Genomic DNA, 144,179 nt, shown 5'->3' with positions numbered 1-144,179 from the left:
CAAATTATTCATAGAACAAATCAATACAGAATTCTTACTCTAGGCACAAATGACCATACTCAAATTATTATTTTCTGGACATAGTGTACAAAAACTCAGATCCCTTGAGAAATCTATTATGTTGGGAAAAATGGAAGAAAAGCAATCATGGGAAGACATTATGGATCAGGATCAGGACAGATCATCCTAAAGAAGGCCCATCTATCCATTCACTAAAGTTTGACACTCACTTGATGGCTATCTACGGTATGTCTCTCTGTCTCTCTCTCATCTATCAAAATATGGTTTAACTGGGATTTTTCTTTGGTGCTTAACATTACGTCGATGTTGTTTTGTCAATGAATCATCACCCCCAAAAATGGGCATTTCAGATATTCCTCAGTAACGGTCCCATGTAAAATACAGACCATGTTAATGTATTTAGGTTTACTGATATTTACTCAAGATAAAGGGGATTCTGGATTTAAAGTAGTACTTCCAAAGGAGGACAAACTCATCTGTCTCCATTATCATATTCTTGCCAAACCTGTTAAAAATAAACTGTTCAATAAAAAATCTAGTCTACCTTTCAGCAGAAACATAAGGTGGCATAGAAAATAAAATATTTCATGACTCTTCATTCTGATGTTATGCTGAGTATCTCACTGCATTATTCCCAGAATAAAGCACTCCTAAGGTTGTACAGAATTTGATGGGAAAGGTGATTTGATTTGAGCACCTATCAGTGTTTCCTTAAATCAAATGCACCTTTTCCTGGGATTATAGCTCTACCAATTTGTGAATCCAAGAAGTCACTTTTTAAAGGAGTTGATACATATGCGGGCATACACACACACACACACACACACACACACACACACACACACACACACGCAGACACACAAATTTAATCACTTTCTCCTTTTGACTCCAGAATTATGTAGGCATAATGAATACCTAGTGAAAATACTGTATATTGAGGTACTCTGGAAAACATGTGTTCTAAGGATACCTGCTGACATGTGCATCTGTAGATGTGCTGTTTACATTATGAGCAAAGGGTTATCTACATCAAGTTTAAGACTTGTGGAGTTCAACTCCCAGAATTCCTGAGCTAACATAACTGGAGGAGGAATTCTGGGAGTTGAAGTCCACAAGTCTTACAGCTGTCAAGTTTGAAGACCCCTGAACTACATGAATTAACACTGAATTCAGAATGCACTCAAGACGACAGACCGGTTTCTTATTGGGGGCCTCTTATCATGTTTTTGCAAGAACAATCAGATTTCTCTAAACTGTTCTCTCACTAGTCCATGGATTGAATCTCCACTACTTTGTACTCCCCCTGAGTAAAGATTTAAACAGAATTTCTAAAATTAATACTGAAATAGAATCATGCACCTTTGACCACAACATAGCTGCTTCATTGCATCTTCCCTCCCCCAGCATTAATGTACACTTGCACCAGTGGTGGGATTCAAAATCTTTTACTACCAGTTCTGTGGGCTTGGCTTAGGGTCACGTGACTGAGGTGGTCATGTGATTGGGGTGGTCATGTGACTGGATGGGCATGGCTTGGTAGTCACATGATTGGCTGCGTGGCTTGGTGGTCATGTGCGGCCAACTCAATGTCACTCACGTCAAGGGGTGCCTCATCTGGTTCTTCCCCTTCCAGCCATTCCTTGTCACACACAGCCTCAACATATCTATAGTTCTGTAAAAATGTTGTTCACTTTTTTTACTTTATTATCTACATACTATAAATGTACTTTCATGGACCACTGAAAGGAGGAAATGGCTCACATGCTTTACCCAAGAGGGTGATAGGCAACAGGCTTTTAGGGGGCTGCCAGAAAGAGGGGGGGGGGCAATGTATTTTCCAAAGCACCAGAAGGATGGAAACTGAACAGAGAAGCCCGCCTAAAAGTAAAGAGAAACTTCCTGGCAGTGAGAACAATTAACCAGTGGAACTGCTTGCCACCAGAAGTTCTGGGTGCTCCAAAAACTGGAAGTTTTTAAGAAAAGACTGGACAGGCATTTCTCTGAAATGGTATAGGGTTCACCCCAAGGTCCCTTCTAAGTATTATACTGACACCTTTCCCAGGATTTCTACTCAGAGTTTGGCATCCTCAGAGTTTTCCTGCCTGAGCAGGGGTTGGACTAGAAGACCTCCATAGTCCCTTTCAACTTTGTTAAACGCACCTGTATTTATGCTCTGGACTATTGACATGAAAACCCTGAAAAATACCTGGGCAAAAGAAAGGCAGTAAAATCACTTTAGGTGTAGGGACAGTACAAAATATTAATATATGATAAATAACGGAACAATTAAAAAATAATAGCACAGAGTTTTCTCTCCCCCATCCTTCTTTTTTTCTTTCTCTCTCTCTTTCTTTCTCCCCTTCCTCTTTCTTTCTTTTTCTCTTTCTCTCCTTTCCTTTTTCTTTCTTTCTTTCTTTCTCTTTCTTCCTTTCTTGCTCTTTCCTTATTGCCCTTCTTCCCTCCCTTCCTTTGCTTCCTTGTCTCTATCTCACACACACACACACACACACACCTTTTCTCGGAAGAACTTATTGGGCGAACTCCAGAGCAACAAGCGGCAGGACAATGAAGAAAGCAGCAGCCCGGAACATCCCTTTCAAAGCACATGGGTGGTGGCGGTGGCGGGCAGGTGCGGCACAGCTATGGGAAGCAGCCCCAGGACATCCCAGCCTCCCTTTGGGGGCACAACAGCAGCAGTGGTGGTGTGGGGTGGGGACAGCGGCAGTGGCGTGGGGGGCAGCGGCGTGGGGGGCAATGACAGCGGCAGCATGGCTATGGGAGAGGGGGGCGCACGTGCCCCGAAAGGAAGAGAAAAAGCAAACGGCTTTCCCTTCGTTTTCTCTGCTCTGCTGGGGTGGAGAGGGGCATGGACGCGCCCCGAAAGGAAGGGAGAAAGCAAATGGCTTTCCCTTCATTTTCTCTGCTGTGGTGGGGAGGAGAGGGGTGCAGAGGCACCCCAAAAGGGAGGCTGTGAACTCCTAGGGCTGTTTCCCATAGCCGCATTGCTGCCACCGCTGCCCCACCCCCACCTTGGCCTCCTCCCAACCGGAAAGGTCCCAGGCGGTGGGGCGGAGGCATGGAAAGGCCCCGGGCAGTGGGTGAGGGCCTAGCGTGACTCGCAGGCTTATCTGTGAACAGGCAGATCAGGGCTGCTCAGTTGGGGCGCAGGCAGCACGTGGGGAAGTCATATTAGTCAAGCCGTGAGGGCCCAGTGTGCCACATAGGAAGGGAAGAGTGACTGAGTGGGCGGTGACCAGCGGGCGGGCGAGCTGCACGAGCGAACTGAACTGAGTGACCAGGAAACTTCAGCCAGAAGTCGCTACCAGTTCTGTGACCCACACCAAATTCTTGCCCGGTGCAAACTGGCTGAATACCACCTCTGACTTGCACAGTAAAAAGTGTATGGCAAAAAAGTAATATTAATGCAGCTAAATGTGTGGCATTTAGGTACTACAGTGCAATGTTGTGCTAGGAGGAATGATAGTTATTAGCTACTTTTTTAGGTCTATGTACAAAGTAGTCAGTTCTCCGATCCATGAGACTGTAATTGTTATTGAACAAAACTTTACAGTTGGGAGCCCTAGTGGCACAATGGTTAAGTGCAGCATTGGAGGCAAAACTCTACCCAAAGCCTGTAGTTCAATTCTGATAGGGCTCAAGGTTAACTCAGCCTTCCATCTTTCAAGGTCCATAAAATAAGGGCCCAGATAGTTGTTTTAATAATCTCCTTTCACACAACTTTCCCCCCCCCAAACTACATCTTAATTTTACTGTAAATCAAAGAACAAATGTTCACAGATACAGCACATGCTCAGAAGCACATGGAATATATGAGAAGAGAAACATTAACAATTTATTTTCATTTCTGTTTGACAAACAGGGGAGATTGGGTTTTTTTTAGGCAGTGAAATCTGAAGAAGCAGGGTTAAGCATCAGTTTGGGACAGCTAGGAAAGACAGCAAGTGAATATTTTGTTCAGCTATTTGTTGGGGAAAAAAAGAGGCTGTGGCAGCTGAAAACTCTCTGAAATCTCCAAAATGCAGACAAATAAAGCTACACATGACGAGATCTGGAAATAGTCAAACAACTCCAGATTGATCTCACAAGCCTATTAAACTGAATGGATAGGTTTGGGAGCTTGAACAGTTGGTCACCTGGTTTTCCAGACCACCCGCCATTCCAACTCTCTCGTCCAGTTTGAAATTCTTGTGAAATGTATTTTGAGGTATATTTAGCTGGGAAATTGCTAAAAAGGATCTTTTCACTTTGCTAGGAAAACTTCTTTTAAATAAGTGAGTCAATGGCAGAAGCTGTTCAGATTTAGCTTGGGATTTGAGGTTATATGTTGGTTGGGATGTTGTCTTCCCTTTAATCTCTATTGTGAATGGGAATGAAATGTGGTAAAGGAGCAATTCTGTCCAGTGAGAAAAGAAAAGAAATAACTGGGCCTTCCATTAGGCAAAGGAAGATGGCTTCTGATAAAAGGAATTCAGAAGGATGCAGAATGGACAGAGAAGAGACACACATAGCTCCAGTCCATGAAGTTGTCCTGCTTGGGTACTAATGGACAACACCAAAGGCGACTGGGACAACTTGCCAGAGCCAACTTGCTGTGGCCAACTCACCATGTCCAACTCACCACGGCCAACATGTTGCAGCCAACTCATCACAGCCAACTTGCTGCAGGACAATTGAACAATTCTATTTAATTACTTAAAATAAATTTAAAAAAAATCAATTTTTGCCATTCACAATTTATTCTGTTCCTCCTTTTTCCTCCTTTCTTTCATTGATTCTATTCCACCATTTCTCTGATATTAGCATAACTCTTGTCCCCTATCAAGTTGTCCTGTGGCAAGATGGCCATGGTGAGTTGTTCTGCAGCAAGTTGGCTGTGGTGAATTGTCATAGACCCACACCAAAGCTGGTCCAAGACGCTTGGCTGTCTATAACGTAGTGACAAAACAGCTCCCCCCTTTTTTCCCGAGGGAGGACCCAACGCGCTTAGTCAATAAAACCATCAGCATTGGAGTAAGATTCATCTGCTAGTCAGATCAACCTTCATCCATGGAACAAGGCAAAAGAGGAAGGTCGGTAGCGACAATTCTGCTTCAGGCAAACAAGTGTTTTGAACCTGCCAGTTCCTGGGAAAGAGTTACAACTAGAAATCAGGAGACACAACTGCAACTCAGCCCTTAGACATAGATCGCTCATTGCTAACATAAAACAATAGAGTTGTTTTCCATTAAAATGCCCATTAAAACTGGCTAGGGCCTGAGGTAAAAAAAGCAGCCCAATCAGGAGCGATATTCATGAGAAGCATACAAGCTCCCAGAGCCCTTTTTCTTGACAAAAGAAACCAAGCTTTTCCCTAATAGAACACAGCTCCCAAAGGAGTACCTTTCCTCACTGAGCATGCCATTTGGAACACTGACCCCCATGATCCTTTCTGAAGCCAACCAAATCTGAGCAGGATAAGAACTAATTTGCTCCATCGTCTCGTACTAATACTTCCTTCCAGAGAGCAAACACAGAAGTGTTTTCTGAATGCCTTGACGCAAATGTGGCGTGTCATCTATACCCTTTTGTTGAACAACACTTCCCAGTTTTGATTGTGGCGACATTGGTTGTTTTGCTTTTTGGGGGGTTTTGTTTAGAGATTTTCATTTAAAGTATTTTATTCCTATTGATCACAAACACATATTATATTCTTGCAACAAGAGAGAGAAATGAGAAAGAAGATTATTCCTTAATGTCTAATAGCAGTGGAAACGGCAATCTTTTCTTGAGTTGCCCGAATTTAAATCAGTTTACCTGAAATGCATAACTTTCTACTGGTATATTTTATTTATAGATTTATATTTTGCTCATAGATTTGTGAATTGTTACCTTAGTTTAATCTTTCCTTTATACTGCTCTATTTAGTAAACTGACTATACTGTATAAGGTAATATACAATTATAACTGCAGGTGGATATGTTTCGGATGCCTCAGAAGTATTTAAACTAAAATATGAAAATCACACAGTAGAATTCTCCTCTTTTATAATGTAGTCAGTGGATCTACTGTAGAAAAGGTGATGTGACAAATACAATATTTAGTCTACACCAGGGGTGTCAAACTCATAGCCCAAGGGCCAGATGCGTCATGCGCTGGCCACACCCACCCCCAGTTTAGCAAGGGGAGGGGAAATTACGATACGTCACATGATAACATGATGCCATGAGTTTGGCATCCCTGGTCTACACTATTTTCTGCTTTTCAAGAGGCATAAATACAAAAGAAACATATGTGCACATACATACACACACACACATTTTAACAGTGCATAAGTATAGTTTATTCACTAGTTCCTTCATTGCATGTGAGTGTGGATAGAGTGATCACCTTATCTATCTAATATAAATACCTGCATCTAGTTCAAATTATTCTGAAATCCTGGCCTGGGTTAAAGAATGGATTTGCGGTATGCAGTACAGTTTCATTTTGCACCATAAGAGATCCATTTCATTGGGTAACTTTCCAGGACTTTCAGAGAAGCCCTATTGTTTACTCTCCTTGGATAAACCTCTGGATATCCATCCGTAACAAATAGTGTCTATCACGATCTTTACTTCAACAAATTTACATTTGGGAGGAGCAGAACTGAAAATCATACTGCTATCTGTGTAATACTGCACTGCAGAGCCTAATCTTGACTAATCTTTCTATTGCCCAAATAGTGGGCAATGAATGCTGTCAACTGATAAAGAAAAGAAAAAATGCACACATAGTGTGCTTCAATTCATGTTAACTCAGAAGAAGCCTGTTTGGTTATTTATTTATACTGTGTGGGAATTCACACACACACACACAAATATTTTATGTTAAGGCTTCATTATAAAGTTGCAGTGTTACTCATTAGAGTAATGGGACATCACAAATGTATTCATCCCTAAATATGCTTTTAAAATTAGGTGTCTTCTCCCCTCAGTTATATACCGAGATTTTTTTCTGAGGAAGAGAAGAAGAGAGCAAAAGCCCCATCTTGTGGTCAACAAATGTCACATTTCCCTATGCAGCAAGGTTTTTCCCCGCCAAAGTTACAGGAGTGGGGTTTTGTCCCATTTTGTCTGTTGACGGAGAGATACCTAATTTGTATATAGTCTTATGTGGAAAGTTTGGTGAACCCAAAGCACTTCCCCTAAGTAGCAGGGATTGAAGAATTGCAGTGATTCACTTAACAAATGTGATGAGAAAAGTCGTAAAATGGGGGCATATTTCTCATTTAACAACATAAATTTTGGGCACAAGTGTGGTCGTAAACTGACGACTACCTGCATTTTATTCATTTATTGATTAATTTTGTGTGCCATCCATCTCATCCAGGCGCACTTCTGGGGGCGCTTCTTAAATCTAAATCTTAAAAGGTGTAAAAGGATTGCTAATTTCTAAAGATGGAGTGTTATAACATTGTATTTAAATCTCCCTACGTTGAAAAAGAAAGCGTATCTGATAATGCTAAAATATATGGGCCTTAGTGTTTTAAACTTTATCCAAACTCAGAGAAATCATCAAACATCAAATCATCTGTGCAATTGTGCTGAGACTGTAGCTGCATGATATTTTATTTTCCGCCCGGTTCCATTGTCTTTAAAAAAATCAGAGTTCACATAGTGGGAAAGCTCCAAATAAAAACTGGATTTATGAACAGCTTTTGTACCCCAAAGTATATCCCAGCATCATTGTAGAGATGCCACAAGACAGTAATTTGTACTCTCTTTTCATCTCTTCTTGCATACACACAGATAGTTTCCATTGGCTTCTGTGATGGTGTGGTGGGAAGAAATTGGTTTTTAAAAGCATCACAGAACCCTAGAGCTTATTTTATCGAGACATTAGACACACACACACTTCATTAAGAAAACTTCATTGATTCGATAGGAGTTTTAGTTAGTTTTATGTTTGGGATATATTCAGTAGATCCGTAGAAATATAACTAGGCTGTCTCAAGAGAGAGATATGCCAAATTGAACCTGACCCTATTGCCAAGAGATTAGTTCAAACAACCACAATTTTACCTAGAATGCCTGAAGGAATGTGAACTTGCTTTGCAGTTAAACTCACCCCAGTATTCTTTAACTTGCAGTCTTAACTGACAATGAGGTAAATGTTGGTTGTGTGCGTAAGTGTAATGAAGGACTCTCTTGCCTTTCTCATACACAGTATAAAAATTTGAGGGATCAAGAAGAAAGTAATCACAAAATACTGTTATACTTGCTGGTGTATTAACATATGTTATAAGCATGTAGAGCGAGGTGGTTCTTCACAGACGACTCTATGAAGCTCCCCCAAATGCTATTCCTTTAGAATACTTGAATCACTACTTCCATGATTCCTCTGACTTAAGTGGTCCCAAGGGAGTAAATGTTTTTATTTCCCATAACTTAGCATACTTTGAGGCTTTATGGGAAATTCAGTCTCAAGGCAGGGTTTCATCATGAGTATCCAGAGGTGGTATTCAGCAGGTTCTGACCAGTTCTGGACAGACAGGAGCAGAAAATTTGAGTAGTTTGGAGAACTGGCAAATACCACCTCTGACTGGAGATTTTACAGTATCCTTCCGCTGCCATGGCCACCAAGCTATGCCCACAGAACCGGTAGTAAAAATATTTGAATCCCACCACTGTCACTATCAGTCCAATAGCGGTGAGCTTCCAAACTGATTGCGGTCCTGACACTTCAACCAGCAACTGTGACTTGCATCTTCAGAGATAAAGTGATCAGGTCTGTGTCACACTCCAAACAACCGAGCAGGAACTAACTGAGTGGTGGTGTTTGTAACTTATTGGACTAAGCCAGTTTCTGACAGATTCTTCATCCAAGTGAATTTATCATAGGTCTGATTACAAGAAGTTGCAAAGCAGCTACTTTTCATTGGTCTATGTTTCAAACACGATACCACTATATTATTATCATCATCATTTTATCTCATTGTCAACCAAATGTTTAGACTGGATTTGACATTTTATCCACCTATTGAATTTTCCCCAAGGGCTTGGGATATTATTTCAAATGAGACTGTGGTAGGTGATATATGGCGTTGGTTAATTAAGGATCGTTTTATCTTGGTGTGATCTAAAGGCGGAAACTTTGCCAATCTTCAAACTCTCCTCCTTCTTGTTAAAGTTATTGAGATATTTATACCTCAGTAGTTCTCCAGGTGGTCATGCCTTGGTAGGGTTGCTAATACTTGTGGGTTTTTATCTGATGCTCATTGTATATGTGTTCGGCTACCACTGATTTATTGAAATTGTCCTAATCAGTAATATATTTCATGGTCTTTTAGTCAAGTGTTAATATATGTTTTTTAGTTCGTGTGTGTGTGTGTGTGTGTGTGTGTGTGTGTGTGTGTGTGTCGGCAACTGCAAAGTAACTCCCTCTGATAAAAGCGGACATCCTTAGATGATAAAAGCATTTCTTGGATTTTTCTCACTGATTTGTAAATAACTTTTAAGCTTTGTTTCTCCAGTAATTTTCCAATGTTGTCTGTAACATTCTCAGTATAAGAAGCATGTTACCTATAGGGAATGCTTTATCTTTGACCTGGGCATTTTACAATCTCTAAGCCACATCTGGCCCTTCAGCTGTCCCAGTCCAGCCTGTGGTGGTGGCTGCAGCAGCAGAGGGAACAGGATGGTGGCAGGCAATGATGTCCCAGTTTCTCATGCAGCCCCTTGGGAAAATTAATTGAAAGAACATGGTGGCTGGGCACCATCAAAACTGACATGAGTCAGAGCATGGTAACATCATCATGATGATGTTATTTTTATGCCTGGATTGTATCACTTCCCTGATCTCACTGTCAGAGCAACTTACTGCAGAGTATTAATCTATAAAGTAAGGGGATGTGGTGGGTGCAGTGGCTTAACAATGCTGGAACTGCCAGCTGGAAATAGTCTGTACTCCAGCAGTTTGAGCCCAGTTCTGTGAAATGGAGCGAGCTCCCATCACTCAATCCCTAGCTTCTACCCACCCAATTCAAAAATATGCAATATTGCAAGTAGATAAATGGGTACCACTTTGGTGGGAAAAACCTAGCTGTGTTCATGTGCGGAGAGAGTGGAAGGTGACACTGGGCCAGACGAAGAGAGGCAACACCAATGGAGGAGCCCAGAAGAGCCAGCAACCCAAACACCACTAGTCAGCCTGATGTAAATTAGTTCGCCCCCTTGCAGTGCACTAAGGATAGGCATGCAGGCACCAAACAGAATGAACTATGTATGCCATACTCTAAATAAATAAATATATATAGTCTATAAAGTGTATCTCAGCCTATCAGATCATCTTTCAGGCTCACAAATGTATCAAGCACAATTGGTGAGAGTTTTAATGATAATGATTCTTTTCTGGCAGCGATGATGGTTAGACCTCTAACCATCTAAATAAACTTCTTCTCTTCTCTTCTCTTCTCTTTCCTCTAAATAAACAATTCATATCTGTTGGTGTTTATCCTAGTTATTTATTTTGCTGATGTTGCTGACGAAATAGGACACCAAATAATTAGACCACACCTGGCATGCCGAAAAGTTCATTTCCATTGGTTCAAATGATATCCCTCAGGCAATGGTAACTTCCACTCAAAAAATATGCACACATGCATGCCATTCAATTTCAAGACAATCATTTCGGCAGTTGTGGTCTCCATATGCTGTGAAGTATGTGTTGTCAAATTACAGTATTATCAAATTCACTTGTGGGATGTTGTTACATGCACATTACTATAAGCAGGGGAAATCATGCAAGGCAGTTTTCTGTTAGCACTATGAACCTGACTGTAGCAATTAAAATCAGCCTGGCTGTTAAAATGAGCTTACAAAAATGGCTACTGTACAGGAGGGAGGCATGCTACAATCTCTCTTCTTCCTCCAAAATTTTAGTACAGGAGCCATCAGGAAATCATCTGTGTCCTTAAATAAAACAAGTGGTACCAACTGGATAAGTTTACCATGTTTGTTGGGTACTGAAGGCCACAGCTGTGGAAGAATTTGTTTATTTGTTTGTTTATCTATTTATTTATTTCCATTTAATGTCCATCTCTGAGGTATACTTCCTGCCATGCAATTGAAGAAGCCATTGCACATTCATAGAATACAGATCGTTCATTCAGCAGATCCCAGATTTAATCATAAACATGAATCATAAATCTAACTAAAACGGGGCTGTCAAACTTGCAGCCCACAGGCTGGATGCATCACTCACTGGCCATGCCCACGCCCAGTTTAACAAAGGGGGGGGGGAGTCCTGATACAACATATGATGTTGCCATGACAATGTGAGTTTGACACCCCTGAACTAAAACTTCAGGATTGTATGTCACTCCATCTGTATTTTCTAATGCAACCAAGGCATTTACAAATTAAATTTAACCACCTACTTAATTCACTAATGAGGACATATATAAAGAAAAAAATAAATTTACGAATTACATTTAACCATCTACTTAATTCATTTTATTTGAATTTAATTACAAATCATCAATTTAATTTCTTACTTTCCCAATCACTTCTTCGGGACTGCAAACCATATGTGGCCCTTTCCTGGAAAAAAAAACTGCCTAGGCCTGATGAAGATTATTCCGAGTTATATGGATTAATTGATTTTGTATAGGACAGATTCCCACATTCAAGTTTCATCTTCCTTTGAATGCTGTCCAATCAGAGCTGACTCTGAAACACACAAGGACCTTCTGCCCAAGCCCTCCGGTTCTGTGTCTCCTCTTTTTGTGTAAACAACACAGTGCAACCAACGGGAGACATAGAAAAGTCCATCTATGTTCTTCCATATTTTCTTATGGAGCTCTAAAGGTTAATCAGTATTTTCTTTACTGAAATTTGTTTGATATTATTTATAAAGTTCAAACTAAGCAATGTCAATGCATTTGTCAAAGCAAAGAAAAGGAAGGAAAATAGATGTGCAAAGTTTCCCATGTTTCTGCAATTCATGTAACTGTTAAGTCTGTAACATGAATATTCATTTCTGTTTTGTAACTGATTCTTAGTTCCGCTTGCAACACTTGAGCCTCACCTTCTGCCAAATAAGTTTCTCAGCAAGAACATTGGGGGAGTGAAAACTACAAATGTTTCATGCATATATTTAAGCGTATAGAAAATTGGTTTTTTTAAAGCCGTATAGTTTGCATGAAATCGAAGGCATTTGAAAATTCAGTCACACTTAAGTGAATCATGATTCCCATTTACTTCAAGAGGATTAAGGTATGATTATCTAGCCTGGATCCAAGCCAAGGTGTTTTTGCAACACCCATTTTTCACTACAGTACAATATTGTATAGTGTTCATGTATCACAAGGATTTTCACTGGCCTTTGGGTGTGTGTAATACATGTGATTTATTTCAGAAATTGTTCAAACAGCTTTAAAAGAATATCTCAAACCAACATAAGCTTGGTTTATATCTCATAAGCCCCCACTCCTTGGAATATCTTACTTTCTGAGGTAAGATCTATCCATTGTCTTCTGGCCTTCCAGAAGGGCATTAAAATCTGGCTCTGCTAGTTAGCCTGAGGGCCCATGGAGATGCACAATGTTGGCAGTGGCTGGTGGATTAACAGAATATGCTGCTACCACATTGATCATACCTTTTGCTGCTTGTTTCTGTATTTAATGTTTTAATATTTTTACATTTATTTTAATTGTACATCACACAGAGTCACTTTGCAGAAGAAGACGGGAGTCATATAAATTGAATACATAAACATGTAAGGGGAAATATTAAACATTACAAATTTTAAAACCTCTGAAACTAAATCCACAATTATCTTTTAAGACTACCTTCATGAAAGCATAAGAATATAGCTGACTCTTCACATGGCAACTATATCTATATGTACAGATGAGAAATAATAAGTAAACATGAACGGTTAACTGATAAAGATATACAAAAATTTTCTCATGTGGATTGTAAAGTGAAATCAAGAGAAAATTTAAAAACAGCAGGATATTCTTACCAATGTTTATTCATATTTAACAGAAAGGTTTAAAGTGGACAAAAGATGTTATAGTTTTGAACGAATAAGACTAAATTTGAAATAAAATTATGTACTGATGATAAACATATAATTGCTAAGATGTATAAACTTTTGTTGAAATATGAGACAGACAACAAAGAAGTAAAAAAATGTATGATAAAATGGGCTAAAAAATCTGGCTATATTACACAGATGTGATTGAAAGGATTGAAATTTATATTATGTTCCAAATGATGTAGCATTGGTATAAGTCACCAGAAAAATTGTCTAGAATGTATAAAGCTTTTTTGAATCTTTTCTGGAAATGTGAACAACATGGAAAGACATTTTATCGTGTTTGATGGACAAGTAAAAAAGCCAAAACATTTTGGATACAAATACATGTATTAATTCAGAAGATCTTAAAGGTTAAAGCACAACTGAAATGAGAGATTTTTCTTTTGGGACTAGTAATGAGCAACTAAAAAAATATTTCACAAAACTTTGTTTTTACAGGTTTTTATATCACAATTGGGGTTAAGACCATCAAGTGTTCCTTAAATAACTTCAGTAAAAGAAATTCTATAGCTTTCCAATAATTTTTTTATTGTAAAAATAACCATTTGGAAGTTTCCAACAGTTAGCCCACCTGAAAGAGCTTTCAGTCAACATGAAGAATGTATGCTTCTAAACAGGCAAGAGAGTATAACACAATTTCCTTAAGTTCACAGGTTAGGGAGTCTGACATGGAAGTGACAGAGACAGAAAATGACAGAGACAGAAAATAATTTTAAAGGATATGATAGAATTATAATAGCCTGTGCTTTTTATTCTCTGTTAACTCCATCAAATACATTTGGCATATTGACTCAAAACTTTCAATATCTGTTGGATCAAGGAGTCAGAAAATTGAATATATTAATTACAAGCAAGAATGACTGTATCATGCAATTGTTGTTTTTTAAACACTTGGCTCCAATCTAATACTTGTGGTCTTCCTTTATTATCAGCTTTGGCTAATTGTCTTTCTCACTATTTGGTCCTCCCAATCAGAGGTGGCATTCAGCAGGTTCTGACTAGTTCTGGAGAACTGGTAACGGAAATTTTGAGTAGTTCAGAGAACCAGCAAATACCACCTCTGACTGGAGATTTCACAGCATTCTTCCCCTGCCACGCCCACCAAGCAGGGGTGGGATTCTACCAGTTCGCACCTATTCGCTAGAACCATTTGTTAACATGCTAAGCAGTTCAGAGAACCTGTTGTTAGATTACAGTTAGAGGAAACACACTTCATAAATTTTAGTCCAAACCTACCAGGTCTGCTTTTTAAACCATTAATCCAATCAATGGGTAGAGGTATGAAACAAAACATTTAAATCACTCAACGGTGTTGTTGCATTATATTGTAGATTTTACAAATCCCCAGCTCACTACTGACAACTTCACAAATTTGGTTTAACTGTTTTGATGTAACAATATAATTAGGTAACAAGTTCGGCAGTGGATCATGTTTCGTTAATTTCAACCATCTGCTTCAGCATTTGTTTGTATGTGTACCAGATTTTCAGGGCTTCTCCACTCTAATAGTAATTAATGGCAATGTTAATATGATACATGAATTATATGCAGCAGTAATTCAACAAAGAATCATTTTATGAGACAGATTATATTTAGCAAGCATAGAAAATACCTCACGTTCCTGAATGTTGCTTTTTTCTAACTTCTGTAGATGTTTTACTTTCTTTATAATGAAACCCCTAATTAATTTCACAAACAGTTTATGCATAATTTGTAATTTAAAAAGCATTATCCTATCAGGTCGGTTTTTACCATGGTTTATTTAAAACACACTGTCTGCCTTTAGAGGACACATATTAGCCAAGCCAGGCTTTCTGCAAATCCACAGAAAGCCTGATGTTCTCATTTTGAGTATTTGTGGAAAATATTAAGCAAATGTATTGTGATCTACTTTCCCTCCCCAAATAATTAGTTTGCTTTAACTAAATTTTATTTATTAAATTTATATGCTGTCCACCTCACTGTCAATGAGCTTGCAAACATAAAAAAACTCATCAAAATCAGTGGTGGGATTCAATTTTTTTTTACTACTGGTTCTGTAGGCATGGCTTGGTGGGTATGGCAGGGGAAGGATACTGTAAAATCTCCATTCCCACCACATTCCAGGGGAAAGATACTGCAAAATCCCATTCCCTCCCCACCCCACTAACCTGGTTTCCAGCTCCGTTCTCCTGTGCAGGCAACAAAAGAAGATCCAGCCGATTAGCTGGGACTCAGGAGGTAGAAAATAGATGGGGGCGGGGCCAGTCAGAGGTGGTATTTGCCGGTTCTCTGAACTACTCAAAATTTCCGCTACTAGTTCTCAAGAACTGGTCAGAACCTGCTGAATACCACCTCTGCTCAAAATTCAAAATATTAAAACATTAACTATTAAATAAAGAGAGATTAAATAAATTTAAAAATCCAGACTACTATGGGGCAGAGGTGGAATCTTCTTCTTAGTCCAGTAATCACCTTCAACATGGAATGCCTGCACCAGGGCCTAGGCCAGTCAGCAAAACCAGGAAAATTATATTCTTCCTGAAAGCATTGTATCCTGATGCCTCCCTCGCAAAGAAACCTTCCTTGGGATCCCAAAAGAATTCTCTGTAACAAAACAGTGTAAGCAGAGCAGCACCAAGAACAACAGAGAGCAACAATTCTACAGCTAGTCCTTGACTTACGTCCATAACTGAGCCTTGAATTACAGTCATTAAGTCATGGCGGTCATTAAGTGGGTCACCATAAGACTGTGTCTGATTTTACAAGCTCTTTTTGCAGGGGTTGTTAATTGGATACATGATCATTAAGCAGACACGGTATTTGTTAAGCGAAACTGTTTTATTCAATGGGCACTTTTTTTTGCTGGAAACTAGAAATAAATGCCAGAAACTGGCAAAAAAGTCAAAAATTGCTATCATGTGACCATGGGATAAAGCAAATGGCCGTAAATGTGAGCTGGTTGCCAAGCACTAAAATGTGATCATGTGACCACTGGGTAGGCAGCTACCAGAACTCCAAAACCAGGTTTTAAGTAGCTCTAGGAAAATCCACTGTAACTTTGACCAGTTGCTAAGCAACCGGTTGTTAAGCTAGGGTTACCTGTATTGCAAGGAATCTCTGGATTTCTGTTAGTGCTAGTGGCAAATCTGAAAACTGTTGGCATTTATATTTTCAAAGGAAGGACACCTACTTTATATTATTTGTCCTCAATAACCTCTGGTATTTCATTTGAATAGTAAGTTTTTGCGTCTCACACACACACACACACACAGACATGATCAGAAAGAATTTCCTTTCTCTCTCCTGTCCTCCTTTTTCGCTTAAAACCCAGCTTTAAGAGAAAGCTTGAATAGTTCTTTATAGTTCTTTTCCATCCCTTATAATGAAGACATTATAAAGAGGACAATTACTTTTGCACTCTATATTTTTTGGTCCTACTCCTTAATAGAAAAATGATTTTTAAAAAATGTAAGCATTGATCAATGCACCCACTGTTTCAGTTCTCTCGTGGGATTTTGCAAGACCGGTCCTGTCATTAGACAGACACCATGCAAAATGCCAAAATTATGGGCCTGCAATACAGTGGTGGGATTCAATTTTTTTTTACTACCGGTTTTGTGGGCGTGGCTCGATGGGCGTGGCAGGAGAAGGATACTGCAAAATCTCGTCAGAGGTGGTATCTGCCGGTTCTCTGAACTACTCAAAATTTCCGCTACTGATTCTCCAGAACTGGTTAGAACCTGCTGAATACCCACCTCTGTCGTAATATGCCTTATGATAACTTCAACAGTTCTTCTGGTCTTGGAGAGATGCAACAGACGCTACTGTCTTGTCACCAAAGCTGAAATAAAATTTCATGGCTAATTGAGTAGTCTGTTATCAAAAAGAACTTCCAGGCAGTTCTTTGATATGGTATTTAATATTTTCTCCCTGAAGGTGAATACCGCGTAGTAAACGTACCTTTTTGTTGCCAATAGAGGAGGAGCTACCAGGAGAAGCAATCCTAAAATATTCTTATACATGTGGAGCAAATCCTTATTAGAGTTTGTTGGTGCTTATTTGTTAATGAACTGTTTTAGGATGGCTGTGAAGATCCGGGGCGTGGCACAAAGGCAACACAGTCACGTAAGTAAGAAGAGTCCCTTTAATATCTCCAACTTTGCCCTCAGTGTCCAGTTATCTTCGGCTGGAGAAAAAACTCTCCCAAGAACAATCTTTAAGTGGAGGAAATTCAGTTGGAAAACAAAGTACATACAAACTCTAAATAAAAATCCACACAAACCACGCTGCAGTAATTAACTTGACAGGGTGAGAGAAGGAATGGCAGACTTGAAAGACCAGCAGAACACACACAGTTGGGAAGATGCCAGGAACACAGATAAGCCTCGACAATACCAGATAATTCACGATTTGCTCTCAACAGTTGGCCGTGTGCAACTCCCGTTTAAACACTGTGTTCCCAGCTGCAGCTAATGAAGGGAATCAGAGCCCTTTCCTCCCACATAAGCCACATAACTCACATTGCTCCCTTCTCTGTTCCTCCCTACACGCCCTAGGATGAAGAGGGGGCGGGCCTGGGTTGTTGTAATGACGAGGCAGTCGAGTTGATCATCATAATTCAGTTCATGATCAAACTTTATTGGAATATAGTCTTGCATTTATATACATTTTTAGTTATCCTCCATCATTGGTTAACTTTAGTTACTGCTTAACTTTCGTTACTGTTTAGTACAGTAATCCATACTAATAATTATCTCTAGTTAAAGTCTAACATGTCTACTTCCCCTCTCTAATCCTCCTTTATCCATAGATTAGTGACTTTATTTGCCTGAGTTGTATATGCTTGGAAACAATTTTTATCTGAGGTTTGCCATCCGAGATTGGAACATTCCTGCAATTACAACTCTACATATCCTCGTTTTTTATTTTAAATGGGGGATTCAAAGATTCATAATTGTATCGCAATTGAAGAAGGTTAAGAGAGGGGGAAGCGGGACGAAACAATGCAAATAAATTTGGAATACATTGAAAAAAACAACAGGTTGCAATTAGCACAATAATTATAGCATAAAAGAAAAACTGTCTGAGCCAAGACCAATCAGGGAGCCAATTGGTTAGCCACTCAAAAGGTGAGTAATGAGCATGGATATTATTTTGAATGTATGATTGTAAATTGGCAAGCTCATCCTCAATAGTTTTATTCAAAGAATGAAAATGCACAGCACATCCACGGCGTCCAACTAACGTACAGAACCCTCCCTGACGGGCTAAAAGATGGTCTATGGCAAAACGCTGCTGTAAGACATCTTAAGTCTTCTATTTCATGCTGCAAATCATGAATAATAGCAGTGGTAACATTGATGGATTTTTCAAGTCTGCAGGTGAGACCAAGAATAGATCATCTGTTTTCTTGAGCAATTATGCCAGGATAAGAGCCTAGAGTAAGGACTCCTGTAACAGCCCCTGCCAATGTATGGCCAAATGTAGAACCAGAAGACAATTGTGTGTCAATAATGACTTCATCATTACATGTAGGCCCCAGAAAGGAACGCCGCTGTCGAGTTGATGGGAGCGTACCTATCTGAATAGGCAGAGTAAATTAACCTGTAGTTGCACATTGATAATTCTGAGGATGAATGTTAGTAGCATATTCATCAAAAAAGAACCACATATTAGGATCCTTAAGCTGCCAACCAGCGCATATCGATCCTGTATTAGATTGATCAGAGGCATTAAAAATAGGAAAATTGTCAGGATACATATCAGGAGCTATATTAATTTCATGCAAAGAAGAATTAAAGGTACCTGACAACCATTAGTAGTCAGAACAAAAACTATAATTCCCTAGCTTTTTTAATATGTGCTGAGCAGCATCATAATCAGACCAATTATGAAGCCAAGTGTGTTTAATGTGGCAACAGAAACACAGACCCCTTGTAAATTGACTAACTTTCAAGTAACGCCAACGGACAGAATTCAATTGCATAGGGGGTTTAGAAAATAGACAGGAGTGTGAAATAGATTGTAGTTGTGAGACAATAAATGTAGAAGACATGATCAAGTTAGGGGTAAAAAAGTTTGACCAAATGCCATTGGGGGCTCATAGTATAAAGTAATATTTGTGCCATGGGTCATAAACAAGTATTGGGCATGACGAACCCACAAATTAGGGTTAAGACGAACCACAGAAGTGTCATTTTGAGAAGAAACACCATTAACCATAAATAAGAAAATACGAAGTAAAATGGTAACAGAGTTAGCAGTAATAATAGCAAAAACAGCAGCAAAAAGATTTTCAGGAGTCTGAGGTAATGAGGCCTGTTGCAGTTGTTGTTGAGCTTGATATGTAGTAGATTTAACCTGGCCCCAAGTGATGGGTTGCGGGCACCTCAACCTTGGAAGATGGACTTCCGTGTTCAGGATGAAGATTGAAATATGGAATCAGGTTGTGAAAGCCCTGATGCCATGCCATGATATGGATGAACACAGCGCGCTAAAACCCACACTGCTCGTTGAGTAGAAGGATATTCCACGGCGGCGTAACCGAGACCCCAGGTGATCAGCAGTGTAGGGCCTTTCCAGGTTGGATCTGGAGCTTGGCAATACTTTACCAAAGGCCTTGCTAAAGATTCAGTAGTTTGAAAATGCAAATTAACAGGTGAGTCTGCAAGAGAATCTAAAAAGGTTAAATAAATCCAAGTATATAATGCTACAGCAATGAGATTTTGAATCTTTCGCATATGGTAAGGGCCAGACTTCGTTTGTAATTGTTTCTGAAGCAATGCCTTAAAAGTACGATGAGCTCGCTCAACTCTAGCTTGACCCTGAGAGTTGTAAGGAATTCCGTGCACTAAAGTAATATTCCATTTCTGACAAAAGGTTTGAAGTTCCTTACTAATATAAGTGGGGCAATTGTCAGTTTTAAACTGAGAAGGCCGACCCATTACAGCAAAAGAAATAACATCTGAAGTATGTTTATGTTTTGAAGCAGTAATCCAAAGGAAGTGTGAATGAGTGTCAATAGACGTATGAAGCCATACATAACAGTATAGCTTAAAGGTTGAAAATTGAGTTACATCCATTTGACAAACTTGATTAGCTTGGGTTCCTCATGGGTTGACACCCACTGGAAAGGGAACTGCCAGCTGCTGACAAGCTGGACAAGCACGGACAATATCCCGGGCTTGAGATAATGAAATTTTAAATTGCTTTGCAAGCGATTTGGCATTTTGATGAAAATAAGAATGACCAGCAACAGGATCAGCAAACAAAGACACAACATCCTTTAAGGATTCATCTGCCTTCCAATTTCCTTCAGTCAAGGCATTAGTAAAGGGAGTATGACTTCGAATGTGTTCTACATACAAAGAATACAAGCGAGTTTCCAAACTATTCTTTAAAGATAAAAACAAGGATAACAAATTCTTATCCAAAGAGAGGGCACAATAAGAAAAGGGAAGAGATTGCATAGCCAAATACACATATTGAGTATCAATGATCAAGTTAATAGGTTGGTCAATGAACAATCGTAAAGCCAAAATCACAGCAGCCAGCTCAGCACGTTGAGCTGAAGTCTGCGTGGCAGTAAATTTAGAATACCATTGTTGTTGAATCTGCCAGACAACCACACCCCTTGTAGGCGATCCATCAGTAAAGACTGTAAGAGCTTTAGAAATAGGATTTCGCACAAAAATGGAAGAAAAGGCTGGATTTAAAGTAGTAGTAACCACTATTCTAAGATCCTTGGGTAAAGAATACAACAAGTTTCCCACATATTGGGAAAAGGCTATCTGATATGATTCTGAAATCATCATCAAATGCTCATGTTCAACTTTTGTACGAGTGAAAGCTATGCTAATGAGATCCTGTCCTGTAAGATATAAGGCTCATTTATGACCTTTAATAATCAAATCCTCTAATGCTGATTGATAAGGATAAATGTTTCTAGGCGAAGTAGCTGACAAATTAATCCATTCATGAATGTTGACCGCTTGCGGGGATGCATTAGAATAAAGACATCCCGTGGGTAAGGGTGTAGTGGGAAGAATAGCTAAGCAAAGTCCTATTGTTAAGGATGTTATCCTGTCCACATATCGATGCTTAAACTTATTCAATGTTTCTTGAAGGCATGTTCTTTGAAGATCAGTTAATACAACTAGATCTCCTGGTGATTGTGCTCCCTTCAAAGACTGAAATAAGGGCAACATTTCACCAGTTGTAATGTAGAAGAATGGGCATGCCCAATTAATAATGCCAAGTAATTTTTGCCATTGTACTAATGTATATGATTTCTGTACTTGTAATTCAGGAAGAATTGGAATGTCCTAAGTAGGTATAAGGTTCTACCTTTTGAATTTTGGCTGAGGCTATATACAATCCCTGTTGTGCCACAATATCTGTTAACTCTTTTAACCACTTAGATTCATCAAAATCCAGGGCTGCCATCAATATATCATCCATATAATGATAGACTAAATAGGAAGGAAATTTATTCCGAAAGGTTTGAAGGGCATTAGCCACGAAATATTGACAAAGTGTAGGGGAATTAAGCATTCCCTGGGGCAACACTCGCCAATGATATTGTTTTGTGAGCATGCTCTTATTAAAAACTGGGACAATAAATGCAAATTTTTCTTTGTCTTGAGGCTGCAAAGGTATAGTAAAAAAGCAGTCTTTAAGATCAACTACCAATAATTTATAAAAATTAGGAATTAAGTTAGGATTTGGTAGACCACATTGTAAAGGACCCATGGGATGGATACATTTATTAACTTCTCTCAAATCATGAAGGAAACGCCATTTCCCATTTTTCTTTTTTATAACAAAAACAGTATTCCAAGGACTAGTAGAAGGTTCTATATGACCAGCAGCCAATTGTTCTTGAACCAATTGTTGTAAAGCAGCAAGTTTTTCCCTCAATAATGGCCATTGTTCCACCCAAACCAGAGTAGAACAGAGCCATTTAAGAGGAAGAGCCATCATCAAGAATCAAATGGGCATTAAGAAAAGAAAGGATATCACGGCCCCAAATATTAGTATGAATATCTAGAATGTATGGTTGTAGGAAAAAGGACTTACCAGCAGATGTTGTAACATTAATTTCTTGAACACTATGCCAAGCAGCTGTAGAACCTCCTATTCCCCACAATGAGGAAACTGTCGTTTTTGGCCACTGTACAGAGATGACAGTAACATCGGGTCCAGTATCCAATAACCCTTGAAATGGTTGTTTATTAACAAAGAACGAGAGGAGTTCAACTGATGAAGTAAGCCTACAGATAAAGAAGTTGATCCAAATCCTGCATCCCCATGATTACCTATACCAGGAGATGGAATTTCATATGGAAGAAGCAGCAATTGAGCAACAGAAGAATTACAAGGAAGAAGTTGAGGAAGATTCACCCAAATCTGAATCATGAGGATACCAGTGTAATCTGAATCTATTACCCCAGGCTCGACAAAATAGCCCTTTTTGTGTGCAGAAGAACGAGGCAAAATTAAGCCAACTAATCCCGAAGGAAGAGGACCTTTAAATTAAGATGGAACTATTTTAACTTCCATGGGAAATTTAAACTCAATTTCCTCTTGAGTGATTAAATTGATCCCAGCGCTACCGGCTGTGGCTGGGGAGGAGTGAGAGAGACTGCTGGAGGAGTCAGAGTGATGGGAAAGGCATGCTTTGGATTCTGGGTGGGTGCCACACCAATTGGCAAGTTTCCCGACCAAAACCGACATTGATTGGCCCAATGAAATCCCTTTTTACAAATAGGGCACTTCTTAGAAGGACGATTCTGAGGCATAGAAGGTGTAGAATGACAGTCCTTCTGAAAGTGGCCAGGCTTCTTACACTTAAAACAGTTACCAATTGGTCGCTGTCCTTTCTGAATAGCAGCTGCTAACATATGCATTTTATAAGTTTGTGATCCAATAGCCTGGCAGACTCGCAGCATATCTGCCAGAGTGTAATGAGCAGTAACCTTTAACGGCTGTAAAGCTCTTTTACAATCTGCATTAGCATTTTCAATAGCTAACTGGCGAAGAAGTTCACCAGCAGCTTCCTGATGATCAAACTGCTGTCTAATTGTTTTGGACAAATACTCAGCAAAGTCAGCATAAGGCTTATTGGCATTCTGTCGAATGTTTGAAAAATTTGCTCTAGGTTCTCCAGCTTGGGGTACTTTAAGAAAAGCATGAAAGGCGAGAAAACCCCGGTTTGCAAGGCTTCGGCAGCGGCAGGGATTCGCGATACTGCGCGATCCCTGCTGCACTCGCTGCCAAGGTGCCCCCAGTCCGTTTGGATTTGGGGGATATAGCTGCCCCGTAGAGGCAGCTGAAGACAGGGGGGATCCGGATAGGGGTTTGGGGGTGTCGCAGACCCCCTCCCCAGGTGGAAAAACCCCTTTTTCCCAAGGAGGAGGAGCAGCGGTCAGTAATGGCCACCACAAAGAAACCTGCAGCTGGACAAGATTGTGCAGGAGGAAGAAAGTCGGAAGAGTCGTGAAAGTGGTTTTTGACCGGGATAAAGTAAGAGAAAGTACCCTGGAATTTGAAAGTTGCCAAAGATAAATTGTTTCCAGAGAGAGTGACAAGCGGCAAATGGAATTCTAAAAGGGAAAGTTTTTTTTTCTTTCTTTTCACTCTCCTTCCTAACGTGACAGCAGATGGAACTATAAGAGAAATCGGAAAACCTGCATTGGAGGTAATTAAATGCTGAAGGGATAAGGATTTCTGAACATTTAAAAAAAAACTTTTTTGCTGTGAGTGGGAAGGGAGAGGGAAAAAAAATTGGAGCAGAATTTGAAAATAAGGAGAAGATTGCCTAGAATTTCAAAGAGTTATTAAACATTAATAAGACTTCTAAAAGATACATTTTAAATGGAACTTTGTGACTAAATACTAACCCCAGAAAGAGAAAGTGAAGAAGGAGAAAGTACTTAAAAGAAACAGCTTATTTGGATTGCTTGGTGATTTTGGAACTTCTGAGAACTATCTTTGATTAAAAGCACTTGGGTGGCTGTTTGGAAAAACTTTTTCTCTCTATAATGGCATCACTTGTGGATGGATTGAAACTTGAATACCAAAAATATAAAAAAGAAGAAGGGAAGGATTCTCTTGGCACTCTTTTTCAATTTTTAGAAATGGCCGTTTTTTACTTATGAAAAGCTGACTGTGCAACAGGATGACTGGGATAAAGAAGAAGCCATTTTTGATGAACAAGTGACTTTAGTTGGGGAAGGAAAGGAGAAAGAGGAAAAGGAAAAGGGGACTTTAAGATCTGGAAAAACAACCAAAAAAGAGAAAAATAAGGTGAAAAGTGGATACTATGTTAGAAAACAACAGAAAGGAGGAAGGCAGAAGACAAAAGGGAGGTGGAGAGACAAGGGGGTAAAGAGGGCAAGGAGAAGAATAAACAAGGGAGAAAGGAAGGGATGAGACGCCTCAATGGTGGGGAGCAAGATGCAAAGAAACAAAAGTCTTTTAGAGATAATGGGTAAACTTTATTGAAAAAGGGATTCTGGAAAGGTACATAAGATTGTATTTTTATGTTTGTACTTAGAAATAATCTTAGAAAATTGGAAACAATATGTAATTTAAAATGTGATAAAATATTTAGTGTAACTTAGTGAAATTTTTGTCAAGAAAAAGAAAGCAATGGAATAAATGGGAGAATTGGAGTAGGAGAAGGGGGAACATTTCAACGAAACAATGATTTAAAATATGTGATGGGGGGAAAATAACTATGGAAAGCATAGTGTTCCCATAAAGGCATGATATTTAATTGAAATGGGTAAAGTATTTAAGATATAAATGAATATTAATATTAATGATTAGATTGTGTTATCCCAGTGAAATTTTTTGTGAAGAAAAAGAAGGCAATGAACTAAATGAGAGATTTGAAGTAGGAGAAGGGGGAACATTCTAATGAAATGATGATTTAAAATATGTGATGTGGGGGGAAATAACTATGGAAAATAGGTGTTCCCATAAAAGTATGATATTTAACTGAACAGTAATGTGTTAAGTGTTTAAGATATAAATGAATATTAATATTAACGAATATTAGTGTAACTTAGTGAAATTTTTGTCAAGAAAAAGAAAGCAATGAAATAAATGGGAGAATTGGAGTAGGAGAAGGGGGAACATTTCAATGAAACAATGATTTAAAATATGTGATGGGGGGGAAATAACTATGGAAAGGGAACACTATGTTATTGGCATTGATAATAAAGGGAACACTTTGTTATTGGCATTGATAATATTGTATAATTTTAGAATGTACCAAACAGAATCCCAATGTAAGCTATGTATTTTATATTAAGTATTATAAATGTAGGGGAAAGAGATAAAGGCGTCATACTCCAATTAGTGTACAGGAGAAGTTTTGTTTAAAGAAGAAAGATAAATGGATAGCTGGAAACAGAACAGACAAAGAATAATAAATATTATGATTTGAATTGAGATGAGATAAATAAAATAAAACTAAGAAAATTTAAAAGAGATGAGAAGCTATATAGAAAATTGAAAATGGTAATAAGATATGGAATGGTATACAAAATGAATATGAATTTGAATTTGTGTCTGTACGAAGAGTTGTAACCCGGGACTAAGCAACTTTCAGAAAAGATGTTTTTTATGTTTCTATGTTTTGTGTTTTTGTGTGTTTATGTTTGATTGAGTTAATAAAACCTTGGAGGAATGTTAGAAGAGGATAATTGAGAATAAAAGATAGAAGAGAATAAAGCAAGTCAGAAGAAAAAATAAGTATAGTGAATAAAAACATATAAAATAGATAAATATAGAAAAGAAATACAATTGAATAAAAGTAAAGGGAGAAATAATGAGAAACTTGAAAGGATATGTATGTGTTTATAAGGAGATGTGTCAATGGTATATAAAATGTTTTATTCGTTTTGTTAAAATTTACAATTAACTTTCAGAAAAGAGGTTTTATGTTCTTATGTTTTGTATGTCTTTAAAAATTAATAAAATTTATTTTTAAAAAAAGCATGAAAGGCACATTCAGAAACAATAGTTAACGTAGCTGGAGGAAGAACAACTTGAGTAGGAATTGTACCAAATGGTCCAGAACCAAATAGCTGCTCAAATGTATATGCTCCTCCTCCTCCTAAAGCAGCAGCTTGAGCATGTCTCATATATTCACTCTCTCAAACCACATATTGCATGGATGTTAAAATCATGCAAAATATTTGCTTCCAATCTTCAGGGATCATTGTATAACCATTTTTTATTCCTTCTACAAGTCCTCTTGTAAAATTACCACTAATCCCATAGTCTGTAACTGCTTTTTTTAACTCTCTTAAGAGCTGATAAGGCAGACCCTTCCATTCTGCTACTTGCAGTCCAAGCTGTGGCCCCTGACCAGGATGATATTGTACTGGACAAACAGACAGTAATTCTGCAAGTTCTGTTCCTGAGACAGAGGCATCTCTTTTACAAGTCTCTACCATTTTCTGAAAAGAAGACTGAACAATAGTCAGGAGGCTTTTGCCCCGTATCTGCAGGAGCTGAGGGAATTGAAGACATATATTCAGGTGAAGAAGGGGGACAAATTACAGCATTAGTATAACGTGAAGGTAGAGATGTTAAAAGAGAAAGTTCATTGTGACCAAATGTTTCAATTGCATGCCTACATAAATGCCACACGTGCAAAAGTTCTATTTTTGCTCAAGGTTCAGTATGTAATGTTTTCCCAATACGTTCCCAATCAGTTAATTTTAAAGATCCCTTTTCTGGGTACCATAGGCACTGAGCTGCAATCTCCTGGACCAGCCTTAAGAGATTTCTCTGTGGTACCTCGGTATTATTTTTCTTCAACAAATAGCCTAATTCATCTACATGCTTCCTTTGTTCCTCAGAAAGCGAAGACCCCATACTTACAGAAACCAAAAGGTTGAAGAAACCACAAAGGGTTGAAGGTGCACCAAATCCTTGCTGGACGAAGTAAGAGGGTCCCTGTTCAGGCGCCACTTGTTGTAATGAAGAGGCAGTCGAGTTGTTTGATCATGAACAACTGAATTATGATGATCTTTATTGGAGTATAGTCTTGCATTTATATACATTTTTAGTTATCCTCCATCATTGGTTAGCTTTGGTTACTGCTTAACTTTCGTTACTGTTACAATTAATTTACTTTATAATTATTACTGTACAATTAATTATCTCTAGTTAAAGTCTAACATATGTCTACTTCCCCTCTCTAATCCTCCTTTATCCATAGATTAGTGACTTTGTTTGCCTGAGTTGTATTTGCTTGGAAACATTCTTTATCTGAGGTTTGCCATCCGAGATTGGAACATTCCTGCAATTACAACTCTACACTGGGTCTTCCTCCGAATTCCCTCTGCCTTGCTCTACCTGTCCCCTGCTCTGCTCAGCCAGACGTTGCCCTTCCCCAGTTTCTTCCACAGCCGACAGAGCCACACTCCCACTCCCTGTCAGCTGCTCGGCCTCCCCCTCTGAATCAGATTCCGACAGGGGCATGACAATGGCTGCCTGAATGGAACTTTTTAAAAACTCAAAATGCAGCAGAAGTAAAGAATGACAGAAAACAGTCAAAATGATAGAAGTAATAGTTTCCTAACTTATTTAGTGAAAAAATATGGATATTTGTCCACGGGGCTAATATCGCCCTCCATCTAAAAGCCTCTGGAGATCTTTCCAAATATCTTTCCATCAATGTGTTTTTGGATAAGATAGTCCAAATTGGTTTCAAGACTGGAATTTTAAAAGCTGCATAAATATTCATGCTGAGGTCTATGCTCTCTACCCCCAAAAATGAATCCTTCTTATTTGCCTTTCAAGGATTCCTCAGGAAGCAGGAAAGATGGAGCTTTTCTTATAATTAGCCTGCTCTGTGTCATGGAACAAGTCTTTAGACATGCAAGAATGTTAACATCTAATTACCGCTTATGTGATTGCTAACAAAACATTAGTAAAGTGGCAAATGTTGGCAAAGTGGTAAAGTGTGAAGTTGCAAAGTGACAAATTTTCCACGTGAATGGTACACATCTAAGCTTTGGATTCAAAGTTCAATTATGAAATTATGAGCATGAAATACTTAACAAAATTTGCATGAATATTCAAAACAAACCTAATATTCATTGATGCATCAGTATATCCTTTGTCCAGACTTGTTTCTGTAGCTTATTATCAAAGCAGTTATTTAATGACTCCAACAAGTGTAGCGTGAGAGGGAGTCTACATTAGGAAAGAAAAACAATCTATGGACTTGCTATGGTAGCAGCTGAATTAATTTTTGAGTAGACTTAAGGCTCAGCTGCTTTTGTTATCCTGGGGCATTTTTACCTGTAGATAAAGAAGGCTTAGCTCCTTTATATTGTATAAATCTGTACAGTAGTGATCTGTACAGTGAAAAAATAAATCAATGTTTGGGAGTTACCTTGCAAGGAATTATCCTCAAAAGTGGTATGTGCATAAATGTAAATCTGTAAGTAAAATAACCAGCACATTCACTTACTTTAATTCATTTTATTACATTTCTATTCTAAATCTCAGACCAAGTGGCTGAATTCCATAATCGTATGCAGTTTTATTATTTCATTTTACATTGGATATCTGTGTAATTTTAAACAGGGGCAAAAGAAGATTGAGATTCAGAATATGTAGCTGGATGACTTAATGGAGATGCCTAGGATTTCTGACCTCTACTACCTAAATGAAGTTGCTTTTAGAAGAATAGCTTCTAGCATTGCCAGTTGTACACTCAGTAGTATTTTTCTTCTTGCTGGCTGAAAGAAGAAAATGTGAACAAGTGGCGATAGGCAGACAATAGAAGATGACAATTTTTGGATTCACCATAAAATTCTGTGAGGCAAAATAACCATGAGAAAACCTTTTTCTGGCCTCTGGATTGACATATACAGTATATTTAAATTGCCTTATGCTCATTTATTAGTTCTTAGCTAGAATGATTTTTATTTGAAAAAACATATGAGAATACAAATCAGTTGCACTGATTAAGTTTCTTTGCCTGCTAGTACTAAAGTTGTATCTGAATCCACTTTTCTCTTCAACAAACCACTTTCAAATTATATTCTCCTCCTTGGCTTGAACATTAATCAGCATTTGGTATGGACTGTTTTATTTAAAAAAAAGAGTTTTTAAAGATTGCTTGAAGGTGGACGTGCAGGGGCCATAGAGATATCAGGTGGGATGCTGTTCCAATGGATGTAGGAGGCCTGCTTTTTTGGTCCCACAAGATGGCTTTGCTTAGTCAAAGAGACCTTAAGCCAATTCTGTTAAGAGTAACCAGATGGGCATATATAGTGGGAAATAGGTGGGCTTCAAAGGTAATAACTGGCATCTTGAATTAAAGACTTGAAGCCAACTGGGTACCTCATATAATCACTTTGGTGCAGTGGTTAAGACACCAGGCCAGGAATCAAGAGACTGTGAATTCTAGTCCCGCCTTAGGCACAAAGCCAGCTGGGCAAGTCGTTCTCTCTCAGCTGAGGAAGAAGGCAAAGGCAAGTTTCTAAAAATGTTGCTACGAAAACTGCCAAACCTTTCCCTTTTCACTTTCCTTCCAACTCTTCCTTGGGAGCGATGTTATTTTTTTGTAAATTTAAATTCCAGGGTACCTTAGTTGTTGCTTTTCCAATTTAACCCGGTCAGCCAAAACTTTCACTTCCTATCTTCCTCCTGCACATTCTTTTCTGGTCGAGTTCTTCTTTGAGGTGGCCATTTCTGACCCCCGCTGCAACCGCCTTTGGGAAAGGGAGTAATGGCCAGCTGAGGAGGAGAGATGCGGCTCTCCTCAACCCTGCTGGCAGTCTCCCCCCTCTTCACCACCGCTACGGGGTGGCTTAGCCCCGAAACCAGCCAGCTCGGGGCGCTCCAGCGGCAAGCCCAGACTGAAACCGTGCATGATCACGGATTTCTGTCTGTTGCCGAAGGAACTCAAACCAGAAGGCACAAAGTTATTTTTTCATTACTATCACAACTGTGAATAGTTGCAGTATGAGATCATTGTTAAACGAGGACTAGCTGTACATAGTCACATGTAACCTGTGCAAGCAAAGTATAAGAAGTGACATATTTCTCTGGAGATCAGATGCTGAAGGAGGCTGTTGCTGTCACATCCTGTCATAGGCCTTGTCAAGACAACTGTTTTTGCTGCTCTTAAAAACACAATAATAGATGGTGATGGATCAACCTTTGGACCAATCCACCAAGGATTTTTCTCTTTTGCCTATTGCAATCAAAATGGTTCTAAATTATATTCCAAATGGTGATTACAGATTAGATTCTGATGTTTAGATGTTTTTACAGCCAAGTTTGTTAGTTCCCTTAGTTACATCTAATCATTGTCCAAACATGCCCTAGCAGTATCTTTTTCCTCTTCTCATGCCTTCTCATCTCCAACCCATGAATGAGATAGGCTTTAGTAACCCTCCCTTTGACATTAAACAAGGGGAACCTCTTGGTCAGGGGTGTCAAACGCAAGGCCCAGGGGGCTGATCCAGTCCACAGGATGCTTAGATCTGGCCCACAGGCCCACCCTAGAAACAGCAGAGGACCAGCCCACAGTGCCTCTGCCAGTGAAGACAAAGCTAAGAAGGGCTGCCTGTAGCCCTCTTGAGCTCCATTTTCACTGGCAGAAAATTGCAGGTGGCCATCACAGCCAAAACGGAGCTCGGGAGCCCGTTTTCACTGGCAGAGCACCTGGACCACCACAGGCACTGACACGAGTGACGTCGAGCTGGCCATGCCTACCCGGCCCCACAAGGTCAAACACAACCCTGATGAAATGAAATGGAGTTTGGCACCCTTTTATAACCTTCTGAGTCAATGACAGTCTCCTGGACCACTCTGGTGGCCCCGTTTTGGGCCTTGAAAGTATTCTGGACCACTCCAGAGGCTCCATTTTGGGCCTGGACAGCCTCCCAAAGGACTCTGGAGGCCAAAAGCGGTTGTAAGGGGACGCAATTTTGCTAGCAGAGGCACCATGGACCCTTTGGTATTTCCAGACTGGCCCCACAGGTCAGATCTAAGCACCTCATGGGCCGGATCCGGCCTTCAGGCCTTGAGTTTGACAACCCTGCTCTAGGAAGTAGAAGCAAACCCATGTTATTTTCCTGGCCTTATACAATTTAATTCCCAAATTAAAATATCTCTGCTTTTATAATTCTACATCAGATAAGGATCCAATACAGGAAAAAATGACATTCAATAGATATATTTTCATTTACTTTGAAAAACATTACTTTTACAAATGAAGGCAAATACGTGTGTCTCAGGATAATGTTGCAGGTTCCAATCTGGATTGGTCACTGGGACCAGAGGTTTTGTCTTCAGAGCTTTCTTATGCTGGAGCCCATCCTCAGGTAACTTCTCTCTCACCAATTAGAGAGACACATCCTGGTGAGAGAAAAATTCCCTGAGGATGTCTAACTCCCAGAGAGCAGTATCTTACATATTTATGGAAATTTGTGATCAAGAAAAGTCAATAGATATCCATAGCACAGATGGATAGTTGCTTTCACAAAGGAGTTCCGTCACTTGGAATGAGATATATTTACAATTTTAAGATTAATCAGACTCTGTAGATGTATTACAGAAACCTGATGCTACTTCCTTTAATATGCTTGCCCAATTAGATAGGCTTTCAAAACTTTTAGGCATAGCATATAGCGCATAGCATAGCAAATAGCATAGCATAGGGCCAAAATAGTTTCAAAATAACAATGAAAAGATGAAACTTTTAAAATTCCAGATGTACAATAAAGTATTCATAAGTACTATGAAATATTGATAAGAATTCCAGGAGACTGTTCATAATTAACCCTATTAATGACATAATTGTTTCCCAGGAAATAACATATGTATATTTTCTGATGGCCATTTATATATATATATATATATATATATATATATATCACTTTTAAAAGATTCTACAAAGAAACTAGAAATAGAAAAGCAACAACAGAAAATCAAATATATAAGAACAATAAAATATATCAATATAAAGTAAACACTGTCAATATTAGATGGATAACTTGACTGCTCTCTTATATCTGAAAAAGTTTTTCTGCTAACTCAAGGAAAGAAAGATCCTCCAGCACAGAGATTAAGCTACAATTTTCTGCCTCATATATGTAATTTTGTATATGAAATAAGGTAGGTTTAGGTTTTGTTTGGAGCCTATATGATTACAAACTAATAGAGCTGAAAGCAAACTGGCAAATATAGATTTTCAGCTCTCACTACTATTAGCTCATTGATCAGAGGAATCAAATCCCAGCTTTATTAGCAGTTCGCTTTCAGATTTAAAATGGGTTAATAATTCCTTTAAAGTACAGTTAAGTCTGTGTTACTACTTCAATCTTCATTGTCAAATTTGCACAGTATCTCATGCAAAGCAGGTGTTCTATTCCAATATCCTGTAACACTATATCTTAAATATTTATTGTAGATAGGTGAGGTCTGGCTTGATTTCTTCTTGTTACTAAGCATCAAACCATGATCTCCATTTTGAGTTTTGTGTAATTTTTTTTCAAAAGTAGAATGAAAAGAAGGGAAAATCTTTATTACATGTTAAATTTTCATGTCCATGTGAGGTTGATCCTCAGTATTATTTTAATGTTAGTCTTCTGGAGTAAATTAAAAGCTGTTGTCTTATGGTGAACAAGTCTGTCCAAACAGAAATCACACATTTGTTTTTGCTGAGTGGTAAAGCCACATGGCAAAGTTTATGATAGCACTATATGACCATGCCATTTCCAGCTCTGAAATGTTTCATGATTCATAATGTGCAAGCATAGTTTAAAAGTGAGGGCATACTCCTTCATTTATTTTCAATAATTCATTCACCGGGTGAAAGGGAAAAGGCTAAAAACACCCTATTTTATGCTGTTCAATTATTCTTAGCAATTTGTGGCTAGCTGATGGTGTGAGAAGCTAGTGTTCAAATAGGGCATCACAAGATGTTTGAAACCACAGCGTGGCAGCTTTCAATTTCTTTCCTTGTACCGCACCAAAGGAATAGCAACATTCTTCCATGTGCTTAGTTCTATGCTGGCTATATTCGTATATAGCCAAGCATTTATATTTTGTAAGCCGCCTTGAATCGCCATGGGCGAATAGGTGGCAATATAAATTTAATAAATAAATAAATATACTGCCAGTCCAAAATATGTTGGGTTTAGCGGTATGTGTGATCACAGTCACTGTCATACCATAGAGGCTGTCATTTTCAGCAAGAATAGGCAATCTGTATACCATGATCCATTCTACTGCAGCTGTCTTGGATAGGTTCACTGAACTTCCTTGTGTTTTTATTTAGTGTGCTGGATGGAAGGCTTTTCCACATCCAGGATAACTACTACATATGCATTTTCTACTTTTCTTTATCACTTTTACACCACCTGAAACTTCTATTCTACACAAAAAATTACTAAATTTTAAGACCAACAACATATTCCTATACTCAGATATAAATCACATGGATTCCAATGGAAACTACTCAGGGGTGGGATACCACAGGGTTAACTACTGGTTTGGTCATTTATGAGGTTCGGTGATTTATGAAGTGCTTCCCTGCCTGCTGCTAGCACACCTGTAAATCGTCATCAGCACGCTGCATGTCCAGAAGCAGCCTTTGAAACAGCCCTCTTTTCCTGCTTTTTAAACTGCAGCTGTGTCTCATTTGGCAGCTGAAGTTGAAAAATCAGGAAATAAAGATCAGGTAAGAGCCCAGGTGGGCAAAAACATCAGCAGACATAGAACCGGTTCTATGTCTGCTGCTCTTCAGAGCTACCGGTTCTACAGAGGTGGTCAGAACCGGTAGAAGCCCACCCCTGAAACTACTTCCAATCCAGATAAAACAGATTTAGGATTGCAGCTTCAGATTCTCTAAACCCCTGGTGTTAGATTCAAATGAGATCTTTCCTGAACTACCAAGTATCTGCTTTCACGCACTTGAAACCAATGTTGCATTCTTGTTTATGCACCATTCAGAGCATCCAGGTCAAAGGAGTAATTAAAAAGCAAAGGCTGTATTCAGTAACTAGGCAGCTTTAAATTCAGTTCTACCAAGTAATGTTAGTGTTGGCTAACTTTTGGCTCGTTTGTAAGGGCTTTTTATGATTTGCATTCAAATGCCATAGCTCCACGATATTGCCTTCATCTCAATATCAATCCATGACTGAGATATCTCTTCCCCCCCCCCCTTTTTTTTTGAGTCTCTCCAAGAGCAGCTGTGAGTTACGTTAAAATGACTTAACAGAAGCAGGACTGAGGCTAGCAACAGACTGCAAATTACATGCTGATATACTGTAATTTTTTTGCAGCATAGACATAAGGAAGAGCGTGGCTCCCCAGCAGAGAGTAAGGCCCATATAATCCCCCCCAACTGCTGTTGATGAAGTACGATAACCTGACCTTGCTGGAAAATGAGCTTTTTCAGGGGGGTATCACCTCTGTAGGCTTCTACCAGGGGAGAATCATTTGCACTTCCCATTAAAAATGTTCCATCATGAGGGGATTGTATTGTTAATTTGTAATTTCTGGCCTATTTTATTATTGCTCTGCCAATAATTTTTATATTGTTTATTGAGTCCTCCCTGAAAGCCTACTTAAAAATAAACACAATTTGAAAACATTCTCATTGGTTGCTCCTACTCCAAATATCAGAAAGTAATAAGAATAAACTGCTTTCGGGCAACTTTCTCCCCTTTTCTTCAAAACCCACCACCACCACCTCTTTGATCCATCGCCGCCAATCACCGGAGTAATATGCTGAGCTGAACCACAGTCAGCTTACTCCTGGCTTAGCATGTCAGCTCAATCCACCTAATTGTGATTGGCTTGTGATTAGCTTGTGCAACCTCTGAACTCAGCAAACCTGTTCAATAAACCCCGATGACACAAACCATACCTTGCGAAAGAAGAGGGAAAAGGTGGGCGGTTAATGACTTTACATAAGAATCAGTCAAGACAGTACAACGTATCTTCTGAAGAGAATTTTCCCGTGATTTCCACCGTGAGCCACATACACACAGGCAGACCAGGCTTGCTTCTGGCGTTTGGGCACGATTTTCCAAAAGTCTCTGGGATCTCGGAAGGTGGTAGCAGAGGCTACGCCAAAGCGGTAAGAAGTTTGCACTTTGTTTTCTTTCCGAGACGGTGTCGAATTACAGAGAAAGAAAACCAGCTTGGGCAGAGGCGAGGGGGGCCGGGTGGCTGGGATCAGCCTCCTTGTTAATATTTTTTTGTTTTTGTTTTTTTCCCCAGCAATCCCCCCAGGCTGACCGAGAGAAAAAGGAAAGGAACTCCTAAGAAGAGGCTGCAATCTGCCCCTGCCGGCCGCCCGGGCCCTGGTTGCAGGCTGACTGGCTGGCTGAGGACATGCAGCTGCAAGGCCCGCCACGCGAAGGCGAGGAGACGTGGATGCCGCGCTATAAATATGCCACGCAGGCAAAGCGCAACAGGCGACTTCTCCTAGCTCGAGATGCGGGCGAACTCCAGGGCGAGGGGGCTCCGCGTGGCGCTCCTCTTGTCGCCTCTGTAGGTTAAGGAGGCCCGGAGGCGGCGGGAAAAAAAAAAGGCTTTTTGCAGAGGCGAGACAAACTTTCTGCGAAATGAATAAATTCCGGAAGGTTTGCCGAGGCAGCGGGAGAGCCCTGGCTTTGATCTTCGCAGCTTCGGTGGTTTGGCTGCTCTTTGACATGGCAGCCCTCAAGTTGTCCTTCGGCGAGAGCGGCACCAAAGTGCTGCAAGGGGAGACGGGCGGGAAGCAAAAGGGGCCCGGGCGAGTTTGGCGCAACTCCGAGGACGGCGCGGGGAGGTGGTCCCGAGAGGAACCCGAAGCTTCCCCGCCGTTCGCGGGACAAGACGAGAAGAAGCTTTCTAGGAACAGCGAAGATGCTGGCCGGGACGCCGAAGGGAGAGGGGGGCAGCGCTTATCCCCCGGCGCGACCCCGGCCAAAGCAGCGCCCGGGAAGATACCCGGCCTGCGTGACATATTCCCGCTGAAATGGCAGCGGCTGCCAGCTCAACCTTTCTCCCGCGCCCCCGAGAAGAAAGTCAACGGGGCGGCAGCCACCGGCGGCGACCCCCGGCAGACAAAGCTGGCTCTGGCCCGGCGGGAACAGGAGCCCCACTCAGTAGTGGCTGGAGGGCGAGCGCCTGTCAACCCAACTCTTCTAAATGGAGTCCCTCAGAGGACCGCGGGAGAAGCAGAGGTGTTAGTGCACACAGAGTTCACAGAGACAGGGGCTTTGGCTGGGTTCAAACGTGGTGGCCCCCCTGGAAACATGCCTGAGGAATGGCAGGGCAGGCCTGGGCTTCCTAAAGCCAATGGGCCTGAGGGGCTAGTAAGAACGGTAGAGGTGCCCGAGGTCATGGAAAGGTGGGATTTACCTGCGGGCAAGCTGAATACCTCGACATCGGAGAAGAAGGAAGTCTCCCTGAATAAAATTGCTCTGGGAGACCTGCCAAGCAGGAAGAAGGCAAAAATACCTCCTGCAAAGGATGCTCTAGCAGAAAACCAAAAGGTCTTTGTAACCAAGGAGCTGGTCCCTATGTTTTTTCCAACAACTCAGCACCTCCAACCCAGCACCAAAGGACTTAAATTGATGGGAAAGTATGTACAGCTGCCAGGTGAGAAAAACAGCAATAAGGGGGAAACCATCAATGCAACCAGAAGAGATGGCCTTATTAAAACCAGGACTACGGAAGGGATCCTTGCCAGAGGAGGAGCATTGGGGAAGGTTGACAAAGGCCATTTAGCAGGCGAAGAGCAATTCCCCAAACCTAATCAGAGTAACGTGGATGTTGCAGAAAATTCTAGGCTGCACAAAGTGTTCACCATCGATAGGACCCTGACCCCAAGAGACCCCAGAGCACCTGGTCAATTTGGGCGCCCTGCCAAAGTCCCAGGTGAGAAGGAGGAAGAAGCCAAAAGGAGATGGAATGAAGGGAATTTCAATGTCTACCTCAGTGACTTAATCCCAGTTGATCGTGCCATTGATGACACAAGACCTGCTGGGTAAGCTGTAACTACTTGTGCTGCACAGCACACATTTAGGCCAGCGCAATTGCTGATTTATCAAATGCTTGTCTAGAACAGGAATTCTGGGGGGGGCGGGTGTCCATGAATTTGGATATATTATATAAATATTATACCATATAGTTCTTTTTTTCATACAGTATTTGATAACTGCATAATTGAACATAATTGACTTGCTTTGTAGTAACATCTATATCTATATATTTGTATGCATTTAAATATGTAACACACATTTAAGTATTATATATGCCACCCAGTCATTTTGTGGACATTTTGTCCAAAAGAGTTTGTAGGCTTCATGGGACTCTCAAAGAAGTCTATGAAACAAACAAACAAAAAGCCAGTTTGGTCTAGTGATTGAATCAATAGAAACCCAAAACCTCTGAGTTCAAGTCCCTCCTATGGGCTGGATGACTTTGGGTCATTCATTGTCTCTCAATCCAATCCACCTCACAAACACAGGGTGCTTGTTGTGAGGAAAAGAGGAGTATTAGGTATGCTCACAGCCTTTTGAATTATTTATAAAAGTAAAGACAGGATAAAAAAAATCTGAAAAGAATAAAGACCCTTGGTTCAGATGTAGTCCTTTAGAAAGAGATACTATATTAAATATACAATATTTGCAAAAGCACTTAATAAGTAACATAAATTACATAACATAAATTTGCACCAGCAAATTAGTAATAAGCATAATTAGCAATATGTGGAGTGGAATTAACTTTTAAAGTTTTCCTCAAAGCCAACAAAGTCTATATATGCTTTTTGGTGGGGTGGGGAATATCCAAACAATGTGAGGCCACTATATAGAAAAGGCCTCCCTCAATACTTTAAAAAAAAATTACAGAACATCAGATGTTAGCCCTGAACCTCAAATAGTAGAGTTTAAAATTGTTTAAGGACTTAGAGTCTCCTATGAGTACTTTAAATTTAGTATTTTTCATAGAAGTACATTGGGCAAATGGAAGTACTGAGCAATGCCAATCCTTTAAATGTTTGTTCAGAAATTAGTCACAGGATATTTGCTTTATCTAATTTTCTGGTGAGTGTACATAATTTTGTGAGATGAGTGCATTTAAAATAGTGTGTCACAATTGAAACATAGCTATGGATTTTTATATCTGGAATCTTGTTAGTTGAACTGTACAACTAGAATATTCATGCTGATACTAAGATGCACATGGAAATTGGAAACTGGCCCATCAGATTAGATATCAATACTACCAAAAAAGTTTAACTGAGTGATGTGCTGAATTGTGTAAACACACCAACATATGCATACATACAAATGGTTTGTGTAGCCTTGACAATGGAACACAAGGATTTCCTTTCTGCTTATTTCAAAGAACAAAGTTGGCCCTTAGAGGAGCAATTTTCCTGCAAGAAGAACTTTGCTTTGGCAGCTATCACCTCAAAAAGAAAACAGAAGTTTGAAACCAGTCTCAAGAGTATCCATCACTGCCCCTGGTGCTAAACCAGCAAAGGGCCACAGACATCCAGACAACTCATTGTTTTCTGTAAACTGCCCAGAGTCACTTTATGAGTGAGATAGGCAGTATTTAATTTTTATAAATGAACTAGCTCGATACCCGTGCTTCACTATGATACTATGTGGTCGGGCTTAATTTTGAGGGAGGAAAATAAGTGGGGGGATTGTGCCTCTGCCTACCAGTATCCATCGGTATTTATCTGGCTAGCGTCCTGTCAGTGTGTGAGAGAGTTGAGGACTGTTTGGAAAGTGAAACAGTATTTGCTGTGTGAGCAAGAAGGAGCAAGGAGCCTGGGTGTGGCTTTGCTCAACTGTTCTGTACTAAAGCTGCTTGGTGCTCTGAAACAGAAACTGAAACTCCTTTCCTCTGCTTGTGTTTTGCTTTTGGAAGAGATTTCAGGTGGGGAGGGGGAGTAGAACTCCTTAGCACAGAGCCTGTTAATAATAATATACAAAATACTAACGCTTTGTTGGACATTTTGAAAAATCCTTTCTTAGTGAGTACCTAGAAGCCAAGAGGAACATATGTGCCAAATTTCAAGTTTGTAGGCTTTACGGTTCTGGAGTTTTTGTGATGATGTGTGAGTGGTATTTCGCTTTTATATAGAGAGATTAGTTTTTGAGGGGTCCTTGGTGCTCTCTGAGCTTGCTTGTTGTCTTGCAGATGTTTCATTACCCTAACTAGGTAAGATCATCAGTCCTAGTAAGGAGTGCTGTTTGCTGTCATTTTTTATTCTGGTGTTTTGCCAATCTGTATGGGTGGGGTTGGTCTTAGGGATTCTTTGGTTGGGGTATTTACTGATAGCTCGTTGGCAGCTTCTTGATTGGGTATTGCTTACTTGATTGTTGGTCTGAAGTTGAACTTAGTTTTCTCCAAATGTTCCCAGGCATGAATGCATTACATAGTCCTCCTGTCCTCATCCTGCTTCTGTATTCAGCATACTTTCCTTTGTTTAAATGTCATTTTTTGGTTATAATTCTTTTTGTTAAAAAAAAAGTTCAATTAGTTTTTTTATTCTGTTGTAGGGAGAAGAGTTGTATAGTATTAAGCTGAAAGCTATAGTTTACAAATCTTGGTGATTCGGGTTAGACAATATAAGCCACCACCCCCTCAAACCAGCACAACCGTAATATGGCTTCCTGTGATGTGTGAACTCAGCCACAGAATCAAATCAGTGGCGGACTGTCATTATTTCATTTTAACGCAGGCTTTCAGAGCCGTGCAAAACAGTATTACCCATGCATGATAATCTGCTAATAGAGAGAAGTGCACTGATTTGAGAATTGCATATATTTAAAACAGCATTTATGTGTCTTAAACAGTTGGTTTCTGGTACCTAAGTCAGAAAATACCTGGTGCTGTTTTAACCTATAAAGCACGCATGACTTAGTCACTGTTGAATTGCAGGATCAATCTCTTTAAGAAGGCTGCTCACCCTATTTGAGTTTAAGGGGTTCTTGCATCTTCACTGGGGAACACTTGGGACTCTGAGATGGTGGTAGGAGAGCCCTCATCTTACTTGTGTTTGCAAAGCTATGGGGACCATCAAGATTTTGGCCTGAACTTTTTGGACTTGAGCTCCAGGTGTAATTTATTTGCATGGATGCTCACTTTTTAAAAACCCTGTTATAAAATGTTTGAGCAGTACAGAAATATTGTGATAAATAAATTTGATAAAAGCCATGCAAAACAGGGTTTTCAGAAGCCTTTGAGGAAGATAATTAGCTTCTCATTCTTGAGATAAATTCTTCTACCTAAAAGCTGTTTTCCACCTCCCTTTTTTTTTTCTGCCAGTCTAACTGAACATGAAAGTAGATAGGCCAACAAATGCTGTCTTTGAAGCACAGGGACGTTAATAAAGGCACCAGAGAGCCTTCAATTAATCTGTCTTGGATGTTGTCATAGATACATGTTGGTATATCGCCTGCGGAAACTGTAGTTTGGCATTCACTTTGTAAATTAGATTATTTGTACAATGCACTGTTGTTGTCTTGTGACTGGCACTTGATATCCTTGGATTTGGGTAGAGATAGTGGTGCATTATGGCAATATTTGGGCAGTCTTCAGAGGCACCTTGACAGAGTGAAGGCTCTAAAATGCAATAGGATCACTTGAATAGACTATGAAGCCCAGAATGGCAAAGGGCAGAGAATAATGTTTCCCATCAACTGCTATTTGATCTGTGTTTTAATCAGAGATGCCAGTCATTGAACTAAGAGCCTTGTCATGTAAAACAGATGTGCTCCCATTGAGCTACAATCCACTATTTTTTCCAACAAAACAACCCAGAACACACACAAAAAAGTTTTCCATCTAGGTTGGGAGGATAGGATCAACCACCCTATCAAACATTGGTGAAAAATGATCAGGGGAACGGATTCTCTGTGGGAGGAGTTCTTTGGTAGGTTGCCCTGGCCTTCTCAAGATCTGCTGGAAGATATATTAGCCCTAAGGGGTAAAGATTCCCAGAAGGCATCCATCAAACCCTTAGCTGAATTGCAAATAGAAATCGAGAAAAATGCTTTCCCTTCAGCCTTTTGTTCATGCAGAGAAGACCTGACCAAAACCTTTGACTCTTCTTCTATTTTTTTCCCCTATACCAGTATGATATAAAATGACAAATTCAATGAAATGAGAGAAATCTTTATCACCGGCTAGAGATGTACAGATTTTCTGCCATACTTCTTTGATAGGCTTAGTGGGTCACGTTGAAATGTTGCTTGCTTTGAGGCTGTCAATAACACCTTAGTGTTCGCTGACTATGTTGTAGGGGAGGAGGAGGAGAAGCTTTTATTTGGACAATATGACCGGAAAAACAGTCTTGCAAGTGGTTTGTTTTTTTTTCCCCTTCTTTTTTTCTAAAGGGCGCCAGCTCTCCAAATATATCAATTTATTCTACTAAATATATGCAAACAAAACAGTTGAGCATCATGAATGTTAGTAATACTCCTAGAAATTAAAGTCTTGCCTGGGTATAAGTGAATCTTGTTTTCTTTGACATAGCTGCACTTTGTTTGGCTGTTTGAAGAGGGAGCTAATGCATAGGAAAAAAAAAGAAACAATATACATACTGGAGCACTTTAAATGCACCCATTTTTCTGGTGTTGAAAGCATTCTTGGGAACAAGGGTCTGACTCAGTATAAGGCAACTTGCTACGTTCCTTCACTTTTTGCATGTACATACATTTCAGGCCAGTCCATTCCCACCTCGCTTCATGTTTATTCTTTAGAGACTTAGCATTCAAAAAAGACTGGCTTTAGGTTTGCAGGGATATTAATGTGGGACCGCAGGATCCATACACTTTATTTGTGATTTTTGAAGTGTATGTATATTTTGAAGTGTAAAATGTCCATTGCTTTCCGTTTATCTTATAGAGGAGATGGACAGCATTAAATTTAAATAAAACAAAGAAGATAAATAAAAATTATCAACGGCACATCTTTTCTGTTTCTGTAGCTGTCACTTCTATGAGGCTCTCTTTCTGGAATATCTTTAGCCCTTGCCTTGATAGCTACTACAGGTGATCCTCGACTTACAGGAGTTCATTTAGTGACTGTTCAAAGTTACAGTGACACTGACAAAAGCGACTTATGACCCTTTTTCACACTTAATGATCGTTGCAGGCAGGCAATCAAAATTTAGCCACTTGGCAATTGACTCATATTTATGACCATTGCAGTGTCCGGGGCAGGGGGTCATGTGATCAGCTTCTGTGACCTTCTGACAAGCAAAGTCAATGGGGAAGCCAGATTTACTTTACAGCAGTGTTACTAATTTAACAACTGTGGCAAGAAAGGTCGTAAAATGAGGCAAAACTCACTTTACAAATGTTTCATTTAGCAATAGAAATTTTGGCTCAATTGTGGTTGTAAGTCCAGGATTACCTGTAGTTTAGCATTTTGTGACCTGGGGTGGATATAACATATTGCCCATGGATTATTGTAACATCCTTAACAACATCAAAAATAACACCAAGGCCTCCCACTTAGAATTAGCAATCCTTCATTTGTGCAGTAGTACTCTTCGCTTTATATAGGTCTGGTAGTCATATAGCAAGAATTGCAATGTGTTTCTTTTGAGGGATGTTTATATCTTGTTTTTCAGTTCCAGGGTATCTCACAATTAATAAAATAGATAAATAGATAATAAAACAAAATCGTTAAAAAAAGTAATACAATAACAGATAAGTCCTTGATTTACAGGTGCAATTAGGACCAGTATTTCCATAGTAAATTGGGGCTGTTTAAAGTCAATTGTCTTGTGACCAGACCCAATATTATGTGACCATTTTTATCACAGTTGTCTTTTATTTGTTGTATTTTTATAATGGATTATTGTAATGTTTTTTCAATGTTTTTTTATTGTTGTAAGCTGCCCAGATTATTGGATACAACATGGGTAGCAAAGAAAGAATGGAATGGATGGATGGATGGACGAATGAACGAACGAACATATGAAGTGAATCATATCATTAAGCCAATGCAGCTTCCCCCATTTGTTGGAAAGTGGTTAGGAAAATTACAAATCATTGCCATATGATTTCAAGATGCTGCCACTGGTCATAATATTTGGAGTAGACTCTTCTGCCCGAGCAGGGGGTTGGACTAGATGACCTCGAAGGTCCCTTCCAATTCTTGTTATTCTATGATTCCATAAATGTGAGCTGGTTGCCAAGCAACTGAACTGTGATCATGTGACCATGGGGATGATATGATGGTCATAAGTGTTGGGACAGGTTATAAATAATTTTTTCTGAGACAGCCATAACTTTGAAGCATTGTTACACGAATGGTCATAAATCAAGGATTGCCTATGTAACATAATTTAAGTTTCATAACAGTAAAATATGTTGGAACGAGCACCAGATGTATCAATGATTTTAAACATCTGGCTTAAAATAAAGTCTTTGGCATAAATGAAAAATGCAATAAAGGCAATATATACATTTCCCTAGGGGAAAATAATTTGAATATTTCTGTCCTGCCCCATTCATCTGGTAGGGACTCTAGAGGACAGTTTCAAGGACAATTGTCAATTGTTATTTGACACTGTATTAAAACTATATTAAAATGAAAGTTCTTGAAAGTATCTTGGCCTAGTTAAAAGTGTTTGCGATCTGTGCTCATAACCTGGGGCATACATGACAGCAAAGTATCATAGCCTTTTTACTAATCCTTTGTAAGAAAATTGTGTCACATGACACTCAGAGACTTACCGATGCAGAATGTTTTAGGGGTTTGTCACTATCGCTAGAGCCTTATGGCTAAAAAGTTCTTGCTGTCTCGCTGACACTCTTTATCTTTTCATCTTTTTCTGAATACCAAAACTAATTCATTCTAAAATCTCATATTTGCAACCTGCAGCCACTAGAGTGCACTGGAAATCAAGTTGGGTTTTTCCCCCCTCCCAGCTGGAATAAAACTAGGTTTGCTTCAGTGATGGGATTCAAAAAAATGTAGTACCGGTTCTGTAGGCGTGGCTTGGTGGGCATGGCAGGGGAAGGATGCTGCACAATCTCCATTCCCACCCCACTCCTGGGAGAAGGATATACTGCAAAATCCCCATTCCCTCCCCACCCCACTAACCTGCTTTCCAGCTCCATTCTCCCGTGCAGGGCAACAAAAGAAGATCCAGCCAATCAGCTGGGGCTCAGGAGACAGAGAATAGATGTGGGAGGGGCCAGTCAGAGGTGGTGTTTTCCAGTTCTCCGAACTACTCAAAATTTCTGCTACTGGTTCTCCAGAACTGGTCAGAACCTGCTGAATACCACCTCTGGTTTGCTTGTATAAGAATTGTGTTAAGAATCAAAATAATTTCCATAAACTCACTTTGCAGTTTTATGCTAGAGAACTTTGGGTGATCAATCCATAGCAGGGCTGTCAAACTCCCAGCCCACACCCGCCCATGCCCAGTTTAGCAAAGGGGGGGGGAGTCACAATACATCACGTGACACAGCCATGACGATGTGAGTTTGACACACCTGATCTATAGTGTTAGGTAACTAAACTACGATATAGTAATAGTGGAACACATTTATAGAGGTAGATTCAGTGATTCACACTGCCCTGTCCCCTGGAGAGGTAATTTTTACTACAGCTTGTCCAAGCTGATTCCCATGCTGGGTTGACATGCGTGTTACTGAACGAGTCCAAGTAAGACCCAGTTCATAATATATGTGGCCTTCAGGCTTTGATTATTCTTTCTTTTTTCAATCCACAGTAATTTTACCTTTGTTATGGCAACTTTGAGAAGGTTCAGCTTTGGTGCTGGCATGTTAGCATTTAGGCTAAAAAGAACCCCATATGTTCTTTTATGCTTCTGGATTATATATAGAGTTTTCTGTATCTTCAGCTATTTCTATATGTTAGTCTTTCTCTATCTGAATCCCTCTATATTATTTGGAATTATAACTCTCATTTCTCAGTCACATAGAGAATCATCAAAATTGCATTGAGAATTACCAAAGTGGAGGAGACTGCTATAAAGTCTCACAAGTTGGCAAAAAAATCCCACAACCTTAAATTGTAATAATAATGCAGATCTAGAACAAATGAGTGCACGAAAAATTAGATAAGCCATGGGTGTGCTATCCATTTTATGCTTGAGCAAGTTACCTTTTTCTCGGGCTTTTATAACTCTAGTTAAATCAGAATTACAACTCCCAGGAAACCCAGGGCCATGTTGGTTGAGACTTCTGGAAGCTGTCACCTCTGGGCAGTTGGAAAACATAAGGTTTAGGTATTAGATGCTTCCAGTTTACACTCAGTTTACATTTGCTTTACGTCTAGCTTCCTTGTACTTTGCTGTTCATAAATTATTTCGTTTCTCTTGACTTCTATTTCCTTGTAACACATTGTGATCGCCAACACTTTAAAAAAAAGATTTTCCTCTGGAAAAATAATGTAGGTGCCTTGGGATTTGAAGACTATTTTGGCCACCCTGCTTGATCACAGGAGGCGGGTGCTATTTTAAACCAGAAACTGGCTAATAGAAATCCAGGCAGCAGCCTGGATCTTTTATTTTTATCATCCACTAGGGACTATTCGTTGCCAGCGACAAGGATGTATTAATACAAACAACTGTTGACGAAATTCTATCAACGGTTAGTGCAGGGTATGGGTTATTTCTCAATTAAACTTAACATAGAGTCTCTGTGATTGAATTTAACTCTTGTTCAGGAAAGCAAGCTGGACGTCCATTATGGGGTCCCTTCTCTGCCAGTAGACCTGGTTCATGGTCAGAGAGTAGCATTGAATGGCTGCATCTAAGCTTCTTTTAATTTATTCAAGTGCTTTGGATGACCTTGTCCAGTTTGGAATATTGTGACAAATTTGTAAGAGTATTTATCTCCAGCCACAAGTTTCTTCATGCAATGCCAGGTCAGAAAAATGTTATCTTTTATGTGGGGATGGGGTACTGTATGCACGAGTGCTATTCCAAGGCTTCGCAGCTATCTGAGGATGCCACTAATAATATTATAAAGTAAATAATAACCTTGCCTCCTTGCAAGAATGCTTAGAAACCAGATAACAGATAATCAGACTTGGAAGGGACCTTATAGGTCATCTAGTCCAACCCCCCACCCAAGAGGGAGACCCTACACTATTTCTGACAAATGGCAGTCCAATCTCTTCTTGAAAGTCTCAAGTGATGGCGCTCCCACAACTTCCGAGGGCAAGCTGTTCCTTTGGTTGATTGTTCTCACTGTCAGAAAGTTTCTCCTTGTTTCCAGGTTAAATCTTTCCTTGTTCAGTTTCCATCCATTAGTCCTTGTCTGGCCTACAGGCGCTTTAGAAAATAGCTTGACCCCTCCCTCCCTCCCTGTGGCAGCCCCTCAAATATTGGAAGACCACTATCATGTCTCCCCTGGTCCTTCTCTTTACTAGACTAGCCAAGCCCAGTTCCTGCAACTGTTCATTGTATGTTTTAGCCTCCAGTTCCCTAACCATCCTGGTTGCTTTTCTCTGTACTTTTTTTTAGAGTCTCAACATCTTTTTTATAATGTGGTGAGCAAAACTGGGTGCAGTACTCTAGGTGTGGTCTTACTAAGGCTTTGTAGAGTGGTATTAGTACTTCCCTTGATCTTGACTGTATCCCTCTGTTAATACAACTTGGGATTGCATTAGCTTTTTTGGCTGCTGCTACACATTGCTGGCTTATATTTAGCTGGTTATCCACTAAGACTCCAAGATCCCTCTCATAGTTACTGCTGTTGAGCTTGGTTTCACCCAGTCTATATGTGTACTTTTGGTTTTTCTTGCCTAAGTTTAGGACTTTACTTTTCTCTACATTGAATTTCATTTTGTTAGATACAGCCCAGTGTTCTAGTCTGTCAAGATCCATCTGGATCTTGAGCCTATCTTCTTGGGTATTAGCTATTCCTCCCAGCTTAGTATCATCTGCAAATTTGGTGAGTTCCCCTTCTATTCCTTCATCTAAGTCAGGCTTGTCCAACCCGCAGCCCAGAGGCCGCATGCGGCCCAGGTCGCCTCGTAATGTGGCCCAGTGCCCACCCCAACCTTCATGCCAGAGCCAGCGAGGAGGAAGAGGAGAGGCAGGGGCGGGGTGGGGTGAGGCGAGCTCCATGCCAAGCAGCAACAGAAAAGGCGGGCGCCGTCAGAGCGCCACCTCCCGCTGTTGCTGCTGCCGCCCTGCCGCCGCTTCCCCCCCGCTGCTCCTGCCCCCCCGCCGCTTCTGCCGCCGCTTCTGCCCCCGCCGCCGCCCCCGCCGCTTCTGCCGCCGCTTCTGCCCCCGCTGCCGCTGCTTCTGTCCCTGCTGCCACTTCTGCCCCCGCCATCGCCGCCACTTCTTCCACCACCACTGCTGCTGCTTCTGCCCCCGCCGCTGATGCCCCCGCCACCGCTTCTTCTCCCGCCAAACCAAACCAAATTTTCATCTTCTAATGTGGCCCAGGGAAGGTGAAAGGTTGGACACCCCTGATCTAAGTTGTTAAGGAAGATATTGAAGAGTTCTAGGCCTAAGACTGAACCTTGTGGCACCCCACTGCTTACTGCCCTCCATGTAGACTTAGACCCATTAAGGACTTCTCGTTAAAAGATGACACCTCATTACAGTTTTCACTTTTCAGTCTTTTCAGTCTTCCTATTTCTTGGTTAGCCCTTGGAGGAAACTGGAAAATATATCCCCAATCACAAATTCTTGGCAAGGGTCTTTCCATTTCTTTTAACCTTGTTACAGAATTAGTCCATGTATTGTTTTCTTTGGGTAGTAACTTCATGGCATTCGCAGAATTTTTTATGTCTTATTTTTTTTCCAGCATCCTATCTAATGGCAATAAACTCCATGACTTTCTTGAAAAAAAGGTCTTCTACTCAATGTCAGAACTGGGTATGGAAGGATGGGAAAGCAATATTTTAAGATAATATAATGTGGATGTGCCTGAAAAGCCTATTTGTTGGCGGCAATATGTATGTCGAAACTCAAGTACTTTGGCCATCAAACGAGAGGAAAGGACACATTGGAAAAGATGTTGGGAAAGATTGAAAGCAAAAGGAGAAGGGGACGACAAAGAATGAGATGGGTAGATAATGTCACTGATGCAGTGGACATGAGTTTGGGCAGACTCAGGGAGATAAGTGAAGGACAGGGAGGGCCTGGTGTGCTATGATCCATAGGGTTGCAAACAATAGGATATGACTTAATGACTGAACAACAACAATATGTACCTCAAAACTGAGGCAATCAAACCAGGCCACAAATCTGGATTTTACATTGAACTTTAAATGTTCTACATCTGCTCTTTGGTACACCAAACTTTCCTCTTCTCCTCCATGCTACATCGAGAGCCCAGGATGGGTTGACTCCTTCCTATGATGTCATTTACCCAACCCCTGGGAGAGACCCCAGCTTTGGACTCAGCTCTTTCAGTCAGTAGCTGTGTCTCTGAAAGCGTTCTGTTAGATAGCACTCACCAGTGATCTTCAGTACCTTTTTTCCTCGCTTCAAGCAGCTCCCAGGGCAGCTGCTCTTCCAGGAGAGCAGGGCTTGCTCTCCTACAACGTTGGGAGCAGTGTTACAGAGCTCTGTGCAGGCAAGCTGGGCAGTGTCTGTAGACCTCCCCCACGCCTGCGATTTGGAGCGATTGTAAAAATGATCAGCAAACTGATAAGAGCACAAGCCAGCTGATTGTGTGGCTGGTTTCTGCGTTTTTCCCTTGCTGACTTCGCTCGGGGCTCTGTATAGCCTAAGGAGCAATTCTTCGATCTTGGAGCCTGTTTCCTCTAGTCAGTGGCTATCTTGGATTCAAGCCTTCCACCACGAGGTGAGTGGCCATTTTGTAAGCCCGGGGGCCATTTATACCCTAAGGGGCTTAATAGAAAAATTTCTAAGCAGCTTCTTCCAACGCAAGAGCCTTTATTCTACAAATGGAGCAAGATAAGGCTCAGGCAGAGCTTTCCCCCCCAGTGGAACAGTCTCTTAAGCCCAATAAGAGAAAAAGACGTAGGCAACGCACCCAATCAGTCCAGAGGGAGGTGGCTGCTAAAATCAAAGCTAAGGCTCTAGGCCCTAAGAAAGCAACTCAGGCTGAATTGAGGGCAGAGAAGCGCAGACATGCAGCTCTAAAGAGGCAGTTCAACAGAACTATTCAACGTAAGGGAGTGCAAGTACAGCATGTTTCAGGTGATACTCGTGAGCCCCAACCAAGCCCTCCCAGGGGAGGAGAAGTTATCTATCTATCCTTTCCATCCTGGTCTCCTGAGGCTCTTGCAGTACAATCAGATCCTCAGGATCTCAGCAGATCTGGGCCTTATTTCCAACAGGTTTCCATGCCCTATGCTCCTCCCCCTCCCTCCAGGCCTCGAACCTCTCCTCAGTCTAGGTCTGAAGCCAACTTCACTCCCACAGCAGTGGGCCTTCGGCCTCTACCTTTGAGCATAGACCATCCAAGATGTTGTCTCATTGGCCATTAGGCAGGGATTGGCTGAAGGCTTCAAGCAAATTCTTCAACCTCTGGAAAGGGTTCAGGCCCTTCTCCCTTCTCAATCTATAAGTTCCTTGCCTCATCATCCTGATTTACCCAGGCCCCAGGACCTCAGGGTCCATTCTTCTCTACCAGAATGGGAGGAGGTTGATGAGGAAGGAAGGCCTTCACCATCTGAACACAGTTACTCTTCTCATTCAGAGTGTGAAGAGGGTGAGATTTTTGACCAAAATCTTTCAGAGGAAGAGGATTCTCGCCCAGAGCAGACATCCTCGCATCGGTCTTCAAACCTACTCTCTTCAGGCCATTACTCAGCAAGGCCTTGGACACTGCCAAGCTGTTGCCAGAGGAAGTGGCTCTCGAGCCACAAGGAAATCTCTCTAGCTAAGGGGATTTGCTGTTCTCCAAGTCTCTAGTGCATGCAGAGATTTTGCCTTCTCCCATTTTGTTCCTGGAACATGGTCAAGGAACAGTGCGCTTCTCCTTCGGGAGGTCCTCGCCCATCTTCTCTGGATAAGCATTTCTACAATGTCAGCACAGCTCTGGACAATGCCCTAGCAGTGCCTTCTGTTGACATTCCGGTTCTGGCCTCGTTCTCATCTTCTGGCACTCCCACAGAGCCAGAAGATATCCTGAAAATGGATGATAAACGCTCCGAACAGACCCTCAAACGCCATCACCAGGCCGCTGCTTGGGCTGTTCGGGCTTCAACAGCAGCATCCTTTTTCACGAGGGCATCCATACGGTGGCTGCGCCAACTCCAGAATAGATTGCCTGCTTCTGACCTTCAGTCTCACCAAGACCTGAATAAGATTATTGCAGCAGTGGAATTCACTGCGAATGCCACTCAATTCTGCCAAATTTGCATCTAGGGTCATGGCATCTTCTATAGATCCATGATCAGATGGTGACAGATGCATCTCTGTCATATCCTCTTCTGCACAGCCAAGCAGATCAGGGAATAAGTAAATGAGCATCAGGGAGGAAGAGGATGTCTTCAAGGAAAAAGGCCCCATTTAGAATTATAAGCTGAAGGCCAAATGGGGATGTGGAGGTAAGCCTCAGTGAGATCAATGGAAGAGAGGAGGTCGCCCTCCCGAATGCTCTCTAAAATAGAATGCAGAGTCTGCATTTTAAATCATCTGTATTTTACAAATTGGTTGAGAAATTTTAGATCAAGGATTGCTCGCCACCCCCCTGAGGCTTTGGGAACGATGAAAAGGAGAGAGTAAAGCCCACGTCCCCATTGAGATGGGGAAACAGGTTGAATAGCCCTAATTTCAAGAAGGTGCTGAATGGCCTGATTCATCAGGGCTTGCCTGGAAATGTCCCGAGAGACAGGACAGATCAAAAAATTTTGGGGGGTGGTGTTAGGAAGTCCAATTGTAACCCTGACCTAATAGTGCTGAGCACCCAGGCATCCATCGTTGACTCCTCCCGTTTGGAGGCAAAGAAGGCTAGGTGACCTCCAATGGGTGGGGAGAACGAGGGATTACTTAGAGTGACGGAAGGAATGACCCCCTCCCCCCCGAAAGGGTCCTTTACCAGTAGAAGGTTGTTGCCTGCCAGATGCTTCTGCCTGTTGGTCTTGGTGTTGGGAGTACGGCCTGTGAGAGCGGGGGAAGCGAGATGAGGTCTCCACTCGGAAGGCAGGAGGGCGATAAGGAGCTGGGCGATAGTCGGCTTTCTTCCCAGAGGAAGAGAGAATTTTACGTTTATCTCTGGTTTCGATGAGATAAGGTTCCAGAGCATTACCAAGAAGTTTATCGCCTGCAAATGGAACTGAAGCCAGCTTCCATTTTCAGTGTGACTCCGCCTGCCAATTTCGGAGCCATAAAAGTCTTCTTGCAGCTAACAGTTTCTGTTTGAAGTTTGAGCAATCTTAACTTTAATTTTGAGACTAAAAATTATCAAAAGAAAGAGTAAGAACCTTCAAATTCCCTAATTAGAGAGTACATGGACAGCAAACTGAGTAGGCATAACAGTTCACAATGCTCCCCACTATATATTGAGATGTATTTTAGGATTATGCCATTACTATTTCTCAATTTCCATTAAAGCAGATGCCTAGCAATGCTGACTGGTGATGCTGTTAGCTGTATTGGATTCAAGTACAGTACTCAAATGATAGTTTTCCTTACTTTACACTCAGATTTCTTTCCCACAACTTTTAATTGCTGGGGAGGAAATATTTGCATTTTGAGAGGTATTATTTAACTAGAATTTATTTTTCAGTGCTCAACTCTCTTGTCCTTTTACTGAAAAGATCAGTAAAATAAGTTTCTATGGCAATTAGAGAAGTTAATTTCACTTCTACCAGCAAGCTTGTATCAAGTATTTATGTTATATTATGCTATGCTATTAATCTCTTTTGTTCCAGATGTTCAAATCTTCTTGTCCACAATGATCTTCCCACCACTAGCATTATAATGTGCTTTGTCGATGAAGTATGGTCCACTCTCCTGCGTTCTGTCCATAGTATCCTCAACCGGTCCCCCCCTGAATTGATTAAAGAAGTTATTTTGGTGGATGATTTTAGCACAAGAGGTAAGTCAGTATCCTAGAAACAACATGCCATTTCATAATTTATTGTTTGAAAACAAAACATTTTTTTTCATCATGATAGAAGTTACTGAGGTTCTCCAATACATCCCATATATTTCCCTGAAAGATCAAAGTGGACTTACTTTATTTCAGTGGGTCCCCGTATGTCAAACACAAAAGATCAAGCCCCCCCATGAAGAAAAATGGATTTATTGCTACTCGTGCCTATTATGCACAATAATCTCCTCAACTAACGATTGGTACCTGCTTAGATAAGAGTCAACAGCATTCTAGGAGGGAGTTAGTTCTTTTGTGGCTATGTAGGGTTTCTAATCTGATCCCTTTTTTCACTCTGCCTCCAGATTCTGCCATCCCTTCTCCCACATTAGATCATATCTTTTCTCCCCTCACAATTTAGAAACAAATGTTCCCAGCAAATGTAAGGGTATGATGTATAATCAGTTGATTAATATGCAGTTTCTACTGTCGGTAGAAAACAATTTTTTGGTACTTTTCAATATCCTCTACAAGTATCAGAGGCAGTGTTTGGGGATTGATGACCCACTTTATTAGTTAAATTTGAAATAGATACAATCTGCAGTACACATATTTGATTCTCCTCTGTTCTAATTTAGCTTACCTGAAAGACAAATTAGACAAATACATGGCACGGTTTCCAAAGGTCCATATCCTTCATCTAAAAGAAAGACATGGTTTAATACGAGCAAGACTAGCTGGAGCAGAGATTGCCAAAGGTAAGCAGAATGGCATTGATTGATTAATTGCAGATACCCTACAAGGTACAGAAATAATTAGAACAATCTAGTTTGTTAAATGAAATTTGTTCATTTAAATTTAATTAGAATAAAGGGAACTAAGTAGTATGTTCCAAGCTTTGGTTAGCTGGGAGCAGGTGCTAACATGCGGTTCTCTTAACTGAGTTCGTACATTGTGTGAAGTCATGGCTTGTTTTATCCTCTCTCCTTTCTATTCTCAGCAGTTTACAGGTATTTTTAAAAAATACGATAAAATATAGGTAGTCTTCATTGAATGACTGTTCTGACTTGCGAATAGCAGTAACCGAGTTGTAAGTATATCTGAATAGTAATTACCACTTGGTTACTTGTACTTGGGTTATTTTTTTTTCTATTTTGTGTTTGTACTGTTTGTAAGCTGCCTAGTCACTGAGCAAGTAGTTAGCTATATAAATTTTCTAAATAAATAAAATAAACTGGTCCTCAGAGTTCAATATGACACAATTCCCCACAGTCACAGGATCATGATCTGAATGCTTAACAAGTGGCCTGGATTGCCAGTCGTCACAGTGTCTCACAGTCAGATGGGCAGTCTTGGGTTCCCCACAAATAAATTCAGTGGGGAAGCTGACAGGAAATCAGAAGTTGCAATCATCTGAAGTACTTGCTTAACAACCTGCATGGTCTTAGTTTAATGATAGTAACTGGGGACTGCCAGAAATGCTGTTACTAAGTGGTGCAGTGACATGACATCACACTTCTTAGGAATGGAAATTCCAGCCCTAATTACTGTTAATAACCAAGGATTCCCTATAAGCTCCGAGAACACCAAGGATTCATCAGTTCAACCCTGATCTACATATATTTTCTAGTTTTGGAATAAAATAAGAATCTAAGAACTTGAGACTATCAACATCACTCCATAAAATGATTAAATTGTTTAATTAAAACAAAACCATACTTCAAATTAATGTTAGAGATAAAACTAAAAACAACTTCCAGTACCCCCAGTAAATGTGATAACAGAGGATTTGTTGATTTAGTGACAGTGGCTGTTTACACATGACGTTAAGATCTAAACAGTACGAAAATCACTGGCTGAGTTTATATGCTGGGCTAAGCCATAAATAAGCTATAATATAATGTAATATAATGTATTATTCCAGCAACTATACAAGAAGTTTATTGAAATCAATAAGATATTTTTAAAGTTACACTGCACAATATATTTAGCATTAATTCAACTGAACTCCAGAATGTCTTTCTAATCTGGCCTTTTTAATACATTTTAGGAGTAATGTTTTTAATTTTTAAATAATTTTCATGAATTTGATATTCATGACCTCATGAAGGTGAAGCTATGCATCACCTTCACGTTTTCAGCAGAAAGTGTTACACATGTATTTCAAATGTTAAAACTTCCTGTCCACTAAAAATAGAAATTTAGTAGCAAGTTAATATAAAGGTTTTACTAAAAACTGTCCTTGAGGCCAGCTCTACTGATATTCTAGCGTGAAGATCTCCTCTACTTTAATAGCTATTGTAACAAATGTCTTGCCAATTTTCAGAATAATTATATATTTGGAATTGTTTTTCTTCTGAATGTTACTGTTATCAACTCTAGGACATTTTATGGAAGATATGCTTTTGCTTTGATTTTTGGACTCAAATTGTATTTTGAGATGTGTGATAGAAATACTTTCTGAAAATATCTTTTTTCTAATTAATATGAAAATAATAATCTGTGTTCCCTGAATTAAAGGATTACAGAGTTGTAAAAAGGAGTTCTGTTTGGTATCTTTGTTGCATTTTTCTGTACATTCTATCACCATATTTCCCTTTAGAATCCTGAATAATTTTTCCACACAAGCCTGATCTATTGGAAATCGTGTCATGAATAGGATAATGTAAATAAATTTATAAAGTCTCCAAGTTTTGAAAGCTGATGACCATCAAAATGAAATGTGAATTAACCCAATGCTTCTTTAATGAGTTGGTTGGGTTAATTGTAGCCAGAGAAAATGAGGTAATTACATTACACAGTCAATAAGGTTTAATTATGCAGACTCACTGAGGGAAAGTAAATTTTGAGAGAGGTGAATATTTTCAGAGGTAATACCAAAAATCTTCAAAAGGAGGAGAAACTTTTTGACTTCTCTCTTCATCTTCCTTCCTTTAGATAATATACCTTTATTGGTTAGTGATTGATTTTCACATCTGGGAGTTCAGCAGCCACCCTTGTATGTTTAAAAACAAATAAAAGTCTTGCAAATTTGTGGAGGCTAATCCTACCACTATGCACCCAAGTCATGTAGCCACTAGACATATGTTTTATGATCATGAGGGGCTTATGTGCAAAAATCCCCTCCAGGCAAGAGAGAATCTATTACATTATAAAAGATCTCAGTATTAGTATATTAGTATGCATATAACAACTCCATTTTGAGTTTGCCAGCTATGCAGCAGTGATGGAGGCATTAGTAGGTGATAGGACCAGTTATTGCTCACAAAGAGCTAATAAGCACCTTCAAGATTGTTCTGCATGAAATAAAATTGGTCCTTCCATAGGTATACCTTTTTATTATTACACCACTGCAGTGTTTGCAAGTCTCTGTTAATAAAATGAAAAACTTTATTAACACGTTTTCCAACTCATATGTCATATATATTGATGAAGGTTTAAAGCACATCACAATTTCACTACTCTAGAGAAATTTCTAATTAGGTGAATATGGTGCTGGCCAGCGGAGGCATTCTTATCAATTAGTGAAATGCCATAAAGGACATTTTTCCCAGTGGTATATAAAAATTGTGTGTTGGAAAGAATATATGGTATGATTAAGATACAGTTAAGAATTAGCATTTCCAAGTTACTTTTTAGTGCGGAATCTTTTTATGATTCTTGACAAAGTGAACAGTAAAAACAACATCATATCGAGGCAAGGTGGAAGTTTTTGAAGAAACAATGAAGAGATATAATCTGAGGGGAAAAAAATCACTTAAGTAATGTCTCTTGTGAACTTCCTCATTATATATGGATTGTACGTTAAATATCTATCCACAATAAGAAGCGAGTCGATTTTTTTTTTGAGAGGCCAATAAATACTGTTAACTTTGCCAAATTTTTCCTGTCTCCTTGTTATAATGGCAAATTTACTTGCTTCTCTAGGTGATGTCCTGACCTTCTTAGATTCTCATGTGGAATGCAACGTGGGGTGGTTGGAACCTCTACTGGACAGAATTCATTTAAATAGAAAAAAAGTTGCTTGCCCTGTCATTGAAGTGATCAGTGACAAAGATATGAGGTGAGTTTTATTCTTCCATGTTTCCCTTGAAACTAGGGGGAGAGGGAGGAATCCATGGGTAGAGAGGGAATTTAGCATAGCTTTTTCCAGGACTGTAGCCTGAACAAGGTCCTCCAGGAGGGAGCACACCAATAATTGAATTGGTCACACCTTCATGATCTCAGGTACTCTGACTGTGTCCTTTTACCATTCAGCTTTTCTGTCTTGAAGGGCACGATTCAGCAAGCTCTTCTAGGCATGTTCCTTCAAAACACTTTAAAAATATTTATAAAGTATTAGTAGTGATAGGATTAAAAAATGTTTACAACCAGGTCTATGGGCGTGGCTTGGTGGGCGGGGCTCACAGGTGTGATTCAACTGGTATAACAACCGGTTCGGTGAGCAAGCACTTTGCTACTGACCTCCTGCAATCCTGCAATCTCCGTGTGTCTTCAACAGCTGACACGTGGCAATCTGCTGTGCCATGCTAAAAGCAGCTGAGCTTGAAAACCATGTAATAAAGGTCAGAATAGAGCTGGGGTAGGCAGGCCCAGAAGCTGATCATTGGAGCGAACCAGGTCACTCACAGATGATCCTTGGAGCTACCGGTTTGGCTGAACTGGGCCGAACCGGTAGAATACTACCACTGAGTATGAGTGACAAACAGGAGAACCCTTGGGACTCTTAACACAGATTACCACTCTCCTTTGGGCAAAACACAGTTCTACCATAGATAGAACATCTTTTCTTGAGATCCTTTCTTGTTTGTTATAAAGCTTAATTCAACATAAAATAAGAAAATACAAACATATCATAACATTAATCAATTAGTTCATAATTTTTCAGGCTATTGTGTCTAATCTGATTTTGTTAACCCCAAACCTCAGAGATGTCATTCAATTTTTTTGTAGCTTCTGATTCAGCATTTGCTTTTTAAATGAATTCTTTGCATGTTTTCCATCATTTAGTTACATGACCGTGGATAGTTTTCAGCGTGGTGTTTTTACATGGCCAATGAATTTTGGGTGGAAGCCAATTCCTTCAGATGTCATTAAAAAAAATAAGATTAAGGAAACCGATATAATTAGGTAAGTGTATGAAGTTAAAGTTTTGTGAACAGAATTGCTTTTTAAGTAATAAAATGTCTGACATGGTAGAATGACACATAGTTTAATGATTTGCAAATTTCTTCTTTCTGGATGGAAAGTAATATGATGTTAAGCATGACCTGTTTATTCAACTACAGATGCCACTTTAAAGCAGAGTAAAGAACTTTTGATTTTCTAAATATTACTGAGTTACTATTGCTATTGCTAATAGTGCTATTACTGAATTACCTCTGCCCATTCTGATTCATGAAACTTGTAACTTGGCAATGTGGCCACAAGTTCCCTGCTTCTTCTTTAAATTATTGTCTAACATAAATCAAGAGATTTTATAAGATTTTGAAAAAAAACATCAAACTATTGCCAAATTAGTTTTCCAATGTTTTGAACTTTCAGGTATATTTGCATGTAATACAACAACTGTCATTTGTGTGCAAAAGGACATATCTCAAAATAGCAAAATCTTCATTTGCCCTCCAAAACCACAATGTACATGTAATGTCTGGTTCAATTATTAGATGTCCTGTGATGGCAGGTGGGCTGTTTTCTATTGATAAGAAGTATTTTTTTGAGCTTGGAGCATATGATCCTGGCCTTGATGTTTGGGGAGGTGAAAATATGGAGATCTCATTCAAGGTATGTTAAACATATTTTCATTTGTTTCCAATTCATACTTGATTGCCAAATTAATGCTCTCTTGTCAGTAGCTAAATTGTGCATGTGCATTTGTTTCCAATTCTCCTAACTACAGATGATTAGGAATAACTGTATTAAAATAATCAGTATGTCATTATGGTATGATTATTAGTATCTATGGAAGGGGATATCCCTAATACCCCAATGCCTGGTAAATCAAAAGTATGTTATTATGGCTGCAAATCTCTAAGCAAGATAGTCAGTAGACAAATGTAATAAATAAAATAAAAATTGTTATTTGTGTCTATTATGTGCAAAGTCAGTGGACCAAAGTCAAGAAAACTGACTTTTTCCTGTATATAGATAAGAGTATTATTCATAATCATATAACTAATAATCTATTAATATTTTAACTGTCAGGTTTCTTAAGCAATATATATGGTATTATCTGAATATAACTTATATTATAAAATCCTAACCTTCCCTTTAAATCATGACATAAAGCTTCAAATGGTGACCAATCACTCAATATCTACCCTTGTATTTAAATTGTTACAAAGCAATGATCAGTGAAGTTTTAATACAATTCAGCATGAAGTCTCAGTCACCAAATGATAGATTGAGGCCTCACCACTGGTTTGCATCAAAAGAAAGTTTTAAAAAGAGCGTGCAAGCTAATATTTGTGCTCATTGTAAGTGATGTAATGTCTGAATTGCTAAACAACCATTATGGCCATTGTTTTACTTGTGAAGGTTTCAACAAGAAAATAATTCTGAGTTGTAGAAATTAGATGAGGTGGTCTAAACCACGAATTATCCAGGAATTTGAAACCCTAAGCCTTTATTTGTGCTGTAAATACATGGTTGATGCAAATCATAATTTTATATGTTCTCAACTTAGTAGATACAGAATTTCTCATGAAAAAAAACAAAGTAAGACACATGCAGAAATTAAGAAATCTACACACTGCAGATTATGGAATAAAATTGCCAGAAATTATTATCTATTGTTGGCCTGATTTTATTTCATCAGGTTTGGATGTGTGGAGGAGAAATTGAGATTATCCCGTGTTCCCGAGTAGGTCATATTTTTAGGAATGATAACCCCTACTCCTTCCCTAAAGATCGCCTCACTACAGTAGAGCGGAATTTGGCCCGGGTAGCAGAAGTTTGGCTGGATGAATACACAGATCTTTTCTATGGACATGGTTATCACCTCATTCAAAAAAACTTGGACATTGGGGATTTGACTCAACAGAAGAAACTGAGGGAGCAGCTTCAGTGCAAGAACTTCAAGTGGTATTTGGAAAACGTGTATCCTGATTTAGAGGCCCCTCTCGTTAAAGCTAATGGGCTGGTATGTTCATTTTACCAATTCATTTTACCAATTTGTGCTATGTGCTATGTTAATTGTGGTTTTAGCTTAATTTCTTACGCACTGTAAAAATCTCATGTTAGCAGCAGCAAAATGTATTGTTAGATTAGTTGAATTTCCCATCAAGTGAAGTTTTAAAGAGATGGATGGATGAATTGGTTGATTTATTATGTCACCTTGTTGCATAATGCAGTTTTGTTCTAATAATTCATAATAATTTAAAAACTTCAGTATGGACTTCTGTATGTATAGTATGTTGAATCACTATCCTGAGGGTAAAATCCACAATATGAAAAAAATCAAAGGACTTTGGTATTGGGATTTTTAACTCTTAAATCCATGAATATACTGTATCTTGAGATTCTAATGTCAGTATGGTTATTTAAAGTGAAGCATAGAAAAACACTTCATAGAGTTCATGATAAGTTGTCCCTATGAAGGCCCCAAGATTGTCAGATGACAAAGAGGGTGGAGAATGTAAAAACTCTAATGGGTCATCACATAGTTCCAGCATGCATACAGAGCACAGATAGTCTGCGATAGTCTTTTCCACTATTTGGGTAAGCCACAGATATTGGTCTTCCTTTATTGTTCAAGTTCTGCTTCTTTAAATACATAGCTGGAAAAGAATGGATTCAGTTGGTTTTGGGTAAAAGAAATCAATGTTGGGAGTAAAAGTATTTAAAAGTTCTTGATGACCAGTTAATATTGAAGTGTGTTAGTAGAACATTTAGGATTTATATACAGTAATTACAAAATTTCATTTATTTATGAAATTTATATGTCACCTCAGTCCAACTAGACTCTAGAGCACTGGCTCTCAATCTGTGGTCCCCAGACCCCTGGGGCTCCATAATATTATAAAAGGGATTCATGAAGGCTTGAAGAAATGTTACGATTTAAATCTTGAGGTAAGTCTTGGTGATCTGTGACCATGGTTCGTGGCCACAAAAGATATTTAAAGGGGGGTCCGTGGTGAAAAAAAGGTTGAGAAGCAGTGCTCTAGAGAATTAGTTGAATTGAAAACAAATTTGTGAGTGGGTGGTGGATATTTCTGGTATCTCCAGGTTAGGAATAAATTAATCCAATGCAAATTGATTTGAAAACATCCTGAGTGAAAACTAATTTTGGGCAGATTAGGGATTACATAAAGTGGGTGGGGGTAATTGAAGCAATTTTTAACTACAAATTAAGGGCCTTTTTACTTCAGATTGTGATATAATATAGTCTTTCCCTGCAGATAGCTCCCCTGGCCTCCATAAATTCTCTGTGTAGTCTTTGGCAGATGAATATTTTCTGATAAATTAATACTAACAAATTAAGGCTGCTGATATTTGGAGCTGTGACTATAACTCTTAATTTGTATTCTTTTTACAAGTTATAAAAATAGTAACTTTCCTTTACCTGTAACGGCTTTTCTTTTTTAAGAGTGACTGTGTAGCATACTTTGGTTCTTCCAGCAACTAATTTTTGCAAGTGTATTGCCTCAAAAGATAAAGAAAGTTAATTTAACTGTCAGGCCAAAAAGAAAAACCTTTCCTGGTTGAAGTTGACATCAATAAGGTAGAAGGTGCTCCGGGAAAAGATAAAGCCAAGCAAAGTTATTGGGAATGGTTTATATATACAAGTAACCGAATCCACACGTTGTGCTATAGTCGGGTTTAATTAATTATAATAAAAAAAAAAACATATGGAAGCTTAGATTAACTAAAGCCTGAGTAGGCAATGGAGGTCATGTGGGTCCATCTTGTAATTATTACGACAAAAAGATTAAAACTTGGAATGGAGACGGAATAAATGGTAAAGACAGAGATTTTATAGAAAGTAATGGACCTGCTTGGAGTAAACATAAGTTTTGGTTAGTCTTGTAGCATGTTGGCCAAAATGTGCCCAAACTGATTACCACTTTTTGTGCCATTGGCTGCTTCTGAAACAGATATGATTAATGCTCATAGCTTAATCTACATCTTTTTTGTCCTACTAAAATTTTTTTTAGTGAAGTTTCAGTTAACCAAAGCCATAATAGATGGTTGGAATCATAGGAGAACCATGACATATGGAAGATTAGGTGTGTAATATAAGAAGAAAAAATATTAAACATGAATTAATAAAGTGTGTTGATAAAAGTAAGAATAAGTTGAAGGATATAATAAATCTGAATGACAGTGGTCTAATCTACAGTTCCATGGAGAAATGAAGGAATAATAACAAAAAGGTAAAATGTATGTAGGAAGATAAGTGTATGAAAGTAGGAATTCATAAATTGGTGATAATTAGAATACACTTTTGTAAATGAGAAATTGATTGATTGCTAATAAGATAAGATAACATATGATTGAAGTAAAATAAATGGAATGATTAGGAAATGGTTCAGGACTAAGCAAGTGTGATATTTTTTGAGTTGTTTAATATATTTATGGATTCATATCAAAATCCTTATTAGAGGGTTTTTGGGATGAGGATGTACATATGTATGTATTCGTGTCCTCATGATAACGGTTGAGTATCAGAATGATATTGAATGAATGTATAATGATTGTAGACTGTAGAAAGGATAAAGTATGGCTAAAATTAATGTATCAAACATCAAGCAATTATATTTGACTAAGAAAGTTGAAAGAATAGTTGCAAATTATACATAAATGATGACGTGCAACATGTAGATGACTTTTTCTATCTTTGTAGAATATTTACTAAAAATAGAAACAAAGGTGGCAACATTTAAAGACATATAAAGGCTAGTAAAAGGGTAGAGGTTAGTATGTTGTATGTTGCAAGGCTCAAAAGAAGCAAAAATGGTTGCTTACAAAAAGGTGTTTCTGTTCTCTTTGACGTAATAATTGTGAACATTGGGTATATCCAGAAAATGAAAAAGTAAAATGAAGTGGGAATAAGTTAAGAAATCTGTGGTAAGAGGAAGTGCTAGGGTCAAGAATGAATAAAGGTGGATTGAGCATGAAAGTGAGTGACCAGTTCAAAAAAGTATATTGCAATGGTTTGGTCATATGATATTGAGAAAATGAATGAGAATTGAATATCTATATAAAAAAAATCTATATAAAAAAAAACAATGTCTTGATAGGAAGGGAAAGTACCAAAAATTATATTTGGACAGCATTTATGAGATCTTAGAAAGAAGTAGCTGAGAAAAACAAACCTAATGTATTATAAATCAATATGTGGATTTGGTAGAAACAAGGATAGTTTGTAAGTATATAAAAGACTGACAGTTTGCAAAGTACAGAGAGAGATAGTGAATTGTATTCATATAAACGAGATATAACTGGTTTTTTTATCTTATTTCATGCGTATCCATTTTTAATGTCTTGTTTATTTGGTTAATGTTTCTTGTTTTTTGCTGCATGTAGCATATTACATTCATTGAAAGGAAATAATGTGATGGGTATGTATGTATGTATGTTCAATAAGAAACTATTACATGTGTTTATACAACACACAAAACTACAATAGAAGTAATTTCCTTTATGGTTTAGATCAGTGGTTCCCAAACTTTTTCAGTCCACCGCCCCCTTGGTGCTACAAACTCATTCTCAATGGCCCCAGCCCAGGGGCAGGATTCAAATTTCTGTGGGCATGGCCTAATTTGAGGGTGTGGTTTGCTGGTAACATGACTGGGTGGGTGTGGTTTGCTGGTCACATGACTGGGTAGGTATAGCTTGCTGGTCACATGGCTGGGCATGGTTTGGTGACTGGCAAACCAAATACAAGTGGTCCTCACTTAATGGCCGGTTGCTTAACAAGTGTTCTAATTTATGATTGGCCTCCCCAGAACTACTTGACCTGTTTTTGGATCCATTGGACCAGATCTCCTCCCTAAAAAATCACTTTTCCCCAATGTATTACAGTGCCAATTCTGAAGAAGGCAAAACCAAAATGTATTGGTGAATTACAAGGAGAGCACACACACGCATACTCCCTTCTAACCCTGCTAAGCAGGTGATTGGACTAGAATAGATATCTCATTATCTTTCTCTTCCCTCCCTCCCTCCCTTCTTTATTTCTATTTCTTTCTGTCCCTTCCTTCTATCCCCCCTCTTTCTTTGTCCCTTTTTCTTTATTTTTCTTTCTGTCCCTTCCATCACCCCCTTTCTTTGTCCCCTTTTCTTTCTCTTTTCTCTTTCTCTTCTTCCTTCTCTCTCTTTCTCTCTTCCTCTCTCTTTCCCTCTCTCAGGGTCACCCCATTGACTTCGTGCACCACTCTCTGTTTGGACTTGCTTGGGCAGGTGCCTCCAGTGCAAGGGGTTCAATGGGGTGGACCTGCAGGGCCTCGCCCCGAAGACAGTGGCGGTGGGATGTTTGAAAAGGAGAGTAAAGCCACTCTGGCTTTGCTCTCCTTTCCCAACGCTGCATTCGGGACGGAGCTCCTTGCACCAGAGCGTGCAAGTCAATGGGGTGATCCTGCGGGCCCTCACCTCAAATGTGGCGGCGGGCGGATTTTTTCTCACCCCTGAATTGTGCTCTGCCGCTCACCTCCAGCACCCCCCTGCCACCTCTTAGCACCCCCCTGCCACCCCCTTGCCTCTCAGCGCCCCCTTAAGGCATCCCATCGCCCCCCCCCTTTGGGAACTACTGGTTTAGATTAATGAGTGAACCTGACCTGTATGTATGTATTTGTGTTCCACAATAGACAGTCATTTATCACTTCTAGTTTTTGGAAGCACATCCTACTGGTGATGCAAACTTAGCTGAAGTCTTGGCAGTAGATGCTGTAGAATTCATACATTTTTCTCTAAATCTACATTTTTCTTAACCACTGCTTTTTCTTTTATCAATATTTTCTATTACTACTCTTGGATATTTATTTATGACAGTGAAACATCTCTGATTGAAATCAGTTAACTATAATGAAAGGATAGTAGTTATGTCAGTGGAAAGTTAAGCATTAGGAGCAGTACATTGGGGTCTAGAAGAGAAAAAAAGCAGCAAGTTTTATAATTTTTTCCCCAGAATTATCTGGGAGAAGTTTAAATAGGAAATTGGTGTAGATCTTAGAACAATATTTATAAATTAACAAAATGGGGAAGTGTTTCAAATTCATAAGCCCCAAACACTGATGCTCCTTCAGTAAACATAAAACTTTGCTATTCTTACCTTCCACAATTTGTATAATTTGTTATCATTTATTTAACTATAACCTAAATGAGATGTATTGATTTCAAGCAGATGCTTCAGATATTCAACCTAATTGTAGAACTGTTCACTTCAAAGCCTAAAGGATTTCATATTTTCAATTTGCAACCACTAGAGTGCACTAGAAATCCATTTTATTCCTTTTTGGAATAAAATAGGAATTGCTTCTATAGGGTCCCAAAGCCAAGACCGTCTATAAAACTGTGTTATGGTGCATCTTAAGGAGCTTTTAATACCCATTCTCCAGTTCCAAAGATAATTTAGCAGCTGTAAATGATAGCCATCGTAACACAAAATGTATTATGAGTTCCTCTGGAATAGCATTTTCAGCAACTACAAAGTGGAGCCATAAAGCTTTTTATGAGCTACAGGAGATGAGAGGAAGTTGTTTGGCTTCCTTTTTCCAAAAACTGTTTTATTTTTTTATGATTGCTTCTTCTGATAACTTCAACATAAAATAAAACCATTCTCTTTAATATATATATTGATGTATACACACACGCACATGCACACACATGTGTGTGTGTGTGTGTGTGTGTATCCATCCCACAAACACAAACCAGAATGAGCTTCAGGCCTGATTCATTTATATAAAAACTACATATCAAATACAATTTTCCTGCTGTAGATTCCTTTTTACTTGGCATCACTAAAGGCAGCTTGAGAAGCCTGTTCAAGCCACGATGTAGGAATCTGTTGGGTCTTCATTCTGCCATTTCAACACCCTGAATCCATGGAGCCATAGGACAACATACAGTTCTTGTAGGACATAAGGCATACTTTAAAATTTCATGCCATGATATCAGCATCACATGGAGAGAACACATGGAACTGTAATTCTTATGGCTACAGTTTTCTGTACATCTTGAAGGTATACATTTCTCACGGCTCTTTTTTGTACTTCGTACTAAGAGCCGTGGTGGCGCAGTGGTTAGAATTCAGAATTGCAGGCTAATTCTGCCCACTGCCAAGAGCTCAGTCCTGACCTGCTCAAGGCTGACTCAGCTTCCATCCTTCTGAGGTTGGTAAAATGAGAATACAGATTGCTGGGGGCAATATGCTGACTCTGTAAACCACTTAAAGAGAACTGTAAAGCATTATGAAGCGGTATATAACTCTAAGTGATATTGCTACGTGGAATGCTACTCAAGTGATATTTGCCTTAATGGAGCTCATCTGTAGTATCTTGCTTCCATAAAACTTTAGCTATCCATACCAGATACAGGTAGTCCACACTCAGTGATTCCCTCATTTAGCAGCCATTCACAGTTAAGACAGTGATGAAAAGTAATTTTGTAGCTAATGCTCACATCTATGATCTTTACAGTGCATTTCTGTGTCACATGTTCAGTACTATAGTACGTATGTATTCTCCCATGTAAGCCGTAAGCACAGTTGCATTCACTATTTTTCACTTAGCAAAGTGAAGACCACCCTTGGTCACCAAGACCAAGTTGCCAGTCCCAAGTTACAAGGACTATCTCTAAAAGCACCCTATTTACCCCGGACTGCATTCAGAACTCTATAAATATTAGGATTAAAGCAACAACATGGCAGGACAAATCAAGTAAATAGCAATAAAACTGCTAGATCCCACGTTAGGAAAACAGTAGAATTAATTATGCATGACAAAATATAGCTCAACAAGGAGGATCATAATCTAGTCTCGCATGCTGAAAAACCTACATCATGAAAACACAAAACCAGGGCCATATTGAAACCCTATTCTTTCCACCAGAGCTTCTCTTTTATATATTCCATCAGTGTTCTCCTGCTATCCCAGGCTAGTCCATGCATATATCTCATGATAAGCTATGATGGTATGAAAAAAAATCTGATCTTCTGATAATGTTAATCTTGACAAATTTTACAGAACAACTTCAATGTTGACCTGATTGAACAATTTGGAGCTCTTGCGTTATAATAGTTGTGTAAAAGAGGGAATTCTAGACTAGTTGGTATCAGTACATCTACTGAGATTCCATTTTTCACATTTATGAATTTGTATAGAAGCCCTTCCTCTTCTAAATCTCCTTATTCTAAGGGCAAGGAATGGGTTAGGATCTGTATCATGAATATATATCATGAATATATCATGAACTCAAGCATCACAAAAATTTGAATATTATGAAGTGGGAGAAGAAAGGGAGTCTTAATAAGCCTTATATTTCAGCACTGAAAAAATGTTATATATAACCAGTCACTCATTTTCCAAATCCATTAGCAAACTGAGATTTTATAACAGCAGGAGGGCTTACCCACTTATTTATATTTATTTTTTTGACCTTTACAATAACAAATTACAGCTCACTTCATTAATCTGGAAGAGTTTGTTTAAAACTATGAATTAGTCTTGGTTAGCCCAACTAATTTTAAGATAGAAGATTGCTGTTTCAATGGGTTGGGCAACCAAATTAACTGCAAAAGGTCAGTTGTGGATAATTACATTTTTACCTGTCCCTGCTTAGGTTGCTGATACGATATAGTGACAAATAGAAATAACTTGGAGATTCCCTTGTGAAAAACTGAACGACAGCATCTGAAGTAGAGAAAGTTAAGTTTGGACAGCCAAGGATTAAGGAGTGTTGACAAGAATCAGGAAGTGTATTAACTTTGATCAACAGAAATTAAAGTGTTTTTTGTGTGTTCACCTAAAACTGGAGATGGGGGTAGAGTCAGTCAAAGAGGTATGATACACACTGTGCTTTTTGTGCAAACAGTGCATAGCAAAACTTTTATAATATGAGCAGATCTGAGGGAAAAGAAGCAGAGGAAAAGATGCCTTGAGTCAGAGGTAGAAAGTTGTCGAGGTAACTGAACACTGGTAAGAGCTTATGTTCAAGTCTACATGGTGATGACTGAAATAGTGTCATTTTTTTAATGTGTGCTTATCTCAGCTTCACATTTTCACCTAGAAGGAATTGCAGAATCATTGTTGTAAGTGTGGAATTGGAGATTAATTGCTTAATGTAATAAGACCTGATTATAGCAAAAGCACTTAGACTTACATACTGCTTCACAATGCTTCACAGCCCTCTCTAAGCGGTTTACAGAGTCAGCTTATTGCCCCCAACAATCTGAGTCCTCATTTTACCCACCTCAGAAGGATGGGAGGCTGAATCAACCCTGAGCCTGGTGAGATTTGAACTGCCAAATTACAGTCAGCTGGCAGTCAGCAGAAGTAGCCTGCAGTACTGCACTCCAACCACTGTGCCACCGCGGCTCATTATGATTGAAGTAAAACTTATGAAAAAAACAAATGGAATGCTTGGGGAATCTTTCAGCATTGAGCATAAGACAAGGATGTGAAACATTTCTATAGTTGTTTAATGTATTTGCAGTAACAATGTGACAAGTGCTTATGTTGGCATTGTGGTTTCTTTGGCTAGGGACATAAATGTTTTTAGATACTGATGATGTCATGTTATTGGCTGGGAACACAATATTTGAGGTGAATGTCGGCTAGATTGCAAGGTACAGTGTAGAACATGCAGGAGTTTGTAGAAAATTAACACATATCATTTAACATATCAAAGACAAACCTATCTTTGCCATGTTTGATAGGGAAAATGAAATGCAGGTTGTAAATAAATTTTATAAAGAACTAGCGGAAATGAGTAAACAGCTCCAGATAATGTTCATCAGAGATAGAAAAGTGAATGGAGAATTTTAAAAAGAACTGATTGCTGATAGAGTGAACTCTTTTGCGACCTTCTGACTAATAGAGTCAATGGGGAAGCCAGATTCACTTAACCACGGTGTTGCTAATTTAACAATTGTAATGATTCACTTAACAACTGTGGCAAGGTTGTAAGATGGGGCAAAACTCACTTAACAAATTGCTTACTTAGCAACAAAAATTTTGGGCTCAATTGTGGTCATAAGTCAAGTCAGCAATCAGCTCATTTTAAAATTCTCCATCCACTTTTCTAGCTCTAGTGAACATTTTCTGGAGCTGTTCACTCATTTGCTCTAGTTTTTTTATAAAATTCATTTAAGATCCTTTCAGATTTTTTTTCATTTCAGCCTTCTGATAATACTTTTTCTGTCCTGGAAGAATCAGGCATACAAATATATTTTGCTGGTAATAAATTGGTATACTCAGTGCATAATGTTTTTCTTCCACAAATAAAATACAATCAGATGCAGATTACAAATGCTAAAGAGTGATTATAAAATTTAATTGCTTCAACATTTTCAGTCAACAATTGCCTTTTTTATATAATTTGTAGTTATTCTTTTCTGAATATGTGTTTCAATCATTTATTTGTTCTAGATTATTAACGCAGCATTGGATAAGTGCATCACTGTGAATCAACTTAATCTTACCTTTGAAACTTGTGATATTAATAACAAGGTAAGACTGGAATTATTTTTTATTATTCTTAAAGGCTAAACCCTTTAAAATGTCTTCAAAATACTGGATAGGGTTTGGTCCTATATATGCTATTACGTTCTCTGCCCAGCTGTGATGCTTGTATGATTTTTAGTTTTAAAGCACCTTTAACCACCCTGCAGTCAAAAGGAATCCAGTTCTGTCCGGATAATCCAATTGTCACCTTATCCAAGCAGAATGTATAGAGCAGTGTTTCTTAAACTCAGCAACTTTAAGATGTGTGGACTTTCACTTCCCAGAATTCCCCAGCCAACATGCTGGCTAGGGGATTGTGGGAGTTGACGTCCATACATCTAAAAATTGCCAAGGTTGGGAAACCTGGGTCTACAGGGTAAGGCATATGACCTTGATAGAGTCCTGCAAGAACATTACCTAGGCAAAGGGGGCTGAAACATTATTTTAAGTGCAGAACAAGGCAACTGTTAGAAGTACTGAGGCAGGCACTTCCCTAATTCACTGAACTATAAAGAATAGGAGGAGGAAGTACATCACAATTAGACTTGGAAGATGCTGTTATTGCCAGTCTCAATTATAATATTCTTAGCCTTCCTGTGGAGTTGATTTCCTGGTCAGATCTACCAGTGGTGCTGACAGAAGAGGATTACAATGTGACAGTGATTCATTTGGCTTTCATGCTCAAAATTGAATTGTGGCCAGAATTCCTTCTTCAGGCAGGAGCTGAAGATCCTATATATATGCTCTAGGATCTTTTGATGGCCTCTGCTTGAACATTCTGGCCCTTTCCCTACAAGAAGCAGAAGGGGTGCAACAGTCAGGCTGATTGGAGAAAACTGAGCTCAGGCTTGTGTGATGGCTCCCCGGAAGAAGACTGAGGAGATTCACCTTGGGATCGGAGTAAGGTGAGCTTAGACAAGGGCACCCTGATCCTGGCTGGGTAGCCTTGGGAAGTAGGAATCTGCATCCAGACAAAGCAGGATTGTGCCCTCTCTCAGGTTTTCTCATGCTTCCCAGCTTTCTACACTCACCCCAAAAAACAACAACGCCTGTTTGGTTCTGCCAGGGATATAAACATGAGGACCCAAAGGAAAAAAAAAATTGGGAAAAATTGAGGGATGTAGTTGCAATGTCATGGAAAAGAGGTCTGAGAAGTCTTTTTTTAAATGTGTTTGCCCTGAGAAATTTAAAAAAAATGGCTTGTGAATTATTTCCTAACATTTTATTTTTAAGATGGGGTAGTTGAAAATACATATTTATTTGTCTCAATGTAGGCAAACTTTTAATAAAATTAAAAGATCAGAAATGCTGAGAGCAATGGTATTTCAGATGCAGAAAATAACACTGTTAAGTCATTTTTTCATGTAGTAATATATGTATTTTGAATCTTATTGTCCCTCTTGAACATTTTTTTCCTGAAAATTAATCTTTTCTATATCTGTTCTGAATGTGCAACTTCCTTTGAATTAGGTGAATTAACGGTTGCTTATATTTTCAAAAATAACTTTATTAAAGCAAGGGATAAATGAAGCAGCTTGTTAAGTCCATTTATAATAAAAACATGTTAAAGTGAATTAAAATAAATAAATGTACACTTAGTTTGAAGAACCTACATTTTCAATTTAATACACCAAATATAGTTTTATGCATTTTTAAAGTAACAAAAAGGTAAGTATGAAGAGAGAGGAGAAGGGGGCAATAAAATGTCAATCTAACAGGCTGCCTTTTATTTAGTTTTGAAAATATATTTTATGTGGTGCCTTTAGCACTAGTCTAACTGAGAAAGGAAATTATATCATTTATAGTGAACCTTTGGTCAGTATTTGAGTAACCTCTGGAAAGAGCATCTTTGAGTGATCCAGGGTGTAGTCACAGAGAACCAGCTCTGTAATTCAGAAAACCCTGATTTGAATCTTTATCTTTGCCAATTCTTTTCTATGTACAGAACCAAAAGTTCAACTACACTTGGCTGAGGCTAATCCAACATGAGGACTCCTGCCTGGCACTTATCGATGCCGAAGGGACCCTGGGTCTGCACCCTTGCGATAAACGAAACAATAGCCAGAAATGGTTGCATAAATCACTGGTAGCTTTTCACCCAGAACTCGTAAGTGCAGCTGTTTAGCAAATAACAACCCCTCTCACTGTGGCTAGAGTGGAACCGGTTCAAAACAAAGACAGCTTGCTACATCATTTTCCTTTGTACGCCAATGACAGACAGGCAGACGTTTGTTATTCAAGTAAGGAAAGGACTTATGCAAGGTTTACTCTTAGCTTTTTTGTTTTTTTTAGGTAGAGAAGTAACACTAGTGAATATTTAATTTATCATCAGCTACCTCCAAGTGGTCCAGAGCAGTACATATCATTCTTATTGCACTTAACTCTTTACAACATCCTGATCTGAACATTAGACTGAAGAATGTCTGGGGCAATTCTCAGTCATCCAAGTCATGGTTGTCCCAAAGGTTCTTTTTCAAAGATTCAACTGGACTTTTTGAAGTCCTGAAAAAGCCCTTTTGGTCACCCAGTAGTGAGCTTAGTGGTTTAGACAGGATTTGGACATGGGTCTCTTTATTGCTAGCTTCACACTTTTAACTCCAGTATTACAAGTAGAAAGTCTGACTGAAAGTCTAAGGACCAGCAAGCTAGGGCCAAGTTTTGTAAAATCAAAGCACTGCCCGCCCCCCAAAAAGGGGTGGGTGGGGTTGGAGCTACCCCTGACAGATATTTTAAGTTTTCAATTTTATTATCTGCCAGCCATGAAATTTCTCTCCATGCTCCATTTTTAACTGAATAGTGTAGTAACAAAAACAAATTTGGAAACATTGCCTTTTGTTGTTTAATGCTGTTCAGTTATATCACTTCCCATTTATTTCAGCACTTCCTTGGGATATCCAAACTGGAATATTGTCATTAAAAAACAAAATTACTGAACAAAAATTTACAACCAAACTGTAACCCACTAAAAAAGCTAATAGGCAACCATCAGATTTAGACCCTAATCTAATACAGATATAACTCATAGGCGGCTCACACTAAACACAGATAAGAGAGACTCATGCATTTTGCAAACACCGCCCCCCTGCCCCCCCACATCAAGGATGGTCTCTTTCATGACTAGTTGACTTTAGGGGCGGCTTTTTTGTCACAATATGTAAACAATTTGTCGTTTCCTTCTTTTTTTTAATCCCAAATCTAGGTAAGGGTTGTGGGTGATAACAAACTCTTATCTTTTTTTTCCACATAAGTTGTGAAGTTGCAGACAGGGGTGGAGCTTGTGTTTTTGTGGAGCAATCACTGCTTTCATCATTCTGAATGATTCATCTTTCTGATGAAAGCCCTGGAACGGTGGGCTCCTCCGCCAAGTTCCCTGTAATTTCCTCAGTAACCCTGCGTGGTTTTTTTTTTTTTTTAAGATCGGACAAATTTGTCTAGGACTTGCTATAAATTACTCAGTTACTTTAAACAAATGACACAAGGGTGTGGTGAAAAACAGTGAAGCAGGAAGAAAAATAAAACACTAATGTCTATAAATATCCAAAATATGGATTGATCCAAAGGGCACCAAAAGAGCAGCCTTACAAAGAACTTGTAGTTAAAAAGAAAAAACCTCATGCTGTAAGAAACTCTCCCCATCATGATAAAACAATATCGGTTAGATGAAGTGCAAAAGTTGCTCCTTACATTATAGAGATAGATATCAGTATGCATGGAGCAGGGCTGTCAAACTCCCGGCCTGCGGGCCGGATTCTTCACGTGCTGGCCACTTCCCCGGGGTCGGTTTAGCGAAGGAAAAAAGTCCTCATATGTCACTCGATGTCGCCGTGACGACATCAAGTTTGACACCTCTGGTATAGAGGTTAAAGTGATGAGTTGAACAAGAAGAGCCAGGTGCCCCTCCCCCGCTTGATCATGGAACTCCGTAGACCAATCACACGTTCTCAGCCCATCCCACCTCAAAAGATTGGTGTTGTGGGAAAAAGATTAGGGAGAACCTCGTGTAATCTGCTTTTATCTATTAATAGGAAAGGCAGGATATAAATGCAAATAAGAAGCAAAAAAAAAGAGTATAAAACAACAGTGAATAACTTACTTGTTCCAGTTGGAATATATACACCCAATTTTGTATTAGGCTGTGTTAGAAAGTATTTTAAAGAGTCAAGTTTTATTGAAGTTATTGGAAAATAATCTCATTCGGTTTCCTGCTGCTTTGATACAAACTTGTCAAACTTATAGTTTCAACTTTTCAGATGTATTTACCTTAGATGACATAAACTGCTTATTTAGGATCCAAAAATAGTTTTTACCAAGCTGTTGTGAAAAATGATCTAATGAACATATTTTCAAAAAGAAAAAAATAAATTCTTTTTCTCCCTCCATAGCTATAGGACCTAGAAATTGATCTTAATGCTAAGAAAATGCCAAAGTAAATTAGAATGATTTTTCTGCATCTAAAATTGGAACGGGGATAGAATATGTCAGTAGAGTCTTTTGGTTTTTGTGGGGAAGGTCTATCACAGCAATTAAGGGTATCTCATCAGTAATCATGTACCCAGTCTTGGTTGTAGATATGCCTTCCATTTATTTTTCCATCATATGAAACTCTTTAAAAAGGAAATGGTATTGTCTTGAGTTCAAAGGCTTCCTAAAAAATTAAGGAAATTCTTTGTCCACTTAAGTTACAAAAATAGCTTGCCAGTTTCCAGTTGTCTTCATAAGGAAGATGGCAAGATGGAGTTTTTTTTCTGTTTATTTGTGTATTTAGATAGATAGCTTGCTGGACCATAAAAGCTAATTAAACACAATTGGATACATACTATTGCATCCATGCAATACTGAATTAACATCAAACTAAGGCCTACAAAAACTTTTATCTGCTGCGGTAAAATATCAGATTAGTTTTTATGGGAATGTTGGATGTGAAAGGAACAGAATATAAGGCTTATGGGAGAAGTGATATATCTGTCACTGGAAAGCAAAGTATGAATTTCTTTTATTCAAAAGTAATAGCTGTTACTTACAAGGCCCTTTTATGGCAGTTTCTATTGAAAATAAAGAAAAACCAGCAGAGCAGCTTATTCTTTGGGGTACTCATGAGAAACTTTTTCTTCATTTTTCTTTGTATGGAAGGGCAAAGAGGAAGAACGTATTTATCAAATGTGCATGCCAGCCATCTTGCCAAAGCTAACTCAGTAGGCAGGTTCCAGATACTAAAAGATACCTACTTCCACCTTTCTGGATATAGTAGGGGAGTCTTCGACTTAGAAACATAATTGAGGACAAAATTTCCAGTTGTTAAGAGTATTGTGTCCCATTTTATGACTTTTTTTGCACAGTTGTTAAATGAATCGCAGCAGTTGTTAAGGCCATCATGCAGTTGTTAAATGAATCTGGCTTCCCCCATTGACTTTGCTTGTCAGAAGCCAAATGGGAAGGTTACAAATGGTGATCACATGACCCTGGGACAACTGAAACTGTCATAAATACATGCCAGCTTCCCAACATCTGAATTCTGGCCATGCGAACATGAGACTGCTATAATGATCATAAGTGTGAAAACAAGTCATAAGCCGTTTCTTTCAATGCTGTTGTAGTTTCAAACAGTCACTAAATGAATGGTTGTAAGTCAAGGACAACCTCTAGTATCAACATTGTGCCAACATCTAATATACACACATGCGGCTTGACATAGATAGGAACACTTTGCCAGACATCAAATCTAAGATATGAATCTGATGGGAGAGGCACTGAAGTGGGATGCTAAAAAGTTTTAATGTATTTATTTGTAAAACTTATTGGCTACCATGCTTTCACAAGTTTAGTGTACAAGTAGCTCTCGACTTACAAGAGTTCACTTAGGGATGATTCAAAGTTACAACATCACTGAAAAAAGTGACTTGTGACCATTTTCATACTTATGACTATCACAGCATCCCCACGCTCACATGATCAAAATTCAGGCGCTTGGCAGCTGAGTCATATTTGTAACAGTCGCAGTGTCCTGGGGTCAGGTCATCCCCTTTTGTGACCTGACAAGCAAAGTCAATGGAAAAGCTGGATTCACTTAACAACCAGCTTATTAGTTTACCAACTGCAGTGATTCACTGAACAACTATGGCAAGAAAAGTCGTAAAATGGGGCAAAACTCACTTAACAAATGTTTCGCTAAGCAATTTTGGGTCATAAGTTGAGGACTACTAGTAATTAGCAAGAAATGAGTGAAATGCTTATGAGCTTCGTTTCTATTGCCAGTGCTGTACCTTGAATGCTGAGAGTCCCTTCGTTATGATGATCAGTATTTATTTGCATTGTGAATCTCTAGATTTTGAATATTTGTGGCAATGCAGGGTTTTTGGTTTTTTTTGTAAATTTTATTTGAGTTTTCACAAAAAAAAATACAAATAAAACATCTTTTTTGAAAGTAGCGTAATCCTGGGTTACATTTCTTCGTACAGACACAAATTCAATTTCATGCTTATTTTTATGTTCTATTTCATATCTTATTACTGTTTTACCTTTTCTGCATAGCTTCTCCCCTTTTAATTTTCTCAATTTTATTTTAATTATCTCGTCTCAATTCAAATCATTATATTTATATTTTTTTTCTGTCCTGTTTCTATTATCTTTTCTCATTAAACAAAGTTTCTCCTGTAGTTACTGATTGGAGTATGACACCTTTATATCTTTTAAGTTGATCCATTTAACTCTTATTTAGGCTTCAATATATACTCTAAAGTTATAACATTCAATATAATAAATGACTTCCATTCGGATTCTGCTTGGTACATTCTTAAAATACACACCATATTCTTAAAAGAAGAAAAAATTATAAATATATGTAATTAAAGCAACACATTCCATTCCAATTCAATTCTGTCATTAATGTTAATATTCATTAAAATCTTAACTTCTTTAACATTACTTTTCAATTAAATATCATACTTCTATGGGAACAATTATAAGCTTTCCATAATTTATCCCCCCCCTTCACTTATATTTTATAAAACATTAACTAATTAAAATGTTCCCGTCCCTTCCAAATTCAATTTTCTCATTTATTTTATTTCACTTATTTTATTAACAAACATTTCACTAAATTACACTAACTATTTTATCCCTCATTTTAATCATACATTATTTCCAATTTTCTAAAGTTATTTCTATTACTAATATAACAATACAATCATATGTACCTTTACAGAATCCCTTTTTCAGTTAAATTTTCACCCATTATCTCTAAATAGGTCCTGTTTATATCTTGTTCCAGTCCTTTGTAACTTCTTTTCCTTTCCTTCTTCCCTCTCTTCTTCTCTCTCCCCTTTTTACCCCCTTGTCTCTCTACCTCTATTTCTCTCTTCTGTATTCCCCTTTTCTGTTGCTTTCCAATATTATACTTATTTTTCGAATTATTTTTCTTTTCTTTGGTTGTTTTTTTAAGTCTTAAATTCTCCATTCTCTTCCCCCCCTTTCCTTTTTCTTCCCCACATAGAATTACTTGTTCATTAAAGATGGCTTCTTCTTTGTCCCAGTCTTCTTGTTTTGCAGACGTTTCTTGTTGTTTCTCATAGTTCCAAATCTCCATTTCTAAGAATTGAAAAACGAAGCCAAAAGAACCTCTCCCTTCTTGTGCATCTTCTTTGTACTTTTTAAGTTCCATTTTCAATTCATCTAGAAGTGATGCCATTGTATAAATTTTTAAACAACCACCAGATTAATTTTAGTCATTCAAATGTAATAATCAAGAATCCAAAGATCACCAAATAATCCAAATACACGCAGGCTGTTTCTTTTTGCTCTTTTTTCGTCACTTTCTCTTCCTGGGGTTACTGTTTAGTTACAAAGTTTCAGTTAAAATGTATCTTTTAGAAGTTTTGTTGAAGTTTTACTGTAGATTCTTTTTAATTCCAAGCAGTCTCCTCCCTCTTTCCAGATCCTGCCCTTTTATTCTTTTTCTCTCCCTTCCTGCTTATGAAAAAAAAAATTAGTGTCCAGAAATCTTTATTATCCCTTTGACATTTTGTTTTATTTTCAGCTTAATTGCCTGTTGATGTCAAAGTGGATTTTTCTGATTTCTTATTTAAGTCTCTTAGTTATCAGTATAGGGAAAGGGAGAGAAGAAAGAAAAAAACCAAACCTTTCCCTTTTCACTTACCCTCGCTGCTTCCGACTCTTCTTTGGGAGCGATGTTATTTTTTTGTAAATTTAAATTCCAGGGTACCTTAGTTGTTGCTTTTGCAATTTAACTCGGTCAGCCAAAACTTTCACTTATCTTCCTCCTGCACATTCTTTTCCGGTCGAGTTCTTCTTTGTGGTGGCCATTTCTGACCACCGCTGCAACCGCCTTCGGGAAAGGGAGTAATGGCCAGCTGAGGAGGAGAGATGCGGCTCTCCTCAACCCTGCTGGCAGTCTCCCCGCTCTTCACCACCTCTATGGGGTGGCTTAGCCGTGAAACCAGCTGGCTTGGGGCACTCCAGCAGCGAGCCCAGACTGAAACTGCACACAATCACGGATTTCTGTCTGTCGCCGAAGGAACTCAAACCGGAAGCCAGTTTTTGTTTTTTTTTCATTTCCTTATCTTTTACAGCTTTCAAAGATTCTTCAAACTCATTTCTTAAATAAGCTGATTTTCTCATTTGAGAATAGTTAGGTTACTATTAGGAAACCTCAGATACCTAAGTTAGTTGCACCTGAGAATATGAGTCTTGCTCATTCGAAATATTTCATGAATTTATAATTTGATTTTGACAATTAAGAAATTAGCCCACCCTCTTTTCATTGTGATATGTCCCCTATTTCATCAGCTGAGTAATACTGCAGAGCAGAATCACCTGCCATTATAGCAAACGGCATATGTATAACTTCCTTTGCCTAACAATTACCATTTAGATGGGGAGAATTGTCTTTGAATTTTCATAGAATTAGCAAGCTGTGCCACATAGAGACTCTAGTCCAAGAACAGATAGACCTGTTGTGCACTTCTTGTCCAGAAGACATGCTGTCTATTTCCTGTTCCACTTATAAATCATGTATGAGAGTTTACTTTGCCAAGATTTTTTTCTGGTACAAAAGCAATGGCTTACTTTTCAGCTTTGTGCATATAACCCATTGTCACCATCTTCTCTCTTCTCTTTAGATGGATCACATTGTTTTAGAGCACCTTTCAAGGGCCACGTGTTTGGAAATAGACCAGTCTCAGAAAATCCTGAGGGCTAACATTTGTTTTTCAAGCAATATTCATCAGAAATGGCAATTTGGAAATTACTATGCTGAGTGAAACCATAGCCAAGCAAGCTACATGTAGGAGCTGCTTAGTATGCTGCTAAGTTCAAGAATGACAACTCTAGAAATGGGAAGTACAGAATCAGCAACGTTTCTCAAAACCACAATTTGAAAGTAGTGTATGGGGAAATCCAACAGATGGAGAAAGAGCACAGATGATTTGACTGGTGTCATTCCAGCCAGGCCTGTTACCTCAAAGGCAGGACAGAAATCTGGCCTGAAAAAAAAAAAAAAGAGTTCAACAGAAAGGAAGTACTTTGAATATCTTTTTCCATGACAAAAAGTAAACTTAACAACAGAACATTATGCTACATTATTATGGGACCCATTATGAATATTTCATTTCATTAGTGTTCTCTCCTTCCCTGCCCTCCTCTCCCTTTCTTCCCCTCCCTCACTCCCTCCCTCCCTCTCCCTCTCTCAGAAAACTCTTTGGCAAACCTTGTAGTCTTAAATCTCCAAAACCTTCATTTCAAAAGCATGTACAGAAGGTTAAAAATGTCTTCCAACTCCAGCAGAAAAGGTCTTATTGCTGGCATCTCCAAGAAAATGTGGTGCATTCTTCGCCTGAAATCACTCAGCTGTAGAGACCAGAAGTAACTTTTCCGATGACCCTTAGAATTACAGCCACTTCTTCAACCCCTTTCAGATCATCCAAGATGGGAAGGAGAAAGAAGAGTCTCATAGCTATATTGAAAACTGTATTGCAGGCCTTAAAAAATTTGATATTGCTTTGAAGTTTCTTTTTGGATAACTTACAACTTTGGCTGGATACCCTGTGTGTGTTTCCCTCTTGTGACAAGAATTCGCGTTTCTTGTTTTAGAAACTGGGCATAAATATGTGATCCCTTCAGAAGGATGACAAGCATGTATTCGGCAGGAGGAGGGGGCAAATGATAGAACCGATGAAGTAGAGCTTATAGAGAATTAATGGAAACAGCATTCCTTCAGAACGTAAAGCAGCATCATATATGTTGGTGATGTGATTCATCTCACTAGGCACAAAAAATTAAAAGAACCACATAAACTTGCATCGGGTAGTTCCTCCCAGCAGTTCGTATTGCTATCATAACGCACTCTAGGATGGAAGAATCATCCAGGTATTTACCACTTGCTAGCCAATTTGGAACTTGAGAGTAATAATCCTGACCGCATGAAGAGCCAGGTGCTCGTGGTCTCCAAACACACACAGATTTCAAGCATTGCCACATACACGCAACTCTGGGTCACAGAAACATTTTTCAGAAGATTGCTTGTTTTGTACTTTGGAACTGGCCACCTCATCAGTTAATATTCTATTAGATTTTACTGATTTTCACAATCTACAAGATCATAGGACTGGGATATTCCTTACATAAAATTCAAAGTGAACACCTTTAAAAAGATGCTGCTTAAGAATGGACCTCATTGGATCTCTCCACTTTCAGCTCAATCCCCTAATCAGACGATTAGCACTTAAGAAAAAATAATCTTGAGTGTTTCCAAAAAGCAAGGTCAAATTTCACACATACCCCACTGTCTTTAAATAGTTTGTCATCTTCTAAAAAGACAGATACTTGTGTTTTTCATACGTAACTTAGCCAATATGTGAATTTACATTTTTTTTAATGTTGGGAGAAACACCATGGAGCTATCCACCTATTATCTGAAGTCACATTGCCCAACAGTGTAATGAAATTATTTATATACTATGCAATTGTACACCATAAATATATTTTTGTGCATAGCACAAGGGGACTAAGCCCTGGCTTGCAGCCGCCTATCCCTAGATATTTGTATGTGAAAAGAAACTCCTAATGAAGGACCTAGAGCCAGTTTGGTTTAGTGGTTAAGGTATGAAGGTAAAAAGCAGGAGGCCAAGTCACAGCTATGAAAGCCAGCTTGGGTGGTTTTGGTCCAATTACTCACTGTCAGCCCAACTCACCTCACAAGATGATTGTAGGGGAAACAAGAAGATATGTTGGATGTGCTCACCGCCTTAAGCTGTTTGTAAAAAATAATAAAAGGTGGGATACAAATAAATAAAATATAGGCTTCCCCAATAGGTGGATGCCTGACATTACAGCACATGTGTACAGAGAATGTGTGTTCCTCAGGAATCGGGAGTCCTGGGGAACTCTGGTCCTGCGTCCCCACATTCTCTTGGTTGGTTGTGGCTTGAGAGTGGTGCCCACTGTTAAATGAGTCTGTTATTTGACAGGACCAAAATATTTAACAATAATCTTCAAGGTATTTAAGACCAATGAACACTGGTAACTCTGGAATTAATTTGCTGAAACTGCTCATCAGCATAAGAATTCTTATGATTGTGAATTGCTCTGGAACAAAAGACTTAAAATCCACATCTTGTGTCTCAGAACGTTGTGCTGACATTATTTTTTGTAATCTACATTTTTGTAATCTTAAGCTTAGAAGGCAGCCAAGCTTTCATCAGCCATCATATTTACAGTCGGTTACAAGATTCTTTGGTGTCTAAGAGGGTCTCTGTATATAATATCACATTATGCTGACAAGGCTTGGCAAACCAAAGTTGCCAAAATATTGATTTGCCTAAGAGACATCACAGTTTAATCCCCAACTGTCTTTCTGATTTCCTTTGCTTATCATTTAGCATTGCTACCCTGTGGGCACTATCAAAAAAATTACACAGATGTTGTCTGTGAGCTCATGATTTATCAAAAACATTAATTTCATTACATATTGTGTGCTGATATCCTATCATTCTTCATTAAGCCAATATAGAGAAGCCATACGTAATAGTAACATCGTATTTCACATCTGTCCCAGTGCATTTTCACTCTTCATTTTCCAAAATGTCTGTTTCAATAATCGTTTTGTTTAGGCTTTAAAAATAACTTTGTATCCTCTTCATAGAGGATGGGGACCAGTGTGGGGACCATAGCAGCAATAAAAAGTGCAATATTAGATCTATTTTTTTTCTTGCAGGAAACAGGTATCTTGGGCTCACAAATCCAAATAAAAATTTGAAGTCCAGGATATAAGCATGAGCACCTGTGACATTCCCCTCACTCCAGAGCAGAATATATGATACAATTAATATTTACAAGTTTTAAAAATATGGCACAAATATCCCTTTACAATCAATCGTGATTTCTTATTTTCATTCTTTAACAAGCAGTCATGTTAACATATTTCCCTGCATTTTGCAGCCATGTGTTGTCTTTTTTGCTTGCTGGTGAAAATTACAGAAATGCATTCCAAAAACGAATCGGGCTTCGAAATTCGATGCCATGTTTTTGGAAAGAATGCCAAATACAGCAGCTGTCCCTGCCAACCAGTGTAGGAGAGGACAGAAATTTTTCCCCCTCATTCTCCAACCCCGATTCTTGGATTCTTAATCTGGAAATAAAGACAAATAAGCCCCTCATCTTTTAGCTCTGAGTTGGTATTTACTTTGCCTGATTGGCTTCTGTGTTCTGCAGCACTTTGTGTAATTGTTTTCAGAATCAAGCCAAGATATAGGTGTTCTCTAGGATTTGGCTCAGCCTACGCAGTGAATTTACCTGCTTTGGTCTCTTGTGTAAAAAGATTTGAATACAGTTGACTTGCTGCTGTGATGATATTTGTAAAGTCAATATAGTTGACTATTCTTTTTTACTGTTTGGGTTTATCCAATCCGTTTCTCGGCTCTTTAAAAAAATAGCAAATGATGCAATTTTGACATTTCTTAATTTTTTTTCCTTATAAAATGGATTAATGAACACATATCAGACTGTGAGATCCAGCCATCCATATAGCATGACAAATTGCCTCACGTTCACCATAATTTAAAATCCTGGCACTGAAGATCTAAAAATATCTATAGATGCCATGTTAATTATGTTGATTTGTTTAATAATGTTAATACATTGCGAATGCAGCCTGCCATCATTTTTCCCTTTCTTTAAAAGCACAATGAAACTGAACTGTGGGCTTGTGATGATTTTTGCATTTATGAATGAAATGCCCATTAAAGACAGAAAGATAGAAAACTGACAGCAGAAAAAGACCGAGACTGGTCCATCCAGTCTGCATAGATAATCCCCTGTATTTGGCCCAGTATTGACATAACAGCAGCAAGCCCAGGTGAAAAACTGATCTTTCCATATTGATCTGTACAACATGTGACAAGCATGGACATCTTTAACATCTCTCCAAGATGGGTATCAACTTTGAAATATGAATGATCTCAAGCTGCACCTATAAACCTAAGCTGAGCTTCACTGAAATGATTGCAAATTCTCTGCAATTAAATATCAATTTGTATATACAGGTAGTCGTTGACTTACATCAGTTCATTTAGTGACTGTTCAAAATTAACGGCACTGAAAGAAGTGACTTACGACAATTGTTCACACTATTGTTGCAGCATCCCCATGGTCATGTGGTTTACATTTGGATGCCTCACAACTGACTCACGTTTATGACGGTTGCAGTGTCCCAGAGTCTTATGATCCCCTTTTGCGACCTTCGGACAAGCAAAATCAATGGGGAAACCGTGTTACTAATTTAAGAATGCAGTGATTCACTTAACAAATGTGGTGAGAAAATTCATAATATGGGGCAAAACTCACTTAACAAATTTCTCATTTAGCAACATAAATTTTGGGCTCAGTTATTATCTAAATGGAGGACTACCTGTACACAATCTTGGTTTTAATGAAGCAGGGGGGGGGGAAGCCTTGTGGGACATGGAAAATTAGTTTACAGAGCTTTTTACTATCGATACTAAACATAAATCTATTTGTGCAATAAGAAAGCATGTTGTGTTACTGAATTTTGATGTATTATCAAGTCTCAGATCAAAAGGTAATTTATTGAAAATATGGACCCATTCTGTTAAAGTTTATTACTCATGATAACGAAGGTGCTAATACTGATGCAACTGTTCCATTTCTCGCTGATATGAGGAACTCAAAAATGAATCCCTAATAACTATTTCAGGGAGCCTTAAATGTTACCATGTTGGCTTCATGCCTCACACTAACCTGAATAATATATTGTTTGTTTCATCTTCGTGTATATGTCTGTATGCACCTAGCAATTGTGACTTCTTCATTGAAATGGTTTTAAGCAGACCTCCGTGTTGTGTGAAACAGGTCAGTGTCTGAAACACCAAAAAGCAGGAACAACAGGGATCAATGTATGAATTCTGTCATTATTTTTGTATGAAATATAATTTGTTCTGGTTGTATACTATGTTCCTGATGCTAAAATTGTTTCAGTTAATGGCTGCTCCTTGTTTTGTTTTGTTTTAGCTGAATTAGCATCCAGAGAAGAGCTTTTCTTTGATGAATTTAAGTATATATTGTAATGATTTGGATGCAAATTTGTATACATAACTACGGCTGGAACAATGGGACTTTCCATCACTGGGTGTGCCTTAAATTCCATTCAAGACATCCTCTACAGTAGTTTTAAATGGTGTGTTGATGGATACAACTATTTTGCTAGCCAAGCTCCTCCCATTGTTTCATTACTGGATTTAATTCTTACTCGTACTTGGATTTATTAAAATCACTAGGGATTTGTAAATCCTTGTATAAATCAATCAGTGATTTATATATCTGAACTAACAAGTTGTGCCTTAATGTGCAGTCCCCTATGACTTACATTGGAATAAATTTCACTACCCTCCCCTGAAATTGTTGCGGAATAAATATGTATAAGACAGACTACATTTTCAAAGTTGAGCACATATCATGTGTATAAGATGTTCCCTCCTTGATGGTGTTTGTTGATAAAGTTTGACATGAAGTTTTAATTTTGAAAACTAAAATTAAATTCCAAAATTGTTGCTATATAAAAATGGTTTGTGTGTTTCAATCAGTTCTAACTGTCTTCCCATCTGTTAATTTTGCAGCACCGTGGATATTTAGTTGTTTCTCAGTTGTAGCTCAGCATCTGAACTGCAATATTTTTCTCATCAGTGATTGCATGACTAAGAGTTTGAAACTGCTGTGTCAAATAGGGTTTCTTGAATACTATACACCTTTGCAATGTTTGGTTCCCTACAGTTTTTGGGCAAAGGATGAATTAAAATATTTTGCATGTTATTTGAAGCGCACTGCTGGCTCATACTTAAGTGGTGCTCCAGTAAGACTCTTAGATCCTTCACACAGTTACTGCTGTTGAGCCAGGTATTATTACCTATTCAGTGCCTGTGCACTTGGTTCTTTGTCTCTTTCTGTTTTCTTCTCTAGTGCAGTACAGAACTCACATTCAAATAATGACCATTCATTGTATATAAAGCAAGTGATCTTTCTTTTGGATCTGGTTCTGTAATACTACCAACCTTGTGTGTGGAAACCACAGGGACAGCTACTGAAGAAGCGTAGAGCAGATGTCACCCAGATTATTGATTTATTCAAGCCAACTGCAGTTTTTGTTACAAGCAAATATACAACACCCCCAAATCATGCCTTGATAATGAGACACTTCCCAAAGCCACGTATTGAAGCCAAAGTACACCAAAGGTGCTGAAATCTATGGGCTTATTTAAGACTAAAATATTCTTGGAAGGAAACTCTTCAACAAAATTCAGATTTTAAGAATCTTGTTGTGTGCTGCTGCTATATGTGTGTGTTTGTGTGTGGGGGTTGTATGTATGTAACAATGCATATATATGTCCAGTCATTTCATTATGAAACAAATAGAAAGTATACCTGCTGAATATTAGTTGGGATAAAAAGGGGAAGATGTTTACTTCACTAGTTTGTAGAGCAAAGTAGACTCTTCATTCAGTTTACTTCTTCCCAAATATTAATTTCAATAAATCTGTGCATGCACATGCACATTTTTATTTCACACAAAGTAATAAGTGTGTGTTCTCAGAATGAAGATGAAATGTTGATTGAATTCTTAGCATTTGTCTGGAGACAAGGATCATAAACAGAAGCCTACTATTTGCAAATATATCCTCTGGGGTCATACAGACTAATGGGGCGAATAAACAACTTGCCTTGGTACAATGAGGTTAGTGTTTAGTTTGTACAATACTGTCGTTTTATTCATTTAAACAATAAAGAAGTGATTTGTACGATGAACAAAAATAAATTCCAAAACATAAAAAATAAACCCAAAGCATTATTTCATTTCTAAACTTTAGTGGCATTGTAATGGCTCCATCCCCGCACCATTTCACTTTTGTTGGTTTATTTTTATTACCCTCGATGTTCAGTTAAGTGCAAAAGAAATTTAATAAAAATGATAAAAGACCCCACTGGGCAGGGGCCGCTGCAGAGCAGCGGTGCCCTCAACAGCATCACAGCAGAAGCCACAACTCAGGCAATCAAAGGTCCACTTTGCAGACAATGGGTGCAAAGCATGTTAAAAAGGAATGGGGCTTCAATTGCCTAGATGATCCTGCCATATAGACATTGACCAGTCAGGGATGCCCCTGATTCTGTGCTTATTCATCATCAATGAGACCTGCAAATGAAATAAAGCATGAAATGTAATACGTGCACAGTCTGAAGTAGGCGCCTATCTATTTATATGATAGATTCAGGATGGGAAGTCAATATGTGCGACCCCTTTGAGGACCACGTACACAACACCAAAAAAGAAACAAGCATAATGTTGATAAACGTGATTTGAATGTATGTGATCTAATTTATGCATCCAAATGCAAATTTTGATAAAATTTAAATAGCTGAACAATTCACAGAATCAAAGATTGTGTCCAGATTTGTGTTGGCAGCCCATTCTACTAACAGCACCCTTCTTAAGTTGGACTTTGACTGAGGTTATTTTTCTGTAGAAAATGGCTTGGCATAGACCAGGAGTGTCAAACTCAAGGCCTGGGGGCTGGATCCAGTCCATGGGGTGTTTAGGTCTCGGCCACAGGGCCACCCTGGAGGACCATGCACAACCCTCCCTAAGCTCCATTTTTGGCTGCGATGATCTGCTCCAGGCCTATGCCGGCAAAAACAGTGCTCAGGAGAGCCTCACGTGCTCCCTGAGCTCTGTTTTTGCTGACAGAGGGCTGGAGCGGGCCGTTGAGTGACGTTGAGCTGGCCACATCCATCTAGCCACACCACCCAGCCCCATGAGATCAAACACAACCCTGATGCGTCCCTCAGTGAAACTGAGTTTGACACACCTGGTATAGACCATTATCCTTCGATCGTGCTTCAAATGGCTAAGGAAACCTCCAGTCTGGAGGCAGAAGAAAACATGTTGAAAGGAATTCCAGGAGCAGTTTGTTGAACCTCACAAAGCAGCAGATCCTTGGCAGTTGAAAAACTATGAACTGGAATGCTGTTGCTCAGCTGTGCCCAGTTGTGCAGCTGCAGCCCTTTCTGGAGTGTGAAGACCTAGTGAAGACAACTCACACCTTCATCACTTTGAGATTGAATGGCTGCAACAAGGTCTACGCAAGGCTGCAGATAAGATGAGAGCCATGGTGGTGTAGTGATTAGAATGCAGTATTTCAGGCTGACTCTGCCCAGTGCCAGCAGTTTGATTACATTCAGAGACCTAATATCAAAGTGTTGAAATATTTTGTTTACAATAATACCTAAACTAGCATAAGGACTGGTAAATAGTTACAAATTTATAACGAGCAGTAGCTCTGTTACAGGTAAATAAGCAAGCTGCAAAAGTTATCTGAAAACAAAATTAAAGACTTGTGAGTTCTTCACTGAAGGCACTGTCTTGCAACGAACCATAAACAAGGGGAGGGGAACTGCACATAAGGGATCCTTGCTAAAAAAAATCTTAATTGATTGGTTTATGCCTTGTACTGTCATTGATAATGATTGGCCTAAACTTTTGAATTAGAAATGTATAGGAGAGGTAGGGAGGAAATGGCGAACTCATCTCTGTATGCAAAATCAGCTCTGTATGCAGCTGATTTTGGCTCTACTTTAATAAACAATTTCCTGATCTTCTCACAAGTGTGTTCCTGCCTTTATTGTAACCCAGCATGGGAATAAACGTCCTCATTTTGCTCACATGACTACAGGGTCACTGCAACAGCCATAACTCTGAAGACTGATCATAGTTACCATTTGTTCAGGGGAATAAGCCTGAACTGCTGGATGGGTGGCAAAAAAACAAACAAATAAATACATTTCATGGATGGATGGATATGGATGGATGGATGGATGGGTAGGTGGATGGAGACAGACACCAACAGACAGATATGGTTACTGAACAAACAATTGTTGGAAAGCAAGGATTATCTTTATAATTATATTTTGCCATCTGGTGGTCAGGTCATCTGGATTTTTGCACCCTAGATCTGGTAGCCCTAAAAGGAGAACAAAGCATTGCTTCCACAATTTCATCACACCAATTTATAAAAAGTAACATGTCCTATTAAAACCTTTATAAAACAACAACAAAATAAATAACTATACCATACCTTCCCCCTTCCTCCGCCCATGACTGTGTAAATGTTAAGAAATCAATTCACAGATCACATTAAATCATGGTATTTTAATCCTGGGGCATTGAATGAGAAATACATCCATTTTGCTAAATCAAAAACTAACTATATGGTGGCTTATGATCTGTTAATTCAGTCAATCTGTTGAATACCTTCAGAAGACAGACATGAAAACTAACATTCATAATTTCCCTTCATATCTCAGATGGTTGGAATAGAGACATAACTGTTATGCACATCTACTTGCTTTGTTATCTTAGGAAAGCCATTTGACGGTCATCTGTATTTGGGAGCGGGGGGGATCCAGATAAGGTATCCCAAATTCTCCAAAGATGATTTCATGGTTGTTTCTCTCCTTGATTAGTTTCCATCCATTGCTTGTTGTCTTTGCCCCCAAAACCGTTGTACTTGATGGTACGTGCGTATAGGACTGAGAACCCTAACGAGTCATATTTTCAAAGCAGCCTGTTCTCTATACTTTGGCTGCCAAATAAGTGTGAACTGGATCGCTCTCTTAGAAATATGCTACTGGGCTGAATTAGTCAGTATATGTAATTTATTAAGAATGACATGAAATGCTGATGTGAATTTATGCGCTATAGAAAAACTGACGAAAAACCCCCCCAACAAGCTAGTTAAACAGAACAAAGTATCAATGATGTACCAAAAATGGACAGAAACGTTTTGTTTGAAATGTATCTTTAAAATCAAATTAGGGTAAATTGATCGCACTATCGATTTAAACCCTAAAACTGCCATTTTAAAATAGAAGTGGTTACACTGTTTATGTCTATAATCAAACAATACATACTGGGCCCCAATCCAGCTACAACCAGTTGCATCTAAGTCCACTGAAATCAGTAGGCCTGAAGTCAGACCACAAGCTTGTTGCAAGATGTGTTGGTACGTACTTGCCATCGTAAGTTACATTACATTGAATAGGACTTCTTCCAGTTAAGGGTGTGTATAGGATTGCAATCATGCATCCTAATCGTATGTATATATTGAAACCTTCATGCGGTCAGTGTGACTAACTCCCAAGTGGCAAGGGAGCCTCTTGTTATACCATTAGTCAGGACTACTACATTTAATTGGATTGAAGCCACCAAAGACTTTACAATAGCTTGATATTGTAGATGGAGAAACATCTGGAGTGGAGATAGACAGAAGGGAAGAATCCAAGCAAGCCTATTCGATTCTCTGCCTCAGTTTATGAATGCATCATGGACTCAAATTCATCGATTCTCTGTTTAGTGTTTCCCTTCCGGATCTTCCGATAAGATATTGTATTATAACGAGAATAACTGTGCCGAGAGATATCATTCTTTTTCAGGGCCCCCGGTTGGTCATCGTATTTCTCAGTCTGAGAGGCACAGCTGGGACTGGTAGGAAGGCCTTGGGTGTTATTGTTTTCCTGCCCTTTTCTATGAGAAGCCATGCTATTTTCCTGTTGAAATTCATCTTCTTCTTCACCTTCCCAGTTTTCTTCTGTTAGGCTCTCATTGTCTTTTAGCAGTATTTCTTCTTTCATTTGCTCGCTGGTCTCGTTCAACTGTATCTTTCCTTGCTCCACCTCTGTTTCTGTCGGGCTGCTGATATTTCCATCCTGGAGCTTAGACGGGGCGTTTTCTTCCCCCTGAAATTCTTTAGTACTTAAAGTGGCAATTTTCTCGTGGAGCCCTGTAACGAATAACAACACTCACAATATAGCAATACGCTAACAAGCAGACCGTGCAAGCTTGTCTGTCTCAACCCATCCGTTCACTACAGTTCCCTCCTAGGAAGGGACTTCAGGATCATCACATACTCATTTGATTAACTTTTGGTGTAGCTTAAAAAACAACCACCACCAAATAAACACCCCACCCTTTAGTCAGACTTGACTTCTGGCAATTGCCTGGACAAGTCCATGTGGTTATCTAGGCAGCATTTCCAAAAGCGGTTCATCCTTGTCTTCTTCCTATGGCTGGGAAAGAATGGTTGGCCCAAGATCGCCCATCTGACTTTCATGCCTAAGCTGGGGTAGGCTTCAAAAATTTTAGCAAAGGGTTCTCTGCCCAGTTGCTGGGTGGGCATGGCCCTGGTGGGTGTGGCCTAGTCAGCCTCCTGCACCACAGTGAGGGGTGGAGTTTTTGCCCTCCCCGGGCTCCGGAGGCTTTCCTCGAGCCTCTGGGAGAGAGCTCCCCGGGCTCCAGAGGCTCTCTGGAAGCCAGAAACGAACTTTCAGGAGGCCCGTTTTTCACCTTTCTCAACCCTCCACATGCACGCTGCACTTACCTGCATCCAAAACGGGTCACTCCTGGGGGGGGCAGCCAGGAGTGGGTTTTGGGGGGGTTCCCCGAACTGCACAGAATCTTAGCTAGGGGCTCTCCCGAATCCCTGCGAACCCCCGGCAGCCCACCCCTGTGCCTAAGGCTTAACTAGAACATGGTTTCTTCACTCTCAATCCAGCACCTTAATTACCACACCAGAATTGGCTCTACTGTATTGAACTGTACTGAATTGCTGGACTAGCCTTATGTTTCCCGCGTCTGTTGGAGACGATCGCATCCTTGATTAGTTTTACACCTGGCATCTCCACTAAAGTCTTGTCTTCTAGGTTAGCCATTATCTATAGATTCTACACAGGCAGTCCTTGACTTACAACAGTTCATCTAATGAACTGTTCAAAGTTACAACGGCACTGAAAAAAGTGACTTATTATGACCATTTTTCAGAGTTACAACCTTTGCAGCATCCCCATGGTCAATTCAGATGGTTGGCCACTGCTTCATCCTTATGACCGTTGCAGTGTCCTGGGGTCACCTTTTACAACCTAGGGGGCATGCATAAGCGCACCAACGTGCCTACCGTCCCTGTCCTATCGTTTCATTTATTTTTCTTATATGTATCCATGTATTCATAACTATGTTTTTACTTCTACCCATTATCTTGTAAGCAATTGACAAACCAAATAAAATAAAAATAAACCTTCTGACCATCAAAGTCAATGGGGAAGCCAGATTCACCTAACAACCAGGTTACTAATTTAACAATTGCAGCGATTCACTTAACAACTGTGGCAAGACAGGTTGTAAAATGGGACAAAACTCACTTAACAGCATAAATTTTGGTCATAAGGACTACCTGCATTCGAGTTCATATCCAACAGCCCATTCAGGGATTCCTTTCCTTCCTTAATGATGGTATCTCTGAATTAGAGATATACTTCTTTTTCAGACTACTTGCCTTGCCCTTTGGACATATTGTGGCAGCCTCTTTTCTACCTAAGCTTTAATGCATTGTGCTAATCTGCCTCCGTCTGCCTTCTGCTATCACCAAGGCAGCGGTGTTCTAAATCTTCCTCTTATTATTTTCAAATAGTTGCATTGTAACACATGATGGATTTGGGCAACTGCCCTCAACCTGATGTCCTCCAGATCTGCTGGATGCAACTTCCATTATTTCTAACAAATATAATCAGTACTTATGTCCGTCGGGATGAAATCTAATACTTCTGAAGGTCTCCATCATGTTAGGAACCACAAACTCCATAATTGTAAACATGGATCTCTAAAATAGCAGCCAATGTCCTGCACTATGCTTTTGGGTTCATCTGTGTCTGTAATATAGAGATAGCCATCAATCTATTCAGAACTGTTAGTTCTCAAAGACTCTGAGGAAGGGAACTTTTAACACCAAAGAAATATTAACAAGCATACCCCAAAAAACCCAAGTGGGCCATAATAAGGACAATGATTTCTCAGAAGCAATTGAGGACATCTACTATAATAGGTACCTTATCAGTAACATAAATTGATCCCATTTTCTCAGCCATCCTGACAAATTTACCAAGCCACATCAAAAATCTTTAATACTGTAGTTATAAGTGTATGTATGTATTCAAAAGCGGGCCTAATAATTGGGGGACGTTGGGTAGCTTGTACATATAATCGATCAGTCAATATAAAATGTTACATAAATAACTATATCTTCTTGTCCTGACAATATAGTAATTCATGCATAATTATCTAAGCTTTTTATCTCCACTTTCTCATTATTTTTTGTTTGCTTGTTGATAAGTGGAGAAGAAGGGAATCAATAGATTTTCTCAGGAACGAGAAAAAAAAAAGTTTTGTGTTTTATTTCCTGATTACCAAACCAGAAAACACTAACATCCAGGCATCATTCCCACAAAAATATAAGTCTGAAGATAAATACATTGAAGCTGTTTCTGGGGGCCTCCACCCAAAATCACTTTGTAAAAGTTTGGTGTATGTCTATCAGCACTGCAGGACAGACAGAAACTTGTGTCTTTTTGTGCCCCTCTGGGTCACTGGATAAGTATGGTTTCTGACACGCAGTTAAAGTGGCTCTAAATGATTGGAATGATTTGCCAAGCTTAGTGATGTGAAATGCGAATCGTGGGCACTAATGCAGTGCGAAGGCTGTGAAATCAGACACTTAGAAGCCCTGTGCAAGCAAAAACCTTCACTGAACAAAGTTAATTCAACCTGATTGGCAAAATGGGATTTGCACTAGCCTTGTGCTTTAAAATCCATGGGGAAGAAGTAGCATTGAACGTTTTCATTCGGTAGGAGATATCCCAGGATTTACCATACACCTGATAATTAAAAAAAACACCTCTATGCTTAGAAAGATCTGCAATCATTTTGGGACAAACAGAACAGTGAAAATACTTAATGCTGCTAACCCTCTAGTTTCAGCTTTGAGATTGATGTGGTAATTCCATCTTCCCTTGATGGTGAAATTGTAAAGAGCCTGAAAATAAACCAGGACTACCTCTAGACATAAACAATCAATAATAGATGGCAAAGTTGGTCAGTGGAATATTTAATAAATGGCAACTCAGGTTGCAGAAAACCCAAGAAGAACAGAGTTGAACTTTCAAAGAGATTCCATCTTTGTGATCTCACAGGATTCCATGAGAGCCGGAGAGTCCTATCACAATTTCCAAGATTTTATACTCTCGGCTCATAATTCTTGCATTAAAATGTATTGTCAAAGCCTCTATGATTCTTACTCCCTTGATTGTGCCTTCCTCTAAGGGGCTGGTCCCTTACTTTAAAGGTAAAGGTTCCCCTTGCACATAAGTGCTACTCGTTCCCGACTCTAGGGGGCAGTGTTCATCTCCGTTACAAAGCCGAAGAGCCAGCGCAGTCAGAAGATGTCTCCGTGGTCATGTGGCCGGCATGACTAAACGCCAAAGGTGCACTGTTACCTTCCCACCAAAATGGTCCCTATTTTTCTACTTGCATTTTTAACATGCTTTCGAACTGCTGGGTTGGCAGAATCTGGGACAAGTAACGGGAGCTCTCACTGTTACGCGGTGCTAGGGATTCGAACCGCTGAACTGCCGATCGACAAGCTCAGCGTCTTAGCCACTGAGCCACCATGTCCCTTATTCCTTACTTTATGCCTATATAAAAATGCATAGAGATAAATGGCATCAATGGGAAAAAAATGTACCAATCTTCAGAGATCTCAAGACAGACATTGGATTCATACGTAATGTTAACCCGGAAAGTGTTGGGTTTGGCTTAGCCTCTTGTGGAAGACAGTGGGTGTGCTTTATTTAGCAAATTGAACAAGCCATGGCTAGGGCAATGTGGGAGCCTCACCAAAGTTTGCTAAGCATCATTTGCCAAATTCCTGTGTAGGTGAAGAGTCAACATCTTCTCAAAATGTCCTGTGAAGGACAGAACTCTACTGTAGGAAGACTTGTTAGGGAGTACAGGCAGTCCTCAACTTATGACCACAATTGAGCCCAAAATTTCTGTTGTTAAGGGAGACATTTGTTCAGTGAGTTTTGCCCCATTTTATCATCTTTCTTGCCTCCATTGTTAAGTGAATCACTGCATTTGATAAGTTAGTAACCTGGTTGTTAAGTGAATCTGGCTTTCCAAATAACTTGCTTGTGATAAGGTCTCAAAAGGGAATCATATGACCCTGGGACACAGCAACGGTCATAAGTATGAACCGGTTGACAAGCGTCTGAATTTTGATCATGGGGATGCTGCAAAGGTCGTAACTGTGAAAAACGGTCATAAGTCACCTTTTTCAGTGCTGTTATCACTTTGAATGGTCATTAAACAAACTGTTGTAAGTTGAGGACTACCTGTACCTAATAGGGACTGGGGCCACTCAAGTCTTAGAATTATATTCTAAACCAAGGGGCAACAACCACGGCTCTGGAGCCGCATGTGGCTCTTTCATTCCTCTGCTGTGGCTCCCTGTCGCTCAAAATATGTCACAACTGCCAGTGTGTGGCACCCGCCGGCACTCAATTTATTGAGCTTTTCAACCACTGGTGGGCCAGCCATGGGTAAATCCAAGAAAAGAAAAGTTTCAGAAGAAAACAGAACATTTAATTCAACTACATATTCTAGTTTTGTAGCCGCTCAGGAAATAGGAAAGGTCTTGGGGCTCCCGGTGTTTTCTTTTCTGTGGGAAATGGGTTCAAGTGGCTCTTTGAGTGTTTAAGGTTGCCGACCCCTGTTCTAAACCAACTATTATATGGGATTATGTGGGGTTTCTTTTCTTTTTAGAAAGATCTTCTATTGTACATGTCTTCAAATATAACAAGCAATGAAACTAGGCTTTGTCTGAGTCTGCTAGCAAATCCATTTGCACACCTTCTTAGCTATTACCTGCCTATCTTTTTGAAAGAGGCAATGCTTTGCCATCTCTCAAACCAGGAGATCCTTTTTATTCCTTAAGTCACCTTAGGAACGGCATTGTTGAAACTCAGCTATAGTAACCACAGTTAACAGTCGTAAAGCTGTATCAAGCAGTCACTTTAAAAGCGAAAATAAATGTTCCCTTTTGTACACGCTCCTATCTTCTATATGAAGCAGTGGCTCAGCTTATAAGGAGCAGGCTATGGCAGTTTTGGATTGGATCACAATAATGGAGAGCCACGATGAGCACGGATACCAGAGAGTTCCCTGGTTTTTTGGAAGGATTTCTCTTGACAAAACAGCATAAGAGATGCCTACAGCACTGTTGGAAGAAGACAAAAAAATAAACTCCACTGAGCCCGGGTATTGTCTTTCTTAGGCATTATGTCATGACGATAAGGGTGGGAAAATGTAATCATTGTGATGGATGGAAGGAATAATATTGAGGAACAGGAAGAAGAGTTACTACAAAAACAATAGTTAGATAAAAGAAACTTGAGTCTGGGCCAAAACTGTTATCTGAGAAAGCATCTCAGAAAAGACTTTCCCTAATTCTCATGAAAATAAAGGAAAAGAGGGTGGAAGTCCCTTTAGGTATGCAAGATTCTATAATCTTATAATAAAAATAGTGTTAACCTGCATGACTTTAGTTTCCTAATCTGACTACCTCAATGGGCTGACAGTTGATTTTCCATTCTCTCCGTGCATCTACAGAGAGTTGATCAGTAATCCTGTTTAGATGGCACAAAATGGATGTAGTAAATCCATCCTGGCAATCTTTGACTTTTCAGTGGTTTTTAATACCATCGCTCATGGTATTCTTCTGGAGCAGCTCAAGGGATTGCAATAAGAAGGCATGTGCTACAGTGGTTATCCTCCTTCCTCTGTGGCTGATTCCAGTCAATTTTGGTCAATGGGAAGTATCGAGTTCAAGGCCTCTGCTTTGCGGAATTCCTCCAGGTTCTACTACAGGGGTGAGCAATTCCTTTTCTCAAGGGGCCACATAAGAAACTGGGACTGTTGTGGAGGGCCACCATTGCTGATGCCCTGCTCCCTGATGCTAATGCCATACCCCAACAATGACATCATCCCATCTTCCCCTTGCAAATGATGCTCCATCCTGCCAACAACAGTGGGCTGGACTGAAACAATCTGTAAGCTGGATGTGGCTGGTGGGCTGTTAAACGCCCAGGTCTGGTCTACTACCTCTCCACTACTTTTTAATTCCTATAAGGAGCCACGGTCGGAGATCATCCACTGACATTGGGCAACTTATAATGTGTTGATGATACCCATATGTTTCTGCTCTTGGTCAACCAAATGAACACTGTCAAAGTTCTATCTGACTGTCTGGAAAATGTAGGGATCTAGATGGAGAAGAACAAGCTCCAGCTTAATGCTAATAGGATCAGGTAGCTGTGAGTTTTGATCACATCCAATCCAGTGATTTTTTTTATCTTTATCTCTGAATGCCATAACACTCCTCCAGAGTTGGTGAACAATTTGGGGGTCTTTCTGAGCTCATGGTTTCTAGTTTAGAAGGCTTTTCTAATGATGCAATTGTTCCTGTTGTCAGACCAAGAGGCCCAACTCATGATAAATCACGCCTTAGTCATCTGCCAGCTGGATTATTGCAATGCGCTTTATGTGGGACTGGCCTTGAAAAACATTCAGAAGCTGCAACTGGTTCAGAATATTTCAACATGGGCAGTTTTGGCAGTTATCTCTGTGAGCTGCACTGGCTCCTCGCTGGCTTCTAGGCACAATTAAAAATGCTGGTTGTCCCCTATAAAGCCCTACATGACATGGGACCATCTGTCTCTGGCTATTGTGCTTTGCCCACTAGACTCTGCAGGACTGGCCTTCTATTAGGAAATATCATCTTGTGGGACTTAGAAGTTATGCCTTCTCAGTTGTGGTGCCTGCTTCATGGAACAATGCCTCCAAGAGATATGATATCCTTAACCCTTAAGCAAGCGTTACTTTTTCTGATCCTTGGATGGTGGGGTAGGAATAATGGGTAGTAATTGATCTCTTGATTAAAACATTATCAACTATATGTCGAGATAACAGTTCTGATCTTGGATCTAGGGATGTCACAAATATAGTGAGGATTATATTTTCCTCTTTGCTCATCCATGAGCTTAATACACATTGTTATTTGTTTATTTCCTACCAGATAGCAACAAGAAACATGGCAGCAATATGCAAAACAAAACATCTGCCTCTATATGATTATCTTGTAATGCCACCAATATCTGGTAAGGAACATGTGTCTTTCAGTCATTCTTAGAAAATTGTTTTTAAAAAAATCTCATCACTTCTTGTGAAAGTGCTATATACCCACTTGCTCAAAAGGAAGCCAAAGGTAAACTGGGCAGAAAAGAGAATTCCGGGGTCCTGGAGAAATTGTTTTATGAATGACCATGGCAGCCATTTTGTGAATAAGCAAGTCCTTTTCCATATCATCCATTTTGTGAGAGTACCTGTAACGTGCTTTAAAAATTGCACATGTGCCTCTAATCCCAAAAAAATGCCAGATTTAAATGTGGGACTAGATATATTGCTTCTTGTCATTGCTGACTTATAGTGAATAAGCTCAAAAACGCTGTCACAAGCTAGCTAAGATTTTCCAGCCAACAGAGAAATATTCCCTTCCAAGGTTAATCATGGCTTTTGCAGATCATCTTAACTAAAACTGCAACAACAGGCAAGGGTTAACCGCTCCCATGACTGTTTTGATTCTGCCACTCTCTCACACATTTATGGCAGCTATTTCCACTAAGGCCAGGTCTGACCTCCAACCGAGGAGAAAAAAATATGTAGACTACTAATCTATTCTTGTAAGAACCTTTTTTTAACCTGGTTACATTCAAATGTGGACATCTTTTCAACCCAGCTTGGCTATTACAAAGAGCCCTTAAAATAATATTGGCTTGAGAGATGCTGCTAGGTAGTAAAATTAGGCTATAGTGAAGTCCTCATACTTTGATGGAGCATAGCTATAATTAATTTAAATCTGAAGCAGGGTAAACATGTTAAGTAACCTATTAGAATAAACTTGAAGCCACTTCTCTATAACTCAAGTTAGATCATGATGCAATTCATAATATTCATGATGTTTCTTTACTTCCAAAAACTAAGTATATTTCTCACCATCTCTGGATTCTTCTTCACAGACTCTTGATTCCTGATAAACGAGGCTATTTTTTTCTTCATTTTTTCCTTCTGGCTTTCCTTGAAAACATATAAAGTATAAAGCTGATATTTCCCTAAAAAACGAGGCTTAGTAATTATAAATTGCAGTTATTAGTACCTTTACCATACAATTCAGCTGGGACTCTAAGTGAACTGAATTTGCAATTAAACTGTTTTTTTTTCCAAGACTGAGGATTTATAAGTAAAGACAATTAAAATTATCAGCCTGGGGCAGAATTCAGCCACAATACAACTCTTTTAAGTCAGACTGCTTTCAACAAGAACATGTAGTGCACATGATTACATTTCTTCAATTTGAAATAAATAAGAATTAAATGTAGTTAATTTTATCTAGACCTTACTTAAAATAAGGAATGTATTTGTTTCTTTACATTCTTTTTAAACGCTCAGAAGATTATTTTTTTTTAACCTTGGGTTTAACACCTACTATTTTTCAATCTTAAAAAATGTAGCATTCTTTAAAAATTGCTTCTGAAATATGAAATATGGTTTCAGAAGCAAAGTAAAACAAAATGCAAAATCATTATCCGTTTTTTTTCTAAAGCTACTGGAAAGAACAATTTTGCCGATGTCATTTTACCTTGAAGCTCTTTTGTAGCATCCAAAATTTGATGTGTTGAATTCTCTGCCAAATGTTTGGCACCTTCTTGATTTTCTTCTATAAAGGGAGAGCCAGGTTTAATCTCTGTAATTTCATGTGGCCGTATCTCAGAAGAATTAGCTAGTTGATCAATAATATCAATGACCTGGAGCTGAGGTTTTTCAGAAGACATGTCCCAATTAATACTGGTCGGAGCTTGGCTATCTTCTGTCATGATTAAAGTAACGTCCAGTTGCTTTCTTGCAGATTTGTATCCAGTGACAATTAAAAATCCTGTAATTATTGCAATATTCAAACCAAATGTTTTGTGTGGGTTTGAGTTTGTGTGTGGAATAAAGAATTGTTGAAGAATCAACAAGCTTCCCTTCCCTTCCCTTCAAGTTGTTGTAACCAAAATAGAGAATAGATTTGTCCTGGGTTTGTCCAAGCTCTCCTCACAAAAAAAAAAAAAAAAAAGAGAGAGAGAAAAAGCCAGCCAATCGGTAGCTCTCCTGTCACTTAGCCTTTCTGTTGCATAATAAATGCACTATTTTCAATTTACATAAACAAACAATCTACAAGCAACAAAGCTTTTTGTGCTGGTATGCAAAGCTGAGCTTTCCGCATATCAGCCCCATTGAAATAAGCGGAGATTTTTGTCCATCTACCATAAAGCTTCTTTGTCCGCTTGCCTTGAAACAAGAGTGTGATTGTCCCAACCTTTTAATCTATACCAAGTGACCACCTTGAGGCACAGTACTGCGGTATAAACTGATTAACATTCCCCAGTACGTTCTGTTTAAACCTTGATATCCTCCTGGATCAGACAAAGAATTCATTTGACATTTGTGAAAGAATAGAAGTGGGCACTGGGTAATCTTGCATGTGATTGTATGACTTTTTTCAAGATGTGTTAATCTGCCCTCTCCCCCATTTTTGACCTGGTATTTAAAGTCTTAAAATAAAGTCTTACATATGATAATTATACTCTTTTTAAAAAATGAATGTATTAGGAAAGTAGCCACAAAGTCTAAAGTTGATGATGATGACAAATGAGACACTTTTACGGTTGTTTGAGTCAAGGCAGCAAAAGGGAGATTACCATTTAGCGACACAACTGTCAAGTAAATCTTGAAGATCTGCCTTCAGTTCTATTTCTCTACACTCTTAAATGTTTCAGTGACTTGTCTGAACATTACAGGTCAAGGAGACCACCCAAAGTGTCTTTCTTCCATCCCAGGACCCAGGGGATAATATCAAAAGATTGATTTACAGAATTGCTGCACCACAAAACCTCAAATTGGTCTTTTAACACACTACCTTTCTCCATCCAGATTCCAAAGACTATTTGGCATAGGTATCTTATACAACAACCTGTAACATTTGCGAGGTGTATCCATGTGGCCATTCTTCTGATAAGCTCCAGTGGTGTGCTGCAAAACTCTTTTCTGGTGGATATTGTTATGTATCTCCAAGGCATTACAACTGCATGCCTTGCTTGTCCTGTCCAAATGCAAAGAGGCCCACTACCTGTCCGTCAAGGATGTGAGCATCCAACATAATCTTGCCCCAGCCCACAAGAAGAGCAGCCTCTACCTGTATTTTTGTTCTTTTTTGTTTCCCATCAGAAGTGGAACAATCCCATTTCTGCCATGAGTGACAGAATAAACAGGATGGAATGTTAGAAGTGCATATTTTATAAAATTCAGCCAAGAAATTTCTTCTGTAAAAAAAAAAAAGGCAATTTAAGTTGAATGATATTCCCATTGAAGATGTAAGCATTATTGCGAGAATAGCCTTCGCACAGGGATGGAAGAAAGAAAAGATACCATCTGAAGAAGACTTGACACAAAAAATAATGGATGGTGAAGAACTGGATAAATTCACAATGGAATTAACAGGCAAAGATGAGTCGGATTATTACGTGGTGGTACAAGGTGGTGGAGGATAGAAATAAGAGTTGATGTTTATGTATAAAAGGAGATATATATATATTAATAATGACACGAACACTGTTAATGTGAATAGAGATTTGTATTTCTGGTTTTTTTAAAATAAATAAAAAATAAAAAAGAAGAAGATGTAAGCATTATATTTCTCTCCATTTTTTTCTTCCATAATCAAACTGCTGGGTTCAATTTCAACACTGAGAAATGGAAAAAAAAAAGCCCAGAAGCTTGAAGTCTTCACTGAGATTCTGCTAGTAACCGAATATATGGTCTCTGATGGTCAGTCATTACTGAGAAACAAAGTGGAGGTGGTTAATGAATGCCATAGCTATGTGTGCACATAAATTGTGTCATTAAGCAATAGACCTTGTACACGATAGCATTCATGAAAGAGATGTCTTTACTGTTGTAGGGAAATGGCATTGCCTGAAAATCACCTCCCCAAGCAATTGTCTTCTCCTTACGAGCCCATACTCAGATTGCAATCTTTGATAAGGTTTTCATGAGGGGTGAATTTTTTAGCAAGGGGCTCTCTGCCCTAATGATTGGCTAGGTGGTCATGTGGCTGGGTGGGTATGGCCAACTCGACATACAGGTGAAACTCAAAAAATTAGAATATCGTGCAAAAGTTCATTGATTTCAGTAATGCAACTTAAAAGGTGAAACTAATATATGAGATAGACTCATTACATGCAAAGCAAGATAGTTCAAGCTGTGATTTGTCATAATTGAGATGATTATGGCTTACAGCTTATGAAAACCCCAAATCCCTAATCTCAGAAATGTGCTTTGATACAGCACTTTGGGAACATCCAACTTCTTCTGCAATTACCTTCTGAGGCTTTCCCTCCTTATGGAAGGTGTCAGTGATGGTTTTCTGCACAACTGTCAGGTCAGCAGTCTTTCCCATATTGTGAATATTGTGAAAAAGTTCAATATTCTAGGCTCAAAGTGTCCCACTCTAATCAGCTAATGAAGCTATAACACCTGCAAAGGGTTCCTGAGCCTTTAAATGGTCTCTCAATCTGGTTCAGTGGGAAGCACAATCATGGGAAAGACTGCTGACCTGACAGTTGTGCAGAAAACCATCACTGACACTCTCCATAAGGAGGGAAAGCCTCAGAAGGTAATTGCAAAAGAAGTTGGATGTTCCCAAAGTGCTGTATCAAAGCACATTAATAGAAAGTTATGTAGAAGGGGAAAGTGTGGAAGAAAAAGGTGCACAAGTAGCAGGGATGACCGCAGCCTGGAGAGGATTGTCAGGAAAAGACCATTCAAAAGTGTCGGGGACTTTCACAAGGAGTGGACTGAGGCTGGAGTCAGTGCATCAAGAGCCACCACACACAGACGGATCCTGGACATGGGCTTCAAATGTCGTATTCCTCTTGTCAAGCCACTCCTGAACAACAAACAACGTCAGAAGCATCTTACCTGGGCTAAAGAAAAACAGAACTGGTCTGTTGCTCAGTGGTTCAAAGTCCTTTTTTCTGATGAGAGCAACTTTTGCATCTCATTTGGAAACCAAGGACCCAGAGTCTGGAGGAAGAATGGAGAGAGAGACACTGCAAGATGCTGGAAGTCCAGTGTGAAGTTTCCACAGTCTGTGTTGATTTGGGGAGCCATGTCATCTGCTGGTGTTGGTCCACTGTGCTTCATTAAGTCCAGGGTCAATGCAGCCATCTACCAGGAGATTTTGGAGCACTTCATGCTTCCTTCCACAGATGAGCTTTATGGGATGCTGACTTCATTTTCCAGCAGGACTTGGCAACTGCCCACACTGCCAAAAGCACCAAAACCTGGTTCAATGACTATGGGATTGCTGTGCTTGATTGGCCAGCAAACTTGCCTGACCTAAACCCCATAAAGAATCTATGGGGCATTGCCAAGAGAAAGATGAGAGACATGAGACCAAGCAATGCAGAAAAGCTGAAGGCTGCTGTTGAAGCATCCTGGTCTTCCATAACACCTCAGCAGTGCCACAGGCTGATAGCTTCCATGCCACACCTCATTGAGGCAGTAATTGCTGCAAAAGGGGCCCAGACCAAGTACTGAGTACATATGCATTCTTATACTTTTCAGAGGTCCGATATTGTTCTATGTACAATCCTTGTTTTATTGATTGCATGTAATATTCTAATTTTCTGAGATTGTGGATTTGGGGTTTTCATAAGCTGTAAGCCATAATCATCTCAATTAGGACACATCACAGCTTGAACTATCTTGCTTTGCATGTAATGAGTCTATCTCATATATTAGTTTCACCTTTTAAGTTGCATTACTGAAATCAATGAACTTTTGCACGATATTCTAATTTTTTGAGTTTCACCTGTAGCTTCTTTGCCCTAATTCCCTAAAAAAGATATATACACAAAGTTGTTTATTATTTCATGCATTTAATACTTAAATAAAGGACTGGGTGAAACCAGGCTTAATAGCAGTGACTGTGAGAGGGATCTTGGAGTCTTAGTGGAGTTTCTGGTGAATTATGTGATTCTTATTATTTGGGAATTAATTCGCTTGGAGGCTAGTGGTTGTTATCTGATGTTCTCAATGGCTTTCCTCGCAGGCGCTGAGTGGATTGTTTATCTAGCTTGCAACACTTTTACGAGGTGTGAAATGCTCTTGGCTGAATGCCCAGAAGTTCAATTAAGCCTATTAAGAGCTTTCCCTTGCTGCTTGTCTTTCTGAGGTTATTGGGGGCTCTTTGAGTCCCGCAGAGTCTTAGCTAGGGGCTCTCCCAAACCCCTGCAAGCCCCCAGCAGCCCACCCTGGTTTTCATATTGTGTTTATTGGCCATGATTTGCTAAGTAAAACCACAGTTGAGATTCACACATAGTTAGCCTTGATGTATCAATACCACCACTGGGTTTATGCAACATGCTAAGCTCAAGCTATTACACCAGACGTTATTGCATCAGATTTAAATGGCGATGGACAAATGTAAGATTTTGGTTGTCAAAGATCCGTTAGTCTCTGATACTTGTCTATTTAGATGAATCTTGGTCCCAATAAATCCAACTTCCAAGAAAGAGGACTTTTTTTTATCTGGCATCTTTTGTACCTGCAGCCCAAGACTCTTCTTATTGGAGCCTACCTTCTTTTCTATTTACTTTGCTATTTCAGGTGAAAGACTAGAATGGTGCTTCATTTTCAGTCGCTGTACAGAACTGGTCTGTAGTTGAACCTTTTTTCAAACTGGATGATGGGATGGTATCCTCCTCTGGATTTGAGATAACAGGTTAGCTTAGAGCAGGGGTATCAAACTTGCGGCCCATGGCCTGGATGCATCATGTGTTGGCCACGCCCACCCCGGTTTAGCGAAGGGGGGAAAATCATGATACGTCATATGACAACATGAGTTTGACACCCCTGGCTTAGAGTCATGGGATAAATTGGTCATTTATTTATATACTAACTTTGAAGCCCACCCATCTCGCTCACAGAGTGACTCTGGGCAGTGTACAATTAAACATACAGATGTGATGCATAGGTCAGAACAACAATGTTCAAGAAGATCATGTGGGAGTCTTCAACATCTACTGCTTAAAAGGATGCCTAAGGATGCTCTTACTCTGCCTAAGAGCACAGCTCTCCCTGTCTTCAAGCCATATTCTTTCTTTGATGCTGAAAGAGGTACAAGACTTGTTAGCAGGGAAATCAGTGTATACATAAATACATGGGAAGTGGGTAATTTTCTCTAAACATTAAAATGAATTAGTTAAGTATATATAATGGCCCATTAAGTCTACCTTGATTCCTGTTGAACACAGGGACAAATCTATGCAATTTTCCAGAAGTATTTAGCAATAGCCCCCCTTCTTTTAATTGAATGATTTGCTGAAAATTAACAAGGAAGGCAAGACTAAAAGTCAAGGTCTCCTAGTTTCTAAGAAAACTGTATATTACTAGAAACTAAGTTTAACCCAGAGAGGACTTTACTTTACAATTGTTGGAAGAAATGCCCATCTGGGTTCAGTTCCAAGTGGGAAGAAAGACACTGGAAACATGGTGACTGCTTGGAAAGATGGTTTAATGGTGGATGGGACCACATGGTTTTGAAGTCCTGGGTGAAAAAGGCACATGGGTGAGAGAGGGAGAGAGATTTATAACCTCTGTTGGGCTTTGAACTTGCTTCCTGTGGCAAGAAATGTATCCTGATTGGTTGTCAGACTCCCATGGGGTAACTTTGTAGGCTGTCTTGAGTCCCAGGCTTGGTTGAATCTTGATGGGTGATGTAATCTTCCCAGGTGTCATATGGTGAGATAGGTAGAGGGGTAACCCTATCATGTCCTGAGGGCCATGTCTTAATCCCATCACCCTGGAGCTGAAGGTGAAAGGCAGGGAGCTGCTTTGTCTTTAAAAACATGTTTCTCCTTTTCTTATCCAGGGAAATATAATTTTCTGCCTTTTTAATATTTCCTAGAATATTTCATTCTTCTAGGAGAGGGGTGGGTGCTAACTTTCTACACTCTCATACTATTTTTTCCTGGACTATTATATAGTATATTAAATACCTGACCAATTCCCATTGGCTCCAGTCTTAGGACATTATCAAACAAGCTTCTTGGGGCTACAGATCAGGCATCGATTTGTAGCCCTCAATCCACTACTGCCCTCTCCTACATGAAGTATGAAAACAAGTGCTTTTAGGAGATAAACTCTGGAATAGTGAGAATTTATCCTTGTAGAAACACATTAAGAAAGAACCTGCATATTTATGCAAATACAGAGAGATAAGAAATTAAGGAATAATGAATATTTGAATTTAAAAAATAAGCATTTCTAGTTTTTCTAGGACTATGTTGTAACAATACTGTTCTATTGTCTTGTTTCAAAGACCTAAAATTAAAATGGTATTATGGAAGCTAAGGAAACAAGTATGTTAGCCATTCAATGTCCTTCTTCTCTCACAGCCCAATTTCTTTTCTAGGTAGCTCTGCTGTTAGCAGCAGCATCTGCTAGTGAAAACAACGCACATTTTTTTCAGTGATACAGCAGATGGCAGCACTTAGCTGATGTTAGCTGATATAAAGCTAATCAGAGTTAGACTAGATGGGAAATCCCAGGGCTGTAGATTAGACAGGAAAGTCACCCCCAAGGTAGGAAGAAAGCCCTGTCACCCAGCTTCCATCCTGTGGGCAAGAAAGCTACAGTAAGGACGTGTCCGTGGAGTCACTTGGAGGCAAGTTTGACTCAAATGAGATTTTATTTGAAAAAAAAAAAAAAACAGGTTGCCTGAGTTGCCTTCTAAGAAAGAACTGAGGCAAATCTCCACAGCATGACTGAGACAAATGTACAAAGCATGGCTGAATATTCCAATGATCCTGCCACTCTGGGATCATCCATTAAGATCCAGTTTTCATTGCTGATTAACACTAGCAATAGCACTTAGACTTATATACTACTTTACAGCCCCCTCTAAGCGATTTACAGAGTCAGCCTATTGCCCCCAACAATCTAGGTCCTTGTTTTACTGACCTCGGAAGGATGGAAGGCTGAGTCAACCTTGAGCCTGGTGAGATTTGAACTGCCAAATTGCAGTCAGCCAGCAGTCAGCAGAAATAGCCTGGAGTACTGCACTCTAACCACTGCGCCATCGTGACTCATATTAATAAGGCAAATGGGCAAATTATTGAACATTAATGATTGATCAAAACACCTTTGCAAGAACTCACAGGCCATGCTCAAATAGATGCCTATCAACAGCCTCGCTGATTCCTAGGGCTGCTTTCATTATCCAGAGATCAAACAGGAGGAGAAGGAAAAAATTCCTGCTTTCCAGGGCATCAAGAAAACCTAGCCTCAGGGTGGGGAAAGTCAGTTTGCCTGTGAAAATTTACCAGTAGATGATTAGCGGAGTTTTTTTTTCTTCATTTAAAAACCTTATGGTGTTTCTTCAGATTACCATTGGAAAGCAAGCACCTGGGAAGACAACCCATAGATTAAAGAATATGAATGAAACTGTTCTTCTTCCTCACCTGCTCCTATTTCAATCAAAAGGAATACATTGGAACCCTAACTTAGAGGTATTGTTTAATATACAAAGGCCCTTGGTTAGTCTATCCTTAATAACTGTGCATGTAGCATCACAGAACAACTGGAAGCAGCAATAGTGATAGCACTTAGACTGCTTCATAGTGCTTTACAGCCCTCTCTAAGTGATTTCCAGAGTCAGCATACTGTCTCCAACAATTTGGGTCCTCATTTTACCCACCTTGGAAGGATGGAAGGCTAAGTCAACCTTGAGCCCACCAGGATCAAATTGCCGGCAATGAGCAGAGACAGCCTGCAATACTACATTCTAACCACTGCACCACCACAGCTGTCCAACACTGAAGATAATTAAACTACCTTGAACTAAAACAGGGCTCTTTTTTAAAAAATTCTTCAGAATATCCTCCCTTTTTGGAGGGAGGGGGGAGGCAGACTGAAGGGAACTGGGCCGTAATCCATTCTCCAAATCCTGTGGCATGTCGTTGATTAATTGCAACATGCCCTATGGAAATGTACATAAATACCTTGTTCAGCTTGTCTTCCAATTAATCATGCAGTTCAGCAAATGGCCTCTTATCATGTGGCAACCAGTGTGCCACATACTAGAGGGACGCATCTCTGCTTAAGTGTGTGTATATATTGTGATGTTTTACTCTGTCAGATCCTGTGCTTTCAGCACCACTTATGCCCCATCAATCTGCTTGCTGCAACAAAGAAAACACAGAGGTGTGTCATAAAGCTCTTGCTGGACAGCAGTGGTACCAGAGGATTGTGGTTTCCACTCAACAACTGTGCTGTTCCTGAAATGCAGTTCATTGTAACTGGTCACCCTCTCTGATTTTAGGAAGGGTATCAAGAAACATCTGTTTCATTTGGGTTTTGAAGTAGATTTGGGGTCAGTTTTGAGTTTGTATAAATGTTTCGTGTTCTATTTCTGCTATGATTTCATTGTGCTTTTTATTATTAATGTACACTTGTGTTGACTTGGAGGTTGTTGAGTGTGCTTTATGGTGAAAAAGTGAAATATCTATCTAATAAATAGGGTTATCAATAACGAACGTACAAATTAAACATTTTTTTTTCTATGAACATGTTCCTTTTCAGTATTAGAAATTGAACCTCAGCAGAACTTCAGGCTATCAATCCAGGGTTGTTGTTGTTGTTTTTGCTTCAACTCACTTTACTTTTCAGATGTTAGATCCTGGGAGATGTTTTATGATCAATAACGTTGTAAAAAATGTTTGGCATCAGGTCAAATTAAGGCAAATTATCAGAATGCAGCTACTGAAATCCTCAGCAAGGAAGTGACGTTAGTGATGTAGGATAACAGTTCTCCAGAGTCACTTGAGAGTAGGATGGGCAGCAAACAAATAAAATTAGATTTCACACTTTTGCGTATTTCTTTATACAGGCCAGGCGAGGAGATCAGTGCCTCGATGTGAGTGATATTGAGTTGGCCACGCCCAGCCAATAACATGACCACCAAGCCACGCCCACCACTTAAGCCACACCCACAGAACCGGTTGTTCAAAATTTCGAATCCCACCCCCGGATACAGCGCTTACTTTCTTTTTCCCAAGCATTCACCCCTTTCCTTTCCCCTCTCCCCAGTTCATGGCAGTCTGTCACTGCATCGCAGCAAAGCATAAGCACCCATAAGGTGGCAACTGACAGGAGCAGCCCCCAAGAATGCCTGTCTCTATGCACCTTCTCGTCGTATGGTAGCTTCAGCATTTGGGGTGGTTTCTAAGCATCGGAGATGGTTTCTAAGCCCCGAACCACATTTGCCCTGGGAAACCAAAAGGCAGTCAATGCAACTCCCATAACAACAACGTTGTCACATGGCAATATTGGGAGTGTCCTCCAAGTACCTGGGTAGCTGCCTTTTGCACCAGCAGTAATTCCTGTTTGGTCTTCAAGGGCAACTCCAAGACAGAGTGAATTGTCACCATCCCATACAAATAAATTAAGTTACTCTTTAACAAAGAATCTCAGGTCACTTTATAAAGCCAAATCAGGATGAGGATGGGAGTTCCCCACCTCTCTGACTTCCTATGACTAGAATTGGATCATCTCTCAGAATCACATGGCAGTTGCCTAAAAGTGCAGTAACCTTGGGCGTGAACCTTCCCATGGAGCAAGGCTGGCTCGTTATTGCCACCTACAGGCCAGAATAGTAGATTTAATCTAATCGCAAATTCCATTTAATCAAAAAGCTCCAGAAAGTTAGCCATTTGTCCCAAAGTTTCGGTGAAGGAATTTTATCTGAATAAATACATTAAAATCTGATTTATTCCATGAAGGCAGCAGAGAATCTCTTTCATACCACCATCATGCAGAACACACCTGAAGACCTTGCCAGCCATTTCTTCCATATGTGACCTGACCCAGCTGTTCCAATTTTAGATAAACATCCCTCAAATGTTATGACTGCTTTGACTCAGCTCTTAAAATACTAACTGGTTCTGTTCAATTTTTGTTAGTTATAAATCAGGGGGAGAGGATTTCCAATAGGAGAAAAGCGCTAAGGTCTTATTTCAACAGTTCCCATCTTCCACTGCTTTCCCACTTGATCTGGCATTTGGACAGACAAGGGTGTCCATGGCAGCCTTTCTACTGGTCACACCATCCACTTCTTCCTTTCTTCCTAAGCTCCCACAAGCCAACGTCTGGCGGAACTAAGTCCAAAGGGCCACAGAATCCAATGATTTCCTCTTAAGTCCTCTTGCGTTCATTCAACCACTCTTGTCTCTCATTGCAGACTATTTCCCATATCCTCACTGCAGACAGACAACATGTCTAGCAATGAGCTCAAGAACATTATCGTAACATCCTCTACAAGGGAAAAGCCAGCCGCATTAACTTATGTAATACAGATAGTCCTTTACTTCAACCATTCATTTACAATGTTACAATGGCACTGAAAAAAAAGTGGCTTAAAATCGGTCCTTTTGCAACCTTCCCAGCCAGTTTCTGACAAGCAGTCCATGGGGAAAGCCAGATTCACTTAACAACCATATGACTCACTTAACAACAATGGCAAAAAAAAATCAAGTGCAAACAATGGCAAAAAAAAATCAAGTGCAACTCACTTAACTATTGCCTTGCTTAACAATAGAATTTCTGGTCACAATTGTGCTCATATGTTATGTAACAGTGAAAACCCTTATCACAGGGGTCCCAACCCTGAATGGTACCGGTCCATGGCCCATTGGGAACTGGGCTGAACAAGTGGTGAGAAGTGTGCAAAGCACCAATTAAGCAAGCAGAAGGTACACAAGTAAAACCATCTCCTCCCCCTGCCATCGCTGCCAGTTCGCACAGCCAGAAAGACTAGGGACATACTGGGCATTTGAATCCAGCAAGAGTCTTGTTAGGTGATGTGCTCCTGAATGTAAGCAGAGCTTGAAAAGTACATAAAGTTATTGGTCACAAGGCATCCCATTGCAAAAATGAACTGCTTGTGATCAAGCTGTCCTGCAGGCAAAGTGTGTGCTTAGCTATCAAGAATTCCTAATGGATATTTGTGGCACTTGATGTAAAAAAAAAAAATTATTAGGAAGTACATGAGGATACAGAACCTCATATCTATCTTGAAGAGAAATACATGTGCAGAATTCTATTTTTCTTTTTAAACATAGTTTCCTCTGACTAACAATTAGACTATAACCGTGTTGCTTGTATCTTTACAACTTATATTGTTTTATTTGTTTCCTAGTATGATTTGGTTGCTTATTAGTAACCAACACTAAATGTTGTATCTTATGATTCTTGGTGAATGTATTTTTTTTCCTTTATGTACACTGAGGGCATATGCACCAAAAACAAATTTCTTGTGTGTCCAATCACATTTGCCCAATAAAGAATTCTATTCTATCCTATTAAAAGATCAGAGCTTTCCTGATCTCATGTATTTTAATAACAGCATGAAATTTAATTTAATAAATTAGGAACATTTAGCCTTCTTCCCACTTATGACTATTACCGTGTTGCTTGTATCTTTACAATTTATATTGTTTTATTTGTTTCCTAGTATGATTTGGTTGCTTATTAGTAACCAACACTAAATATTTTATCTTATGATTCTTGGTGAATGTATTTTTTTTCCTTTATGTACACTGAGGGCATATGCATCAAAAACAAATTTCTTGTGTGTCCAATCACATTTGCCCAATAAAGAATTCTATTCTATCCTATTAAAAGATCAGAGCTTTCCTGATCTCATGTATTTTAATAACAGCATGAAATTTAATTTAATAAATTAGGAACGTTTAGCCTTCTTCCCACTTATGACTATTACCGTGTTGCTTGTATCATTACAATTTATATTGTTTTATTTGTTTCCTAGTATGATTTGATTGCTTATTAGTAACCTATGACTATCAGTAAGTGTTGTATCTTATGATTCTTGAGGAATGTCTTTTATTTTTCTTTTATGTACACTGAGAACATTTGCACCAAAACAAATTCCTTGTGTGTCCAATCACACTTGGCCAATAAAATATTCTATTCTATTCTATTCTATTCTATTCTATTCTATTCTATTCTATTCTATTCTATTCTATTCTATTCTATTGTGAGAAACAAACACAGGGCAGTAAGGGAAGAGCCTTCCCTTTATCTGCCTGTTTTCATTTGTCCTTGTGGACAAAATAGCTTATAGGTGCAAAGAAAGGATGGAGCAGCCAATCTGAAAGCTCTTAGGAATAAAAAGTCCTGGTCTTTCCAGATTTATTAAAATCCTATTACTGTCTATTCAGAAATAATTCCCCTGATTAAAAACTATTATGGACAAGGGGATGGAAAGGGACAGGTGTTTTTAAGAAAGCTGAGGATTGGTATCAAAAGAGGCACTGCTGCTTACAATACACACTCAGTTTGGAAGAAGGTTCTCCCGTTAGGCTAATTTTTACATCTTTCTTTAGTACCACAAACACTGAAAATCCCATTCAACAAAGCTTAAGTGGAATGAAAGTCTTCCAATAGGTACAGAAGATGCATATCATAAAATTTAACATGGGTCAGGGAGGGTATCCAAATATTTATCTCTATCCTGAGGAAATTTGTAGATAACCTTCCTATTATGGTTAAGCTTGATTTCAAGTGAGACTGCCCTCCTATGTCACTTCAGTAGCCACTTCCTGTTTATATTATTGAGCACGTCAGAAAACTCTGAATATTTTGATTTACAAGTCATGCTAAGATGTGAAAAGAATGAAATCTAATTTCCTTGCCAACACTAAGTCTGATGCAAAACATCTATTCTGGACAGGAATAGATTGACAGATCAAGCCAAACATCACTTACTTTGTTCTTTCCTTTTTTTTCCTGTGAACTTTGTATTAAATGAAGTTAAAATGTATTTTTTTTTTCAGAATATGGGTTGTCCTAAATTTGGCATTTACTTTGCAAACACATTAAATGTACAATCCCTATCCTTCATTTGCTTTTTCATTTATTTAAAAAAAAACTCAGAAAAGCAAAAAAATTGAAATAAAAAAAAATCAGTCAAAAATAGAAACTACAGGACAGCAAATATTTTTAAAAACAAAAACTTTTGGAGTAAGCATTAGTACATGTGTAAAACATAAGGAGATGTAGAAAGTTAGCACCTACCCCTCTTCTACAAGAAATATTTAAAAAGGCAGAATATTATATTTCCCTGGATGAGAAATGGAGAAACATGCTCTTGGAAAGCAGTCTCCACCTTCCTTAATAGCCCACAACAGATGCCAGCACTTAAGAGATAAAGAGATAGATAGCTTTATTCATAAGCAAATAACCTCACTCAAAGGTAGGATTAGCTCTCAGCCACAATAGGAATTGCCCAACGCCTCTTCAGTGCATCACCCTCCAAACTTCAACCAAACTTAGCTCAGATACCTAGGATTTGTACTTTGCCTATAAGGCCAGCTATGACCCCTACATAACCCTTACATGGCACCATGGGAGTCTGACAACAGCCAGTAGAATACATGTTCTTGCACAGGAACAGGAAGCTCAAGTGCAAGGCCCCAGAGAAGGTATAAAAACCTCTCCCTCTCAACTCCATGTGGTCAGCTGCACCAGAACCATGTGTTTGGTGGTTCTGCTTCATCGTTAAACCATCTTTCCAATCCATCTCCATGTTTCCAGTGTCTTTTTCCCAGCTTGGAACTGAACCAAGATGGATATTTCTTCCAACAGAAGAAATACAAAATCCTAAATATCCATATTCAATCTTTTTATTTAAAAATAATAATTATTATGTGTTGAGATAGAGGTAGCTAACTCAGGCAGGTATTACTTTGCCATTATAGCTAAAAAGAGAAATCAAATGTAATTAAAACAATCTCATAGCACAGGGCCTGGTTATCTAAGAAAGAACTTTTGTTTGCCCAACCTGCAAGATTGAGCAGTTTAAGCATGCTCAAGGTCCAATGCTTGAAACATTGTCATCTAACAACACGAAGGGATATTTATTTTATATGTATGGTGGATATATAAAAGTGGGAGATAGATACACTATTTCAGAACATTTTAAAGACAAATGTAGAATTGAAACCAGAGGCTTTTCTTTTGGGATTAATGGACAGATAGCTTTAAAAAAAGTCATCTTTTATATATTTGACAACAGCAGGGAGATTACTAAATGCTCAAAAGTGGAAAGATTTGATACTATCAACCACAGAAAATGGTTGGTGAAGAATTTGCAGATGGCTAAACTGACTTCCTTGATCAGAGAAGAGATAATATCTGTATTTGTGGCTGACTGGAAATCTCTTATAGACTTTTTGCATGAAACAAAAAAAAATGCACTTATAACTTATGGGTAGATAATGGGGGGAGGAATAAATAAAGCAAGCTGTTTTTATAGTCATAGCATAAAAGATAACTTTGTAATCATGCTTACATTTGCGGCAAAGGAAATTAGAAGCTGCTTCTTTCTGTTTCTTTTTTTTATTTCTGAAGTTTTGTCTTTTTTCTTTTCTTTTTTTCTTTCTTCTTTAAAAACTCTGTATTAAAATAAACCCACCAAAATTGCAGCGCTGAATCTCTACTTAGCCAAGATAGTTCCAGGTGCACACTGTGAAAAAGTCAGAGTTTAAAAAGAGAAAATTGATGACAACTGTGTGCAGTTGAGAATATACAGTCATAATGTAAGATCAATGCCAGAGACAGATTACAGCTCAAAGGCATTGTGAAAACAAAAGCAGAAAAATATGATTCTACAATTTCAAAGAAAATAGATTGGAGATGCTTTCAGAATAAGCTAATATGAGAAACATGGAGGATGAAATGTATGCCAAAAGAAAAACAACAACAAAGATGTCTAGTCAGTAACTAAACTCAGATTTATTTATTTTTCAAGCATGGAAACTCAAGAAAAAAAAACTTAGTCAAGAGTATTAACTAATAAAGTTTATGAATAAGAAAAAGAAATGGGTGGTGTCTTTAAGAAGATCAGAAAAATTACAGGATCATTAAATAGCCATATTTAAGAAAAGGAATGTGCAGAATTCATCAATCCAGGAATGGAATCAGTGATAAGATTCAATTTTTTTTACTACTAGTTCTGTGGGCATGGCTTGGTGAGCGTGGCAGGGGAAGGATACTATAAAATCTCCAGTCAGAGGTGGTATTTGGCTGGTTCTCCAAACTACTCAAAATTTCCACTATTGGTTCTCCAGAACTTGCTTAATACCACCTCTGAATGGAATGTTCCAGAGAAGTCCAGAATGTTCCATTTCTCTCCAGGTCATGTCAAATTTGCTCCCAAACTATATCTGAGGGAGATAGGCAATTTAGAAATAGTATAAATAACAGACAAACAAACAGACAAATAAATAAATATCATTATGCGGATGGGGCAATTTAGTGCTTTCTGCAATAAATCCTCCAAATCAGAAGAGATTTGAGGTTAAGCCAACTTTGTAATGTCTCACATTGCTTTATATATTTTGCATATTCCTTCTTAAAATAATCATAGAATGGCTCTAACAGAGGCAAATGAAGTTAAAGAAAAAGGCAAAGACATTGTTGAATCTGTTTACAAATAGGAGTATGAAATAACAAAACATTTGTTAAAATAGAATAGCAATATCACCAGTGGTGGGATTCAATTTTTTTTACTACTATTTTCTGTGGGCATGGCTTGGTGGGCATGGCATGGTGTGGCTTGTGGGTGTGGTTTGGTGGGCATGGTTTGATGGGGAAGGATACTTTAAGATCTCCATTCCCTCCCCACTCCTGGGGGAAGGATATTGCAAAATCCCCATTCCCTCCCCACCCTACTAACCTGATTTCCAGCTCCGTTCTCCTGCAGGGCAACAAAAGAAGACCCAGCGAATCAGCCAGGATTCAGGAGGTAGAGAATAGATGGGGGTGGGGCCAGTCAGAGGTGGTATTTGCCAGTTCTCCAAACTACTCAAAATTTCCGCTACCGGCTCTGGAACTGGTCAGAACCTGCTGAATACCATCTTTGAATAACACTTAGACTTACATATCACTCCATAGCCCTCAATCCACTACTGAGCCTAAATGTTGGATGGCCCCTTCCTACATGAAATATGAAAAGAAGTGCTTTCAGAAGGCAAATTTTGAATAGTAATAGCACTTAGACTTATATACCACTTCATAGTACTTTACAGCCCGTTCTGAGAGGTTTACTAGAATCAGCATATTGTCCCCAATAATCTGCATCCTCATTTTCCGACTTTGGAAGGATAGAAGGCAGAGTCAACCTTCTACTGGCCAGGATGAAACTCCTGACTGTGGGCAGAGTTTACCGGCAAAACTGCCTTCTAACCATTGCATTATCATGGCTTTTGAATATGTATTTAGGGAATTTTTACCATGTTCCAATTTATTGTGACTTTGGGCAGCCTACAGGGTAGGGCAAAAAAAGCCACCACAAAGCTCTTAAAAAGAAAAAAAAAGTTCAACAACTTTGGTTGACTAAGCCAAACCACCATACAAGGGCCAGGATTTTCTCCACTCTGGCCTGGGATAGTCATTACTGTTGGTGAAGATATCATGTCCTGAACCAGTGGTAGGATTCAAAAAAATTTACTACTGGTTCTGTGGGCATGGCTTGGTGGGCGTGGCAGGGGAAGGATACTATAAAATCTCAGCTCCTGGGGGAAGGTTACCGCCAGTTCTCCGAACTACTCAAAATTTCCGCTACCAGTTCTCCAGAACTGCTCAGAACCTGCTGAATACCACCTCTGCCCTGAACCAACACATGACCTCTGTAGTGGCTTCAGGTAGATAATAAGCAGCAGCATAATGGAGGAGGCGGGAGAAACTTTGTAGAACCCACAGAGGAGTAACTACCATTGCCCCCTACACAAAACTGGAATTGCCACTTAAAAGGGAATGAAATTATTAAGTTGCAAACCGTTCACAAGTCTACCATTTTCCAACCAATCAAACACAATCCAAAAGGAACAGAAACCTTCTAATGCTTTTACAAAATAATTAGCTGTGATAAACACAAACCTGGCCAAACTGTGCAAGACTTGCCAAAAGATAACCAATGAGAAATAATTTGCAAAATAAGAATCTTCAAATACAAACTCAGGATACTGGAATGTCCACGAGGCCGGAGTTTCAAAACGTCTTTGCCTTCTGCAAAGTACATTGATTTCACAGCTGGCTTTTATCTTCTTGAAGGAGTGGGCATTACCTTGCAGCCTTACTCCCGAGTCACCTGTGCTGTTGTAGCTGCTCTTTCCTCCGAGCAATCCTGCGCACATGCACACTTGGCACAGGCTCCTCGGCAACCTCCTCATCGCTGCTGCCAGCCCCCACAATCTCTGAAGGTAGAGATTGTCAGCTCTCCTCAGCTGTCCAAACTTGCTGCCGGCTAACCACAACAACCATAGTCAATTATTTCTGAGGTCACAAAAGAGTTCTAAAAGGTAACAATATTTAAAGCTCAGGGTTGAAATGAGGGGTCCTTGGTGCTAGTGACTAGCACTGATGATGTTACCTAGTTTGGGTAATGAAAGGTCTGCAAGAAAACAACCAAAGTCAGAGCGTACCAAGGATCCTTCACTTTCAAAAAGCCAGCAACTAAGGCTACCAAGGCCGATATCAGGGCTCTAAAGCTAAATAAGGTTGGGCCCTTCTTATTTTACTAAAAGGATGCAAATGACCAAATGACCAGCTATCTGCAAGGAGTATAAATCCTCCCTTTCCCTACTATCCTGTCAGAGCTGAAAAAGCTTCATGGATGAGAAGTGAAACTTCTTCAAAGAAAAAAAACAGAAAGTCCAGTTGCCTCTTGAAAAAGCACCTTTGTGACAACCACGACCTAGATGACTGAGGATCTCCATAGACATTCAATGCTGCACTTTCTTAGTATTGTTTCAGAACATTTCTAGGGCTTGGAGGGCAACAGCTGGAGAATTATCCAGGCTTGTTTTCCTTCCTGGTTTCTCCTAGGTCCAGCTGATGCTTCTGATCTTTCCTCTTGCATTTCAGTATTATGTAATTGCCATTGCTTGTTAGCCCATCAGGCTCTTCATCTTCCCTCCCACCCCCCATTGCTCAGAGAAAATAAATCAGGATACATAAGGCTTAAATAATTGGGAGAGAGGGGTAAATTTTCAGGGAAAGTGTGTGTGGTCACGCTGCTCTTCTTCAACCTGTATTTCTGTTGGGATGGAAGCCAGAAAAGTGGCACAGGTTCTTTATTTATTCAAGGACTTTTTTTTTCAGAAAGAACATCTGGCAGTTGAAAGTTTTCACGTCATCTGTGTGAAGACTGCAAAGCCAAAGTTACTGTGGCAATGGCTGGTGTATAGCAACACTATAGAAAACCACTTCCTCTCTTCCCTGTTTCAGAGAAACAGGCAACACATACCCACCTGAGTAATGTTAGCATTGTAAACAAGCCTGGTCTGCAGATCAGCTTCAGATTCATGTTGCGAGGGTGGGTTGTGCCTGAGAACTGTTTCACATCTCAACCACAGGACAAAAATAATACAACTCCCAGAGCTCTGAACACATTAATGTCATTACAAAGACACCAGAGGAGATAGAACCACTCCCCAACACTCTCTTGTCCTCTTCTTGGCAAGTTTCCCACTGCCTCTTCACACACTTTTATATGTACCATCTCTAAAATTTGCTCCTTATGGATGTTTGCCTGGTGCCTTCTCTTTTATTTAAGCACAAATGAACTGACTTTCATTCCCTCAGGTATTGGGCATATAAGGTCTCTTTGCTCTTCTTTGGCAGTAATTCTGTCTCCTTTTCACATGCCAGTGTCTAACTGAAATCTGGAAAGTGTTTGGTAAAGAATAAGTAATATATTCACTCATCTTCTTGGCATCAGTACGTGCAGAAGGGCCATTTATGAGGCTTTCCACCCACATCCACTAATAAAAACTAAATGCTTTATAAAATTTACCTCAGCAACTGATTGGTCTAAATATCCATGGAGATTCTCAGTCATCCAGGTCATGGTTGTCCCAAAGTTGCTTTTTCAAGAGCCAACTGGACTTTCTTTGTTTTTCCTTGAAGAGGTTTTGCTTCTCATCCAAGAAGCTTCTTCAGCTCTGACTGGATGGCAGGGAATGGAAGGATTTATATTCCTTGCAGACAGCTGGTCATTTGCATCCTTTTAGAGAGTGATTGAGGCCACTTGGAAGTTTGACTATGACCTCAGGGTCACGTGTGGCTTTTGTCTTTTAAATGCAGGTGGATTGCTGAATCTTGTCCTAATGAGTTTTTTTTTCCTCACGGCACAGCATATGAAAACAAACCCATCAAGACAAGATTCAGCAATCCATTTGCAATCCATCGACATTTAAAAGACAAAGGCCACTCTTTTGAAGACAACAACATCTACATTTTGGACCGAGAGGACTGCTGGTTTGAAAGAGAAGGTCAAAGAGGCCATCTATGTCAAAATTAAACAATCCTCTCTCAATGGAGGGGGAAGGATATGACCTCATCTATCTCCTGTCTACAACACAGTCCTTTCAACAGGTGCAAAAGGCTCCATGATCATTTGCACCACTCAGGTAACCTGGAGGTCATAGTCAAACCTACAAATGGCCTCAATGACTTTCTAAAAGAATGCAAATGACCAGCTATCTGCTAGGAATATAAATCCTTCCATTCTCCACCATCCGGTCACAGCAAAAGAAGCTTCTTGGATGAGAAGCTAAATGTCTTCAAAGAAAAACAAGGAAGTCCATTTGCCTCTTGGGAAAAACACTTTTGGGATAACTGATTGGTCATGATCATACTCCGGTGCTATTTGTGCTGTTACTGATGTACTACTTATGCCCACGGTTATCTCGGGTGTTTAATTATATGACTTTAGTGATTTTAGGTAGCTTTATTTTTAAATGCTATGGGGGGCGGGGGAATCTCCAATATGGGGACTAGATGCTAAAGGGCTCACCTACCGTGGTATCTGCTCTATTTGATTTCAATAATTAATGCCCCCCCCCATCTAATGTTTTAAAATATGGAACAGTGGTACTCTATCTTTAATATCTGTTTTATTTCCAATAAAACCTTAGGGTTTTCTGACTTGTCAGTTTGCCTACTAGTTTTCATTTCATTACAGATAGACGCCTTCTCAAGTGGCTACTTAGAGGCTGTCAGGAATGTTTCACTGTCCTCTCTGATCATATTGTCCTGGGCTCCCACCTGTCCTCTTGCAAGGAGACCTGAACCAAGGAACCTTCTTCTTCTTCCCTTTGGATTTAAAAGACACACACACACACACACACACCGATTTCCCCTTCTAGTCCAAGTGAATGGCTGGCTTCCTCCTCCCTCCTCTTCCTCCCTCTTCCTTCCTTCCTTCTTTCCTTCCTTCCTTCCTTCCTTTCTTCCTCCCTCCCTCCCTTCCTTCCTCCCTCCCTCCCTTCCTTCCTTCCTCCCTTCCTTCTCATTTTTCCTGACCTGCTCAAATAAAGGAAAGTGATTATAGCTTGTTGCATGGCCAGGATGGGAAGGGTAAAAACAACAACAGGGAGATCCATTTGTTAGAGGATTAAGTAGCCTTTGGCCAAAGAGAATAAAGGGACAGCGTTGGGACCAAAGTAGAGAAAGGTGCTGAAATCCAGACTGGGGGTTCATAAGCTGGCTTCATTTCTGGAGAGTTTACACACAGTAATCAAGCAGCTTCAGGCTGCACTGTGGAAAAATTCAAGTGTGGAGCATTTTCACCGGAAAGAGAAATGAAAGTCTCAGCTGCACTCAAGGTAATAATATAAGCTGAAACTGCAGGTATTGACTGCAACACTGCAGCTGCCCCACGAAGTTCCCCTGGAGATTGTGATGGAGAATTATCTTTAGCTGATTGATATGTTTGTATTTATACCAGTCGAGACACATGCTTCGTTAAGTTAAAGTTTGCTTCAGATACCATGTTGGAAATGCAAACAGTATGTCTATTCAGAATCCGTCTACTAACAGGACCCAGGATGGCGAATAAGGGAACAAGAACTGGAAGAAATTTGCTAAGTGGTACTATCAAAGCAGTGTTTATTTTGTTGATTTATGAATGGGAACATTTTGCCTGGAAATTAAAAATGATTAGTCTCCTTCTAAAAGATTCACTCTCCAGAGACTGGTGTCTTAGGAAGTTTGCCAGTTCAACCATTTTACTTCAAAGGTGGAACTAGTCAAACACCTTTAAGCAATACAAATCCAAATGTTACTTTTTTTTTTAAGGTGGATATTGATATTTGACATTTTATTTTTCAGTCTGCTTGACCCGTTCCTTTTTTATTTCCAGTCTTGGATGACAAATCTCCAGTGTTTCCATTTTTGAAGAGTTCACTGAAATTTCGGCATCTATGTGTTCTCAACCAGCTCAAACGCAAAGCAGCAGGCAATAAATACAAAGTTTGAACGCTTAAAAGTCAATATTCTAATTAACCCATGGGTTAAATTATCATTCAGACTATATTTATAAAGAGAAAAAGAAGAAGAGGTAGAATCTTTGTACTGAAGCACTTCCTCTTTCAATGTTGAGTTCTTCTGTAAAAAAGCCAGGGAGTTCAAAGAACAGGAAATATCAATATATAAAAATATAAAAGCAATAGCTATTATCGTAATTCAGTATGCTAACAACATTTCCTTTGGGCCTACTCCAGCTTCAATTCCTCCACAAGAAATAAGGGGTAGACTATAGCAGGAGTCACCAACCTTTTGGATCTCAGGGATCACCAAACTCATAATTTTAAATCCCGCAGACCAGAGACCCTGGGAAAATCTCAAAAAAAGTCTGCAGGAAAATTCCCCACCCTGTTTTCCTACCAATTGATCATTCTTTATTTGGGATTGCGGGATACCATCTCCAGCTTCATTCTCGGGGGAGAGAGAAAGAGACTTTTGGCTTCATGCAAGGAAAGCAGCAGAAGCAGCAGAAGTCTTTTTTTCTCTTCCCCCAAACTCCACCAGAAGTGAGTTTTGTGAGACTTGTTGCACCAGCACAGCTTCTTGGAACAGGATGCCTTGAAGGGTCCCAAAGACTCATTTCTGGCAGAGCTTGGGGAGAGAAAGAAAGACTTTTGCTGCTTTCCTTGCATTCAGCCAAAAGCAGAAGAAGAAAGAAGTGGAAAGAAGCCGGCCGGTGGCCAGGCCAGGTGCGTGGGGCAAGTTCCCCCCTCCGCCCTTTCCCTCCTCCCCTCACTACTCATGTTGTTCACAATGCAAATGATGCAAGCCTTGTGTTCCCATGGGCCATGTGGGTGGCACAGCATTGTGTTCCCGTGCAGCCTGGATTAATTGCTTTGTGGGGTGCTTTGGGGGTGACATTTCTCTGTGGACCACCAAAATTTTCTCATGGACCACCAGTGGTCCCTGGCGCACTGATTGGTGACCACTGGACTATAGGTCGATGAGTATAGTAGCAGCCTGTTTTAATTCTCACCCTTATTCCAATTGGCTTCATGATGTTTATATTCTTCCAAAGTGTTCCAATCATAAAAATCATTGCATTTCTCTGAACATAGTCACACAGATTTCTGGTTCACATACAGCTTCTTTAGAACATTTATTTACATTTTTAAAAAAACCTTTCTTACCCCTATGGGTAGACTGTGTCTTCCTCAGTCTTGGGCCCCGGGAATTTGAGGGATCTTGGCTGTTCCTGGAATTTGTTGGAATCCCTCTCCTTACTTAGGAGTCAAAGCCCCCAGTGCTCATATGACCACTGGGATCACTTTGGACTCTACTTTCCACATCCCCTCTAGCGCCTCCTACAGGCCCTGGCACATCTCCACCTTCTCATAATCCCTTCTCCTAATGTTGCTGTCACATTACTAGACAGTGGTTGGAATGGGAGAGACTGGGTTCAAATCCCAACTGGTACCTACAGGTAGTTCTCCACTTACAACAGTTCATTTATGACTGTTCAAAAGTTACAACAGCACTGGGAAAAAATGACTTATGACCATTTTTCAATTACGACCTTTGAAGCATCTCCATGATCATGTGATCAAAATGCAGATGCTTGGCAACTGATTCATATTTATGACCATTGCTGTGCACTAAGGTCACGTGGTCAAGCTTTTGCAAACTTCCAACAAGCAAAGTCATTGGGGAAGCCAGATACACTTTACAACCAAGTTACTAACTTGTCAACTTCAGTTACAAGTTACGATTGTGGCAAGAAAGATTGTAAAATGGAGCAAAACTCACTAAACAAATGTTTCACAACAACAGAAAATTTGGGCTCAGTTATGGTTGTAAGTCAAAAACTCCCTGTATTTTGCCAGTGTGGGTCCTTGGGCAAAGACCTCTAATGCTTCACTTGTCTACCTCAAACATTAGAGTGACATAAATCATGTTGGCTTAGTCATTACCCAGATTTACCAGGTGCGAGTCAGATGTTGGGGAACCAGGACAATATATATTTTTATTTTAAAAATACATTTAACTTTTTTTGCTAGCAATTGAACACTTATAGATGTATGTGAAGTCTTAGCTACTACAAATTGCTACCTTCTCATTGTTTCAGGCCTATATTGTAATATTACTAGGCAAAGACTCTCTAGTCACCATCTTTCCAGCTTCCCGCCAAAAATCCACAAATAACACCCAAATGTATGTTATCAATCCAGTTGTCCTGAAACTATATCAGGAAAAAAAAAAATCCCAAAGTTATCAATCCAAGCTATATTTTACTGCCATTCATTTGCTGATTGAGAATATGAAATGCAGGCCAGGTTTGATTTCAAAAATGCAAATTGTAGTCCAAGATTTCCACGTCATTCTAAAGTTGCTGTTAGACACGACTTTCATTCTCTTCCACAGCTCGGTGAAGGCCAGGAATGAAAGTCAACAGCTTCCTTTGAATACTTCCCTTTCTGCTTTTCCGTGGGAGAGTCCCAAAGATCTTTGAGAAGTTATCTCCATTCTTTGAAGGAGATCTACAGACATTGCTGGTCACACTGATACTCCGATGCCTTCTCAGTGATGTCTTCTTCACTTCATTGCTACCAATTGGAAGAAAGCAGTCATCTTCTGTGCTTGACTGTCGGCTAAAAATCTCTTTAGCGGGGTCTTTGGAAACACTGAATTGGTAAAAACTGTCCTCGCTATCCACAGTCATTGAGCTAAGGAGGCTTAAGCAGCTGCTTTCGCTGGAAAATCGGGGTTTACTGCTCAGTGCGGATTCTAATCCAGCATGATCACCAAAGATATTAGGTCCTTCTAATCCTGCAGAATCTGGTAGTGAGCAGACTTCTCCTAAAGAACAAATGGAAGAGAACGAGCGTTATATTCTCAGAAATGTTTGTTTGTACCAGAAGAATACCAAAAGTGCCATTTGATTACTGTGAAGACACCGGAAGCCTTTACCTGTGGAGCAAAAGGTTAGTTTCCAAACTTATTCTGTATGAATGTGAGAGTTGAACAGGCATAAGGCTGACCTGAAGGTCTTCTCATATTTCTGAGTTACAATCCCTAGCAACCTTTAATGTTGTTTCCTTGGTAATCACTGGTAAAGGTTTCCTAGTATCACTCGGCCCTGTTGAAGCAATAAGGCCTGTTCTCATTGGTGTCATTTTGGCCTAAAATCAGTCCTTCTCAACCTTGACCACTGACCTGGGGAATTCTGGGAGTTGAAGTCCACACATCTTTGAGTGCCCAAAGTTGAGAAACACTGGCCTAAAAAATGCTTGGTTGACTCTAAAGAGACAATAAATTGCTATGATACAGGGCCAGCAAACTCAATGGAAGAGAATAGTGAGAACTATCACTTGGATTATTTTCAGACGCTGGATGCTAAGCTATAGTTTAGAAAGTCCAGATTGCAACTTTTTTCTGTCACTATCCCCTTCCATGAGCTTGACCAAGCTAAACAAATTAAAAAATCCAGAGTGACCTTATAGAGGCAGCATATAAATTTAATAAATAAACAAACCACACACCTTTTGAAAGATTTAATTGTCAATCAGAACTCAGCAGAGTCCAAAAGGGAAAAAAATTAACAAACACAAACCAAAATTAGTTTTGAAGTTTCTAGAGCACTCTGTGCACCCTGATATGAAGAATATTGATTCTTTTCCCACTCCTAATCCGCCAGAAAAGATTATATGAATCAGACAGAAAAATTAGTGCTGGTTTACTTAATGTATCTGCTCTATCCATGTGCACCTACACAAAAGTTTATTGGAGAACTGATAAAGAACTATAATAAAACTAAGCAATTGATAAGCACCAATAATCATCAGAGAGGCAAGGTTAAAAAAATAATGACTTTTATATCTAATTTTACAACTTCTTTGATGTGGCACACCCACAACTTAGATAGTCTATCTCAAGTGTACTTTTCGTAGAAGCACCATATGGCTCTTATTCCTCTTCAGAACTTCCTTCAAACTACGCAGACAAAACTGAAACTAAGCAACTTCATAACCATTAAGTTATGAGTTTGCATACCGTCCGTACAAAAATTGGGTGTTACCGTTTCTTACTTCTGCAACAGGGCAATTCAGACTTACCGCAAGTAAGGTCCTTTTCTCGTAAGCACAAGGCCTGGAGCTCGGCCAACTTATCTTGCAAAGTTTTCTGTCAAAAGGGAAAACAGCACTTTGTCATTTGGAAACTAACGTAACTCAGCCTTTTATCAGGCAGCAATGCCATGCTTCAGTTATTTCTCATCATGACAAATCTGACTTGAGGGTGTCTCAAGACTGGATGGAAAAGTACAGCTAGTCCTCGACTTACAACAGTTCAATTAGTGACCATTCAAAGTTACAACAGCCCTGAAAAAAAGTGACTTATGGCCGTTTCTCACACTTAGAACCCAGAGGTGGTATTCAGCAGGTTCTGACCAGTTCTGGAGAACCGGTAGCGGAAATTTTGAATAGTTCAGAGAACCAGCAAATCCCACCTCTGACTGGAGATTTTACAGTATCCTTCCCCTGCCACGCCCACCAAGCCACACCCACAGAACCGGTAGTAAAAAAATTTGAATCCCACCGCTGTTACAAACGTTGCAGACCCCCACCCCTGTTCACATGATCAGATTGTTGGGAGCAATAGGCTGACTCTGTAAGCCGCTTAGAGAGGACTGTAAAGCACTGTGAAACGTATGTAAGTCTAAGTGCTATTACTATCTAAGGAAGTAAAAAAGAGCTGACTTGGATTTCCATTAATATGGTACAGCTGAAAATTTCTCTATTTTGGCCCTTTTGTTCCCCTAACTTTTTCTTGAACTTTGAGGGCTAGCACTAGAGTAGAAGTGGACAACCTTGTTTAACTTTTGTTTATTGGATTTACAGCCTGGTTTTATTTTCCCCGGGAGAAAAAGGCAGTGGCTGATACTTTCTTCCTCTATTTTTTTTTTCCACTAGAAAAACCCTGTAAGGCAGATTAGATTGAGTGAGAATATGTGGAACATCATCTCATTGAGTTTTGATAGTGAATCTGGATCTCCCTGGCCTTGATCACATTATCTTAACCTCCATAGCACATTTGAATTCTCCCTGCATCTGAAGGAAAACTCTGGGAAAGTCGTCTAGCCCAAATAGTTCTTTTTGGCAAGAAGGTTGTCCAATTTTATAGAAGACAGCAGAATTTTAAGGTAGCTTCAGTGAATGTTGCACTTTAAACAAATAATAATAAATAGCTGTACATCTTTGAGTTCATTATTTGTTAACAGGTTGAGTTTATACCCATAGTTATAAATCAGGGAGACGAATCCTGGCATAAAAACACCAAGTAGATAAGTGGAGGAATTGACTTTGACATCAAGTCTTTTCACGTGTGGAGGAATTAACCTGGATGTGGTCTTTGTTTCTAGATTGTTTGTTTCTCTGTTCATTGAATTACTCACAAAGTGTGACAATAATCCTGTTTCGGTGGGGCTGCTTTTGCTGGAATCCAGCTTTACCTCACTGAGCTGCCCAAGGGAGGTTCCCTTCACCTTAGAATCTGACTGAAGCCAGGGCCCATCCTTGCTTTCCGTTTTACATAGGAATCGTACCTTCATACAATGCAACTTGGTTTCCAGCTCCATTCTTTTCATAATCAGGGCTTCATTCGCCGTATCTAACCTATAAATTGAATTAAAGATACCATCATCAGTGTCTAACCAATAAGTGAATCACTAATATCATCACCATCATCACCACCATCATTTTAATATAATTTTATAGTGGCAATACAACCCTAGGAATGGAAGTAAGGGTGGTTTTGGATTAATCCATTTCAGAAAGATAGCCTGCAGAAATAAATATCATTTAAGGAGCCAAGAAAAGCTAGAGTTGGCAAATGTTTTTCACTTTGTGACTCTGTGACTTTTCCATCATAGCCAGTGGTATCATTATTGGAGGTCTCTAATAATGATACGAGAGAGAGAGAGAGAGAGAGAGAGAGAGAGAGAGAGAGATGAAAACAATGGATGCAACTCCCCTCCCATCTGAACTGTAAGATAATTTAACAAAAAGTTAAACTTTTAGTTCTTTTAACTAAAAGTTAAAAGAAATAAGTGCCAGTAGTCCAGAAATGACAATAGTTGCAAAAGAATGCTACTTAATCATGCTTCAATTAGCCAAAGGGAAAAACAATGAGAAAAGTGGTTTATTTAGTTTAGTTGTTGAATCTCATGAAATCCATGAGAGAAAAGAATAACCGCTGGACTATCCACTATTTCTGATTTTTTTTTTTTTTGGAAAACTAACTTTGAGTGGCAGAGTGCTATGATTTAATCTTTGTCCCTTTGTTATGATGTATCTCGTTCATCCATCAAAAAGTCATACTGCCATCTCTCCTCCCTTTACAGTACAAAGGCATGTTTGTTCCCATTTGTAGTGGCTTTCCAATCTAAGAAGAGCAACCATATCCTTTACTTAGCATGTGAAAAGCCAATGCAATGCCCACCCCAATCAATAACAAATACATAATATTACCAAAATAAGCCTAAGATTTCTTGGTTACCTTAAAAGATTCCTAGACGATTTAATCATGTCCACCTGTTCTTTGTGACTTAGTCCTTTAATGCTCACTCCATTGATGCTGATCAGGATGTAACCTGTGACAAATGCAAAATGAAATATGTTAGAATATGTATTGTGGTGTTCATCAGCCTTTCTACATTATCAGAAATATAATCCCTTAAACCAGGGGTAGGGAAAGTTGGCTCTTTTATCACTTATGGACTTCAACTCCCAGAATTCCTGAGTGAGCCATAAAAGGTTCCCCATCCCTGGCCTACTGGTTTTTCAGTTGTGAGGGAAATCAAGTTTTGACTTGAATGGAACTGTTTAATATACAAATGTAGCCCTAGATCTAAACTTCTGAATAACTATGGGTCGATTAGTGGAATTAGAAGGTACCAAAATCTTCATCATAAAAAAGGTGAACAAGTTTGGGATAAAACAATTCTATAGCTTGTTTTATTTATTTGGAAGTAAGTCGTAACAGATTTGGGCAGGCTTATTTTCAAGGATAAGCATATACCAATTTATAGCCTATCTTGCAGTATTTAACATGAAACTCAATAGGACCTATAATAATAAATCCTTTGCTATATTGATGTTTTGTTATATATTGATATATAACCTTTTAATTATAAAAATAATACTTGCTGGAATCATGTACTACATTTGTATATTAAACACTCCCATTCAAGTCAAAAATTGATTTCCCTCACAACTGAAAAACCAGTAGGCCAGAGATGGGGAACCTTTTATGGCTCACTCAGGAATTCTGGGAGTTGAAGTCCAGAAGTGATAAAAGAGCCAACTTTCCCTACCCCTGCCTTAAACCATGAGAATGCTAAGGAAGATTAGTTACCATGTTGGAGTCCGGTAAGAAAAGCTGGGCTCCCTTCTTTCACGTTGCAAATATAAGTGCAAGTTTCCATGAAATGATTACTTTGGCACTAAAATAGAAGAATTAAAATTAAAAAATGAAACAAAAAAATGCTGTTAGAAGAGAAACTCTTGCAGCTTTTGGCCCCAATTCCTAGCTACCGTTAGGGTGGCCATCTGTCCTCCTTTCAAAGAATAGCCTGTTATTTTAGTTGGGTTCACATGATTCATTGAGAAACCAACTATACTTTAGCTTGGGTGGTGGTCAATTGACTGGTTTAATCACACAAATCCAACAGGTGAAGGGGAGTAAATCAACCAGGGATAAACATGTGAATTAAGGCTACTAGAAAGTATTCTCCATTGTCCATTGTCCATTTATAGAGTTGTCCAGTCCAAGCCCTTGAAGTAACTCATTATAGTTGGAAGTTAGGCAACAGTTAGTAGACTCAACAAGCAGAATGGCTCCTACAGACCCCTTTATCCTCACTAAGGGCTAGTGTATTTTATTTAAATTTAAAATATATAAAATGATGTCTTGTTTTGCCTTCAATTTTGGTGGTGTGTTTCTTCTTGGCAATGTGTAAGAAGCTATCCTGAGCTTCCAACATGGTACAGGAAGGTGAGTTGCCTTACAACTCTACCAAACTGCCTACGCCCATGGAAAGCTTCACTTGTCAAATGCAAAAAGAAACATTTCCTCTTTTTTTATCCTTTCAAGAAAAATAATAAGAACAATCAGAGGAAAAAATAGGCTTCCCACCCAGCAACTGGGCTATCCTGTTCTTTCATGACTGATTACCAAGCTGTAGCAATATGATGAGGAGGAAGCTGGGCCATTGAGCCACAGAAGATTCTCTGTACTTGTTCCCCAATGTTAGATGTCGGCTTTTAGAACGTGCCGTAAAGGGAAGAAAAGGGAATTGGGGGGAGTGTTGAAAAAGCAAGAGGGCAGCACAATCATGTAACAGAAATCCCACTTTTGAAAAGGTGCATTGCACACATTTGTGGCTGCTCTCTTGTTTGACCCCACATCCTTCATAGAAACCCCTGAAAGGGAAGGCCCAGGAGCCAGACCCAAACATTTTACTGCCTAAGACAAAGGGCAAAGTAGCATCCCCTACCATGCCACATGCTGTACAGAATCTGATTGAATGGGCAGTTGGATGTTTCTTCAACTGTGATAGGAATACCACCTTTCCCTGCATCTAAAGCAGGGGTGTCCAACCTTGGCAACTTTAAGGTGTGTGGACTTCAACTCCCATGCTTCCCCAGCTCTGCTGGCTGGGGAATTCTGGGAGTTGAAGTCCACACACCTTAAAGTTGCCAAGGTTGGACATCCCTGCATCTAAAGGGAGCAAGTTAACTTAAAGATGCAGCTCCAGTTACCCGACACTCAACTCTCTCCAAAGCACAATGTAGATATATCTCGTGGAATCTGATACCGAGGGTCAACGACTTATTTTACCCCCGGGTAGGGATGGCCCCATGAAGAATACATAATCCCCTTTCATTCTGTCTTGCAGTGACTTGGCTATAATCTCTTGGTTGAAAGAGAGCCCCCTCCTCAGTCAGCTGGACAGTGGGCAAAGGAGGACAAGGGACATCAGCAGCAAACGGCATGACTTGAATCAGAAATCACACCGTTGTTGTCATTTGGGCACCACTGCCAGTTGCTGCGGACCATGCTCTAGTCTTCTTCTTTAATTCTCCAGAATTGCATGGAAAAGTGTGGTCAACAATCATACAAAGTGAAACACTTTGCGTGTGTTTTAGTGGCAAGGGGAGAAAAGTGCAGATACTCAGACACATACATGTCTTCTGCGTAGGAATAGCTAAGATGTTTAAGAAGTAGATCCCTCGTTTTGGGGCTTGTATTGCCTGTCTGTGCCACATAATCCCTTCAAATGTTTATTTCAAAGAATTAAGATGGCTACATATCACTGTTCCCCTTCAAAGAAAGGTGTTCTGCTGACTCAGCTCCCCAAACACGACAAAGTTAACTCAAAGATTCCTTTATTAGGAATGCCAGCAGCCCCTGCAACAAGTTTTCCTCTCAACGCAGGCTAACAAGTCTGTCCAGCTGGAAGATGAATAGTTGTCTGCCACATCTATTCATCTCTGCCCCCTGCCTTTTATCCTCAGAGCTAAGGTGGGGCTTCGTTAACAGCGGTGGCTCTTCCTTCCCAAGGATCGGCCCAGGGATTTCCACTGCTCTCCTCTCCTCTGCTTTCCGTGCATCTGCATGTCAGGCACTGGACCCAGCTGTTCCTCCTCTTCCTCATCAGCCACCTCCAGACCTGGGGGGTTGTTGACTCTCCATCTGAGGGCCCAGGCTCCACCTCTGTCTCTCTCTCTCTCTGCCAGCTCCATTCTCTCTTCCTCCTCTGAGCTCCCGAGTTGCCCTGATGCTGACCCTGACTCCCAAACTTCCTCCTCCTCCTCTGATTCAGTTGCTGGAGGGGCCTGAGACCAATGGGCCACAACAAAAGGACAGTTTCTTTCATGGTGACTTCACTCTTGTGATTTCATAGATATGCCTGCGCAATGTTATGGTTTGTCCCTAAAAACGTGTAATGTAAGATACCGTAAACAAACAGCAAGCGGCCTAAAATTGCTCCATCAGCTTCATATTTGAGGCTAACTTTGAAGTCTCTTCCATCAAGACCCAGCACCGGCATGTAACTGTAAGTTCCTTAAGCAAAATGACTCTGATAGGTCTTCCCTGTCATTTGTGCTGCATTCAGTATGGAAGTCAATAGAAGCAGCACTCCAAGGATGGTAAGGGGCTACTGTTTCAATTTTCCACAGTGGCCCCAGAATGCTTGATGCAGAGCACGCTACAAACTTTAAGAGGAAACATTCAGGCCCTGCTACCATTGTGGAATGAGCCAAGGTGAACATCAATAAGTAAGGAACATCTCTATGAGTATCAATGAATGCCTTTGTTGAGATCAGTCTTCTGGGATTACTGTTTGCCATATTAGCCACAGAAATGCATATTCACAAAGTTAAAGCCTCACCTGGATTTCAAATCCAAATGTTTCATTGTCTTCCTTGTAGATTTTAAATGTCTTTCTGCACAAAAAATAAGATAGGAAGAAGTTGTTAAGCTATGCCATCTAACATTGCTATCAGTAGTGATTGGAAGATATAGTGAACAAAAATAACTTTTGAATGGCCTTTTCTGATGAAATAATCTTCAACTTTACTGATAACAAAAGTAATACGACAAACTCCTACATTGAGGAAATCAAAGAGTACTCCAGTTCGGTGTCCTCCAGAAGTTTTCAAGTACCACAAAATCCCAAAATATATTGGAGGAGACCATGTTGGAGAAAGTGGCTCTAAGAATGATGGTGAAATAAATGAAATAAATTATGGATACAAATTGGATAAAAAGCAAGGCAAGGACCTCCAAGTTTGAACTAAAAAAAGATAACAAAATAGACCTGAGAGAGTTTTCAATTCTACTGAATTCAAAATGGGCTTCAGTCATGATAGGGGACAGAAAAGCAGATGGTGGTTATCACTCTAATATAACCATATCAGTTCAACATATGAAAAAATTAACAAAGGACACAGCTGAGAAATCAAAGTGGACCAACTGGCTAACAATTTTGCTGTTATCTCACATCTCCTCCAGCTCGCAATTTATATTCATATTTATCTCCCTGGCATAATTTTTGGGAAAACGGGCACACAGTTCAAATATGTCTATTCAGCATATTTATTTTCTGCATCCATCTTTTCAGGTTACACGCTTAATATAAAATGGCGGGTCACTTCCTCGTGCATTTGCTACTAGATCAATCAGCGGTTTCTTTAACATAGATATGAACTTGCATGCAATGTCTTCCAAGAGGTTTTTTTTTAATCTAATATACACACCTACTTAATTTCTTAATGCCGTTTTGCCGCAATGTGGCATAACAGTATTGTTGCTGGTTGCCCTTATGAATTATTTAATCTTTTCACCTCTGTACAGCCCACATATTTCACTGCAGTAATCTCAAGCTTATATCTCACCATTCATTATGTTCCTCTATCTTCCTGCACATTTGTTGCTTTACAGGCAGGTAGACACTAAACAAATAATAAAAGAAAGGAGCGAAGTAATGTCTTTATTACCTGTGTGGGCCAGCAGATTTGCTTATGGAGCTCGTTCTATTTAAAGCAAGCTGGAAATAGAAACAGAGAGCAGGAGATTAGTTCCATCACATACAGAAGCATTTTTTCTATCAAATAAAATCAGTTGCATGATAAAAACATTACATGTGGATTGATAGGAATCCTTAATAGTGAAATAAAAAAGACAACTGCTTTCCTAAATACTTCAAGAGAAGCCATTGTATAACTAAGTTAGAAATCTTGCTCTGATTGACCCCAATTTTGTTCAAAACCAACTTGTTCATAGTAGAAAACCACATATGGACTATAATGGGATTTGCACCAACATGGAATTTGCACCATGACAAATTCCTTGTGTGTCCAATCACACTTGGCCAATAAAGGAATTCTATTCTATAACCATAATAGTTGTCTTCCATCTTTAACTACTAGTAGAATAGAAATATATTCATCTGACTAGCTGTCATATCTAGCAGCTACTTTGGTTGTCAAAAAGCCTCCCTGAACAATGCAATGTGGACATCTCATTCAGTTATCAAGGACAGTTTCTTCTCCATAAAGTCATCTAAAGCTCTCATCAGATCTATGAAGATCTTATCATAGTAATTTAGGATGGGTGAGGGAAATCTTCCTTCGTTTTGCCATAAATTGGTTATTGATAACTTCCATATACCACATGATAATTTGCTAATTGTTCAAATATATATGTATGTGCCCTTCTAATTCTGTTTGAATTTGTATATCTCCTTTTGTTACTATATGCAAATTCCAGTTTATTTATTCTTCCAAAACTTTTACAGGGCAGTCTCTGCCATCTTTCTGTACAAAATGCCATATCATCATAGATTCCTTATTCAAGAATATCAAGGAACTTTGCAAAAAGAACAACGGCGGCAGCAGCAACAGCAGCCACAACAGTAGGAGTCTGTATTGTTGCAGATTTTGATTTTATTACTAAGGCCCATTCTAGTTGTACAGAATTATTATCTGGAATTTACTAATTTGGTTAAACTTGGCACTACTTAAAACCCTATAGGAGGACTTGGTTCAAGCATCTTTAGATATACACATGATGTTCATAAATCGAGAGAATGCTGTGGCCCCTTTCTCACTGGAAAAGTAGAAGCCCCAATGAGGCAAGACACGGGATGAATTGGGTCCTTTTAATATGGTTTGTTTGTTTGTTTATATTACCCACCCAATTCCAGAGGTCTCTGGATGGCATATGAACTAGGGGAAATATTAAAATAGTTAAAAGCATTTAATACTGTTGCCTTGAGTTAAAAGAAGTCAAACAACAGTATCTACTGACTTTTGAACATAATATTAAATGCATTCTCGGCGGCTCATTTACACACTGCTGACAATGATACAACTGTGGTTTTCTATTACTTTCTTTTGAGATTGAAAAAAAAGGAGGAGGGGGATTTCTGAGATTTTCTATATATGAACTCAGTAACCAAACCTTGCTTCTCTTCTAACCAACTCAAAGATAATCTTCATAAGTCAAAATAAACTGACAGCCATCTTCTACCTGTCAGTCACTGTTATCTCCTTCAGACAATATCCCTGTCCTCTGCTTATCAGGTACATACATGTGATAAAAGTAGGTTTTCCCAAGTTAAAGCATTAAATAAAACATAGAGAGGAGATGTATGGCAATTGCAATATGGAAATAAAATAATGCACGTCTGATGTTAGTTGTAATGTAGAAATAAAATAATTCATGTTTTGGGGAAAGGGAGGGTGTTAGCTTGTTATTTTTCATTGCCACTTTCTTTTTCCTCCCATACATTTTTATAAACTGAACATTTCAGTGTTCAGCTGTGTAATCAGGCAAACATTTATTCAAGTAATCTAAAAATTAAACATCACCACTGTATGGCCTGAAGTTAATTATTACATCTGTGACAACAAATCTCATCTCCCTATAAATAGACAATAAGCTCCTGGTTTAACTACCACTGTCTGACCTCCTCAACATATTCTTAAATACTGCAAAGTCCCCCATTTGGCACAAGTGATAGACCTTTAAGAAAAAGCAACATAATTTTGGGTTAAAGGTGGCTTGGACTATGGCCTGACCTTAAGCACAGAACCTGTGACCAGCGGTCTGAAAGCATCTTCTCTTCTCTATCCTGGCTCCCTTCAGTTGAGTCAGGGCTGCAATTCCCAGAACTGACTTTAGTCAAGCTACCTCTGGGCTCTGCCTTCGGATTGCATTAAAATCAGTTGGGGTTACATCCCTTTATCAACACCACTCCACTACCTAGAGCAAGGTTCTTCAAACTTGGCAAGCTTAAGACTTGTGGACTTCAACTCCCAGAATTCCTGAGCTAACATGACTGGAGGAGGAATTCTGGGAGCTGATGTCCACAAGTCTTAAAGCTGTCAAGTTTGCAAACCCCTGACCTAGCGACTGCCTCAAACATTTTCCTGTCTGAGAGAGAAGAGCAAAGGGCGCCTTGCGCTCCCGCAACTTTTGTAGCGCTGAAATTGCTATGGATTATTTGGCCAGGTGAAATAAAAGCATCCCAGAAGAGAGAGGGAGAAAGAAAAAAGTGTTCAAAAATACATATACACATGTATATAGATATAAAACCATTTTTCTATATATAAACCAGAGAGCAATGTGAAAGAAAGGAGAACACTAAATATATATATATATCACCAACTAAATCCGTACTAAATTTCTGTAATTCAAGCAATGCTCCTGGTACAAAACTTTCTCTTAAGCTAGTTTAGGCTTGAATCTTTTGATCTGCCAATAAATCTTCTGGCAAATCTATTTCTGGTTAGCCAAAAAAAGAAAGGAAAAAAATATGCCTTTTATAGGCAACACAAATAAATCCTGCAAAGGATTCCGAAGTTAGCCATACCTGTTTGCAGTCCTTGGACAATCTCCCAATTGGGTCTGAGAACATTTGGCTTCTCTGGTTGTCCAAAGGTGGACCATCAATTGGCTCCAAAGTTGGGCTGCAATTTGAGCTGAGACAGTAGCCCACACAGTTGGCATTGCCTCTCTGTTGAATCAGCCTCTTCAAGGACATATTGCATTCAAGCTGAACTCATCCAGCACCGAAGAGCATTGCATGAGTGAGGAAGCCAGCTAAAAGCATAACTACTCTAGCCCAAAATATACCAAAAAAAAAAAAAGCATAGGGGAAACCCATGTGACTTGTGGTTTAGGGTGGCAGGTTACATAAATCTGTTTTCTCAGATCACTCAGTGTTACTCAGGGCATGTAGTGGTGGTAGATATTTTTTTTGCTTATGAGATTGAACAATCTGCTTATTCTTCCCCCGCCTCCTTCAACTAGTGACACATAGAAGGGACTCTTAACATTTTTCTGCCCCTTGATAATCTGATGGTGTCCGAAAGCACCATCTGTCAATCTCTTCCAGATCTGATGATTTGGTGCCTTTTATAAATGTCTTTAAATTTTTATTAAGGAACCCACCATTTTCAACAGCATGGCAGAAATCAGAGACAAGAGGGGGAGAGAGGGAGATTAAAACTGTTACTTAAAAGTACAGCAGCGATTCTTCAGATATATCAGGAGGGGCCAATCATTCATTTTTGAATAACACAGGTTTCTCCCTGTCTACCTGTCTGTGGCAAGGTAGAGATCAAAAGTTGGAAACCTTGTTTTATTTTCAATGTTCTATATCAGGGGGTCAAACTCACATCGTCATGGCAGCGTCAGGTGACATATAAGGACTTTTCCCCCCTTTGCTAAACCGGGCATGGACGTAGGCATCTTGTGATGGATCCGGTACACGGGCCAGGAATTTGACAGCCCTACAGACTTTTCCAGGTTGCACCTAGCCAAACATGTCCCCAGAAACTTCTTTTGTCTACCATCATCCACTCCAGTGGTGGTATTCAGCAGGTTTTGACCATTTCTGGAGAACCGGTAGCAGAAATTTTGAGTAGTCTGGAGAACCAGCAAATACCACCTCTGTCTGGCCCCGCCCACATCTATTCTCTGCCTCCCGAGTCCCAGCTGATCGACTGGATCTTCTTTTGTTGCCCTGCACAGGAGAACGGAGCTGGAAAGCAGGTTAGTGGGGAGTGGGGAGGGAATGAAGATTTTGCAGTATCCTTCCCCTGCCATGCCTACCAAGTCACACCATGCCACGCCACACCCACCAAGCCCCACCCACAGAACTAGTAGTAAAGATTTTGAATCCCACCACTGATCCACTCATGATGCTGTTGCTTTCATGTCATTCCCAGTCCATCATATTGGGTTGTATCAGTATTAAAATAGCATTTCCTCTTATTCCGACTCTGGCACTTCAAGGTATATAAATTCCATCAGGCTTTGGGTTCTTCCTTCCCAGCAAGCTTCTTGTCTTCCCTGCTGAATGTAAGCAATTTAAGAAGGTACAGCTTTCATTTCTTAAGCTTTGACAATAATGCCAGTTAAATATTCGATTGGGGTTTTTGGAGTCTATGGAGATTCTCAGGCATCCATGTCACGGTTGTCCCAAAGGTACTTTTTCAGGAGGTCACTGGACACACTCAGTCATTTGCATTCTTTTAGAGAATCTCTCTCTCTAATAGAATTAGACTCTCTAAAAGGATGCAAATGACCAGCTGCCTGCAAGGAATATAAATCCTTCCATTTCCCACCATCCAGTCTTCAAAGAAAAAACAAGAAAGTCCAGTGGCCTCCCGAAAAAGCACCTTTGGGACTCTAGGGTTTTTGGCAACTAAGACTCCTAATTGGTAGAATCCTGTTTGTAAATTCCTCCCACCTATGCTAAGCATACAAGTGCCAATAACTTTCCATCCCAAGGATGAGTTTTGTTGACATGTGGTTTCCATTGACAGATTTTTTGTATGAGCCTCCCCCACTTCCATTGATTCTTCCCACATACTCAATACTTATCTGTGTGGTACATCCACTAGTAGACTGTTGTGCAGGGAAAGGAAACACCACCATTTCATAGTTGGGGTACTGTGGAAAATTGGCCATGTCAATTCCACTCATTTGAGAGCCAGATTGGTCTAGTGGTTAAGGCGCCAGGCTACAATATGGGAGACTGAATTCCACCTGAGCCATGAAAGGCAGCTGGATGACCTTACGGCAATCACAGTCTCTCAGCTCCAAGTCGCAGGGTTGTTGTTTTGGGAGAAAATAGAAAGAGGAAGGTGTGTTGAATAAGTTCACTGCCTTATTTGTAAAAATAATAAAGGCGGGGTATCTGTTAAATAAGTAAATCAATAAATTCAATAAAACAAAAATAGTCCCTATTTCATGAGCCCAGCCTTGGAAATGGGGGGGAAGACTCCAGTAATTCACTGGTCCTCTCTCACCATTTATTCCTTGCCTTACACCTTGGAACACTGGTTGTAGGGTCCGAATGGGGAACTAAAACTGCTTATTAGAGATAAAGAAAAAAAAAAAACAATCCACGAAATGCCCAAGATCTGCATCACAAAGTAGAGGAAGTTTCAGAAAGACATGAAGAGCGCGCATGGTAGCAAAACCACATACCAGGCTCATGATTGTGCAAGTCAGAAAGCCCCACTTTTGAAGTATGCCGGGTGTCAAGCCCTTCCTGGGCAGACGGACTCAAGAGATAAGAACCCCTTGGATTTCTGGGAAGGTCGTCACTTCTAGGAGGGCAACATACGAATCTTGAAAGCCTGCCCAAGTCATTTCTGCAGAACTTGGTCACGTCTGATGTAAGAAAACATCTCTTTCAGGAGCTTTTTCCCCTCCTGTAGATTAAGGCAGAGGTGGGCTGCTGGGGGTTCACGGGGGCTCGGGAGAACCCCTAGATAAGATTCTGCATAGTTCAGAGAACCCCCAAATCCCACTCCTGGCTGGCTCCGCCCACCCTGCCCCGCCCCTCTCAGGAGTCCCCATGCAGCCTGTTTTGGGTGCAGATAAGTGCAGGGCATGGAAGCTTGGGGAGGATAAAAAACGGGCCTCCAGGAAGTTCAGGAAGGGCAGAAATGCGCCCATTTCCAGCTTCCAAAGAGCCTCCAGAGCTTGGGGAGGCCATTTCTGCCCTCCCGGAGACACAAGGAAAGCCTCCAAAGCTCAGGGAGGGCAAAAAATACCACCCCCAATGTGGTGCAGGAAGCTGACGAGGCCACGTCCACCATGACCATGCCCACCCAGCAACCAGGCAGAGACCCCCTTGCTAAAAATTTTGAAGCCCACCCCTGGATTAAGGTACCTCTCTTGCCATGTCCTTATTTCTTCTACTATGTTCCCAGGACTTGCTGGACATTCTGCAATCCATCATAGCAGGAAAGCATATCAAAGATGGTCTCTAAATCCCAAAAGTGTAAGCTGAGGCTCTTGACGTCCATGCACGTCCTTTCAATATGATTATGGAAGGATTGCCTGCTGGCAGTTAGCAAGTCACGCAGCAAAGTCTTCTGTCATCCATTATCTTGGAAGGAAGTTGGTTGGCTTCAGGGACTTAACACAGAAGTAGAAGTGGGATGGTGATTAGCAATGGGGATCACAAGGCTGCTGCTGTTTTGTCTGGACTCAAGAATGAATGGAAAGAACATTTCAGTTCAGCTGTGGGCAGCTGTGGTTCACATTCTAACACTTTTAAGGGATGTTGTAATCCTTACAACAATGCTTCTTTTATTACATAATTTTCTTTAGGTATAAGAATAATAGTGATAGTACATAAGTCAGTAATATAATGTTCTCTTGTCATCCCTTTGTCACTCAACATCTGTGTTGAGCTATGTTGGCTGCCAGTTGATCCCATGTGCAATTCAAGATACAGGTTTAATGTTGTTTTCTTTATTTCCCCGCCTGTTTTTCAAAGTATATGGGCAGCTGTTCAACATATGACTCAGGTCTGTGCAAAATTAAAAGCAATAAACATCAATCAACAAAATATATTAAAACATGCTTTGTTGGAAATGATTTGGAACAATCAAACCATGTTCACATAATTCCGCCTTGAATAGTCCTGATAGTAGCCTTCTGGATAATCTTCACACTCAGGAATTTTTCTTAAATAAGGCACCTGATAACAAACCACAGACACAATTACAGTGTCATATTAGCAATATTGGATCAGTGCAAGTAGGGAAACCATTCTTTTGCGTGTGCATGGTTTTAATGGGCTAAATATATGCCTAAAAGTTCTTAAATAGCCTTTTCTGGAATGTGTGTGATTGCAGTACATGAAATATTTATCTTTTCATTTTGTAATTAGATAGATATTTTAAAATATATTAAACCACTGCTTTCATTAGAAGTCTTGATGAGTGCTATGAATCATAATCAAACAACCTTTTATTTGGTAAGGATGTCCTTTTGCTACTTCCAAATACCTGATGTGGTTGCTGCCCACATTCAAACCTTTATGTTCTCACATTTAACAAGTTAGGGTAATTTTCAAAGGCTCCTTCCATCATGGATTAGGCTAGGAATAACAATTCTCAGTAATATAAAAATGTGTGATACCACCAGGGAAAGAAGTATTAGAAGTGTGACATCAACAAGGTACCTTCTTTCTTTTTTAAAAAAGTTTTAAAAACAATTTTATTTACAAATTTAAAAACACACGATTCCAAAAATACAGAAACAATAATAACACATAGTTTTTTACATTTGTTGTTGAAGTTAGTGAGTCCTAAACATCATTATTGGCTAGTACTAGTCACATATTCACACCTTATCACATCCTAAGCGCTAACTAATTCACAATATTTATTTTCACATTGAATTATAACTACTCTTCTATTACTAATACATTCATGTTTTTCAACTAATAAACACAAAAACATTATAAAAAGCTAATACTGATAATAGTAGTAACAAAGAAAAGAAAGTTTAAAACCTTTAATTGTTTTTATGTGCTTAATATATTATGAATCGCTGGATATAATTTGTAGCTTAGGTTCATTTACATGTTTCCCCTTTTATTGTCTACTCACTTATGCCATTTGTCCCATATCCGGTAATAATCTGTATCCTCCTTCCCGTTAATTTTAAGTGTAAGCCTCTCCAGTTGGGCACACAAATATGTTTTCTGAATAACAACCTGTATTGGTGGTGCATTTGGGTTTTTCCAATATTACCTCATCATGAATGAAAGAATGTACCAAATTTCCCTTTACATTTCCAACAGCAAGGATTGGCTGTCGGAAATATTTTGGCCAATCTGGAGGACGCCAGATGCCATCTGTACATCATTTTGTATAGATTCTCCTTGTGCGCTACTGATTTGGTCGGTGTCAAATTTTTCTGCCAGATTTCTTCCCAGTCATCCAGATCAATACTATAACCAAAGTTTTTTTCCCAAGCCAACATGGGATCTTTCACAATTTTCTCGGCCATTTCATATTCAAATAAATAATTATATAATTTGGAAATGGAACTTTTCTCAGAATTTAGAAGTATTTTATCCAAATATGTATCTTTTACCTCAATTCCATATTCTTTGACGTCTTTGTTGTATCTCAATTTTATTTGAAAATATGACCAATTATCAATAGCTATCTCTTGTAATTCTAGTTCTTGTTTCATTTTAATTCTTCCCTCGCTATCTAATATTTGGTATTATTTAAGTTTTTTACTGATGTCCATCGTGTTTAAATGAAACATTGCCTCCATTGTTGAGAACCACCTCGGGATTTTAGTATAATGATTATTTCTTATTTCAATCCAAACTTTAATTAAAGACTTCTGGAACCATATCTGATAAAATATAAATTGTTTTTACTATTCGGGATCTATAAAAATGCATGCCAGCCTAGCTGTAAATCATGTCCCTCCAATTGTAAAATCCTGTTATTCCTTAAGTCAATCCAATCTTTTATCCACACTAATGCCACTGCTCTATAGTATGTCTCCCAGACAGGTAGTCCGAATCCACCCCTGCTTTTATTATCTTGTAAATAATTTTTTTTAATCCTTGTTTTCTTCTTTGCCCAGATAAATTTCATTACAATTTTGTCTAAATCTTTAAAGAATTTTTTGTCCAGTAATATCGGAATTGTTTGAAATAAATATAATATTTTAGGTAGAACATTCATTTTGATTGTTGCTATTCTACCTAATAATGAAATTTGCATCTTATTCCAATTTTCTAAGTCCTTTTCAATCTGTTTCAGTAATTTAGTATAATTATGCTCTCACAGATTTAATGTTCTAGCTCTTAACCAGATTCCTAAATATTTAATTTTATTTACAATTTGTAATCCCGTCTTTTTTTCCAATTTTTTTTGTTTGCTATTTGTTATGTTTTTAACTAACATTTTGGTTTTTTCTTTATTAATTTTTAATCCTGCCGAATTTATCTATTTTATTTAGTAGAGCTGGTCCTGAGCCTATTGTATCTTCTATGACGAAGACCATATCATCTGCGAAGGCTTGTAATTTATACTCTTGTTTTTTAATTTTAATTCTGCTGTAATTCTTCTCCGCTGAAGAATAATTCTTCTCCGCTGTAAAATATTATCCGCGGTATATTCTGTGACTGGAAATACAAAACTTTCTTCATCAATAGTTATTCTTTCCTTTCCATTCCTTTTTTTAAAAACAATTTTCCACTTTATCCGGAGCTGTGGGGAAACAGCTCAGTCTTGCCACCACTTTCCAATTTCCCCCTTCCACTCCAGCACTTCACACAATACCAATTACCTTTCTGATTTATTTGTTAGTTATAATCCAACATCGATTCCTTTCGACCTCTTTCCCGGACTCCAAATTCGATCTTGTCTCTCTGCTTCCTTCTCAAAGTTGTTACATTGCATCTTCCGGCCAGCCTAGCTGGCTGGCTTCTTTTGCCCTGTTTTTCGGGCTCCCTTCTTCACCTCTGGGATTGCACTTCCCATTCAGCTCCAAGAGTTCTTCCCCACTCGAGTGATCCCACCAGGGTCTAACTTCGCCTCGAATGGCTGCCCACAAGCAAAAACCCCGCTGTAGGAGAGCAAATCAAGGTTCTCCTACCTTGCTATGCTACAACGTACCGGAAATCCAGGTACCTTCTTTCATTCTTGGTGGTCATGCCCTGAAGCAAAGAAATATTGGAAAGTGATTCATGTGTGAGTTAATTGAAAATAAAATTGATTTCATCCCGGAACTATTCCTCTTAGGAATAATTAAAAGAAACTATAACAGGAAGATAAAATATCTTATATTACATGTAGTACAGTGGTGGGATTCAAACATTTCTACTACTGGTTCTGTGGGCGTGGCTTGGTGGGCATGGCAGGGGAAGGATACTGCAAAATCCCCATCCCCACCCCCAACCTGCTTTCCAGTTCCATTCTCCTGTGCAGGGCAACAAAAGAAGAGCCAGCCAATCAGCTGGGACTTGGGAGGCAGAGAATAGATGGGGGTGGGGCCAGTCAGAGGTGGAATTTGCCAGTTCTCTAAACTACTCAAAATTTCTGCTACCGGTTCACCAGAACTGCTTAGAACCTGCTGAATACCACCTCTGATGTAGTAACAGCAGCTAGAATTTTCTACACACAGTACTGGAAGAAAAACACCATATCTCCTGAAGGTTTAATCATCAAAAAAAATCTTTGAGTGCATGGAAATGGACAAATTAACTATGGAACTAAAAGGGAAAGCTGACATGGAATACAATGCAATATGGGAAATATGGTATATCTGGATTGACAATAGACATAAGAATAGAAAATGTACATAATGTATATAATAGTTATGAGGGCATGGAAGTAGTATGTATTGAAAGATTGGATATGATGCATAAATGTATATATATTGTCACTGTATTGTTCAATTTGTAATGGTATTATGTATAAATGTCCAATAAAGTTTTTGGGGAAAAAAAAGAAGTATTAGAAGTGTATTTCCCCCCTCTTGGGATCTACATCATTAACTACTAAACTGGGCCTGCAGCAGTTCACCCGTTAGTAGAATTCACATTTCAAACCACCTACCAAACAACCTGCACTGATACCCATAGTAGCTATTTCCATGGTTGCAGCAACACAGTGGACACAATGAATACGTTTGTGGGTTACACTCTAAATAGAGTTACTTCCTCTCTCCTCCACACAACAATTTCTAGATGAGGAACATAGAAACCCTTAGCAACCCAATTTGCAATTTTAGAGAAAAATATTTTGTTTTGCCTTTAATTTGGAAAGGGGTTTTGTAAATGGGAATCTTGGTTTGGAACTCAAGACAGACGAAAGACTTATTCAGTGTTGAGCCTAATCAGACAAAATGACCTGGCCGATTAAAAGGCAGTGCTGTGTCCTCAGATACAAATGGACCTCAGAACTTTCTGAATGCCAAGAATTGAAACTCCATGGGTATGTGGCTTTTTTTTTTCTCTCTTGATGAATTTACAAAAATGCAATCCAGGAATACCATTTTTTTTATATATAAAACAAATTTTATTCAGTTTTTTACATTAAAAACAAAAATCTCTTTTTAGTGGACAACATATTTCCGGGTCATCACCTTGACATACAAATATGACAGCAATTATACATTCATATATGCATATTTAATTCTATTATTACCTTTTCCGTTCCAAATTTTCAGTAAGGAGAGAAACAAACACATTAATTCTGGCCTCTTTCATTAATCTCAATCGAAACATCTTTTTGTTTCATTTCAATTATTTCAAATATAATCCTTTAATATTTATTTTAAAAATAAAGATAAACAATATGTGTTTGCCTAAATAATAATAATAATAATAGCAATAATAATAATAATAATAAGTTATCAATGTCTCTCCTTGCTTTTAATAGTCTATATTAACTTATTAATTTAGTTGGTTCTTTAGTCTGTCATATTCCCTTTCCATTACATGTTCTTTTTATAAATTCTAGATTAATACAAATTTTAACACTAAAAAAAAAAAAAGTATAGGTTTCCCCCCTTTTACTGTTTTGAGTGTGACACCTCAATGATTAAAATATACCTTTATTCCCTCATCTTGATTCCCAATAAACCATTATTTTTAAGAAGTTACAATAATAATCATTACATCGTTTTATTTGGATTCCGCAGCATATTTTCCCCCCTTGATTTTTAATAAGAGTTATCAGTATCTATATTACCCTATTTTTAAAATATTTTTAATTGCAGAAATATCCTTATTACCCCTTGTCACTCTGCAGATTCCCCTTTTTAATTCATCAACCATTATCTCTGAAAAAACTATTTCTTTTCAACATTTTACTATTTCCATATTTCTTTATTTCATGCACCTGTTTCTTACTGCTTCTCCTCTCCCTCTTTTTCCCATATCTTTTCTCATTCCAGTTTATATCCCTCTCTTTCTTTTTCTTTTTTTGAAAATTTTATTGGTTTTTAAAGACAAACATAAACAAACAAAACAAAACATAAAAACATAAAACATCTTTTTTTGAAAGCAGCATGATCCTGGGTTACATCTCTTCGTACAGACACAAATTCAAATCCATGATCATTTTTATATTCCATTCCATATCTTATTACTATTTTACATTTTCTATATAGCTTCTCCCCTCTCTTAACTTTCTTAATTTTATTTTATTTATTTCATCTCAATTCAAATCATTGTACTTATATTCTTTGTCTGTCCTGTTTCCACTGTCTACTATCTTTTCTCATTAAACAAAATTTCTCCTGTAATCACTGATTGGAGTATGACGCCTTTATATCTTTCCCCTAAAATTATAACACTTAATATAATACATAACTTCCATTCGGATTCTGCTTGGTACATTCTAGAACTACACACTGTATTTTGAAAGAAGAAAAAATTATAAATATATAATATAATTAAAACAACAATCCATACCAATTCAATTCTATCATTAATATTAATATTCATTTAAATCTTAACACTACTTTTCAAATAAGTATCATACTTCTATGGGAACACTTATAAACTTTCCATAGTTAATTCCCCACTGCTTCACTTATTTTTTATAA

General features: G+C 39.1%; 3 protein-coding genes across 3 annotated transcripts; 1 reads left to right on the top strand and 2 right to left on the bottom strand.

The window, feature by feature from the left end:
* Nucleotides 1-35,268: 35,268 nt before the first annotated feature.
* Nucleotides 35,269-83,808, top strand: GALNT5 (polypeptide N-acetylgalactosaminyltransferase 5). The gene is made up of 10 exons (XM_026697203.2): nt 35,269-37,117; nt 51,949-52,115; nt 52,748-52,867; nt 56,037-56,172; nt 57,120-57,239; nt 57,776-57,893; nt 58,927-59,250; nt 68,696-68,776; nt 70,716-70,877; nt 77,905-83,808. The coding sequence occupies exons 1-10, from the start codon at nt 35,709-35,711 to the stop codon at nt 78,043-78,045; spliced, it is 2,778 nt and encodes a 925-aa protein (XP_026552988.2). The 5' UTR covers nt 35,269-35,708; the 3' UTR covers nt 78,046-83,808.
* Nucleotides 83,809-87,474: 3,666 nt separating this feature from the next.
* On the bottom strand, nt 87,475-98,353 carry ERMN (ermin). The gene is made up of 3 exons (XM_026697266.2): nt 97,924-98,353; nt 97,281-97,361; nt 87,475-89,124 (listed from the first exon to the last, which is right to left on the bottom strand). The coding sequence occupies exons 1-3, from the start codon at nt 98,156-98,158 to the stop codon at nt 88,655-88,657; spliced, it is 786 nt and encodes a 261-aa protein (XP_026553051.1). The 5' UTR covers nt 98,159-98,353; the 3' UTR covers nt 87,475-88,654.
* A 22,512-nt stretch (nt 98,354-120,865) lies between these two features.
* On the bottom strand, nt 120,866-134,549 carry CYTIP (cytohesin 1 interacting protein). Its single transcript, XM_026697201.2, has 8 exons — nt 134,155-134,549; nt 131,276-131,325; nt 130,168-130,222; nt 127,128-127,215; nt 126,270-126,363; nt 125,317-125,386; nt 123,830-123,896; nt 120,866-122,573 (listed from the first exon to the last, which is right to left on the bottom strand). The coding sequence occupies exons 1-8, from the start codon at nt 134,323-134,325 to the stop codon at nt 122,110-122,112; spliced, it is 1,059 nt and encodes a 352-aa protein (XP_026552986.2). The 5' UTR covers nt 134,326-134,549; the 3' UTR covers nt 120,866-122,109.
* Nucleotides 134,550-144,179: the final 9,630 nt, after the last annotated feature.

This window comes from Pseudonaja textilis, chromosome 1 (genome assembly GCF_049901715.1).
Source record: "Pseudonaja textilis isolate UNSWEBS1 chromosome 1, rPseTex1.2, whole genome shotgun sequence".
In the NCBI taxonomy this organism is placed as follows: domain Eukaryota; kingdom Metazoa; phylum Chordata; class Lepidosauria; order Squamata; family Elapidae; genus Pseudonaja; species Pseudonaja textilis.
The sequence above is the reverse complement of the archived record's forward strand: the minus strand, read 5'-3'. Positions and strand labels throughout refer to the sequence as shown.

What these genes read in the sequence shown, in the direction of transcription:
- GALNT5 (XM_026697203.2), top strand. Translation starts at nt 35,709, where the DNA reads ATGAATAAATTCCGGAAGGTTTGCCGAGGCAGCGGGAGAGCCCTGGCT. An exon ending in AAGGAAACCGATATAATTAG is followed by an intron (nt 57,240 to 57,775) that starts GTAAGTGTATGA and finishes TTCAATTATTAG; the next exon opens with ATGTCCTGTGATGGCAGGTG. An exon ending in TCGTTAAAGCTAATGGGCTG is followed by an intron (nt 59,251 to 68,695) that starts GTATGTTCATTT and finishes TATTTGTTCTAG; the next exon opens with ATTATTAACGCAGCATTGGA.
- ERMN (XM_026697266.2), bottom strand. Translation starts at nt 98,158, where the DNA reads ATGACAGAAGATAGCCAAGCTCCGACCAGTATTAATTGGGACATGTCT. An exon ending in TGCTACAAAAGAGCTTCAAG is followed by an intron (nt 97,362 to 97,923) that starts GTAAAATGACAT and finishes TATGTTTTCAAG; the next exon opens with GAAAGCCAGAAGGAAAAAAT. An exon ending in TGAAGAAGAATCCAGAGATG is followed by an intron (nt 89,125 to 97,280) that starts GTGAGAAATATA and finishes TATTCGTTACAG; the next exon opens with GGCTCCACGAGAAAATTGCC.
- CYTIP (XM_026697201.2), bottom strand. Translation starts at nt 134,325, where the DNA reads ATGTCCTTGAAGAGGCTGATTCAACAGAGAGGCAATGCCAACTGTGTG. An exon ending in CATTTGGATTTGAAATCCAG is followed by an intron (nt 127,216 to 130,167) that starts GTGAGGCTTTAA and finishes CTTCTATTTTAG; the next exon opens with TGCCAAAGTAATCATTTCAT. An exon ending in TCTTACCGGACTCCAACATG is followed by an intron (nt 126,364 to 127,127) that starts GTAACTAATCTT and finishes CATTTGTCACAG; the next exon opens with GTTACATCCTGATCAGCATC.